This window comes from Argopecten irradians, chromosome 13 (assembly GCF_041381155.1).
Source record: "Argopecten irradians isolate NY chromosome 13, Ai_NY, whole genome shotgun sequence".
NCBI classification, from domain to species: Eukaryota; Metazoa; Mollusca; class Bivalvia; order Pectinida; family Pectinidae; genus Argopecten; species Argopecten irradians.
The window spans coordinates 3,945,716-4,068,971 of record NC_091146.1 but is presented as its reverse complement, the minus strand read 5'-3'; the positions used below and the strand labels follow the sequence as shown (position 1 = coordinate 4,068,971).

General features: G+C 35.8%; 2 protein-coding genes across 9 annotated transcripts; both read right to left on the bottom strand.

Moving 5' to 3' along the window:
* Positions 1–17,382: 17,382 nt before the first annotated feature.
* LOC138306304 (BTB/POZ domain-containing protein 6-like) lies at positions 17,383–95,986 on the bottom strand. 7 transcript variants are annotated; one of them, XM_069246728.1, is made up of 6 exons: positions 95,204–95,986; positions 94,046–94,155; positions 90,603–90,660; positions 42,815–43,059; positions 19,746–20,121; positions 17,383–18,956 (listed from the first exon to the last, which is right to left on the bottom strand). In XM_069246728.1, exons 4-6 carry the CDS (start codon positions 43,000–43,002, stop codon positions 18,651–18,653), a joined length of 870 nt encoding a protein of 289 aa, XP_069102829.1. In that variant the 5' UTR covers positions 43,003–43,059; positions 90,603–90,660; positions 94,046–94,155; positions 95,204–95,986; the 3' UTR covers positions 17,383–18,650. The 7 variants fall into 7 exon arrangements, with proteins under 7 accessions (XP_069102829.1, XP_069102830.1, XP_069102827.1 ...); XM_069246729.1 differs by lacking the exon at positions 94,046–94,155; XM_069246726.1 differs by lacking the exons at positions 90,603–90,660; positions 94,046–94,155; positions 95,204–95,986 and adding exons at positions 45,480–45,579; positions 50,773–51,039.
* Positions 95,987–96,129: 143 nt separating this feature from the next.
* Positions 96,130–103,673, bottom strand: LOC138306303 (BTB/POZ domain-containing protein 3-like). Of its 2 annotated transcripts, XM_069246724.1 has the most exons (6): positions 103,581–103,636; positions 103,134–103,266; positions 101,444–101,501; positions 100,816–101,097; positions 99,995–100,367; positions 96,130–99,799 (listed from the first exon to the last, which is right to left on the bottom strand). In XM_069246724.1, exons 2-6 carry the CDS (start codon positions 103,168–103,170, stop codon positions 99,566–99,568), a joined length of 984 nt encoding a protein of 327 aa, XP_069102825.1. In that variant the 5' UTR covers positions 103,171–103,266; positions 103,581–103,636; the 3' UTR covers positions 96,130–99,565. The 2 variants fall into 2 exon arrangements, with proteins under 2 accessions (XP_069102825.1, XP_069102826.1); XM_069246725.1 differs by lacking the exon at positions 103,134–103,266 and having other exon boundaries at positions 103,581–103,673.
* Positions 103,674–123,256: the final 19,583 nt, after the last annotated feature.

Here is a 123,256-nt window from a genome sequence, read left to right as displayed (position 1 = left end):
TTTCTTGTATTGGTAACTGCAGTTTTTTATCAGGTTCCCTTTGTGTAGTCTGTCTATGGAACAAAATCAGCAATCACATTAACAGTCTATTGAGTGTACTGGACCGTAACATAGTCGATGGTGCACTGATAGAAATATACGGCATTCTCATAATAACAATAGATTCACAGGGCTACGAGTTACCTGATTATGTCACACTGTCACTATCATTCAGGAGTTGGTTGTTTACATCCCTGTCAGATAGCCACTGTCAACCACGTGCACGTGAATGTAAAGCGGAAGTGTTTAGACCAGAAACATCGGGGTCGTAGTACTATCCTGAGAAAATGACATAACGTACCGGACTAACAGGCACAGCGGGTATACACTGTCGGCCTTCTGATTATGATCTCTCCAGCTCTCCATCTACATGGGCGCCGTTGTAAACTTCGTCACTTCTGGTTTTTATTCGTTCTCAAATCGAAACCCAGAATATGGTATAAGACCCTACAGATAAATTATAACCTGTAGACTACTTGATTATATAAGTTATATACCAAAACTATTCTACAACCATAATAACTAATTATAGATCATTCACACATGTATCAATTAATATAAATCACAGTCAGTGGGGAATTGATAGTATATATACCCCTTTGATTTCAACCAAAGGCTACTCAACTTTATTTCTCGATAAATTGAGTATGTCACGCGCAATATTCGGAGCCACGCGGATGAATACAGTATATATGCAGGTCCGCATCAGAAACTGTTAATTAATTTTACTATTTAGAGACAAAATATAAGCAAATATCAAACTGGTATATGTTTAGATAGGCATTACAAATGTTTCTAGCGTATTATCTCATTTTCCATGTCCGTTCTGTTTTTATCACCTTTAATGTACAGTATGAATAACAGAGGAGCTAGGCTAGACCTTTGAGACACTCCACCATCCCTTCATATACTTTTTAAAATATTTTCTTAACATAAGTTAACCATAGTAATAATTTCCCCCAATATACCATACATAGCAAGTTAATTTGGCATTTACTATTCTGTGCCACACTCTGTAAAACGCTTTAGGAATGTCACACAACACTTTACACGTTGTATAATTTTCACATATATTTTGAAAAAAACCTATAAGCTTATATGCACTGTAGAATGGCCATGTTGAAAACCTGGCTGGTATCTATAAATAAGTGAATTCGCTAACACTAATTGTATAAATATGTTGCAATTAATCTCTCAAAAACATTATCAATTATGCATACTATTTAAGTAAGTACAATGTATACAGTTTGATGAATCTTGTTTGTCACATTTTTAATATAGGTATGACTATTGTGGGATTCAGTTGTGTTGGAAAGGGTCAAGTCTCCAGTGAGGAACGGATGGTAATACACAAAGAGTAGGCTACTGTGCCGGCAGTGAGGAACGGATGGTACTACACAAAGAGTAGGCTACTGTGCCAGCAGTGAGGAACGGATGGTAATACACAAAGAGAAGGCTACTGTGCCGGCAGTGAGGAACGGATGGTAATACACAAAGAGTAGGCTACTGTGTCGGCAGTGAGGAACGGATGGTAATACACAAAGAGTAGGCTACTGTGCCGGCAGTGAGGAACGGATGGTAATACACAAAGAGTAGGCTACTGTGTCCGGCAGTGAGGAACGGATGGTAATACACAAAGAGTAGGCTACTGTGCCGGCAGTGAGGAACGGATGGTAATACACAAAGAGTAGGCTACTGTGCCGGCAGTGAGGAACGGATGGTAATACACAAAGAGTAGGCTACTGTGCCGGCAGTGAGGAACGGATGGTAATACACAAAGAGTAGGCTACTGTGCCGGCAGTGAGGAACGGATGGTAATACACAAAGAGTAGGCTACTGTGCCGGCAGTGAGGAACGGATGGTAATACACAAAGAGTAGGCTACTGTGCCGGCAGTGAGGAACGGATGGTAATACACAAAGAGTAGGCTACTGTGTCGGCAGTGAGGAACGGATGGTAATACACAAAGAGTAGGCTACTGTGTCGGCAGTGAGGAACGGATGGTAATACACAAAGAGTAGGCTACTGTGCCGGCAGTGAGGAACGGATGGTAATACACAAAGAGTAGGCTACTGTGCCGGCAGTGAGGAACGGATGGTAATACACAAAGAGTAGGCTACTGTGCCGGCAGTGAGGAACGGATGGTAATACACAAAGAGTAGGCTACTGTGCCGGCAGTGAGGAACGGATGGTAATACACAAAGAGTAGGCTACTGTGCCGGCAGTGAGGAACGGATGGTAATACACAAAGAGTAGGCTACTGTGCCGGCAGTGAGGAACGGATGGTAATACACAAAGAGTAGGCTACTGTGCCGGCAGTGAGGAACGGATGGTAATACACAAAGAGTAGGCTACTGTGCCGGCAGTGAGGAACGGATGGTAATACACAAAGAGTAGGCTACTGTGCCGGCAGTGAGGAACGGATGGTAATACACAAAGAGTAGGCTACTGTGCCGGCAGTGAGAAACGGATGGTAATACACAAAGAGTAGGCTACTGTGCCGGCAGTGAGGAACGGATGGTAATACACAAAGAGTAGGCTACTGTGCCGGCAGTGAGGAACGGATGGTAATACACAAAGAGTAGGCTACTGTGCCGGCAGTGAGGAACGGATGGTAATACACAAAGAGTAGGCTACTGTGCCGGCAGTGAGGAACGGATGGTAATACACAAAGAGTAGGCTACTGTGCCGGCAGTGAGGAACGGATGGTAATACACAAAGAGTAGGCTACTGTGCCGGCAGTGAGGAACGGATGGTAATACACAAAGAGTAGGCTACTGTGCCGGCAGTGAGGAACGGATGGTAATACACAAAGAGTAGGCTACTGTGCCGGCAGTGAGGAACGGATGGTAATACACAAAGAGTAGGCTACTGTGCCGGCAGTGAGGAACGGATGGTAATACACAAAGAGTAGGCTACTGTGCCGGCAGTGAGGAACGGATGGTAATACACAAAGAGTAGGCTACTGTGCCGGCAGTGAGGAACGGATGGTAATACACAAAGAGTAGGCTACTGTGCCGGCAGTGAGGAACGGATGGTAATACACAAAGAGTAGGCTACTGTGCCGGCAGTGAGGAACGGATGGTAATACACAAAGAGTAGGCTACTGTGCCGGCAGTGAGGAACGGATGGTAATACACAAAGAGTAGGCTACTGTGCCGGCAGTGAGGAACGGATGGTAATACACAAAGAGTAGGCTACTGTGCGGCAGTGAGGAACGGATGGCAATACACAAAGAGTAGGCTACTGTGTCGGCAGTGAGGAACGGATGGCAATACACAAAGAGTAGGCTACTGTGCGGCAGTGAGGAACGGATGGTAATACACAAAGAGTAGGCTACTGTGCCGGCAGTGAGGAACGGATGGTAATACACAAAGAGTAGGCTACTGTGCCGGCAGTGAGGAACGGATGGTAATACACAAAGAGTAGGCTACTGTGCGGCAGTGAGGAACGGATGGTAATACACAAAGAGTAGGCTACTGTGTCGGCAGTGAGGAACGGATGGTAATACACAAAGAGTAGGCTACTGTGTCGGCAGTGAGGAACGGATGGTAATACACAAAGAGTAGGCTACTGTGCCGGCAGTGAGGAACGGATGGTAATACACAAAGAGTAGGCTACTGTGCCGGCAGTGAGGAACGGATGGTAATACACAAAGAGTAGGCTACTGTGCCGGCAGTGAGGAACGGATGGTAATACACAAAGAGTAGGCTACTGTGTCGGCAGTGAGGAACGGATGGTAATACACAAAGAGTAGGCTACTGTGCCGGCAGTGAGGAACGGATGGTAATACACAAAGAGTAGGCTACTGTGCCGGCAGTGAGGAACGGATGGTAATACACAAAGAGTAGGCTACTGTGCCGGCAGTGAGGAACGGATGGTAATACACAAAGAGTAGGCTACTGTGCCGGCAGTGAGGAACGGATGGTAATACACAAAGAGTAGGCTACTGTGCGGCAGTGAGGAACGGATGGTAATACACAAAGAGTAGGCTACTGTGCCGGCAGTGAGGAACGGATGGTAATACACAAAGAGTAGGCTACTGTGCCGGCAGTGAGGAACGGATGGTAATACACAAAGAGTAGGCTACTGTGCCGGCAGTGAGGAACGGATGGTAATACACAAAGAGTAGGCTACTGTGCCGGCAGTGAGGAACGGATGGTAATACACAAAGAGTAGGCTACTGTGCCGGCAGTGAGGAACGGATGGTAATACACAAAGAGTAGGCTACTGTGCCGGCAGTGAGGAACGGATGGTAATACACAAAGAGTAGGCTACTGTGCGGCAGTGAGGAACGGATGGTAATACACAAAGAGTAGGCTACGTGTCGGCAGTGAGGAACGGATGGTAATACACAAAGAGTAGGCTACTGTGTCGGCAGTGAGGAACGGATGGTAATACACAAAGAGTAGGCTACTGTGCGGCAGTGAGGAACGGATGGTAATACACAAAGAGTAGGCTACTGTGCGGCAGTGAGTGAGGAACGGATGGTAATACACAAAGAGTAGGCTACTGTGCCGGCAGTGAGGAACGGATGGTAATACACAAAGAGTAGGCTACTGTGCGGCAGTGAGGAAGGATGGAATACACAAGAGTAGGCTACTGTGCCGGCAGTGAGGAACGGATGGTAATACACAAAGAGTAGGCTACTGTGTCCGGCAGTGAGGAACGGATGGTAATACACAAAGAGTAGGCTACTGTGTCGGCAGTGAGGAACGGATGGTAATACACAAACAGTAGGTTACTGTGCCGGCAGTGAGGAACGGATGGTAATACACAAAGAGTAGGCTACTGTGCCGGCAGTGAGGAACGGATGGTAATACACAAAGAGTAGGCTACTGTGCCGGCAGTGAGGAACGGATGGTAATACACAAAGAGTAGGCTACTGTGCCGGCAGTGAGGAACGGATGGTAATACACAAAGAGTAGGCTACTGTGCCGGCAGTGAGGAACGGATGGTAATACACAAAGAGTAGGCTACTGTGCGGCAGTGAGGAACGGATGGTAATACACAAAGAGTAGGCTACTGTGTCCGGCAGTGAGGAACGGATGGTAATACACAAAGAGTAGGCTACTGTGCCGGCAGTGAGGAACGGATGGTAATACACAAAGAGTAGGCTACTGTGCCGGCAGTGAGGAACGGATGGTAATACACAAAGAGTAGGCTACTGTGCCGGCAGTGAGGAACGGATGGTAATACACAAAGAGTAGGCTACTGTGCCGGCAGTGAGGAACGGATGGTAATACACAAAGAGTAGGCTACTGTGCCGGCAGTGAGGAACGGATGGTAATACACAAAGAGTAGGCTACTGTGCCGGCAGTGAGGAACGGATGGTAATACACAAAGAGTAGGCTACTGTGCCGGCAGTGAGGAACGGATGGTAATACACAAAGAGTAGGCCACTGTGCCGGTAGTGAGGAACGGATGGTAATACACAAAGAGTAGGCTACTGTGCCGGCAGTGAGAAACGGATGGTAATACACAAAGAGTAGGCTACTGTGCCGGCAGTGATTTTGTTATCATGGTATCATTGTGATTACGGAAGCATCACAATGTTTAGTTGTTTTAATTAGACGTGTGAAATTTCACCGTAATAAAATTGAGTATTGTAATGAAAATTGATCAAACATACCACTATTGACTATAGTAGATATAACATTAAAATGGATTCATCAAGTTTGCCATATTTCGCTATTATGCAAACATTGCGTGGAATAGTGGTTCAAAGTCTTCAATGTGCACAAATGGGCACACTGATCAAATCAGACTTCACATAATAAGGGCGCAGCACTTCTAAGGTAACACATGCATGAAACTATAAGAAAAAAAACAATCTTTAAAATTCAATCCTACACACTGACAGCTTCAGTTTGGCCGGAATGCGATGCGATGCTTTGATGTGAGCTCAATTTAATCAAGCGTTTCAAATGATTTTATGATCCGACGAACGTAATCTTCATCCGGCAGAAGCTCAGTGCAATATATTTGCAAGCGTTCAAGTGATAATAAAATCAGCTGACCAAAAACGGGATATTTGTTACGGAAATAAAATTTCCTTCCTTCTGTTATGTGGATTTCCTTCTCAAATGAGAGTTTTGGGACAAGGATAGAGTATGAGTATATGAATAAAATATTAATCAGATAATTCGGGTCCGTTATTTCTATAAATTGAACCTTTTTACAGTGCATACTTGATGATTACTGAAACATCTGGCTGCGCCCTTTAAGGCATTGCCTTCAGTCCTATTAACAAAGCTTTACAATTTCAGCAATGAATATCGCACTAATTTACCTTTCTATCCTTTTAAACTTTCATGCATTAAATATATTTAATATTGAAGTTAGAAAATACAAATCAATCCCATTAGTTTATATACAAACCCAGTAAGGAACAGACAATTAAATAAAAAAGAGAATTATGTCCAGGCTACTGATTGGCTGATAAGATTGAGCCCAGGATAGAATTATGTCCAGACCACTGATTGGCTGATAAGATAGAGCCCAGGATAGAATTATTTCCAGGCTACCGATTGGCTGATAAGATTGAGCCCAGGATAGAATTATGTCCAGGCTACTGATTGGCTGATACGATTGAGCGCCGGATAAAATATTGTCCGGGCCACATATTGGCTGGTTACTTATGAATTTTTAAAGATATTTTCTGACAGGTGACGATCCCATGGTAACAATTATATAGATTTGTAAAATCAAACTGAAATTTAGTTTCTATCTATTGTTATATGAGAACCAAGGACGTGGTCACCATGTCGAGAACTAATAACATAAATTACTAATAGAAGATGATGGCTCACAAATACTCAGTAGTTTTAGTAGTATATGTCCATACTTTAATACTGTGGTCTATCGAAAATCACATAACTGGTAAGTTCCATGCGATGGTTTGGAAACAAACTTATACTTATAAGAAAGTTCTATAGATATTCAATCGAATTTATAACTTGAAAACACTGATATTGGTGACATTTCATTAACGTCTTTGTGTGAAAAAATTTGGTAATAACAACTTTTATATGCTATAACTTTAACACTGTGTCCAACGGAAAAACTTTTAAATGGCTAGTTTATTGACACCTATCCTTATATGACGCATGTCCTTATACGACACATGTCCTTATATGACACGTGTCTTTATATAACACATGTCCTTATATGACACCTGTCCTTATAAGACACCTGTCCCTATAAAACACATGCCATTATACGACACCTGTCATTACACGACACCTGTCATTATATGACACCTGTCATTATATGACACGTGTCCTTATATAACACATGTCCTTATATGACACCTACCCTTTATATGACACATGTCATTATATGATAAATGTCCATATATGACAATGTCCTAATATAACACATGTTCTTATATAATAATGTCCTTATGACACATGTCCTTATATGACACCTACACTTTATATGACACATGTCATTATATGACACGTGTCCTTATATGGCACATGTCCATATATGAAACATGTCCTTATATAACACATGTCCTTATACGACACATGTCCTTATATGACACATGTCCTTATAAGACACATGTCCTTATAAGACACATGTCCTTATATAACACCTGTTCTTATATGACACATGACGTTTTATGACACCTGCCCTAATATAACACATGTTCTTATATAACACATGTCCTTATATGACACATGTCCTTATAAGACACTAGACTGGTTCCCGCCTCAGTTACCTCCCTTGCGTACGCCACTGAGGACCGGTAGCGAGTAGCCATCTTGAGTGAGAATTTCAACTCCAGAGTAGTGCGCATTATTTCTGCGCATGCTATGTCATCATGGAGACGGCTACTTCCGTTAAGAGAAAATAACGTCATTAACGTCGTTCCTATAAACACTTTAATCTCTGTTAGCACGAAATAGTTTCAAAACTTAAGACCTTATTTACTTTTGTTTATATATCGTTGAAATAAATTATTTATTCTTTACGTGAAGATCCGTCGCTTCGTGCGTAAAGGGGTTTCCCACGTCTAAAAAAAGTGATGCTTGTGAACCGGATATGTAGATTGACCAATCAGAAAAATCATCATGGTTACCCGCTACCGGTCCCTAGTGAGCGGAGCGCAGCCTGGCGGAGAGTAGAGAACTAAGGGAAGGGAACCAGTCTAATAAGACACATGTCCTTATATAACACATGTCCTTATATAATACATGTCCTTATATAACACATGTCCTTATATGAACACATGTCCTTATATAACACATGTCCTTCTATGACACATGTCCTTATATAACACATGTCCATTATATGACACATGTCCTTATATACACATGTCCTTATATAACACATGTCCTTATATGACACATGTCCTTATATATGACACATGTCCTTATATGACACATGTCCTTATATGACACATGTCCTTATATGACACATGTCCTTATATGACACATGTCCTTATATGACACATGTCCTTATATGACACATGTCCTTATATGACACATGTCCTTATATGACACATGTCTTTATATGACACATGTCCTTTATATGACACATGTCCTTATATGACACATGTCCTTATATAACACATGTTCTTATATGACACATGTCCTTATATAACACATGTCCTTATATAACACATGTCCTTATATAACACATGTCCTTATATGACACATGTCCTTATATAACACATGTCCTTATATGACACATGTCCTTATATAACACATGTCCTTATATGACACATGTCCTTATATAACACATGTCCTTATATAACACATGTCCTTATATGACACATGTCCTTATATAACACATGTCCTTATATAACACATGTCCTTATATACACATGTCCTTATATGACACATGTCCTTATATAACACATGTCAATATATGACACATGTCCTTATATAACACATGTCCTTATAAGACACATGTCCTTATATAACACATGTCCTTATATAACACATGTCCTTATATGACACATGTCCTTATATGACACCTACCCTTTATATGACACATGTCCTTATATGACACATGTCCATATATGACACATGTCCTTATATGACACATGTCCTTATATGACACATGTCCTTATATAACACATGTCCTTATATAACACATGTCCTTATATAACACATGTCCATATATGACACATGTCCTTATATGACACATGTCCTTATATGACACATGTCCTTATATAACACATGTCCTTATATGACACATGTCCTTATATGACACATGTCCTTATATGACACATGTCCTTATATGACACATGTCCTTATATGACACATGTCCTTATATGACACATGTCCTTATATAACACATGTCCTTATATGACACATGTCCTTATATAACACATGTCCTTATATAACACATGTCCTTATATAACACATGTCCTTATATGAAACATGTCCTTATATGAACACATGTCCTTATATGACACATGTCCTTATATGACACATGTCCTTATATGACACATGTCCTTATATGACACATGTCCTTATATGACACATGTCCTTATATGACACATGTCCTTATATGACACATGTCCTTTATATGACACATGTCCTTATATGACACATGTCCTTATATGACACATGTCCTTATATGACACATGTCCTTATATGACACATGTCCTTATATGACACATGTCCTTATATAACACATGTCCTTATATAACACATGTCCTTATATAACACATGTCCTTATATGACACATGTCCTTATATAACACATGTCCTTATATAACACATGTCCTTATATGACACATGTCCTTATATAACACATGTCCTTATGAGACACATGTCCTTATATAACACATGTCCTTATATGACACCTACCCTTTATATGACACATGTCCTTATATAACACCTGTTCTTATATGACACATGACGTTTTATGACACCTGTCCTAATATAACACATGTTCTTATATAATACATGTCCTTATATGACACATGTCCTTATATGAAACACGTCCTATCTGTCCTTGAATCCAGATTTTTCTCTTGATATTCCACAAATAGATGCCTTCAGTTTTAAGTTCTGTTTACTTGTCAACGTCAGTGCAATTCAATTCAAAATATAATACTCTCGAACGCATGTCACAAGATATTGAAAGTCAGAGACAATTACAATCAAAGGTATCAAAAAAAAGGAAAATCGTATCGATTCATTTCATATTATACTTGTTCACTTTTATCCATCCATATATTTTTTTCTTATTTATTTTCCCCCTTAAAACCATTTCTTATTTGGATAGGAAGGTAGTGATATTCTACCTGAGTGTCACAAAATGTAAAACCCAAAGTTTGCCCCATCAACATATGAAAGTGTATTTTGATCTCATACCTCGACGTTTTATTGCAAAAATGATATTCCGCCATTTTGAAATAAGTTCGAAGAAAACCGCGATGCAAGTGTCAATTCTCCGTCTCAGTCGACATGAGTGTATTGCATGAGACTAACCAGTATTGCACTTGTTATTTGTTCTCTCTCTCATGCCTACGGGTGTTATACTGGTTTATCCCAAGCAATACTGGGCTGAGGCTGTATTACGTGGCTGCACATTTAATACGACCTCGTGACGTCATTTCGTCAACAAATCACTTAGGCTGGCTTTACTGTAAAGAACGCAAACAAATGAAATTGTGATAACTGTATCACGCAATTTTCAAATATTGAGAATTGACTTGCAGTTCCATTTTTCTTCAAAAAATCAAAATGGTGGGATATAATAATGGTAAAATTGCAATATAAAAACGTCGACGTGTGAGCGAAAAATACTCTTTTATATGTAGATATGAAGAAGAGAGATATTCTACCATTTTCTGCATATCCAGATATGAAAGATTCTTGTAACATACAACACAAAGTTTGATGATGCAAGTGACTTGCTTACTCTTTATATTAAGACAGAGATAACTATTTCACAAATGCACAGCTTAAAATTCAACCAAATATAGTGTAAGCGTCATCAGCTTAGGACAATATGCTATATGATATAGCAAATACACAAATAAAAACTGGCCAAAAATTTTGATCTTATATACATTGTACACATTCATATTTCAACATATACAGGATATGGTAAAGAAATTTTCCCGAATAGATTATATTTTAACATTTTCACTTTGAAAAATAATCCATAAGCATAGAACCAATTTCCTTTTCAGCTCCAAATGATGTTTATGGTAGCAAATACACTATACTCCAAAGCATGGAATATATATGAAAATTACCTTATATACTAACAATGCTGAAGTGAACTTTATTTAGCGTTAAACTTTCTTTTTATGAAATCCATGATAAAGGATTTTCTTAATTTAATCTCAAAAACTTTAAAGCAGAGACCCAAAACGACTAAATACTATACATATTTACAAACATTGAAATATCTTGTTATTATGGTATGCAGAAAGAAAAAATGAACTCGAATTAAACACACACAAAAAAGTTGAATGCCAAAAGTGGTTAAGAGGTACGGCGCATATAATTGTGAAGAACACTCGCTTCGCGCGCCACCGGAAACCGTCGCTACGCCAGGAAAAGCAAGGGGCCGTCACTCGTGACTGTGAAAAACCGTTTTGGTGTCCAACGGTGATATTGGCCCGTTTCGACCTAAAGATGACTTTAATCAAAAATATAAGATAAATATCAAAAGTTTCTGAAAACGTATAAATCACATCTGATATATAAATGATCTTATTTTGAAAAAAAATAATTTGTTAATTGCAGTAGAGAATTAATTAAATGACCACAGAGTTGCATAATCATGCTATTTACTACTGTTGATGGAAGTTTCCCCTTCTTAATATCTATATTTAACATAGAGCGCATTAGAGGACCAACTTTTACTAATGGCTCATTTTATCCAGTGTAGTAAAACGCATTTTCAATCCTATTCCCAAAAAGTGGTCCTTCGATGCGCTCGTGCCGAAAAATGAGAAAAACGTGTCTGATAAAATATTTTAATTTAATATCATCCAGACTGCTACGAATTAAAGGGACAATTCAGTCTAAGAGTACATTAAAATTTGTACATGTATACCGGAAACAAACCAGTTGTAATGTAAGTGAGATGTGTTGGTTTCACTGTGATATGCCAAAGAAACCACTGTGGTGAAATGTTCAAACTCACTCGCTTTACGTCATTACAAATTGTGGTAGGATGCTGAAAGGTATTGCTACACGATTCGGAATTTTTAACAGTTTCAATTAATATATAAAATAATCACAATGTCGTTGGTTTTTCTTTTTTTTCTCTCTGTTGGTTTTTTTTTTTTTTTTTTTTTTGTATGTGTCATAAGAAATGTAGAACAATACATTATACCATATTTATTTTACTTCATTGTTATGTAATAGATTAAGCCTCACTCAGTTGTCCCTTAATGTCAGAACAGAGAACAGACTAACGTATTAAGTATGTGTAGCTCATGGTTGAGACGTGGCAAGTATGGTGAATGTTCAGTAATCACTCCCAGATCTGACTGTTATTTTCACTTTAAAAAGCCATAAAACTCCTTTTTTTCATATAAAATACATAAATTACAATTAAAAGATGATAAAAATAATTAAGATAATGTACTTGTAATGAACGATTCGTTTTTTTCATATATCGTATAAATTATATACATTGTATCACGTCAACCCTGGGAGAGAATGAGTCGGTATGGATTAGAAATTATAAGTTAAAACACTTTAATGTTCGCCACAACCACACGTACTATTAAAGAATAAAGCTGTCGTTTATAATGCGAACAATGAAGTATCAATGATACGTCACGTGGCATTTTACCTGTACTGTAATGCTCGTGACTTTGTGTCCGGGACAGTGAGTACCCATTGTAGTGACGGGTATACCCACGCAGTGGCGTACGACAGACAGGTTTTAGTTTCTAATTGCTGAGAGACCAGGTACGTCTCTCTGTTGACGTTAACGGAACTCTCAAGCAGGTAATAAATGGATCTAGGTGATATGCAGAAAACATGTATGCTTGAAGGAATTGCTTTGTATATAATACTTCATTGAAATGATCAGCGGTACCAAGAGAATGTTTGAGTATTAATTTCGCCCGGTTTAACATTGGTGGCAGCAGTGGGATACAAGAAGACGGTCCGGAAGGTCAGAGATCGATTTTTTCTGGAGAGGACTTGTGTCTGACATCGCAAAATGGATCGCGTTGTGTCACGCTTGTGCGTCAAGAAAACCCCTATTCTCAAGAGGAAGGCTCCGATGGAGATAGTGGCAGCAGACATTTGAGGTCCATTACCGGTAAATGCCACAGGAAACCGTTACCTGTTGGTCGTCGCTGATTGTTTTACTAAATGGGTCGAAGCATATCCGATTCCGAATCAGGAAGCAGATACTGTCGCTAGCGTACTGTTTGAGATTTTTTTCTGTCCTTTCGGAATCCCAATGTAGTTTCACTCTGATCAGGGGAGGAATTTCGACTCGAAGGTAATGAAAGAGGTTTGTAACCTTTTAGGGATATTTACTACCCCTTTTCATCCAAAACCTGATGGCCTGACTGAAAGATTCAACAAAATCCTAGTCCAGATATTGAGCGCATTTCTAGAAGATCTCTCCCCGTTCTCCTAATGGCATATAAGTCAAGCGTCCAGGAGAGCCTGGTTACACTCCGAATCTTCTCATTCTTGGCAGAGAGGTCCGTTTTCCAATCAAGGTATTGTTTCCTGTTCCGGCGATGCCCAAGACCACAACGGCGTTTACAAGGAACAAGAGAGGCATACGAATTCACGAGACGCTTCGATTTAATTCCTACGCAGATCAGCGATTATCCAGGAAAAAGTATCATGACAAGAATAATAAACGCTTTAAACCGGTTGATCGAGTTGATCTGTTCTCTCCGTTCAAAAAAGAATGGAGTTTGTTTCAAATTCCAGAGATTCTGGAAACCGCATGTCGTTATAGATCGATTGTCTGATGTCACGTATCGCGTGAGGGCCGAGTCCGGTCGAGGGAAAAATGTCCATTTCCATAGATTAAATTCCTTTCCTAGTTACGGCAATCATCACACATCCAACAGAGATTCAGGTCATCGAAATAAGCAGAACGGGAATCCGGATTCGAGCGGAGATTTTGGTGAGACTGTCGACACTTCAGATCCACGCTATGACAGCTGAACCTCTGTTCGATGTGAGGAGATCCCTTCGTTCTAAACGCCGACCTAACCATTTAAAGGACTTCTATGTTTACTGCAATTGTCTTTTTTGTTTGTAGGATGGGAAAGTCAAAGTCGTCCGATATCATATTAAGAGCGGACGATTTGTTTCGCCACATTAGCAGGGAACATAACCGACGGGAAGCGGAAGCAGATTAGGAGGAATAATTCCGCAATTGGGACAGTTAGGCTTAAGGATAGCGAGAGGCTACCTTAAGACAAACATCTCGGGTAAGGATAGAGAGAGACGGTAATGTCAGTAGCTTAGAGGAGGAGACGTCTAGGAACTCCTAGGTGAGGATAGAGAGAGACGGTAATGTCAGTAGCTTAGAGGAGGAGACGTCTAGGAACTCCTAGGTGAGGATAGAGAGAGACGGTAATGTCAGTAGCTTAGAGGAGGAGACGTCTAGGAACTCCTAGGTGAGGATAGAGAGAGACGGTAATGTCAGTAGCTTAGAGGAGGAGACGTCTAGGAACTCCTAGGTGAGGATAGAGAGAGACGGTAATGTCAACTCCTAGGTGAGGATAGAGAGAGACGGTAATGTCAGTAGCTTAGAGGAGGAGACGTCTAGGAACTCCTAGGTGAGGATAGAGAGAGACGGTAATGTCAGTAGCTTAGAGGAGGAGACGTCTAGGAACTCGCAGATTCCAGACTCATCAGATCTAGAGGGCCCGGTGCTTTCAGTCGAAATATTGTATTTCCCTTACACATGAACCCACCACGTTCAGAAGTGATGGGAAGATTGTTAAGTCAAAAACAGTAGATAATAGGCAATTTCATCCGGGGACCATTGTCCAATTTGAACATTTAGAGTTTTGAAGGGTTTTTTTCCCAAAATTCAGGAGGTAATAATGTAGTACTCGTGACTTTGTGTTCGAGACAGTGAGTATACCTAGTTGTGACGGGTATACATGCGCAGTTGAGCACGATGGAGCTCTCACACAGGTAATAAGTGGTTCTATAGAAAAATGGAAAAATATGGAAAAATATAAAATTGAAGGAATTGCTTCATATATAGATACATTATTGTATTTCAGTAAATTCCTCAGCGCTACCATGAGAGCCTTTGAGTATTAATTTCGCCCGTTATTATAGTAACGTATTTTCAACTCGAGTAAAATCTGTGTACGGCCTAGGTCGTGGCAGGCGGAAAGTGACCATACCTCTGTTAATCTTAGCTTCTGTACCATTTTCAAGAATGCAAGTTTAAGACAAGCATTTTCTTTTATTTATTATAAGTTACAATATCATTTTCTTCCCGAAATCGTACCATCTGAAAATAACTAAACTTTGTAGCATATCATGTATTAAACTATTTAGGAGAATCACTAAAACCACAAGGCACATACAGAGGCACGAGGCTTTGCCTGTTATTTAATCCATTTGACTTGAAACATCTTTGTCAATAAGATTTGTTGAAATGAAATGAAAGAGGTACATCCACCTATCATAAAAATTGGCACGAATCTAATTAATATATGTTTCTGAAAATAATGACATAATGTAGATCTTTGTTAATAATCGCTTTGATAATATCTCATCTGGGGTCAGGTTCTGGTGACCTTTGAGATTGGCCTATCACAAAGCTGCTTCCAGAATCCTAGAGGGTAAATTTCAGGTGACGAACTAGTTTTGGTATATGTAGTCATCTCGCCCAAAAAGCACAAAAAGCTCAAGTATATGTATACTGAACCGAAATATCGTTTTCAGTTGATGTAGCTATTGATAGGAAATGCATTTGATCTTCGGTTTGGTTTACCATAGTTACGTCTTATTAACAGCTAGTGCCCTACCGAAAGGGTATTTATCTTATATTAAATCACCAGATCCTATATTAAATAAAATTACAAGGATTTGTATTTCAATTTTATTGCGTTAAGTGCCGTGTAATTTATTGTCGTGTCCCACCCTTACGTAAGTAATTTAAATTCCGGAATATCCATTACGGAGTCCGGTTCTGGAAATGGATTTTATAATCGGCCACACGTAAAAGAGGGGAAAAAGAAACCTCATGTTAGGGACAGAATATTTTTATTTAAACATATTTTATTGTGCAATTTTATATACAATGGAATTGGACACAAGTTTTCCAACTTATATGAAGCCCTCTCCCTACAGTATTATAATTAATTATGTAACAAAGAACACAAAAATGGCAAAAATATACATATTTACATAATTACAAGATTAAGAGAGAGAGAGAGAGAGAGAAAGAGAGAGAGAATTTTAATGTATGTATATAATTACTTAATTTATTGAAATGTATATATTTGTGATCACTCCCGATGCTGATGACCGAAGTTGTACTGCTTAAAGTTCATCACATCCCGTGATTTGGTATCTTTCTCCTATCAATTTGTCGCTTTCTTAATTACGTTTCTCTTCGTTCGCCAGTATCGGAAGGATATTAAGATTAATATTGTTTTAATAGTTCTTATAATAAATAGGAAACGTAGGAGGAGGGGGGAGGGGGTTAAAACCTATTACAGTCAGTTATATACTGTTGAGTGCTCTGACATATTGTAATGTTATCTTTAAGTTTTGTTTACCTAGCTAAAATTTAATTCAGCGTCGGCTGAAAACATGTGTTACTAGCTAATGTAAGGTAATTCTATGTTTGCTTCTGTTGACAGTTTTTTACTTTGTCTAAGGACAAAGATGCTGGCATTTCAAAAGAAATTGAATAAAAGGTTAGAAAGCTTATTACCCAGACTTTGTCAGTACATATGTCCAAACCGACCATTGTCTAATCAGGAGTCTGTTCCGTTGGCAATATCTTTATTTATTATCAATAAAATACTCTTATTTCTTATATTAACGACTGCCTCTCTCATATAACTCGTTTACTAGCACTCGTATTGCATTAGTATAATCACTATGAAATGAGGATTCCAAATTCCACAAATGATTGTACTGCCTCATGGGGCCTGAAGGTCGGGGTCAGACAGGTCAATTTGGCTATTTCCAATCATAAAATAAATATTTATTTTCAATTGGTTTAATCAGAGATATTCCGATACGTTTGTTTTCGCGGAAAAGTGAATATTAAAACGTATCGGAATACCTCTGACTAAACCCATTGAATGACATTGCAGGGGAAGTCACTCTAGTCGCTCTTTACTAGGACGTTGCTTTCGATGTCACAAGTCAGAAAGCGCCAGTAATGATGCGTGACTATGACTCTAGGAAAAAAGGTATACTATTAAGAAAAAATTAACTTTAATCGAGGTGGGGGTAAAAAATCCAATATGGCGACTGTCGTCCCTTTCTCTGTTTTATAGTAAATATCCTGATTTTTTAATAATTTTTCAAATCTTGTATTTTTCGAAAAAAAATCACATGACTGTCATATATACTCATCAGTCCATCCACCAAATACAAAAAATGTATTACAACATCCATTTTCATTGAGTTGGCCCCCTGTGCCAAATACCGGGGTTTCAATGTCGTAAAAGTGGCGTCATCTTGGTGAATGTACGTGACGTCACGTTTTGGTGGGATTGAGTGACATTTTTAATCACCGAAAAATTCTGGGACAACTAAGAAAAGGCTTTGTCAGATAAGCAACACAAATTTACGTAAATCGTATTGACGGATAAAGATTTTTTTCGGCAATAACTATCGGTCACTATGCGCGAAAGTTGCACGATAAATGTTACTCTCATCTCATACAATACATTCGTATTGTTTAGAGCTGTATCACATGGCTACCCATCTAATAAAACCTTGTGACGTCAATTCGTCACCAGATTACTTTTTTTTCATTTTAGCTTCATTGATATCAAACATACTGTTGAAAAATTAAAAAACAAAAAACAAAAACAAAAAAAAAGAACGTTACATGTATGTATCTTATTACTGGAGAATTTAAAATGGCGATATATTTAGTTCATTTTGTAACCCCTGGGTAGAATATCACTTACCTTCATACTTCATGTCCATATATGAAAGAGTTTTATAATATTAATGTAATATGAAATAATTACATTTTACGCAAAATCATATTGATAATCAAACTAAACATTTTCCAATATCAGATAAAAACAAATGTATATATTTCTAAAGGCATCTACATCATAATAAAGACTTAATCACAAAAATAAAAACGACATAGATGTAAATCACAAAATAAAAAACCTAATACTAAACGTACAAAGAATTTTAGCGCAAAGTATAAAAAGGTATATAAGCATCTGGACGGAGCGAAAAGTAGCAAAAGTACAAAGACAATCAACATACTTTAAAATAATAAACAAACGTAGCAAAAGTAACACAAAGAATGTAACTGTGCATAGAAATTGATAAAATACATTTAACTGAATTAATAAAAGTTATTCAATTTGGATTTAATTTATTCTTTTAATATCGGAATTTTGTAGCATAAATCGTTACCCTAACTGTGTTAACTCCGACAGATTGTTCACTTATATATTCATTGATAATTAAGTCGAATTACTGGCTTTCCTTTTACGGGACCCGATGAAAATTGAGGGAGGTGGTGAAGCAAGCATTCGGTTTCCGAATGGAGGAGGTTTGTCAGAACCTGTATACCATCTTCTTTCATCGCTGAATCCAGAGATAAGTTTCTCATTTGGGTTCTTCATGAACTTCAGAAAATTAACGATCTCATTGTCTTTCAGCATACTGTCCATCAGTACCGTATCAAGGAAAAAGTCCCGTTTCATGAATGGGAATCGGATTGTGAAGAAAATATCTCCAAGTACCTTTCTCTTATTCTCACTTGTGTTCTACAACACAGAAAATGGATATAAATTAGATAACATTGCCTAAAATTATGTAACTCCGCCTTTAGGGAAAAATTAACAAGTTACCAAATAGCCTAAACACACAAACTTGTACGACAATGTACTCTTTTTTATCTTCAACAGGGAAATCTGGCATTTTGTTTGGCTTTGTATATGCATCCAAAATCTAAAAGATAATTAAAGACCGCGTTCACGTTATGCATCTAACATACTTATGTTTGGCATACTTAAATGACGTCATTTGGTGAGAACTCTGGTCATTATTGCGAACTTTCTATTACATATAATAATTAAGTATGTGTTCTACCTTTTCTCTTCTGTTGACCGAATTTCATTGAAAATTGAGACATATTTTGACATTTGTTTGCAATGTCATTTCAAACTACACACTCCAGCAGTTCAGAAATCACTATCGACTATAGATCCTCATACACTTTAACACACGTTGTGTACATGTTATATGTGTTGTGTTGTATTATTTGTCTGATGAATATGACAATGAATCGCAATAGTCTTCGAAACGTAACATAAGAAATACTTGTTTGATTTATGAGAAATAAAATTATATTACCATACGAAAATGGTGAGAGATTGCCCAGATTTTACTTCCTAGATTTGCTTGGTCGGTGTTGATAATAATAAATAACAGACCATTTACTTTTGTTTTCCTTGTGTAACGTAATAACCCTTCTTACATATTACATATTAGCTTAAAACTTTACATTTGCTTTTGCATTTATTTAATTGAATGTCGAGATTGGTAACGATTACCTTTTCTCCTTTTCGAACACATTCACATTCGGCCCATTTCATCATAGCTGCGTACACAGTTCCTTCTTCGGCATCAAGTTCAGTCGACTGTGTTATACGTCTAACACATTCGGAGCACAGGTCAACAAAGGAGTCAGATTGTAAAACCTTCTTTGCATTTTCAGGAATACACATGAACTTGATGCACTTGACTATCATAATGTCGTCAGCATATTCATGTGATTCATGAAGAAGGTTGCATACATTGGCAGTGGACATGTTTGTTTGCAAAAATGCGGAAACTGCCTGGTCTATATCAACCATGTATTCCCGTGCTAAGCTATGGACAGCCACAACTGACTGTTCTGTAAGGTCTAGCTTATCTGTGTACAGAAAACTGAAAGAAGGAAAAAACATCCACGCATTATGTTTTGAACAAGTTGTTTCCAAGTTTGGGAGTTCTTAATACAGTTTTATGTGTTTACTACATAAACATCAATCATGAGTATTATCATTTACATGTATATATAAAGACTACATTTTACAGCTATTCGAATGGTTCCAATTCATACCGGGGATCATCGTTGCTACATTCAATATAATTCGTTGTATATCTGTACAAAGTATTGATAACATGGATCGCAAACAGACTATACACCTGTAGTACACTTAAAAACGTTGTTTCCAACAGGAGAATCTACTACAGGTATTAATGATCCGATATTTGCAACTCGAAACTCACTTAAGAAGTTGAAGTTGGTACCTTTACATAACACAATTATTGTAATGTTAAGCAATGTTGAAAAACAATTATAATAAGAAATTCTTTAATGTAAGAGATTTTGGTGATTTCAAATAAAATAAGAATAACTTTTAAACGGAAGTTAAGCTGCTACCAGAAATGTTGTTTTGAGACAATAGAGCCCTCGATAAAAACAGACCTTTACATGGTCCATCAATGATGTATTTTTATTCGATGTCCATGGTTTTCTTTTAACATCTAAAATCTTATTACGTTTTCAAATGGGTATTAAGGAATTAATAAATGACAATCAACCTGTTTGTGTCAAACAACTAGGTATACAGAAATAAACACTGTATTCCGTTAAAAAATAATTTGCTTTCTTTTTGTTTGTAAATCGGTTGTTTGTTAAGGAATTTTATTTATGGCATGTGTGTTAATGACTTGTGTGTAGATGACTTGTGTGTAAATGACTTGTGTGTTGATGACTTGTGTGTAAATGACTTGTGTGTGTAAATGACTTGTGTGTGTAAATGACTTGTGTGTAGATGACTTGTGTGTAGATGACTTGTGTGTAGATGACTTGTGTGTAGATGACTTGTGTGTTGATGACTTGTGTGGTAATGACTAGTGTGTTAATGATTTGTGTGTTAATTACTTGTGTGTGTTAATGACTTGTGTGTTAATGACTTGTGTGTTAATGACTTGTGTGTTAATGACTTGTGTGTAAATGACTTGTGTGTAAATGACTTGTGTGTTAATGACTTGTGTGTAAATGACTTGTGTGTTAATGACTTGTGTGTTAATGACTTGTGTGTTAATGACTTGTGTGTAAATGACTTGTGTGTTAATGACTTGTGTGTGTAAATGACTTGTGTGTGTTAATGACTTGTGTGTTAATGACTTGTGTGTAGATGACTTGTGTGTTAATGACTTGTGTGTTAATGACTTGTGTGTTAATGACTTGTGTGTAAATGACTTGTGTGTAAATGACTTGTGTGTAAATGACTTGTGTGTAAATGACTTGTGTGTAAATGACTTGTGTGTTAATGACTTGTGTGTTAATGGCTTTTGTGTAAATGACTTGTGTGTTAATGACTTGTGTGTAAATGACTTGTGTGTAAATGACTAGTGTGTTAACGACTTGTGTGTAAATGACTTGTTTGTTAATGACTTGTGTGTAAATGATCTGTGTGTAGATGACTTGTGTGTTAATGACTTTTGTGTTAATGACTTGTGTGTAAATGGCTTGTGTGTAGATGACTTGTGTGTAAATGACTTGTGTGTTAATGACTTGTGTGTAAATGACTTGTGTGTTAATGACTTTTGTGTTAATGACTTGTGTGTTCATGACTTATGTGTAAATGACTTGTGTGTAAATGACTTGTGTGTAAATGACTTGTGTGTTAATGACTTGTGTGTAAATGATCTGTGTGTAGATGACTTGTGTGTAAATGACTTGTGTGTAAATGACTTGTGTGTAAATGACTTGTGTGTGTAAATGACTTGTGTGTGTAAATGACTTGTGTGTAGATGACTTGTGTGTAAATGACTTGTGTGTTAATGACTTGTGTGTAAATGACTTGTGTGTAAATGACTTGTGTGTAAATGACTTGTGTGTAAATGACTTGTGTGTAAATGACTTGTGTGTAAATGACTTGTGTGTGTAAATGACTTGTGTGTTAATGACTTGTGTGTAAATGACTTGTGTGTTAATGACTTGTGTGTTAATGACTTGTGTGTTAATGACTTGTGTGTTAATGACTTGTGTGTAAATGACTTGTGTGTAAATGACTTGTGTGTAAATGACTTGTGTGTAAATGACTTGTGTGTTAATGACTTGTGTGTTAATGACTTGTGTGTAAATGACTTGTGTGTAAATGACTAGTGTGTTAACGACTTGTGTGTAAATGACTTGTTTGTTAATGACTTGTGTGTAAATGATCTGTGTGTAGATGACTTGTGTGTTAATGACTTTTGTGTTAATGACTTGTGTGTAAATGGCTTGTGTGTAGATGACTTGTGTGTAAATGACTTATGTGTTAATGACTTGTGTGTAAATGACTTGTGTGTTAATGACTTTTGTGTTAATGACTTGTGTGTTCATGACTTATGTGTAAATGACTTGTGTGTAAATGACTTGTGTGTAAATGACTTGTGTGTTAATGACTTGTGTGTAAATGATCTGTGTGTAGATGACTTGTGTGTAAATGACTTGTGTGTAAATGACTTGTGTGTTAAAAAATTGTGTGTTAATGACTTGTGTGTAAATGACTTGTGTGTGTAAATGACTTGTGTGTAAATGACTTGTGTGTAAATGACTTTTGTGTAAATGACTTGTGTGTTAATGACTTGTGTGTTTATGACTTGTGTGTAAATGACTTGTGTGTTAATGACTTGTGTGTAAATAATTAGTGTGTAAATGACTTGTGTGTTAATGACTTGTGTGTAAATGACTTGTGTGTTAATGACTTGTGTGTAAATGACTTGTGTGTTAATGACTTGTGTGTTAATGACTTGTGTGTAAATTATTAGAGTGTAAATGGCTTTTGTGTTAATGACTTGTGTGTAAATGACTTGTGTGTAAATGACTAGTGTGTAGATGACTTGTGTGTAAATGACTTGTGTGTTAATGACTTGTGTGTAAATGACTTGTGTGTTAATGACTTGTGTGTAAATGACTTGTGTGTAAATGACTTGTGTGTAAATGACTTGTGTGTTAATGACTTGTGTGTAAATGACTTGTGTGTTAATGACTTGTGTGTAAATGACTTGTGTGTTAATGACTTGTGTGTAAATGACTTGTGTGTTAATGACTTGTGTGTAAATGACTTGTGTGTTAATGACTTGTGTGTAAATGACTTGTGTGTTAATGACTTGTGTGTTAATGACTTGTGTGTAAATTATTAGAGTGTAAATGGCTTTTGTGTTAATGACTTGTGTGTAAATGACTTGTGTGTAAATGACTAGTGTGTAGATGACTTGTGTGTTAATGACTTGTGTGTTAATGACTTGTGTGTAAATGACTTGTGTGTAAATGACTTGTGTGTTAATGACTTGTGTGTTAATGACTTGTGTGTTAATGACTTGTGTGTTAATGACTTGTGTGTTAATGACTTGTGTGTAAATGACTTGTGTGTAAATGACTTGTGTGTAAATGACTTGTGTGTTAATGGCTTGTGTATTAATGACTTGTGTTTTAATGACTTGTGTGTAAATGACTTGTGTGTAAATGATTAGTGTGTTAATGACTTGTGTGTTAATGACTTATGTGTTAATGGCTTGTGTATTAATGACTTGTGTTTTAATGACTTGTGTGTAAATGACTTGTGTGTAAATGACTTGTGTGTAAATGACTTGTGTGTAAATGACTTGTGTGTTAATGACTTGTGTGTTAATGACTTGTGTTTTAATGACTTGTGTGTAAATGACTTGTGTGTAAATGACTTGTGTGTTAATGACTTGTGTGTAAATTATTAGAGTGTAAATGGCTTTTGTGTTAATGACTTGTGTGTTAATGACTTGTGTGTAAATGACTTGTGTGTAAATGACTTGTGTGTTAATGGCTTGTGTATTAATGACTTGTGTTTTAATGACTTGTGTGTAAATGACTTGTGTGTAAATGATTAGTGTGTCAATGACTTGTGTGTAAATGACTTTGTGTGTAAATGACTTGTGTGTTAATGACTTGTGTGTAAATTATTAGAGTGTAAATGGCTTTGTGTGTTAATGACTTGTGTGTTAATGACTTGTGTGTAAATGACTTGTGTGTAAACGACTTGTGTGTAAATGACTAGTGTGTTAATGACTTGTGTGTAAATGACTTGTGTGTTAATGTGTGTAAATGACTTGTGTGTGTTAATGACTTATGTGTTAATGACTTGTGTGTTAATGACTTGTGTGTAAACGACTTGTGTGTAAACGACTTGTGTGTAAATGACTAGTGTGTTAATGACTTGTGTGTGTAAATGACTTGTGTGTTAAATGACTTGTGTGTGTAAATGACTTGTGTGTTAATGACTTGTGTGTGTAAATGACTTGTGTGTTAATGACTTGTGTGTAAATGACTTGTGTGTTAATGACTTGTGTGTAAATGACTTGTGTGTAAATGACTAGTGTGTTAATGACTTGTGTGTAAATGACTTGTGTGTAAATGACTTGTGTGTAAATGACTTGTGTGTTCATGACTTGTGTGTTAATGACTTGTGTGTTCATGACTTGTGTGTAAATGACTTGTGTGTTAATGACTTGTGTGTAAATTACTTGTGTGTAAATGACTTGTGTGTAAATGACTTGTGTGTTCATGACTTGTGTGTTAATGACTTGTGTATTCATGACTTGTGTGTAAATGACTTGTGTGTTAATGACTTGTGTGTAAATTACTTGTGTGTGTGAATGACTTGTGTGTAAATGACTTGTGTGTTCATGACTTGTGTGTTAATGACTTGTGTATTCATGACTTGTGTGTAAATGACTTGTGTGTTAATGACTTGTGTGTAAATTACTTGTGTGTAAATGACTTGTGTGTGAATGACTTGTGTGTGAATGTGTGTAAATGACTTGTGTGTGTTAATGACTTATGTGTTAATGACTTGTGTGTTAATGACTTGTGTGTAAATGACTTGTGTGTAAATGACTTGTGTGTAAATGACTAGTGTGTTAATGACTTGTGTGTGTAAATGACTTGTGTGTAAATGACTTGTGTGTAAATGACTTGTGTGTAAATGACTTGTGTGTAAATGACTAGTGTGTAAATGACTTGTGTGTTAATGACTTGTGTGTGTAAATGACTTGTGTGTAAATGACTTGTGTGTAAATGACTTGTGTGTTAATGACTTGTGTGTAAATGACTTGTGTGTTAATGACTTGTGTGTAAATGACTTGTGTGTTAATGACTTGTGTGTAAATGACTTGTGTGTTAATGACTTGTGTGTAAATGACTTGTGTGTTAATGACTTGTGTGTAAATGACTTGTGTGTTAATGACTTGTGTGTTTAATGACTTGTGTGTAAATTCTATTAGAGTGTAAATGGCTTTTGTGTTAATGACTTGTGTGTAAATGACTTGTGTGTAAATGACTAGTGTGTAGATGACTTGTGTGTTAATGACTTGTGTGTAAATGACTTGTGTGTTAATGACTTGTGTGTAAACGACTTGTGTGTAAATGACTAGTGTGTTAATGACTTGTGTGTTAATGACTTATGTGTTAATGGCTTGTGTATTAATGACTTGTGTTTTAATGACTTGTGTGTAAATGACTTGTGTGTAAATGACTTGTGTGTAAATGACTTGTGTGTTAATGGCTTGTGTATTAATGACTTGTGTTTTAATGACTTGTGTGTAAATGACTTGTGTGTAAATGATTAGTGTGTCAATGACTTGTGTGTAAATGACTTGTGTGTAAATGACTTGTGTGTTAATGACTTGTGTGTAAATTATTAGAGTGTAAATGGCTTTTGTGTTAATGACTTGTGTGTTAATGACTTGTGTGTAAATGACTTGTGTGTAAATGACTTGTGTGTTAATGGCTTGTGTATTAATGACTTGTGTTTTAATGACTTGTGTGTAAATGACTTGTGTGTAAATGACTTGTGTGTTAATGACTTGTGTGTAAATTATTAGAGTGTAAATGGCTTTTGTGTTAATGACTTGTGTGTTAATGACTTGTGTGTAAATGACTTGTGTGTAAACGACTTGTGTGTAAATGACTTGTGTGTTAATGACTTGTGTGTAAATGACTTGTGTGTTAATGACTTGTGTGTAAATGACTTGTGTGTAAATGACTTGTGTGTTAATGACTTGTGTGTAAATGACTTGTGTGTAAATGACTTGTGTGTTAATGTGTGTAAATGACTTGTGTGTGTTAATGACTTATGTGTTAATGACTTGTGTGTTAATGACTTGTGTGTAAACGACTTGTGTGTAAACGACTTGTGTGTAAATGACTAGTGTGTTAATGACTTGTGTGTGTAAATGACTTGTGTGTTAATGACTTGTGTGTGTAAATGACTTGTGTGTTAATGACTTGTGTGTGTAAATGACTTGTGTGTTAATGACTTGTGTGTAAATGACTTGTGTGTTAATGACTTGTGTGTAAATGACTTGTGTGTAAATGACTAGTGTGTTAATGACTTGTGTGTAAATGACTTGTGTGTAAATGACTTGTGTGTAAATGACTTGTGTGTTCATGACTTGTGTGTTAATGACTTGTGTGTTCATGACTTGTGTGTAAATGACTTGTGTGTTAATGACTTGTGTGTAAATTACTTGTGTGTAAATGACTTGTGTGTAAATGACTTGTGTGTTCATGACTTGTGTGTTAATGACTTGTGTATTCATGACTTGTGTGTAAATGACTTGTGTGTTAATGACTTGTGTGTAAATTACTTGTGTGTAAATGACTTGTGTGTAAATGACTTGTGTGTTCATGACTTGTGTGTTAATGACTTGTGTATTCATGACTTGTGTGTAAATGACTTGTGTGTTAATGACTTGTGTGTAAATTACTTGTGTGTAAATGACTTGTGTGTGAATGACTTGTGTGTGAATGTGTGTAAATGACTTGTGTGTGTTAATGACTTATGTGTTAATGACTTGTGTGTTAATGACTTGTGTGTAAATGACTTGTGTGTAAAAGACTTGTGTGTAAATGACTAGTGTGTTTATGACTTGTGTGTGTAAATGACTTGTGTGTAAATGACTTGTGTGTAAATGACTTGTGTGTAAATGACTTGTGTGTAAATGACTTGTGTGTAAATGACTTGTGTGTTAATGACTTGTGTGTAAATGACTTGTGTGTAAATGACTTGTGTGTAAATGACTTGTGTGTTAATGACTTGTGTGTAAATGACTTGTGTGTGTTAATGACTTGTGTGTTAATGACTTGTGTGTTAATGACTTGTGTGTAAATGACTTGTGTGTAAATGACTTGTGTGTAAATGACTTGTGTGTTAATGACTTGTGTGTAAATGACTTGTGTGTTAATGACTTGTGTGTTAATGACTTGTGTGTAAATTATTAGAGTGTAAATGGCTTTTGTGTTAATGACTTGTGTGTAAATGACTTGTGTGTAAATGACTAGTGTGTAGATGACTTGTGTGTTAATGACTTGTGTGTAAATGACTTGTGTGTTAATGACTTGTGTGTAAACGACTTGTGTGTAAATGACTAGTGTGTTAATGACTTGTGTGTTAATGACTTATGTGTTAATGGCTTGTGTATTAATGACTTGTGTTTTAATGACTTGTGTGTAAATGACTTGTGTGTAAATGACTTGTGTGTAAATGACTTGTGTGTTAATGACTTGTGTGTTAATGACTTGTGTGTTAATTACTTGTGTGTTAATGACTTGTGTGTAAATGACTTGTGTGTAAATGACTTGTGTGTAAATGACTTGTGTGTAAATGACTTGTGTGTTAATGACTTGTGTGTAAATTATTAGAGTGTAAATGGCTTTTGTGTTAATGACTTGTGTGTTAATGACTTGTGTGTAAATGACTTGTGTGTAAATGACTTGTGTGTTAATGGCTTGTGTATTAATGACTTGTGTTTTAATGACTTGTGTGTAAATGACTTGTGTGTAAATGATTAGTGTGTAAATGACTTGTGTGTTAATGACTTGTGTGTAAATTATTAGAGTGTAAATGGCTTTTGTGTTAATGACTTGTGTGTTAATGACTTGTGTGTAAATGACTTGTGTGTAAACGACTTGTGTGTAAATGACTAGTGTGTTAATGACTTGTGTGTAAATGACTTGTGTGTTAATGACTTGTGTGTAAATGACTTGTGTGTAAATGACTTGTGTGTTAATGACTTGTGTGTAAATGACTTGTGTGTAAATGACTTGTGTGTTAATGACTTGTGTGTAAATGACTTGTGTGTGTTAATGACTTGTGTGTTAATGACTTGTGTGTTAATGACTTGTGTGTAAATGACTTGTGTGTAAATGACTTGTGTGTAAATGACTTGTGTGTTAATGACTTGTGTGTGTAAATGACTTGTGTGTTAATGACTTGTGTGTGTAAATGACTTGTGTGTTAATGACTTGTGTGTGTAAATGACTTGTGTGTTAATGACTTGTGTGTAAATGACTTGTGTGTTAATGACTTGTGTGTAAAATGACTTGTGTGTAGATGACTAGTGTGTTAATGACTTGTGTGTAAATGACTTGTGTGTAAATGACTTGTGTGTAAATGACTTGTGTGTTAAATGACTTGTGTGTTCATGACTTGTGTGTTAATGACTTGTGTGTTCATGACTTGTGTGTAAATGACTTGTGTGTTAATGACTTGTGTGTAAATTACTTGTGTGTAAATGACTTGTGTGTAAATGACTTGTGTGTTAATGACTTGTGTGTTAATGACTTGTGTGTTAATGACTTGTGTGTTAATGACTTGTGTGTTAATGACTTGTGTGTAAATTACTTGTGTGTAAATGACTTGTGTGTGTTAATGACTTATGTGTTAATGACTTGTGTGTTAATGACTTGTGTGTAAATGACTTGTGTGTAAATGGCGTTTGTGTAAATGACTAGTGTGTTAATGACTTGTGTGTGTAAATGACTTGTGTGTAAATGACTTGTGTGTAAATGACTTGTGTGTAAATGACTTGTGTGTAAATGACTTGTGTGTAAATGACTTGTGTGTTAATGACTTGTGTGTGTAAATGACTTGTGTGTAAATGACTTGTGTTTAAATGACTTGTGTGTAAATGACTTGTGTGTAAATGACTTGTGTGTAAATGACTTGTGTCTGTAAATGACTTTTGTGTAAATGACTTGTGTGTTAATGACTTATGTGTAAATGACTTGTGTGTAAATGACTTGTGTGTTAATGACTTGTGTATAAATGACTTGTGTGTGTAAATGGCTTGTGTGTAAATGACTTGTGTGTAAATGACTTGTGTGTTAATGACTTGTGTGTTAATGACTTGTGTGTAAATGACTTGTGTGTAAATGACTTGTGTGTAAATGACTTGTGTGTGTTAATGACTTGTGTGTTAATGACTTGTGTGTTAATGACTTGTGTGTAAATGACTTGTGTGTAAATGACTTGTGTAAATGACTTGTGTGTTAATGACTTGTGTGTAAATGACTTGTGTGTAAATGACTTGTGTGTTAATGACTTGTGTGTAAATGACTTGTGTGTTAATGACTTGTGTGTAAATGACTTGTGTGTGTTAATGACTTGTGTGTTAATGACTTGTGTGTAAATGACTTGTGTGTAAATGACTTGTGTGTTAATGACTTGTGTGTAAATTATTAGAGTGTAAATGGCTTTTGTGTTAATGACTTGTGTGTTAATGACTTGTGTGTAAATGACTTGTGTGTAAACGACTTGTGTGTAAATGACTAGTGTGTTAATGACTTGTGTGTGTAAATGACTTGTGTGTTAATGGCTTGTGTATTAATGACTTGTGTGTAAATGACTTGTGTGTAAATGACTTGTGTGTAAATGACTTGTGTGTGTAAATGACTTGTGTGTAAATGACTTGTGTGTAAATGACTTGTGTGTAAATGACTTGTGTGTTAATGACTTGTGTGTTAATGACTTGTGTGTAAATGACTTGTGTGTTAATGACTTGTGTGTAAATGACTTGTGTGTTAATGACTTGTGTGTTAATGACTTGTGTGTTAATGACTTGTGTGTAAATGACTTGTGTGTAAATGACTTGTGTGTTAATGACTTGTGTGTAAATGACTTGTGTGTTAATGACTTGTGTGTTAATGACTTGTGTTTAAATGACTTGTGTGTAAATGACTTGTGTGTTAATGACTTGTGTGTAAATGACTTGTGTGTTAATGACTTGTGTGTAAATGACTTGTGTGTTAATGACTTGTGTGTAAATGACTTGTGTGTTAATGACTTGTGTGTAAATGACTTGTGTGTAAATGACTTGTGTGTTAATGCCTTGTGTGTTAATGGCTTGTGTATTAATGACTTGTGTATTAATGACTTGTGTGTAAATGACTTGTGTGTTAATGACTTGTGTATTAATGACTTGTTTGTTAATGACTTTTGTGTTAATGACTTGTGTGTTAATGACTTGTGTGTGTAAATGACTTGTGTGTTAATGACTTGTGTGTAAATGACTTGTGTGTAAATGACTTGTGTGTAAATGACTTGTGTGTTAATGACTTGTGTGTAAATGACTTGTGTGTAAATGACTTGTGTGTAAATGACTTGTGTGTTAATGACTTGTGTGTTAATGGCTTGTGTATTAATGACTTGTGTGTTAATGACTTGTGTGTAAATGACTTGTGTGTGTTAATGACTTGTGTGTAAATGACTTGTGTGTTAATGACTTTTGTGTAAATGACTTGTGTGTTAATGACTTGTGTGTGGTAAATGACTTGTGTGTGTTAATGACCTGTGTGTAAATGACTTTGTGAAATGACTTGTGTGTTTAATGACTTGTGTGTAAATGACTTGTGTGTAAATCACTTGTGTGTTAATGACTTGTGTGTAAATGACTTGTGTGTAAATGACTTGTGTGTAAATGACTTGTGTGTAAATGACTTGTGTGTTAATGACTTGTGTGTTAATGACTTATGTGTAAATGACTTGTGTGTTAATGACTTGTGTGTTTATGACTTGTGTGTGAATGACTTGTGTGTGAATGTGTGTAAATGACTTGTGTGTGTTAATGACTTATGTGTTAATGACTTGTGTGTTAATGACTTGTGTGTAAATGACTTGTGTGTAAAAGACTTGTGTGTAAATGACTAGTGTGTTTATGACTTGTGTGTGTAAATGACTTGTGTGTAAATGACTTGTGTGTAAATGACTTGTGTGTGTGTGTGTAAATGACTTGTGTGTGTTAATGACTTATGTGTTAATGACTTGTGTGTTAATGACTTGTGTGTAAATGACTTGTGTGTAAAAGACTTGTGTGTAAATGACTAGTGTGTTTATGACTTGTGTGTGTAAATGACTTGTGTGTAAATGACTTGTGTGTAAATGACTTGTGTGTTAATTACTTGTGTGTAAATGGCGTTTGTGTAAATGACTAGTGTGTTAATGACTTGTGTGTGTAAATGACTTGTGTGTAAATGACTTGTGTTTAAATGACTTGTGTGTAAATGACTTGTGTGTAAATGACTTGTGTGTAAATGACTTGTGTCTGTAAATGACTTTTGTGTAAATGACTTGTGTGTTAATGACTTATGTGTAAATGACTTGTGTGTAAATGACTTGTGTGTTAATGACTTGTGTATAAATGACTTGTGTGTGTAAATGGCTTGTGTGTAAATGACTTGTGTGTAAATGACTTGTGTGTTAATGACTTGTGTGTTAATGACTTATGTGTAAATGACTTGTGTGTAAATGACTTGTGTGTAAATGACTTGTGTGTTAATGACTTGTGTGTTAATGACTTATGTGTTAATGACTTGTGTGTAAATAACTTGTGTGTAAATGACTTGTGTAAATGACTTGTGTGTTAATGACTTGTGTGTAAATGACTTGTGTGTAAATGACTTGTGTGTTAATGACTTGTGTGTAAATGACTTGTGTGTAAATGACTTGTGTGTAAATGACTTGTGTGTGTTAATGACTTGTGTGTTAATGACTTGTGTGTAAATGACTTGTGTGTAAATGACTTGTGTGTTAATGACTTGTGTGTAAATTATTAGAGTGTAAATGGCTTTTGTGTTAATGACTTGTGTGTTAATGACTTGTGTGTAAATGACTTGTGTGTAAACGACTTGTGTGTAAATGACTAGTGTGTTAATGACTTGTGTGTGTAAATGACTTGTGTGTTAATGGCTTGTGTATTAATGACTTGTGTGTAAATGACTTGTGTGTAAATGACTTGTGTGTAAATGACTTGTGTGTAAATGACTTGTGTGTGTAAATGACTTGTGTGTAAATGACTTGTGTGTAAATGGCTTGTGTGTAAATGACTTGTGTGTTAATGACTTGTGTGTTAATGGCTTGTGTATTAATGACTTGTGTTTTAATGACTTGTGTGTAAATGACTTGTGTGTAAATGACTTGTGTGTTAATGACTTGTGTGTTAATGACTTGTGTGTAAATGACTTTTGTGTAAATGACTTGTGTGTAAATGACTTGAGTGTAAATGACTTGTGTGTTAATGGCTTGTGTATTAATGACTTGTGTTTTAATGACTTGTGTGTTAATGACTTGTGTGTTAATGACTTGTGTGTAAATGACTTGTGTGTTAATGACTTGTGTGTAATGACTTGTGTGTTAATGACTTGTGTGTTGTAATGACTTGTGTGTAAATGACTTGTGTGTAAATGACTTGTGTGTTAATGCCTTTGTGTTAATGTTGTTTTGTATTAATGACTTGTGTATTAATGACTTGTGTGTAAATGACTTGTGTGTTAATGACTTGTGTATTAATGACTTGTTGTTAATGACTTTTGTGTTAATGACTTGTGTGTTAATGACTTGTGTGTTAATGACTTGTGTGTTAATGACTTGTGTGTAAATGACTTGTGTGTAAATGACTTTGTGTAAATGACTTGTGTGTTAATGACTTGTGTGTAAATGACTTGTGTGTAAATGACTTGTGTGTAAATGACTTGTGTGTTAATGACTTGTGTGTTAATGACTTGTGTATTAATGACTTGTGTGTTAATGACTTGTGTGTAAATGACTTGTGTGTTAATGACTTGTGTGTAAATGACTTGTGTGTTAATGACTTGTTGTGTAAATGACTTGTGTGTTAATGACTTGTGTGTGTAAATGACTTGTGTGTGTTAATGACTTGTGTGTAAATGACTTGTGTGTAAATGACTTGTGTGTTAATGACTTGTGTGTAAATGACTTGTGTGTGTTAATGACTTGTGTGTAAATGACTTGTGTGTTAATGACTTGTGTGTAAATGACTTGTGTGTAAATGACTTGTGTGTAAATGACTTGTGTGTTAATGACTTGTGTGTAAATGACTTGTGTGTGTTAATGACTTGTGTGTTAATGACTTGTGTGTTAATGACTTGTGTGTAAATGACTTGTGTGTTAATGACTTGTGTGTAAATGACTTGTGTGTTAATGACTTGTGTGTAAATGACTTGTGTGTTAATGACTTGTGTGTAAATGACTTGTGTGTTAATGACTTGTGTGTTAATGACTTGTGTGTTAATGACTTGTGTGTAAATGACTTGTGTGTTTAATGACTTGTGTGTAAATGACTTGTGTGTTAAATGACTTGTGTGTAAATGACTTGTGTGTGTTAATGACTTGTGTGTTAAATGACTTGTGTGTGTAAATGACTTGTGTGTAAATGACTTGTGTGTAAATGACTTGTGTGTAATGACTTGTGTGTAAATGACTTGTGTGTAAATGACTTGTGTGTGTAAATGACTTGTGTGTAATGACTTGTGTGTAAATGACTTGTGTGTGTAAATGACTTGTGTGTAAATGACTTGTGTGTGTTAATGACTTGTGTGTAAATGACTTGTGTGTAAATGACTTGTGTGTAAATGACTTGTGTGTAAATGACTTGTGTGTAAATGACTTGTGTGTAAATGACTTGTGTGTAAATGACTTGTGTGTAAATGACTTGTGTGTAAATGACTTGTGTGTAAATGACTTGTGTGTAAATGACTTGTGTGTAAATGACTTGTGTGTAAATGACTTGTGTGTAAATGACTTGTGTGTTAATGACTTGTGTGTAAATGACTTGTGTGTGTAAATGACTTGTGTGTTGTGTAATGACTTGTGTGTAAATGACTTGAGTGTAAATGACTTGTGTGTAAATGACTTGTGTGTAAAAAAACTTGTGTGTTAATGACTTGTGTGTAAATGACTTGTGTGTAAATGACTTGTGTGTAAATGACTTGTGTGTAAATGACTTGTGTGTAAATGACTTGTGTGTTAATGACTTGTGTGTAAATGACTTGTGTGTAAATGACTTGTGTGTTAAATGACTTGTGTGTAAATGACTTGTGTGTTAAATGACTTGTGTGTAAATGACTTGTGTGTGTAAATGACTTGTGTGTAAATGACTTGTGTGTGTTAATGACTTGTGTGTTAATGACTTGTGTGTTAATGACTTGTGTGTAAATGACTTGTGTGTTAATGACTTGTGTGTAAATGACTTGTGTGTAAATGACTTGTGTGTTAATGACTTGTGTGTTAATGACTTGTGTGTGTAAATGACTTGTGTGTAAATGACTTGTGTGTAAATGACTTGTGTGTAAATGACTTGTGTGTAAATGACTTGTGTGTTAATGACTTGTGTGTAAATGACTTGTGTGTTAATGACTTGTGTGTAAATGACTTGTGTGTGTAAATGACTTGTGTGTAAATGACTTGTGTGTAAATGACTTGTGTGTAAATGACTTGTGTGTTAATGACTTGTGTGTTAATGACTTGTGTGTTAATGACTTGTGTGTGTTAATGATTTGTGTGTAAATGACTTGTGTGTGTTAATGACTTGTGTGTTAATGACTTGTGTGTAAATAACTTGTGTGTAAATGACTTGTGTGTGTAAATGACTTGTGTGTTAATGACTTGTGTGTTAATGACTTGTGTGTTAATGACTTGTGTGTAAATGACTTGTGTGTAAATGACTTGTGTGTAAATGACTTGTGTGTTAATGACTTGTGTGTTAATGACTTGTGTGTAAATGACTTGTGTGTTAATGACTTGTGTGTAAATGACTTGTGTGTTAATGACTTGTGTGTAAATGACTTGTGTGTAAATGACTTGTGTGTTAATGACTTGTGTGTTAATGACTTGTGTGTTAATGACTTGTGTGTTAATGACTTGTGTGTAAATGACTTGTGTGTAAATGACTTGTGTGTTAATGACTTGTGTGTTAATGACTTGTGTGTTAATGACTTGTGTGTTAATGACTTGTGTGTGTTAATGACTTGTGTGTTAATGACTTGTGTGTAAATGACTTGTGTGTAAATGACTTGTGTGTTAATGACTTGTGTGTTAATGACTTGTGTGTTAATGACTTGTGTGTTAAATGACTTGTGTGTGTAAATGACTTGTGTGTAAATGACTTGTGTGTAAATGACTTGTGTGTGTAAATGACTTGTGTGTTGTAAATGACTTGTGTGTAAATGACTTGTGTGTAAATGACTTGTGTGTAAATGACTTGTGTGTAAATGACTTGTGTGTAAATGACTTGTGTGTGTTAATGACTTGTGTGTGTTAATGACTTGTGTGTAAATGACTTGTGTGTAAATGACTTGTGTGTAAATGACTTGTGTGTTAATGACTTGTGTGTAAATGACTTGTGTGTTAATGACTTGTGTGTGTAAATGACTTGTGTGTTAATGACTTGTGTGTAAATGACTTTTGTGTAAATGACTTGTGTGTAAATGACTTGTGTGTAAATGACTTGTGTGTAAATGACTTGTGTGTAAATGACTTGTGTGTTAATGACTTGTGTGTTAATGACTTGTGTGTAAATGACTTGTGTGTTAATGACTTGTGTGTTAATGACTTGTGTGTAAATGACTTGTGTGTGTTAATGACTTGTGTGTAAATGACTTGTGTGTTAATGACTTGTGTGTAAATGACTTGTGTGTAAATGACTTGTGTGTAAATGACTTGTGTGTAAATGACTTGTGTGTGTAAATGACTTGTGTGTAAATGACTTGTGTGTTAATGACTTGTGTGTAAATGACTTGTGTGTTAATGACTTGTGTGTAAATGACTTGTGTGTAAATGACTTGTGTGTAAATGACTTGTGTGTTAATGACTTGTGTGTTAATGACTTGTGTGTTAATGACTTGTGTGTTAATGACTTGTGTGTGTTAATGACTTGTGTTGTAAATGACTTGTGTGTAAATGACTTGTGTGTAAATGACTTGTGTGTTAATGACTTGTGTGTAAATGACTTGTGTGTAAATGACTTGTGTGTTAAATGACTTGTGTGTTAATGACTTGTGTGTTAATGACTTGTGTGTAATGACTTGTGTGTTAAATGACTTGTGTGTAAATGACTTGTGTGTAAATGACTTGTGTGATTAATGACTTGTGTGTTAATGACTTGTGTGTAAATGACTTGTGTGTAAATGACTTGTGTGTAAATGACTTGTGTGTAAATGACTTGTGTGTAAATGACTTGTGTGTAAATGACTTGTGTGTGTAAATGACTTGTGTGTAAATGACTTGTGTGTTAATGACTTGTGTGTAAATGACTTGTGTGTAAATGACTTGTGTGTGTAATGACTTGTGTGTAAATGACTTGTGTGTAAATGACTTGTGTGTTAAATGACTTGTGTGTTAATGACTTGTGTGTAAATGACTTGTGTGTTAAATGACTTGTGTGTAAATGACTTGTGTGTAAATGACTTGTGTGTAAATGACTTGTGTGTTAATGACTTGTGTGTAAATGACTTGTGTGTTAATGACTTGTGTGTAAATGACTTGTGTGTAAATGACTTGTGTGTAAATGACTTGTGTGTTAAATGACTTGTGTGTTAATGACTTGTGTGTTAATGACTTGTGTGTTAATGACTTGTGTGTAAATGACTTGTGTGTTAATGACTTGTGTGTGTAAATGACTTGTGTGTAAATGACTTGTGTGTGTTAATGACTTGTGTGTAAATGACTTGTGTGTAATGACTTGTGTGTTAATGACTTGTGTGTTAATGACTTGTGTGTAAATGACTTGTGTGTGTTAATGACTTGTGTGTAAATGACTTGTGTGTAAATGACTTGTGTGTAAATAAATGACTTGTGTGTTAATGACTTGTGTGTAAATGACTTGTGTGTTAATGACTTGTGTGTAAATGACTTGTGTGTGTAAATGACTTGTGTGTTAAATGACTTGTGTGTAAATGACTTGTGTGTGTAAATGACTTGTGTGTAAATGACTTGTGTGTTAATGACTTGTGTGTTAATGACTTGTGTGTTAATGACTTGTGTGTTAATGACTTTGTGTGTTAATGACTTGTGTGTTAATGACTTGTGTGTGTAAATGACTTGTGTGAAAATGACTTGTGTGTAAATGACTTGTGTGTTAATGACTTGTGTGTTAATGACTTGTGTGTTAATGACTTGTGTGTTAATGACTTGTGTGTAAATGACTTGTGTGTTAATGACTTGTGTGTAATGACTTGTGTGTTAATGACTTGTGTGTGTAAATGACTTGTGTGTAAATGACTTGTGTGTAAATGACTTGTGTGTTAATGACTTGTGTAAATGACTTGTGTGTTAATGACTTGTGTGTTAATGACTTGTGTTTAAATGACTTGTGTGTAAATGACTTGTGTGTAAATGACTTGTGTGTGTTAATGACTTGTGTGTTAAATGACTTGTGTGTAATGACTTGTGTGTTAATGACTTGTGTGTAAATGACTTGTGTGTAAATGACTTGTGTGTAAATGACTTGTGTGTTAATGACTTGTGTGACTTGTGTGTAAATGACTTGTGTGTAAATGACTTGTGTGTAAATGACTTGTGTGTAAATGACTTGTGTGTTAATGACTTGTGTGTAAATGACTTGTGTGTGTTAATGACTTGTGTGTTAATGACTTGTGTGTAAATGACTTGTGTGTTAATGACTTGTGTGTTAATGACTTGTGTGTAAATGACTTGTGTGTTAATGACTTGTGTGTAAATGACTTGTGTGTAAATGACTTGTGTGTTAATGACTTGTGTGTAAATGACTTGTGTGTAAATGACTTGTGTGTAAATGACTTGTGTGTTAATGACTTGTGTGTAAATGACTTGTGTGTAAATGACTTGTGTGTTAATGACTTGTGTGTTAATGACTTGTGTGTAAATGACTTGTGTGTAAATGACTTGTGTGTAAATGACTTGTGTGTAAATGACTTGTGTGTAAATGACTTGTGTGTAATGACTTGTGTGTTAATGACTTGTGTGTAAATGACTTGTGTGTTAATGACTTGTGTGTAAATGACTTGTGTGTGTAAATGACTTGTGTGTAAATGACTTGTGTGTTAATGACTTGTGTGTAAATGACCTTGTGTGTTAAATGACTTGTGTGTAAATGACTTGTGTGTAAATGACTTGTGTGTAAATGACTTGTGTGTAAATGACTTGTGTGTTAATGACTTGTGTGTTAATGACTTTAAATGACTTGTGTGTAAATGACTTGTGTGTAAATGACTTGTGTGTGTAAATGACTTGTGTGTTTAATGACTTGTGTGTTAATGACTTGTGTGTAAATGACTTGTGTGTAAATGACTTGTGTGTTAATGACTTGTGTGTTAATGACTTGTGTGTAAATGACTTGTGTGTAAATGACTTGTGTGTAAATGACTTGTGTGTAAATGACTTGTGTGTTAATGACTTGTGTGTTAATGACTTGTGTGTTAATGACTTGTGTGTAAATGACTTGTGTGTTAATGACTTGTGTGTTAATGACTTGTGTGTTAATGACTTGTGTGTAAATGACTTGTGTGTTAATGACTTGTGTGTTAATGACTTGTGTGTTAATGACTTGTGTGTTAATGACTTGTGTGTTAATGACTTGTGTGTAAATAACTTGTGTGTAAATGACTTGTGTGTAAATGACTTGTGTGTTAATGACTTGTGTGTAAATGACTTGTGTGTGTAAATGACTTGTGTGTGTTAATGACTTGTGTGTTAATGACTTGTGTGTAAATGACTTGTGTGTAAATGACTTGTGTGTTAATGACTTGTGTGTTAATGACTTGTGTGTAAATGACTTGTGTGTAAATGACTTGTGTGTAAATGACTTGTGTGTTAATGACTTGTGTGTTAATGACTTGTGTGTAAATGACTTTTGTGTAAATGACTTGTTTGTAAATGACTTGTGTGTTAATGACTTGTGTGTTAAATGACTTGTGTGTAATGACTTGTGTGTTAATGACTTGTGTGTAAATGACTTGTGTGTAAATGACTTGTGTGTTAATGACTTGTGTGTAATGACTTGTGTGTAATGACTTGTGTGTTAATGACTTGTGTGTTAATGACTTGTGTGTAAATGACTTGTGTGTAAATGACTTGTGTGTAAATGACTTGTGTGTTAATGACTTGTGTGTAAATGACTTGTGTGTTAATGACTTGTGTGTAAATGACTTGTGTGTGTTAATGACTTGTGTGTTAATGACTTGTGTGTTAATGACTTGTGTGTTAATGACTTGTGTGTAAATGACTTGTGTGTAAATGACTTGTGTGTAAATGACTTGTGTGTTAATGACTTGTGTGTAAATGACTTGTGTGTGTAAATGACTTGTGTGTTAATGACTTGTGTGTAAATGACTTGTGTGTAAATGACTTTGTGTGTAAATGACTTGTGTGTAAATGACTTGTGTGTAAATGACTTGTGTGTAATGATTGTGTGTTAATGACTTTTGTGGTAAATGACTTGTGTGTAAATGACTTGTGTGTAAATGACTTGTGTGTTAATGACTTGTGTGTTAATGACTTGTGTGTTAATGACTTGTGTGTAATGACTTGTGTTTAATGACTTGTGTGTGTTAATGACTTGTGTGTTAATGACTTGTGTGTAAATGACTTGTGTGTAAATGACTTGTGTGTAAATGACTTGTGTGTTAATGACTTGTGTGTAAATGACTTTTGTGTAAATGACTTGTGTGTAAATGACTTGTGTGTAAATGACTTGTGTGTTAATGACTTGTGTGTTAATGACTTGTGTGTGTTAATGACTTGTGTGTTAAATGACTTGTGTGGTAATGACTTGTGTGTTAATGACTTGTGTTAATGACTTGTGTGTGTTAATGACTTGTGTGTAATGACTTGTGTGTTAATGACTTGTGTGTAAATGACTTGTGTGTAAATGACTTGTGTGTAAATGACTTGTGTGTAAATGACTTGTGTGTGTTAATGACTTGTGTGTTAATGACTTGTGTGTTAATGACTTGTGTGTAAATGACTTGTGTGTGTAAATGACTTGTGTGTAAATGACTTGTGTGTAAATGACTTGTGTGTAAATGACTTGTGTGTGTTAATGACTTGTGTGTTAATGACTTGTGTGTTAATGACTTGTGTGTAAATGACTTGTGTGTAAATGACTTGTGTGTTAATGACTTGTGTGTAAATGACTTTTGTGTAAATGACTTGTGTGTAAATGACTTGAGTGTAAATGACTTGTGTGTAAATGACTTGTGTGTAAATGACTTGTGTGTGTAAATGACTTGTGTGTTAATGACTTGTGTGTTAATGGCTTGTGTATTTATGACTTGTGTGTTAATGACTTGTGTGTAAATGACTTGTGTGTAAATGACTTGTGTGTAAATGACTTGTGTGTTAATGACTTGTGTGTTAATGACTTGTGTGTAAATGACTTGTGTGTAAATGACTTGTGTGTAAATGACTTGTGTGTAAATGACTTGTGTGTAAATGACTTGTGTGTTAATGACTTGTGTGTTAATGACTTGTGTGTAAATGACTTGTGTGTAAATGACTTGTGTGTAAATGACTTGTGTGTAAATGACTTGTGTGTTAATGACTTGTGTGTTAATGATATGTGTGTTAATGACTTGTGTGTAAATGACTTGTGTGTGTAAATGACTTGTGTGTAAATGACTTGTGTGTTAATGACTTGTGTGTAAATGACTTGTGTGTAAATGACTTGTGTGTAAATGACTTGTGTGTTAATGACTTGTGTGTTAATGACTTGTGTGTAAATGACTTGTGTGTAAATGACTTGTGTGTAAATGACTTGTGTGTAAATGACTTGTGTGTTAATGACTTATGTGTTAATGACTTGTGTGTTAAATGACTTGTGTGTAAATGAACTTTTGTGTGTAAATGACTTGTGTGTAAATGACTTGTGTGTTAATAACTTGTGTGTAAATGACTTGTGTGTGTAAATGACTTGTGTGTTAATGACTTGTGTGTAAATGACTTGTGTGTTAATGACTTGTGTGTAAATGACTTGTTTGTTAATGACTTGTGTGTAAATGACTTGTGTGTTAATGACTTGTGTGTAAATGACTTGTGTGTAAATGACTTGTGTGTAAATGACTTGTGTGTGTTAATGACTTGTGTGTAAATGACTTGTGTGTAAATGACTTGTGTGTTAATGACTTGTGTGTAAATGACTTGTGTGTAAATGACTTGTGTATAAATGACTTGTGTATTAATGACTTGTGTGTTAATGACTTGTGTGTAAATGACTTTTGTGTAAATGACTTGTTTGTAAATGACTTGTGTGTTAATGACTTGTGTGGTAATGACTTGTGTTTTAATGACTTGTGTGTAAATGACTTGTGTGTAAATGACTTGTGTGTTAATGACTTGTGTGTAAATGACTTGTGTGTAAATGACTTGTGTGTAAATGACTTGTGTGTGTTAATGACTTGTGTGTTAATGACTTGTGTGTTAATGACTTGTGTGTAAATGACTTGTGTGTTAATGACTTGTGTGTAAATGACTTGTGTGTAAATGACTTTTGTGTAAATGACTTGTGTGTAAATGATTTGTGTGTGTAAATGACTTGTGTGTAAATGACTTGTGTGTAAATGACTTGTGTATTAATGACTTGTGTGTTAATGACTTGTGTGTAAATGACTTGTGTGTAAATGACTTGTGTGTTAATGACTTTTGTGTAAATGACTTTTGTGTAAATGACTTGTGTGTAAATGACTTGTGTGTTAATGACTTGTGTGTTAATGACTTGTGTGTTAATGGCTTGTGTGGTAATGACTAGTGTTTTAATGACTTGCGTGTTAATGACTTGTGTGTTAATGACTTGTGTGTAAATGACTTTTGTGTAAATGACTTTTGTGTAAATGACTTGTGTGTTAATGACTTGTGTGTAAATGACTTTTGTGTAAATGACTTGTGTGTTAATGGCTTGTGTGGTAATGACTTGTGTTTTAATGACTTGCGTGTTAATGACTTGTGTGTGTTAATGACTTGTGTGTTAATGGCTTGTGTGGTAATGACTTGTGTTTTAATGACTCTCGTGTTAATGACTTGTGTGTGTTAATGACTTGTGTGTGAATGACTTGTGTGTTAATGACTTGTGTGTTAATGACTTGTGTGTTAATGACTTGTGTGTTAATGACTTGTGTGTTAATGACTTGTGTGTTAATGACTTGTGTGTGTTAATGACTTGTGTGTGAATGACTTGTGTGTTAATGTCTTGTGTGTTAATGACTTGTGTGTTAATGACTTGTGTGTTAATGACTTGTGTGTAAATGACTTGTGTGTTAATGACTTGTGTGTTAATGACTTGTGTGTGAATGACTTGTGTGTTAATGACTTGTGTGTTAATGACTTGTGTGTTAATGACTTGTGTGTGAATGACTTGTGTGTTAATGACTTGTGTGTGAATGACTTGTGTGTTAATGACTTGTGTGCTTAAGGATTATAAGCCTATAATTTATTTGATCAGTTTGAAATGATTGAAGATTTTCCATTTATCTTCTTTTAATAAACAAATATGCTGATGAACTTACTGAAGGAATTTGGTGAAAACATCCGCCGTGGTATCGGGTATTTCAATTTCACTCTTTTCTTTGCAGACACCGTTGAAAACAATACTGCGGTTCACAAGAACAAACTTGTGTGCAGATATTCTTTTCTTTTCCTTGCCAACAATGAACGTCACGTCAGTGGCGATTTCCTGATCGAATAAATGACCCATACATTCTGCAAGCGTTTTCCCATATCGCCATCATTTTTAACTCTTTCATCCCGATTTCTGCATGAGATGATAAAAAAGAAGCCATTTTACCATACCCGTAAGAATTATGACCCCATGTTGGAACTCTTAAATAAAGTAAGACAATTTAGTTTGAAGACACCATATTATTACTTAAACAAGAGGCCCATGGGCCTTAACGGTCACCTGAGTCAGAATATATAATGAAACAAATAATGAAACAAATTAAAGACATATAAACACTATATGCTGAGCCTTGAAGTTGGTCAGTGATTTATAAATTTGACCTTTTTAGAATATGAAGAGTATTTGCTTCCATCAAACCTGTGAACTTAGAGGTATTTTTTGAAATTTTAATCAATTTGACCCTGTTTGGTCCTGCCCCTCTGGTCCCTCAGGGGGTCATCGAGGACGGATATGGATGTTAAAATGCTATATCTTAGGCTAATAATTCTAATCAAGTTTGACTAATTTCTTACGAAAATTGGGCAAATAATGTTCACCTATATAAACTAAAGTAAACTTGATCCCTCCCCAGGGGGTAACGTGAGACCCCAAGGTCATATAATTCACAGTTTTTATAAAACACCTGAAGACCTTTCCATCTATAATTATTTGATTCTACTATATCCAGAATTTTAGAAGATTTTTGAAGTTTTAGCCTATTTGACCCTTTTTTAGCCCCGCCCCTCTGCCCCCAGGGGGTCGGCCAGGACCAATGTGGATATGATATATTAAAATGCTATCTCAGGCTAATAATTATAACCAAGTTTGACTCATTTCCTATGAAAATTGAGCAAAAAATGCTCATTAATGTGTTTTTCCTATATAAACTATAGTAAACTTGACCCCCTCCCCAAGGGGAAACAGGAGACCCCAGGGTCATATAATTTACAATTTTTATTAACAAACTTTAAGACCTTTTCATCTATAAAGTGTATTTGATTATACCATTTCCAGAATTTTAAAAGAATATTTTTGAAGTTTTAGCCTATTTGACCTTTTTTGGCCCCACCCCTCTGCCCCTAGGGGGTCGGCCTGGACCAATATGGATATGATATATTAAAATGCTATCTCGGGCTAATAATGCTAACCAAGTTTGACTCGTTTCCAATGAAAATTGAGCAAATAATGCTCATAAATGTGTTTTCCCTATATAAACTATAGTAAACTTGACCTCCTCCTCAGGGGGTAACGTGAGACCCCAGGGTCATATAATTCACAATTTTTGTAAAAGACCTTAAGACCTTTCTATTTATGAAAAGTATTTGTTTCTACCATTTCCAGAATTTCAGAAGAAGATTTTTGAAGTTTTAGCCTATTTGACCCTTTTTTTAGCCCCGCCCCTCTGCCCCCAGGGGGTCGGCCGGAACCAATGTGGATATGATATTAAAATGCTATCTCAGGCTAATAATTCTAACCCAGTTTGACTCGTTTCCAATAAAAATTGAGCAAAAAATGCTCATAAATGTGTTTTCCCTATATAAACTATAGTAAACTTGACCCCCTCCCCAGGGGGAAACGTGAGACCCCAGGGTCATATAATTCACAATTTTTGTAAAGGACCTTTAGACCTTTATATTTATGAAAAGTATTTGATTCTATCATTCCCAGAATTTCAGAAGAAGATTTTTGAAGTTTTAGCCTATTTGACCCCTTTTGACCCCGCCCCTAAGGCCCTTGGGGGTCAGTCATAGAAAATTTGTTAATAGGATTAAATGGCCATCTCATACTGATAATTCTGAAAACATTTGACTCATTTCCTATTACAAATGACCAAATAATGCGCAAAAATGTGTTTTCTCAATATAAAGTATAGTAAACTTAACCCCCTCCCCAGGGGGAAACTAGAGACCCCAGGGTCATATAATTCACAACTTTTGTAAAGGACCTTAAGACCTTTATATCTATCAAGAGTATTTGATTCTACCACATCTGTGAGTAGAGAAGAAGATTTTTGAAATTTTACTCAATTTTACCCCTTTTGGCCCCTCCCACAGCCCCCTGGGGTGTGGGGACCATATAATTCACAATTTTGATTGGCCTTATGCCTTAGAAGGTTTGTGCAAAATTTCATTGAAATTGCTTCAGCAGTTTTGGAGAAGAAGTCAAAAATGTAAATTGTTTACGGACATACGACGGACGACGCACGACGCACGACGACGGACAAAAGGCGATTAGAATAGGTCACTTGAGACTTCGTCTCAGGTGACCTAATGAAAATCAATACGTCGGTTTCGAGATACCAAATCAATTAAGATAAGCAAGGTTTAGCTTCGATTAGTTCAACCTTCGAGTGATTGTGACGTCATAGTTTGACGCGAGTATCGTAACACAAAAACTGCCCACCGGAAGGTGGACGTCGACGATAAATCGTACTTTAGCCAAGTCGTTTTGTTATCTCTAAACCGCCGTATAAGGTCATATATACGAAATCAACAGAAAGTAATATAACTCACGTTTCTCCGTCGTCTGTGCGTTGTCTTTTAGCCATGTGTGCTGCCTTGTTCTTGTTAATCCTTTATCAAAAACCAAACTGTAACGGTTGTTCTGTACACACTGTAAAACAAAACACTTTGTAAATTATAAACAACTAACATTAAAAAACAAGAATTGTATTTCAATATTCAATGATGTAAAAACACAAATCAATCGAACGGACGACAAAACGGACGGACTTGATCGGTGTGTTTTTGTAAAGTCGACTCGAGCAGTTCATACTTAAATGGTCAGAGAATAATGAGATAATTGATTTGCATAAATACTTGTATTTAAGTATATGTCCTATTTGCCATCATTTCATTTCAACCATTTTTATTGAAAAAATCAATAGAATCGGGGAACAGGCTAGGCCTATGTAAGCCCTTTCCTAGCCAGAGATTATACAAATTAAATTATATACAGGTATCAATTAAAAGAATAAGGTAAGTATCAAACAAGGATATTATCAATATGTCATGTATTATACTCCTAAAGATATATAAGTCAAGAATAAATTTCATATCAATATTGTTTTTAGATATTTGTATAAGGGAGATAATTCATTAATAGACAAAATAATTTTATAGTAGTAAAATAGCAATATGTTATAACAGACTAGTAAGCCACTAATACTTTTGTGAGGTTTTCGTAGTTTTAATGTGTATATAATCCAGTGATTCTACCTGTGTCTGGTACTAAAAAGTCCATAGCCAATTATTGGCGAAAGCCCTTTACACAGGCGAATACTAGATTCGCACCCAATAAAACTGGAGAAGATAGCTTAAGATACATATATTAAAATGATATTTGTAAAAGTTCTGATCGCCATCACTACCCATCATCGCCATAAAACGAGGAAGTTTGTAAACAATAATAAGAATATTTGGATACTTGGAAGACCCAAACAATATCAATACACTCACAAACACATGCATTTGTATATATAGATATATTAGATAAGTCGTTTGGCATTAACAAGAAATAAAACATATTTTAATACACTGCCCTCCAAATATTCTATTAAATGTGTTTAAATTTGCTGACAATTTATCTCTGAAGAAAACTCTTAAAAATCAATTAGATAATAAGTTGATAAATGCTGGTGTGAGGAAGACCTTTATGATATTGTATATCATGTAGGTCTTTGTGTCGGTTTTGGGTCAACTCCACTTAGGCTAGCATAATTTTGATACAATTTTACTCTTTAGTTGTAGTGATTTGTATTTTGCATTGATAATCGGTATTTCTTGTTTTAATCCACATGGTGAAACATTAAAAATAAATTTAAATGTCACCCTCCTTGGGGTGACCATGTCAATTTCATTAAGTTGTTTATTTGTTCTTGATGTGGGTGGAGAGACATAAATAATATATAATGATGTCTGTATTAAAAAGGTTTACATATATCTATATTTTATGTAAATTTGTAAAACTACGTGTAACAGAACGTATGGATGGCAGTGTATATTTGCATTGACTTCTTCAGGGCATTGTGTACAACCATTATGTGAGAGGATTATGTAAGTGGTTATTTTCATATAGTTTCTAGGTATCGATTACTATTCGTCTTTCATTAATAAAGCGTGAACTTTCGAAAACGGTTTCTTGTTAGTATCCGCACTCGCAATTTGGAAAATCTAATATATGATCATTGAATAACTCTTAGATAAGATTGCTAGCATTATTTGGTCAGATTTGGTAGAAAAGCATGTTTATTTTTAGGTCCATAATTTTGAACAGTGATAGTTACTTTACATTCCTTATTGTTCTATTTATTCATTTCAAGGAGATAGCGCTTTAAATGTTGGATGCATGTTTTGTGTCTGTTTTGTTTGTGATGATTTCAAATTCCATTCTAATGACGTATTGACGTAGGCCTACTGTGCACTAGGAATGTCGAAATTATTGTTGATTTACCGGTATGAATTAGACCTATTTAGTTCTTTTGCTACATGTTCTTTATACAGTGTGTTTGCAGATTCCGGAAAGAAATACAGAGATAAATAAGAACTTTAGGCATAGGCCACTCCTGGATGATTTCAAAAGCGGCGATTGTTTGTATAGTTCGCCGACATGATTTCAAATTGTTGATAATATAAGTAGTAAACAAAGACCTAATGAAACCATTCAATAGTCATGGATGCGATGAATTCGTTATATAGTCAGTTACTGACCCCCTATAAAGGCATAGTTGGTCAGTAAGAAGTTCGGAGGCTCGGGCAACGCCCTCGCCTTCTATAAATCTTACTGACCCGCTATGCCTTTATAGTGGGTCAGTAACTGACTATAACTAATATTGTATGACCAATATTTTATACATTTTATATATGTAGGTTCAAGTTCATTGTATTGTGTTACCTATAAACATTTGTTCTTTGCCCATGTTTATAATATGTAAATATATTGCTCAATGCAATATGATACATCTATGATTTATATATTTGTTCTGGTATATTATGGCACCACATGAACTTTATTCTTGCATCCGTTACATTTTACAAAGTAAGGTCACTGTGACATATTTTTGACACTAAGTTATATATTCCAATTTAATTTATTTTCAACAAATTGATGTTTTATAATTTTTGAAAAATCATTCAAAAATATCATTTGGTTCCAGCAAACCTGGACAAAACAGAAAAATTGACCCTCCTGTTAAACCACAAGGGACTCTGACCTGACCTGACCTTAATCATATGTCATAACACGATGTCCTAACTCCCGGGTATCTGTAAACACAAAATCATACTTATCGGTCTTGGCCGTCAAAATTTATTTTCATTTTCCCATGACCTTGACTAGATCAACATCAGTCTTCGCACACGAAAATACCATAAACCTATTTAACTAGGCGTACGTGTAGTTCTTACTAAATCTAATCTGTGGTTTCATAAAAATATCAAATAAATATCACCTACAAATTTGTCAACTTTGAAAACGCCAAACGGATTTATTTTGTTTATTTGCACTTTCATTTTGAAGCTTAAGTATTAATATTTTTGTTCATGTCGTTAGCAAAGAAGTTGGACTTCGCAGTTCATTCAATTTCTATAATTTCTACGCAATTAACCATGGCTTGAAATCTACCAAATAAATTCACTCCTATCCTTAAATTCTTTTAATTTTGGATTTTTAGTTACGTATTTTAACTTTTCTTAATAATAGCACAGCTATTGCCTATGCGTATTGCATTAGACCGTTCCATATATTAACATTTCTTTTGACAAAGTCCCAAACCTACAGCGATTATCAGTATTACAATGCATGACGTACAAGTATGCATTGTTTAAAATACAATTGATATGATCCATCGACTTAACGTTCGTCGAACAAGCACATGTATCATTTTGTGATATCTTTTTGAAACGTGTTTACTATAGCATGAGGAACCTGTTAAAATATATTGTAGCGTCATCTTAAGAACTAAGGCCGTTTAAAGATGCTCCATCGCTGACAAATTATATTTTTTTCACTATCAAAAACAACAGCAGACGCTTTAGTATTTTTCTTCAGTTACAAAAGTTACTTACTTTACACCCATTGAAAAGTTTGAACTTCTAATTTTACTTTAAGTTAAAACTATGAAAATTAGTTATTTGCATCCCAAAAAAAATTGGTGACACTATATCCTATATGGAATGAAGTACAGATTACTCATGCACCAAAGGCGACAAAATCAATTATTTTATATTATTTTTGGTGTTAATTAGACATATACATACACGATTAAACGCCAATTATTATTCAAATGATGAATATCATTTATACTCTGTCGGCGGTGGAGCATCTTTAAAGTAAATACATAACTCAATATAACTGTTAGTAAACAAAGGTCGCTTAAATATATGTCATGATACTCATGTACAAATACGTTGGTCTCTTAGGTAATCTCCATCCACCCCTAACTCTGCAACCCGACACACACATACACAAAGGTCAGATTTGTATTTCATCGAATTCTTAGTCGCCCAAATAATGGATATACGTAGATGGGTATAAATTAATCTTAGTACACATTACATGTATTAAATCATCAATCATACAACCATGTTTTACAACGAGTCTCTGAACAGGCCAGATAGTTCAGGCCAAAAATCTGAATTATTATAGATACCTTCAAACTCCCTCACTGGCGTACACGGAAGTCACAAAACCGAATGTAGGATTACAGGAATCAATCAATATAACCGACCTACGTATCATAATATAACAGCTAGCAATTACCCATACACACACTAAGGTACATTTAAATCTAAAGGAAAATTACCCATACACACACTAAGGTACATTTAAATATAAAGCAGGTCATTATGAAAGTTCATAGTCGAATGAGTTTGACAGACTATTATTTTTTTTATAGTTGCATCCATTCCTTTAAGGTTTTGATATCAAACCATATCTATGAGAATGTGATTTATGGGAATAAACTTTCTAATAAATACTATTTAAAGGTTTCCATAGCGATTTATTCCTCTCCCCTAATATCGAAAATGCAATTCCGCGAATCCAATCCGGATGTTTATGTTACACTCCATTTATTCACCCCTGTTTCAAAGGGCGTTATTCAACTTTGAACCCGAAATCGTCTTTCAATATATCTGCAATGAAATGAATACTGTGTATATAAGTTAAGGATATATTTTTTGCTGTTGCTTATTGATGCTCCTAGATATCCTGAATGAAAACGTATCGTATTTTAACTATTCAATTAAGTGTCGACTTTATAGACAACGGAATGATGCATATTGTATACCTTTACAGGGACCAAACGTTTCAATAATCAAATATAAAAAAATAAAACACTTGTATAAACAAGTTGTGAGATTAATTGGGGGAAATGTTGACTGCTGAGAATTTTTGTATAGATATATTTTTTCTTGCATCATTATACATTCGTATGTTATTATGAATAAGATATTATAAGTCTCATGTACAGAGAGTCCCGAGGGGTTCCGATTGCACAATGAGTGTAACCATGAACAAAAAACGATATAAATCAAGGCATTCCACAAACAATAATGTAAACATCAGTTTGTATATAATTGTTTGTAAACTTCCTGGTTACATATACATGTATAGCTGGATTGTTATAACACCATGTTTTAGTAATAAGAGGAACAAGGGTTGTATTTAACTGCTCCGTCCTCTACCGGACAAAGGGAAATAATCTAAAACACATATCATAGCGTTGTAACATAATAAAAGACCTGGTGATTGTAAAGATGATACCTTTAAAGATAGGATATATAATTAACATGAATATAAGATTACCTTCAAACTCCGTCACTGGCGTCCTCTCAAAACCGAAAGTAGGATTACAGGAATTTCTGAATCAATCAGTATAACTACAGTAGGTGTATATGATATAACGGGTGATATTTACACAATACCTGTACGTCTGAGCAGTTCATTTTTACACCGCAGGGTTGACTTTTAAATGAATATTTGTTATGTGACTATATGTGGCGTAGGTTTCACATTCCTCAAAACCGAATATACGACTTGAATTCTACACGATACGTTACTGTGTACAATCAGTTCGGTGCCCATCGAGTTTCTCATTCGTTAATATAGATAACAAAATTAGGAATAATTAACATACATGTATATTTACACTTGCTAGGCTTGTTCACTATACGCAAGTACTAGCCGATTTTGTTTACCATAACTGCATGGTAACATTGAACTTGCGTTAAAAATGTTCTATGCAACGTAAAGGGGCTACTTTTTTTAAAAGAAACACATGGCTTTGTTTACATTTTGACGTAACATTACGTGTATATTGCTGTTTTTCATAGAATTTGGGGAAAATGTAAACAATACATATATATTTACACTTGCTATGCTTGGTCACTATACGCTAATACTAGCCGATTTTGTTTACCATAACTGCATGGTAACATTGAACTTTGAACTTGCGTATGAAAATGTTCTATGCAACGTAAAAGGACTACTTTTTTTAAACAAACACATGGTTTTGTTTACATTTTGATGCAACATTACGTGTATATTGTTGTTTTTCATAGAATTTTGGAAAAATGTAAACAATATATACATGTTTTATATTTATATATGATTCAAACAATTTTTAAAGTAACAATTGTATAAAGAAACGGAAAAATATCCCGACCGGGGCGACGTGCTTTCATTTTTGTTAAAAATGATGGGTGTCAAATGTTAACATTACCTCTGTGTCTGTGTTCGTCCTGCGATCGAGTCTTTGGGGTGGACGGGCGTGAGAACTTCTGATAGAGGTCAGATATAAACATATCCTCTTGTCTTTGTTCTTTGAGAATTTAATCATGTGTATTATACAACATGCACCGCTAGTAATCCACGTGTTGACAGTTACGCGTCACCACAAATACATTGTATCCATCGAACACACGTGAAGTTGTTCCATCTTTAGCCTAGATGGCGATGGATATAAGCGTAGATTATATAATCACATGGCCCCGAAGGATGTAATATCGTCAAGTCAGACGACAATCTCAAACAAATTTAGCTACTTGAACACTGGTGTTTTGACAACTTTGGAGAACTCCACTGTGTAAGCGTGCGTCAGCCTCGCCTCGCTGCACAATAACGGTCACCGAGTTCACACATGTGGCCGAGAACAAATACTTTATGTTATTACGCTATATATGAACATTTTGCAAAATTTAATACCTACTTAAAGTTCTGATCTGATTAAATAATATTATCTCTGAAATTTACTTTGTTTGTCATGTTTATTCTACACTAAAATATTGAACTTTTTTGTCGTCGCGGATGAATGATTCTACCTTACGTGCAGCGTCATCATTCGCTGTTCAATTGAGTAAGCTCCTCCCACTTTTGACCGACTTTTATTGAATAATTACGTCTCTCTTTCAAATGACGATTTTATTGCATAAAATATAAATAAAAAGTCGTGTGAGTGTTAATATAGGGATTGGATTTCGTTTTTATGTTAACCATGCTTGTATGGAGCAATTCCTATAAGAATATATTCAATATGGGGCGCTAACGCGCCCCATCGAATATATTCTTAGAGGAATTGCTCCATACAAGCATGGTTAACATAAAAACGAAATCCAATCCCTATATGTTTTTATATTTATATACGATACAAACATTTTTGAAATGAACAATTGTATAAAGAAACGGGAAAAAATATCCCGACCGGGGCGATTTTTGTTAAAAATGATGGATGTCAAATGTAAACATTACCTCTGTGTCTGTGTCCTACGATCGAGTCTTTGGGGTTGACGGGTGTGAGACCCTCTGACAGAGCTAGGTCAGTTATAAACATATTCTCTTGTATTTGTTCTTGGAGAATTTAATCATGTGTATTATAAAACATGCACCGCTAGTAATCCACGTGTTGACAGTTACGCGTCACCACAAATACAATGTACATTGTATCCATCGAACACAAGTGAATTTGTTTCATCTATCGATGGCGATATGGATCTAAGCGTAGATTATATAATCACATGGCTTCGAAGGATGTAATATCGTCAAGTCAGACGACAATCTCAAACAAATTTAGCTACTTGAACATCGGTGTTTTGACAACTTCGGAAAACTCCAGTGTGTAAGCGTGCGTCAGCCTCGCCCTCGCTGCACAATAACGGTCACCGAGTTCACACATGTGGCCGAGTACAAATACTTTGTTATTACGCTATATATGAACTTTTAGCAAAATTTAATACCTACTTCAAAGTTCTGATCTGATTAAATAAAATTATCTCTGAAATTTACTTTGTTTGTCATGTTTATTTTACACTAAAATATGATTTTTTTTCGTCGCGGATGAATGATTCTACCTTACGTGCAGCGTCATCATTCGCAGTTCAATTGAGTAAGCTCCTCCCACTTTTGACCGACTTTTATTGAATAATTACGTCTCTTTCAAATGACGATTTTATTGCATAAAATATAAATAAAAAGTCGTGTGAGTGTTAATATAGGGATTGGATTTCGTTTTTATGTTAACCATGCTTGTATGGAGCAATTCCTATAAGAATATATTCAATATGGGGCGCTAACGCGCCCCATCGAATATAATCTTAGAGGAATTGCTCCATACAAGCATGGTTAACATAAAAACGAAATCCAATCCCTTTATGTTTTTATATTTATATACGATACAAACATTTTTGAAATGAACAATTGTATAAAGAAACGGGAAAAAATATCCCGACCGGGGCGATTTTTGTTAAAAATGATGGATGTCAAATGTAAACATTACCTCTGTGTCTGTGTCCTACGATCGAGTCTTTGGGGTTGACGGGTGTGAGACCCTCTGACAGAGCTAGGTCAGTTATCAACATATTCTCTTGTATTTGTTCTTGGAGAATTTAATCATGTGTATTATAAAACATGCACCGCTAGTAATCCACGTGTTGACAGTTACGCGTCACCACAAATACAATGTACATTGTATCCATCGAACACAAGTGAATTTGTTTCATCTATCGATGGCGATATGGATCTAAGCGTAGATTATATAATCACATGGCTTCGAAGGATGTAATATCGTCAAGTCAGACGACAATCTCAAACAAATTTAGCTACTTGAACATCGGTGTTTTTGACAACTTCGGAAAACTCCAGTGTGTAAGCGTGCGTCAGCCTCGCCTCGCTGCACAATAACGGTCACCGAGTTCACACATGTGGCCGAGTACAAATACTTTGTTATTACGCTATATATTAACTTTTAGCAAAATTGAATACCTATTCAAAGTTCTGATATGATTAAATAAAATTATCTCTGAAATTTTACTTTGTTTGTCATGTTTATTTTACACTAAAATATTGATTTTTTTTCGTCGCGGATGAATAATTCTATCTTACGTGAAGAGTCATCATTCGTTGTTTAATTGAGTAAGCTCCTCCCACTTCTGACCGACTTTTATTGAATAATTACGTCACTTTCAAGTGACGATTTTATTGCATAAAATATAAATAAAAAGTCGTGTGAGTGTAAATATACGGATTTGATTTCGTTTTTATGTTAACCATGCTTGTATGGAGCAATTCCTGTAAGAATATATTCAATATGGGACGCGGCGCCCCATATTGAATATATTCTTAGAGGAATTGCGTCCATACAAACATGGTTAACATAAAAACGGAATCCAATCCCTATATATCAAAAAAACATTGCTCAAACATGTCTGTGATGGCATTCTATTAACAATGAAATACTTGGTCAATATTACACGCAGTGCACTTTATTAATACGTAGTCATAGATGACGAAAATGAAGGATGAATGTATTTTACTTAACTAATTGATACAACGCAATACATGTTCTGTTATGGCTAATTATTTTTTACACTTTCGTTATATGAAATGTATACATGTAATTAACAAAGTTTTAACATTGAGTATACATGTGTGTGTACTCGCACATCTATCCTGCTATAATAAAAACCATTAGAACAACTGGAATATATATTTTATATTTACATTCACTTGCAACTTTATAAACTAACCAAGGCAAAGTGAAGTCTACGGTGGCATAACTGACACCCAAAATGAGACCATTATGAAGTCACTAATGTTGACATGGTGACGTCAACTGATCACCGTCAAAATGGCTGTTCCATCGTTAGGATTAAATCGCCGTTGATGAACAGTTTTCCAAGTCTATCTTAATGTTAATGTAAAACCCCCAAAATGAGTTAATAATGTAAATTTAAGTATTAAACTATCTTCCTATATCATCTATGTTCTATATAGAGCTTTGCAGACAATCAGCTCTTGGATGTCTTTTTTTAGAAACGTCATATTTTTACCGAAATAGTACACCCACTTCGGGTACTGTTACACCAAAAATATTTTGGAACTATTGGAACATCATGTCAACAAATGATAATGCTTTAAGAAAATCTTACACCGGCAAAGTCTTCATCTAAACACCAAATTATTGGAAGGTCTATTTTTAGAAACATCAGCCAAAAACAACAATTTTACTCGCAATTAACAGTTAATTAGGAAAACAATTTTATTTTTTTTATCAAACATGAACATGCAGCATCTAAAGTTCAAAACAATTTTTATTGATAGATGCAGTGAAATAACAGATTCGGTTACCTCAATAATGAAATGTAAGATTATTGATGAGTCATGTTTTAACAAAATCTACTGCAATGAATACCCCACCAATACGTTTTTGTACATAATAGTAAATGACTGCAGTGAACATTTCAGAAATATCTGTAATCGAGGACATTGTCATTTAAAATCTGAAGTCATTTATCAATTTCCACAAAACATCAGCTATATACTGGATAACAACTATAGCTACACCATATTCACATCCTTCAAATTAAGCGCACCCCACCCCATATATACCTAATATTATACTTATAATGGAGTGGCACAATTTTACAGACTGGTTGTGTTATATGCGAGTAACAACTGCCTTCAAACATATCAAAAGACATGCTTTACTTTCTCAACCAGGTGTGTTCTAAAATACAGCATCCGTTATAGTTTATTTGTATTTAGACAACTAAGAAGATATGACGTACCGGCCAGTATGTCCTTAATATTCCAACACATTATGTACGGTTTATATAAAAGATAGTGTTACACAATAAGTCAACATTTTATGTGTGATGACTAGTACGATGGTAACACTATCACTTCATCGGAAACAATGACCAGGAAACATATTAAAACGCATTTTTTGTATTGATTATTTCAAGTAATAAGTTGAACCTCGCTAGCTCGAACTTTCTTAACTCGCAGTCATTTTCAGTCCCCGTCACTTGTCTGGTGTAGAGAAGCGAATAAAAGCAGCCCAGATCAGAATGATAACATTTCGTTCGAAAGTATCTTGCAGATGACCTCTTCAAGTGCCATCATAATTGCTTTGAGGTTTAGGTCAAAATTCTATGAATATTTGAAAATGATTACGTAAACAACTTCTCAGCATCTTTCATGTCGCCATTGTTCGTTCTACCGGTACAAATTTCCCATTCGGTACCCGTTGCGCCTTGCCTTGGTATTGAAGGGAGGTGGAAACGTTTTTCTTGTTTTTTACGGATGAACATGAGAATATCAACAACTTCATCATTTGTAAGTACATCATCGACACAGACTTGGTCCAGGAAGAACGTCTGATCCATTATCGGGAACCGAATCGTAAACAGGATATCGCCGAGAACTCTCCGTTTGTTATTGCCTGTAACCTTCAAAATAGTAAACATACCTATTTTAAAGCAATTGAGCAATGGTAAATGTCATTATACCAAAGCATATTTAAACTATTTGGCTAAAAGCAACCACAGTATGACTTAAAAGACTCGTTTTATATCGCTTAGAAATCGTACATGTAAAACCAAGATTGGTACCTAGAATATAAACGTTACGCCACCCAAATTGAACACTTTTTTGAAGATAAATTTGTAAACATTTTCTAGAGTGTGCTTGAATCCAGAGTTTTCTCTTGACATCACACAACGAATGGTCCAAATGGATCCAAACATATAAATAATATTTATACCCAGGCCTCTAAAAGACTAAATATTTTAAGGATTACTAAAACATAATGTAGATAGAAAGAGCCTATAAAAATTATACATCCTTTATAAGACCTGTTTTTAGAATATGGTGATGTCATTTGGGATAATTGTACAAACCAAGATAAAGACTTATTAGAATCTGTACAGATAGAAAGCAATAAGAATTATAACAGGCCTGAGAAGAATGGAACATCTCAACTTTATGCTGAAGTTGGACTTGATTCACTTGCATTCAGACGAAAACTACAAAAATCAATATTGATGTTTAAAATTGTAAATAATGAATCCCCTAGATATCTTACTAATTTGATTGATCCATTCTTTAATGATAATAATAATACTCCTTACACATTAAGGAATAATCGCCTGTTTAATCCCCCCCCCCCCCCCCCCTCTGTAGAACTGAATTATACTTCCAACAGCTTTATTCCCTCAATGCTAAGAGAATTTAATCAAACAGATATAGAACTCATATTTAATATTCACTTAAAACAATTTAAAAAAAGTATCAAAATTGATAATGATTACTATTACTATGATTCCTATTACAGAAATTTCTAATATTTTTAAATATCATGGCGACCTTAAATATAACATTATTCTGTCCAGCTACGAAACCAAGCAAGTAACTTAAACTCTGATCTTTATCACGATCATTTAAGAGACTCTCCAGCCTGTTCCTGTTATTATACCAATGAAAATTCATATCACTTTTTATTTTGACTGTAGGCACTTCTATGAACAGAGAGCAGTTTCTTATACAGGGAATACAGAAGTTAGGTTTACCAGATAATCGTAATCATTTAAACATTGAAACACTATTATATGGATGTAAATTTTGCAATAATGATATTAACAAAGATATTTTACAATGCGCGAATTGAATATATACGCCATATTAAAAGATTTGATTTCTGATAAAACATATTTTATATACATGTATCATAGCCCTCCACATATATAGGCAAATAATAAACAAGTAACAAGTACCCATATCTAAATATCTAATTACTTGATAGTCAAAATACTATCTAGCAGTGCAAATAAACATCTAAACTATTGTATATGTTAATATTTATTTCTAATTTACTCTAAACTATCCTGGCTGGATGGATACTGAATACTGTTTATTGAATATTAAGAATCTTTTTATACTATAATAATTATCTAATTGAACAATCAAACTACAGTACATGTTATAACCATATATGTTGGTTAACTCTAATAGTAAAAAAAAATTGCATTCAATCTCCTACCATTTTTTTTCATATTCAACTGAAGACAAAATGCTCATTTGTTGTCAGACTCTCATACATATTCCAAAGGGATGGGGTCATTGTGCATAAGCACAGGGACTTTTTGGCCAAATATCTCATGGTGGTGTATGTATGTTAGTCTGTCAATAAATGAGCATGATTCTTATCCCTAATCCAAAAACTATAATCATTAGGAATATGAAATCCAATAATGTTCTGAAACATTTTCTACTAAAAATAAAATTGGAGTTTATCCCCCTTTAATTAGTAATTATCAATATTATTATCACTATACTGTAACTAACTCAATTTATTTTTATATATAAATATATGTATTAATTAATTGCAGAATGAATTCATGTATTATACTTTAAAATAAGATCTGGAGAGGACTTAAATAGGCGTAGCCTGATGTCCAATCCTATTGATGTACATAATATCAATAAAATAATTGTTTTGAAATTGAAATTGTACATTTAAGAGGTAAAGTTAGAGAGTATTTCGTTAATCGAATAACGAAAAAAACGAATATCTGTCCAACTTTACTTGCTCAAATTCAGCCAATTTTGCAATTGTCGAATTTTATTCCTTCTCTTAACCTTCACAGTGTAATACTGGTCGGTTTTTTTTTTCTTTTAGAAACTAGGCTAGGTTTACTATTAAAAAGATCAACTAATACGAATTTGTGCGTTTGAAAATTATCATGTTTAGAGAATTAATATGCAGTCGGTTGTTTCTTTCGCATGTTATATTCAAAAATAGCGGAAAATCAAAAGCAGTAAAAATTGATAAATAAACGTCGAGGATATGAGAGAAAAATACTCTTTCATGACGTTGGATATGAATGAATTGGATAAAATTCCTACCCTCTGGGATCACAAAAAGTTGTAAAAACCCTCGGGAAGATAACTGAGGAAGCAGCAATAATCGAACTCCAAGATTATTGATAATTTATCTACTAAAGTGCCAAATTTGTTTATTCCTTTTTGCAATAATACCTCCATTAATAATTGCAAAAGCATTGTTACTACTCGACGGACTATAGACGTCATGTTTTTCTACCTTTGACAGGATGGGAGAGGTGCCGTCCATAGACCGTCAACTCTGACAGTGTGTGTAGCCATCATCTCTCCCTCCGACTCATACCCAGGCGCTGTACAGGTCGTGGCGCACACAGAGTTGAATTAGGTCTCACTAGAACAGTACTTCTCATCCAAATGTCAGGATTTTCGAGGTCATTTGCATTTAATTTATCCTGGTAAAATGAAGTTAACGAAAGATATAAAAATATCAAAATATGTTTGTAACAAGCAAATTCGTGGAATTTCAAATCCGCCGCTTTCCAGGACATATTGTTGGAAAAATATTATATGAGGTTAGGTTTAACCTTGATTGAAACATGAAAAAAAAAAACTGAAGTCCTTTATTCGGAAGTAAGACATTTAACTTTTGTTACCAGGTTTGAAGAATTTCGGTATGAATATTTATTACTTGTTAATTGTACGGAAGTGGCAGAAAAAATGACTTTTTTATTTTTTAATTCAAAGGACCCAGGACTTCTGCTTAATAAGATACTGCCAAAAGTAGCGATCGAACTTTGTGGCTGAATCCCTTAAAGCCTTTAATTTTGTTACCAAGTTTTAACAATACATTTGTTTTAGTTATCACACAGAAACTGCAGGAAAATTACATTTGTATTAAGATCAAAAGGGCCATAACTCTGATTAATAACAATCCGCTGAAGAGTTGAATCGAACCTGGCCAGGCACTTAAGGCATTCACCTTGTTACCTTGTTAAGTGACTGATTGAAATGACCCACCTCATCGCTCCCCACCACTGGTTTTTGTTAGGTGTTAATTAGATATATTGATATCCCCGCGCCACGCCCCTCTCCTCCCCCGGCCCCCCCCCTCCCTCACCCGCCCCCCCCCCTCCCACCCCGATCCCCTCCCCCCTCCCTCCCTACGCGTCCGCATACCCCCCACTCCTTCTCCCCACTCCCATCCCTCCACCCCTTCCCACCCCCGTTCATCACTCCCCTGCCCCCCCTCACCGCCAGTCTCCCACGCCCCCTACCCCCATCCCCGCCCCGCCCCCCCCCGCCCCCCTCTGCTCCCTTGTCCGCGCGTACCCCCTCCTCACCCCTCCGCTCCCGGAACCACTTCCCCGCCCTCCCCCCTGTCCATCACCCCATCTCCCCTTCCCCCACCCCCACTGCTCCACCTCCCCGCTTCCCTCACCCCCCCCTCGCTCCCTCCTATCTCCCCCCCCACACCCTCACCCCCCCACCGCGACCAATCTCGCTGAACAAAAATTTAGTTGATTTATGCGATAGTTTTGGATCCCCCCCCCAAGCGCACCCAACTCCCCTCCTCCCTCCGCCACTCCTATCCCCCCCAAGCGACCCCGATCCCAAATCCTACCCCCTCCCCTCGGTACCTCTCCCCTCTCCGCCCCACCTCCCGGCCCCACACGTCCCCGCCTACCCCCCCCCTCACTGTCCCTGCTCATCCCTCTCCCCGCCCCGCCCAATCCCGTCAAGTCCCCCACCCCGACCCCCTCTTATTAAGCCCCGCCTCACATTATCCCTCCCCCCCTGAGTTGTGTTGATTTTGTATTTTCAAAAAGTACGCCTCTGCTTCCCCCCTAACCCGCACCCTCCCACCGCCACCTACACCCCCCTCTCCCCCTCCTCGAACTACCCCCCGCTTCCTCATTAAGTCCTCCCCCACCCCTACCACTCCCCCCCCCTCGCACTCCCATCCCCCCCCATCCCCGACTGGCGCCGGCGTTCACCCCCCCCCTCCGCCCGCTCGCCTCCTCAGCCCCCCTCTCCTCCACCCTACATCGCACCCACCCTTACCCTTCCCGCTCCTCCCCCCGCCCAGCCACTAGTATCCTTCCCTTCCTCCGCGCCTGTCACCCCCACATCTACATCCCGTTCCCAATACATTTCGCCCCCCTGACCTCCCCACCGCCCGCATCCATCTTCCCCTGCCCCCCTACCCACAGCCCACAATGCCCCCCCCCCCCTAATTCCTCTCCCCGCCCCCCAATCCATGCTATCACCAACCTATCCCATCACCCAGACCTGCCCCCTCCGACTCGCCCTCCCCCCACTCATCCCACCTTGCCGGCACCGCTCTCCCCCCCCACATTCCGTCCATCCCGTCCCCACTCGCCATCCATCCCGGTCGTACCCTCCAAGTCCCGGCACTACCCTCGGTCATCGCAACCTCCCTCCCACGCCCCCCCGAATTTTAAAGTACCCCCTTGGTGTGCTCTCCACTTCCCCCTTCCACCAGGACTCCCGCCGCCCCCCCGCCCAACTCCCCCTGATCTTTCTTCCCGCATTCTCTCCTACTCCCACCCTTCTCCGCGCATCCCCACCCATTCGATTGTGCTCCTCTCCCCTCCCACCTCTCACCACAGGCTTACTCCACACGCTGCCGACGCCCGCCCCCCCCTACCCCTCTCCATCTGCTCAGCCATCTTGGTGTAATGTGAGGCCGAGCCCTCCTCCCATGTCACCTCTACCGCCCGAATTTCCCGCTCCTCACCACACTCCTACTCCCTCCCTCCTCTGTCCGTCCCTGTCCCTTGACTACCTCCCCCCTTTGCCCCTAGCCACTTCCCCCCATCCGCATACGCCCCCCTTCACCCCACACGCCCGCCCCCTATCGACCCCTCGCCCCCCCCACTGCTCCCCCCTGGCAACACAGGTCCCGGTCCACTCCCCTACACACCCCCTTGGCTCCAGCCTTATCCCCCCCCTCCTCCCCGACATGGGGTACCCCTCTCCCCCTCGCCTCCTGATCGAGCTCCCCTGCGGCCTCCATTGTACTCTCGCCCCTATACTTCAACCTTCCGGACGCACCTCATACATCCCCTCTTGTTCGACAGTTTAGTACCCCCACCATGCCCTTTCCAACACTATCACCATCATCCCCCCACCACCTGCCCTGAACACTGTAGCCTTCCTGACCGTGCTCTAGAGCACCTAAACTGCTAGAATCCCCGCCTCTGCTCGATCCGCCCCCTCCTCCCACACCAGCGCAACCCCCCCCACCTCGCATCTCAATCCCCCCCCCCCCCCCCCAACCACTTCACGCCGCCCACGGAACCACACAAAACCCTATCAATGCCCGGCTAGGCCGCCCCAGCCCACAAAACCAAACCCCCCCTGCCCACCACCGCTGCGCCCACCGACCCTCGCCCATAGGCCGCCCCATCCAACCGTTCCCACTGCCCTGTCTAGCCTCCCAACGTGTAAATACAATAGTTACCGTTACTTGCCGGCCCACGCAAAGACAGAGCGATCGCGCCGGACTGCCCCGTCTCCGCCCGACTACACACCCCAATAAATAACCCCCGTTACGCGAGCACGCGGGGAAGTAATACCAACAAAACGATACCATGTCCAATACGAACATACATACAAGAATTTATAAAACCACATTCAATAAATTAGAAGTTTCATAGCAATAAATTAAAAAAAAGTAGGAGCAAGGGATGCATAATTGTTATTACTTAAACATTCCAATACCAACATAACAACCAAAACGTAGATTTGATAGGTCTTTAACTAGTACAGCTCCGGCCACTTTTCCCGTCCGGAAGTATCCGTTATTTTCTGTGCAGGTCCCTGGTCCTGGGATGATGTACTAGTCATCTCATAACCTGTCTAACAATGTAAATTGAGCACGTGGAGGCCCGAGGATAGGGACATACTGGGTAGAGGAGAACAAAGGTCATATTTGGGGGGGGGTGGGGTGGGGGGGGGTACCATTAACGGGGATGGACCGGTCTGTTTACCCATGTTTATCCACCACCTGGTGTCACTGTATCCGAAATATTTTTGTTTAATTTTTATTGTCAATCATAATTATTCGATTAAATTTGTTTGTTGTTTTAGTTATCCTCTAGAAAATGTTCATACATTATTTATCTAATTTCCAATGTGTTATATATATTTTCATAAATCTAGTTTTTATCACTCCCAGTAAAGGTAAATCACTTATGGCCTTATTCGTTGAACTTGAGCTTCTCTGCAAAACTTTAGTCTTTTAATTTTTTATTAGGTCGTTTCCACCTTCCAGCAAATGCTGAGCAGAAGTACATTTTAAATTTAGATTAAAGTTTTTTTACATATGTATAAAGAACTTGCACTTACCGAGGGGCGACCGTTAAAGGCACACAGATACATGTATCTTTGTTACTCATGGTTATCAGTCACACTGTACAACAATTGACTTAGAAACCTTCCGAAAAATGGGAACCTTTTTCAAGTCCAGCTTCTTGTTGTAGGTCTAAAATGAGGACAAACACGTAATTTGAAAAGGATTATTAACATCTATACACATAACACAAAAAACGCCCTAATTATTTGCTAGATAAAAGTCTTAAGCGTGAGTTGAGACTTTTAAAACCCTGACTAAACTAGTTGATATTTTATAGTGCCATATATAAAACTTCTTAGGTTTAGTTGAACATTAGCTAAGTTGATAAAAAAGTGTGTATGTATCAGACCTAACATTAGGTATTGACTGTGTTGAGTTTCTAGATTGTTTGTGTTTGCATTTAAATTTTAGCAAAATAATGCAAACAGAAAAAAAATGTACTATTTACTTACGCAAATCCATTGGGTTTCGGATTTATATTTCTGTCACCAAATAACTAATGCCACTATGATTTACAATTGTGTTCTAGCATGTTTAAAGAGCACATGTGTTGTGCGGATACGACTTTACAAAAGAAATACACATCAAGTCCTTTATTTGGATATTGTGACATGGCAAATTGGGGGCATTTTGTAAAGTTGAATCGCAGTCCAAACAAGCGGCGGGTCCTTGTGCATGATAAAACCACTAGTGAACATAGTTTTCCATAGTTATTTGGTAGAACAAAAATTTGCACCAAACGATTACTTACAAACAAAGACTGTATATATGCGCGTTAAACTGAAGATATGCATATATTTTGTTGTATATTTTGTGGCTAGAATTTTGCAAACTACAATAACAAAATAACACTATACTAGGTCAAAACAATATAATACATTAGTGTTAGGTCATTGGTATAGAGATCTTATACAATCATAAATTGTATATGTCCCCATGTAACAACCTTAAGATGTAAATATATGAAGCCAATACGACAAAAATCACCTTAGATTAAAAACAGGGTGCTTAAAATCCTAACCAATGCCAAATATTGTAAGAGTACACCTAACAATATCGGTTGAATAAATAATGGTTGTGTGAATGATGTAACACTGACCACAATAGGCCACCGTTAAAACTTACTTCCGTAAGTCCCCTTGCTCCTGTGATCACAGAAGCCGGTTGGGGGGGTCGTGCCAGACCTAACAACAACTGTAGTGTATCCTTTCTCTCGCAGGTAAACAGGCTGTCCCTCGGACTGTAAATGTAAGGATCAGGGAAGTAAACAGTCGTTGTCTGTTGTTAACAGTGTTTCAGTGTGGATTCGAGGAGGGATCCAGAGGGTCCAGAAGGCCGAAAGGTAAAATATTTTAAAATAAAGCTGACCCAATGTTTGTACATGGACCAATGTTCATTGGTATAACATGAAGAAAATAACTAGCTCAAATAGATGTTACTTTCAATTCAAAGCCGAACGATTCAATCATTATCACCCGACAACAAGGTTTACAATCCGAAATTTATTACTAATAGATTTAAAAAATAGTTGCAATAAATTTATACACAAAAGTTAATACAAAATTAGTCCTACGGTCCTTATATTTCCGACAAATCCCCTTGGAGGACAAACAACTCATGGAGTCGAATCAAATTTGTTACTTTTTCAAACCCATGTACTCGTGGACATCTTCCCAAAGAACTCAACGTGGTGATATTATGATATCACAACTGTAATATCAACCGTTCATGACGTCATAATAGGAATAAATTGTCTCGATTTTTGTTTTTCTTTTGAAAATGGAAAAACCGAGATGAAATCGACCTCCACATATCACTGCTTTAGTAAAATGAAATAGCATAGCATACCAAATATAACTATTGATTGCAGATAAAAAAAATTGTTATGAAAAGATAAAACAACAAACCGAGTATATTATGGTGTTACATGTTTGTATCATTTTTATTATAAATATGTTTTGATATACCATAGCATCTTATTACCTTAATACTAGTATCTACTTTTCAAGCAGTTACTTACAAACAATTACGCAAGTTATAACAACTACAACGATGGCAGCAACTATATAACCCCAAAACCGTTTACGTCTGTGTACTTGGAATATCTAACAAAATAAAAGCAAGGATATCAGATATATTTGTATATGCCTTCGCAACAATAATAAATTATTGGTCGAGTGGTGTAGTGTCAAGCCGCTCGCCTTCCACCCTAGCGGGCTGGGGTTCGATCTCCGGCACGGACGTGAAAAGGTTAGGGGTTACCTGCCCGATCACGTGGAATTTTCTTCGAGCACTCTGGTTTTCTCCCCCATACTAAGACCCCTCGCGCGCTAACATCCGGGTCTTCGAGAGTGATTTACATAAGTTGTATAAACTTGTTTCTCAATAGACCTTGTAAGAACAAGGCCGCCTTCCCTCAATTTCTACTTCTCTAGTTATTTTTTTTGAAATTAAAGTCTAATAATAATCAGATCATTCTGTTTATATTGAGATAAGTCTTTGGCTTAGCATATCAGCGTTTCAACTATATTTTTCTCCGATAAATGCAACATCTATTTTAGACTTTAAAAAAATCATATAACTATATAAAGACAATTTGCATTAGAATTCTGTACATATGTTGTTTGATCAGATCGAAAGTTGAAAGCTTTAATGCCGGGAAAACTAATCTTACGAAGTGAAGTTGTGATATTGATCGTTAGACCTGGTTTCTACCACAAATGGATGGTGCTATTGAATACTAGAAAACATTGAAAACAGATGTATAACATTAAGTTTAATACCAAGCGTGGTAAACATTAAATATTCCTCAATTGTTGCCGGTTGATTGCATGAATAATGTGGCATGTAGCACACATTTACAGTGGCCACAATGTACATGATTTAAGAAAGAGTAATATATAACATATATTCATTGTTGATGACGTTGATATGAATTAATTAAATTTTTGAAATTATGACATTTGAATATCTTTTTATGATAGCATTAACTAAAATTACTTTCCATTCATTTTGTTATTATAAAAAACACTATGTAATGAAACGCATTTATTATCATTTTATGTACTGTATCTCGCATACTGCCAGGGAAATTGTCCCTCAAAATGAATGGGTATTATTTTATGTACAGAAAACATTTTAAAATCAAATTGAGATATCAAACTAAAAAAAAGAGTAAAAAAAAGGTTTCAATGTCCTTTGAAAGATGAATGACAAACCTATTATGTAATCAATGAACTTTAACATAAACTATTTAAGCATTCAGAAGACCTTTGGTTAGGATGGAGTCGAATGGATATTAAGTTCCACAAACGATACGAATGATAGATTTTCAATTGAAGATAATGTTTGGTTGAGTGATAAATCCATCTACACTAACTGTACGTCGTAGTTTTTTTTTTGACCGACATAGCATATATATGGGATAATTAGTCTATGCGTGATTTTACCCGCAAATTAGCCACGGAAACCTACCTCCATAATCCTGCATCACACACCCCTTTTGACAGAAGAATCGCAGACTTTTATGACTATAGGCTATATCACATTTACAGTTACCGGAATATACTATCCTCCCTACGGCTACGGCTGTATCGGTTGCCATTAGGCTAAAACAATCCACCTCCCCATTTCCTCTGTCTTTTAGTTCCTCATATAGGACAGGATAATAGGCTATGCTGTAAAGACAAACACGACGAATGCATTATCAATGAAGCACAAAGGTATGTTTACACCTACATATATAGCAGAACATATCTCCCGAGTACAGAAATGAGGAAATAAAAATGACCAAAATAATTATTAAGCAAACGCTTTTTTAATCAATTGTTAATACATTGTATTTCTACTTCTTTGTCACGAATATGAATTCCTTTTTGAATATGGCATCATGATGCCATACACAAAATAATTCGATGGAACAGAAAAATGAAATTGGTATAATCATCTGCTATCTTGTTGTTTATAAACAAATATGTAGAACCTTTTGTTTTCTCATCAAGTGCCTTTGGCAAGGATGATTCTTTGAACTAAAAATGGCCGCGCATAAACTGAACCTATTACAACTACCGGTCATATAATATGGACCCGAGATATGTATCTATATATATAATACACAAGAAACACTGTTTGAAGAAATAATACTTATAATTGGATTTGTGCATACATTCAATAATCAACTACTGTCTCAGGAAAAAATACGAACTTTTCTTTAAAGACGGCTCAAGAAGTTTTTGAAATCCCATATCCAGAAAGAGATTTTACATACACAAAAATGTAATTCGTCTATAAGGAACTTATCATTAGAGTTTACACCAGTAACAAACTAACCGTGGTGAAATATTTAACTTGTAATGTAAAGATATACCAACCTCCGCAAAATATGGTGGAAATTTGCTTTTAGTTTTTGTAAGATCCTCGTTTTTGAGGAAATAGAAATAATTAACTAAAAATAATACAATTTTCCAGTAACTCATATGGTTTTTTCTAAAAAGTGTAATCTATTAAAATCGCAGGGTAACTAGAATAGCATAAATTGGCGGTGCTCGATTCCCCGGTCTTTGACGGGTTTCATTATGTTTGGCTCATAGTTACATTTGGTTGTCTTGTGACCCAGGTATTCGAACCTGGTCGAAACCTGAGAGATTGAGCACAAGTACTTATGGCCGAGTATTTGCCACACATCTCACACACACAACTAATTAAACCCCCGATCAGAGTTATACTATTAAAATACAAATGTGCGTTTGCCTGTTGTAAATACTATTGCAAGTTTTCTGTGTTTGGAAAAAACTTGATAAATTTTATATGAGAACAACTAAGTACTCACTTCGTCTTACTTACAACCTGATAGAAAATAAGACATAATGGTTTATTGATTTTCGACAGTTTCCATTACGAATCGCGACATTAAACTATAGAATAAAAAAAACGCTCATTGTATTAATGATTTCAATAATAGCTTCTTTTTTTTTCATTTTTTATTGCACGGTTGCACCAGAAAGTATATGACATAACTGTTGTATACTAAGTGACTACTTAAACTGTCTATTGCATAAAGACATATGTTCCACGTGGCACTGTGGAACTTCTTCATTGTTTATACTTTTCAGGTAATTTAAATGTCGGTGATTAATTTTTCACCGTTTTCATTAATGGGAATAGTAAATTAACAAGTAGACACAAATCTACAATATTGGAAACAGCCATAGCTTGCCTCGTAATGGTTCAAATATACTACATGTATAAAATTATGAATTTGTAATTTTCATTATATTATATAGTTTTATCATTATAGTAACTGATCTTATCAATAAAGGGTATCATTTTATCAATATTTGATGTTGGATTTGACCAATATATCATTAATTTTGTTTCTTTTCTGCCATTATTTTCTATTTGCATTTGTCAATTGATATTGATAAGATAGAATCACATGATTATACACAACCATCCTTTATATTGTATGATAAACACACCAAATAATACAGTAAATTTGAACCACACGAGGCAGATATGATTTCAATTCTTTTATTAACCTTGAAGCATTTCGGCTCATTCGGTTTGATGTTCTATATGTAATGGTACAGTTCCCTATATATCCACAAAGACTGTGCGTTTGACATCAAGCCCCAGTGTAATTCTCCTTTTGATTTCTATAGTTTGCTTTAATGATATCGACTACAAACTTGATGACGGGTTTTATGGTCCCTATTCATTTTACTACATACAAGTATACTGTTTCTAAAGGAAAACGTTTTTAATGCAACTTTAGCAAAAAACAATCACGATCCAAAAAAATAATCATAAAAGTTGATTTATTTAATGCTTAATAGCCGTTTTTTAGACAAAACCTTAAATTCTCAAATTTGGAAATTCCGCTAAACACAAAATTTATCCTGAGTTTAATTTGATTAATTGAGATGATTTCTAGTTGATACACGTAACAGTATGGATATCAGACCATATGCCAATTGATAAGCAGAATTCAATTACTAGATCATTTCATCCTGGTCTGAAGATGAATTTTAGTGATGTTTTTAATATTCTAAAGACTGGTGGCCCAGTCTAACACATTACCAATAATCTTTCATTTTTCTAAAGTATTTTCAAGTATAACACTATTATGTTATACAATAAATAAACTAATGTTTTAATCAAATATTATGGCTTAATGTGAAAAAGGGGTACTTTGATAGAAAGACGTAATAAACACTCAGAAATAATAAAATATTAAGAAGTAATAAAAACAAAAGTATAAGTTTGCGTGGATTAAAGCAATCATTTTATGAAATGTCCTGCTGATGCACATACCAATAAAGAAATTTTATCATTTCACATTTTTTATAGAATAAAAGCTAGGCTCTACCATAACGGTAAACGTTGTAAATTCCGATAAAATGTAATTTGACAGTTATGAATGTGTGATTGAAGTCATATAAATGATGTCACTGTTCTATTTATATTACTTTGGTATTGTGCCAAAGATAATTGCAGAAGAGTTGTGTTCGGTTTGGAGATTCCGAGGGTACGTGGTTAAAACGGATCCACTGTAAAGACGGCCCCCAGTCAGAACGGCCCAGTTAAAACGGCCCCCAATTTATATATGTCATATATGTGTGTGAATGCATATGAAAGCGAGGTCTTTAACTATAAAAAATGTATAAACATGAAAAAAAGTGTTTGTTATTTATATGAAGTATATGTTTTCTCATTAAATATTTTTATTAATTAACATAATTAACCTATTCAAAATATGATAAATGTCTTTGCTAAATTGTTGCATTTAGTAATGTTTGAATAAATAAAAAAAAACCAGTTATAAATTGAAATTAAACATTTATTTTGATCGATATTTAATGGGACTAAATCGTTAAAAAATCATGTAATGAAAGATAAAAAAGAATTATAGAACTAAAAATAATTGTAAAAGTTGTGTACTTTGTGTTAATAACAATATTTAAAAGTTTGTATAACAATTTTGTTCAAAATGAAGAAAAACTGAAAATAAATAGAAACGACCTAGTCACTATTTCATATTATTATCTTTCGGCGAGTGTAAACAACCCCTATGTCCATGCGCGATGCGTGAACATTCAAAACATCCGATCGAAGGAAATCTCATCTGTCTAATGGATATATCTGCAATCGACTGAAAAAAACCCAACAAATTTATCGACTACAGGTTCCTGATTTATGTGTTAATCTAATAAACGTTGAAATGTATGCAGAAGTTTATAATAATAATAATAAGGAAAAATGGAGAAAAACTACGGTCAACCTAAACAGGAAAATATAGGCCCAGGGGGGTGCTGAGATCCAGTACACATTGCATAAAATGTAAAGGACAGGGACACTTGGCATCCGAATGTCAGAAGGGCTGGATCTGTAACTTTTGTGGACAGGAGGGTCATAGACAATTTGAATGTCCAGGCACTGTCGTAAGTACCGCTGATAACACATTACCAGATGGAACTGATGACTGTGAGGAGAGTGAGCGATCGGAACGGAACGGAAGTGACGTCAGAGAGAAGAGTGGACAGAAGGAGACGACAGAGAGTCGGGGACAAAAAAAGTATTCCAGCCGACGACCAGAGGAGCTTGAGTCAGGGGTCTATGGAGAGGTTTCTGACGAAAACCCCAGGGCGCGACAGGGATCGAAGTAATTCGAAAACCAGGACTCCGCCATCCACAGGAAAAGAAAAAAAAAAACCTAAAAAACACAAAATAATTTGCATGTTATCTCCATTAATGCACAGGGCTTAAGGGACAAAGGGAAAAGGCATAGATTATATGAATGGTTGAAGCATCAGAAATTTCAAATCGCGTTCCTTCAGGAAACGCATTTTTTACCAATGATATTAAAAATAAAGTGGAAATTGAAGTTACAAATTTCGCTAACAATTTCAATAGCTTTGGTAAGTCCAATTGTAGAGGTGTGTCTATTTTTATAAGCAAAAAGACCGATATCAGGGTTGTATCAGTTAGACAAGATATAGATGGACGCTTATTGATTATTAATATTGAACTGGCGGATAATTACTATACGCTAGTAAATGTGTATGCGCCAAATGACGAAAAATCACGAAATATATTTTTCAAAAATGTAAAGAAAATGGTCGATGAGTTCGCTCAAGGCTCTATTATTGCAGGGGGCGATTGTAATGAAGTTATTGATCACGCTGATAGAATTTTGAGATATAATAACAAAACTGTATTGAGAAAAACCTGCGGTTTTAGTCTGTTCTTAAAATTTAATAAGCTTATTGATATTTTGAGGATTAAGAACAAATTTAAAAGATAATTCACATGGCGTCGGAAGAGTACAGGTGAGGCTAGCCGTATAGATTATGTTTCTGATTTCAGAGAACCTGGGCAACATTGTCTCATGTGACATTCGTCCTGCTCAAATTAAGTATACTGACCATTTATATATAATTAGCGGTATCTCTTAAAATACAACATAATGCAAACGCCCAGGGTATGGGGATATGGAAATTAAATAACAGTTTATTACAGAAGCTGGTTATAAAACAATGATAAGAAAAGTGATAAAAGATTTAAAAGAAGAGCAGACCGTGTTAAAAAATGGCTCAGTTTTGGGATTACAGTAAAGTAAATATCAAACATAAGCCAATAGATTACTGCAGGAATAGAAGTAAAAGTGATTCAGTAAAGATACGGCACATGGAGAAACAGTTAGCTGATCTACAAATACAAAACGATCAGAGTCCAAATGAAACGCTGAAAGAAAGAATATCGGAATTAGGGAGAAACTTAGAATCTCTTTATGAGGAAAAAGCCAGAGGAGCACAGGTAAGATCAAGGGTAGCATGGGTGGAAAATGGGGAGAAAAATACGAAATATTTTTTAGGGATGGAAAGACAAAGGCAAACGAAAAATAAAATAACAAGTATCAGGCAGGATGATGATATTGTAAGTGACCCCCGAGAAAATATTAAAAGAAATTGAATTGTTTTATTCAAATATCTATAGCAGTCCATGTATTGATAAAAAGGAGATAACTACGTACGTTGAAAGCTGTGATGTTAATTATACGTTATCGGAACACGAAAAGTTATCATGTGAAGGTGAGTTGAAAATAGAGGAATGTACAGCCGCAGTGAAGAACTTTTGAAGTTGAACGAAGGTCCTGGTAGTGATGGTCTTACTGGTGAATTTTATAAAACTTTTTGGAATGACATCGCAAATATCGTTTTGGAGTCTCTAAATGACGGATTCAGGAAAGGTGAGTTAAGTAATACGCAGAAACTTGGAGTTGTAACTCTCATTTATAAGAAGAATGACCCAAAATTGCTACAAAATTGGAGACAATTACTCTGTTAAATCTAGATTATAAAATAGCGGCTTATGTATTGGCAACAAGACTTAAACCACAGATGCAACGCCTGGTAAGTACAGATCAAAACGGATAATATAAATAAAAAACAGATTTATTGGTTATAACATAAGACAAATTCAGGACATTATAGATTATTCCGAGAAATTTAATATTGATTCGTGTTTGCTCTTTTTAGATTTCACTAAAGCGTTTGATACGATAGAGTGGGATTTTATGTTTGGATGTTTAGATAAGTTTGGTTTGGGCCAATCTTTTATTAAATGGGTTAAGGTGTTATATACCAATATCAAAAGCTGTGTTAAAAATAATAACTGGTTAACCGGAAGTTACGTGGTGTCACGTGGTATCCGGCAAGGTTGCCCCCTCTCATGTTTGACCTTCGTCCTAGCAACGGAAATAATGGCTCAGAAATATGAAAACTGATGCAAACATTAGTGGTATCAAAATACGAAGTAGGAAAATAATAATCTCTCAACTAGCCGACGACACTACGTTATTTCTGATGTATAGAGACATCAATAGAGCATTAGATATTGTTGAACAGTTTGGGAAAGTATCTGGTTTAAAATTAAACAAATCTAAAACGGAGGGGTTATACTTCGGTTGTAACAAAAATAAAAATAACTACCTGTATGGGTATAAAACTGGGTTAAGCAAATCAAGTCTTTAGGTATATACTTTGGTACAAACTTAAAGGTATGTTCAAATCTTAATTGGGCAGACAAAATAACAAGTATTGATGCCCTAATTAAAAATTGGAAAAAAAGAAAACTGTCCATGTTAGGAAAATCTGTTGTGGTGCAGTCTTTATTGATACCACAAATTACGTACTTAGCAAGTGTCCAATATATAAGTAACGATCAAATTAAGGAAATTGAAAGGAAGATTTATCGATTTATTTGGAACGATGGACCAGAGCGTGTTAAACGTAGTGTAATGATTGGTGATAAATCGGAAGGTGGTCTATTTATTCGGGATGTTGAATCCAATATTGATGTTTTAATTCAAATGTTTCCGGAACACACTATACGCAATCCTCCAAAAAAACTATGTTCCAAAATTTTACATCAATATATTGCAATCGTGGTTGAAACTCAGGGAAAGTAATAAACCATTTGTTGATTATAATTATCGAGATATTTGTAAGGAGGTCATTTGGGGAAACAAATACATCAAAATTAATGGAAGTTCCCTTATCTACAATACATGGATTGAATCTACCTAATCTTCATTAATGATATAATTGGTAATGACGGAATAGATGAATTGAAAATTTATCGACAATTAAAAGAAACAAGAAATTGGATAAGTGAGGTAATTCGGGTAAAGAAAGCTATTCCGAAAGAATGGAAAGATAAGCTGAAATGAGATAACGCACGTACGACTGTACAAACATGTTATGATTTTCTGGTGTTTGATAAAGGTGTTGGTGTTAAATTGCAAATGTGAATAATAAATTTCTTTATTCTACTTTTATTAGAAAAAGAAATCTCTTTCGTACTGTAGAGGTATGTGGGAAGGTATTTTTCAGCTAGAAAATACTGGTTCGATTTATCATGGTTTATTTGAATTTATCAATAATAACATCATAGAGAATGATGAAAAAATATACAAATGGAAATTATTTAATAATATCCTTCCAAATGGAATTTTGCTTAAAGATGGAATATCATTCAGGATGATACATGTTTGATATGTAAAATTAAGGATGATTATTAACACTATTTTATTGAATGTCGATGTGTAGATGCTTTGTGGAATTTAATTCATATATTTTTAGAAAAATATATCGCTACAATGTACAATTAAGGAAAATGATGTTCATTGTTATAGGTTATAAGATTGCTGATCAGAATTACAGCGAAATTTAATGTTCTTTTGTCCTTAATTGGCTATACAATATACAAACATTATCATATTTCTAACGGAAGAGTTGACAATTGTTCTATTGTTTCCTTATTCAAAATATATCTCGATAGAAAGTTACTGTTACAACGATACAGAGATATGAAATTATTAAAGAATATGTCCAATGTACTGAAATGCCCAAGAACAAAATACTTAAAACATTGTGCAATGATGAATAAACCTTGGGCTCGGAGCGCTTCGCGCTTAAAATGTAATCCATACAGTTTAATGTATAGATTTATAAAATGTAAAAGATGGTGGTCGAGATAAGATCGTAGTTGTTGATAAGAGATAGTTGTAAAGGAGAGAAGGTGGTTGAGGTGAAACAGTAAAGATGAGACGAGATAGTGGTAAACGTGAGATATCGGTTAAGACGAGATGAGGGTAGAAGTGAGAGGCTGTTGAGACGAGATGGTGCATGGTAGAAGTGAGATAGCGGTAGAAGTGAGATAGCGGTAGAGACGAGATGGTGGTAGAAGTGATATGGCGGTAGAAGTGAGATAGCGGTTGAGACGAGATGGTGGAGTGATATATGGCGGCTGAGACGGGTGAAGACGATTCTTGATGTGGGTGGAGAGACATAAATAATATATAATGATGTCTGTATTAAAAAGGTTTACATATATCTATATTTTATGTAAATTTGTAAAACTACGTGTAACAGAACGTTTGGATGGCAGTGTATATTTGCATTGACTTCTTCAGGGCATTGTGTACAACCATTAAGTGAGAGAATTATGTAAGTGGTTATTTTCATATATTTTCTAGGTATCGATTACTATTCGTCTTTCATTAATAAAGCGTGAACTTTCGAAAACGGTTTCTTGTTAGTATCCGCACTCGCAATTTGGAAAATCTAATATATGATCATTGAATAACTCTTAGATAAGATTGCTAGCATTATTTGGTCAGATTTGGTAGAAAAGCATGTTTATTTTTAGGTCCATAATTTTGAAAAGTCATAGTTACTTTACATTCCTTATTGTTCTATTTATTCATTTCAAGGAGATAGCGCTTTAAATTGTTGGATGCATGTTTTGTGTCTGTTTTGTTTGTGATGCTTTCAAATTGCATTCTATTGACGTATTGACGTAGGCCTACTGTGCACTAGAAATGTCGAAATTATTGTTGATTTACCGGTATGAATTAGACCTATTTAGTTCTTTTGCTGCAGGTTCTTTATACAGTGTGTTTGCAGATTCCGGAAAGAAATACAGAGATAAATAAGAACTTTAGGCATAGGCCACTCCTGGATGATTTCAAAAGCGGCGATTGTTTGTATAGTTCGCCGACATGATTTCAAATTGTTGATAATATAAGTAGTAAACAAAGACCTAATGAAACCATTCAATAGTCATGGATGCGATGAATTCGTTATATAGTCAGTTACTGACCCCCTATAAAGGCATAGTTGGTCAGTAAGAAGTTCGGAGGCTCGGGCAACGCCCTCGCCTTCTATAAATCTTACTGACCCGCTATGCCTTTATAGTGGGTCAGTAACTGACTATAACTAATATTGTATGACCAATATTTTATACATTTTATATATGTAGGTTCAAGTTCATTGTATTGTGTTACCTATAAACATTTATTCTTTGCCCATGTTTATAATATGTAAATATATTGCTCAATGCAATATGATACATCTATGATTTATATATTTTTTCTGGTATATCATGGCACCACATGAACTTTATTCTTGCATCCGTTACATTTTACAAAGTAAGGTCACTGTGACATATTTTTGACACTAAGTTATATATTCCAATTTAATTTATTTTCAACAAATTGATGTTTTATAGTTTATGAAAAATCATTCAAAAATATCATTCGGTTCCAGCAAACCTGGGCAAAACAGAAAAATTGACCCTCCTGTTAAACCACAAGGGACTCTGACCTGACCTGATCTAAATCATATGTCATAACACGATGTCCTAACTCCCGGGTATCTGTAAACACAAAATCATACTTATCGGTCTTGGCCGTCAAAATTTATTTTCATTTTCCCATGACCTTGACTAGATCAACATCAGTCTTCGCACACGAAAATACCATAAACCTATTTAACTAGGCGTACGTGTAGTTCTTACTAAATCTAATCTGTGGTTTCATAAAAATATCAAATAAATATCACCTACAAATTTGTCAACTTTGAAAACGCCAAACGGATTTATTTTGTTTATTTGCACTTTCATTTTGAAGCTTAAGTATTAATATTTTTGTTCATGTCGTTAGCAAAGAAGTTGGACATCGCAGTTCATTCAATTTCTATAATTTCTACGCAATTAACCATGGCTTGAAATCTACCAAATAAATTCACTCCTATCCTTAAATTCTTTTAATTTTGGATTTTTAGTTACGTATTTTAACTTTTCTTAATAATAGCACAGCTATTGCCTATGCGTATTGCATTAGACCGTTCCATATATTAACATTTCTTTTGACAAAGTCCCAAACCTACAGCGATTATCAGTATTACAATGCATGACGTACAAGTATGCATTGTTTAAAAATACAATTGATATGATCCATCGACTTAACGTTCGTCGAACAAGCACATGTATCATTTTGTGATATCTTTTTGAAACGTGTTTACTATAGCATGAGGAACCTGTTAAAATATATTGTAGCGTCATCTTAAGAACAAAGGCCGTTTAAAGATGCTCCATCGCTGACAAATTATATTTTTTTCACTATCAAAAACAACAGCAGACGCTTTAGTATTTTTCTTCAGTTACAAAAGTTACTTACTTTACACCCATTGAAAAGTTTGAACTTCTAATTTTACTTTAAGTTAAAACTATGAAAATTAGTTATTTGCATCCCAAAAAAAAATTGGTGACACTATATCCTATATGGAATGAAGTACAGATTACTCATGCACCAAAGGCGACAAAATCAATTATTTTATATTATTTTTGGTGTTAATTAGACATATACATACACGATTAAACGCCAATTATTATTCAAATGATGAATATCATTTATACTCTGTCGGCGGTGGAGCATCTTTAAAGTAAATACATAACTCAATATAACTGTTAGTAAACAAAGGTCGCTTAAATATATGTCATGATACTCATGTACAAATACGTTGGTCTCTTAGGTAATCTCCATCCACCCCTAACTCTGCAACCCGACACACACATACACAAAGGTCAGATTTGTATTTCATCGAATTCTTAGTCGCCCAAATAATGGATATACGTAGATGGGTATAAATTAATCTTAGTACACATTACATGTATTAAATCATCAATCATACAACCATGTTTTACAACGATTCTCTGAACAGGCCAGATAGTTCAGGCCAAAAAAACTGAATTATTATAGATACCTTCAAACTCCCTCACTGGCGTACACGGAAGTCACAAAACCGAATGTAGGATTACAGGAATCAATCAATATAACCGACCTACGTATCATAATATAACAGCTAGCAATTACCCATACACACACTAAGGTACATTTAAATCTAAAGGAAAATTACCCATACACACACTAAGGTACATTTAAATATAAAGCAGGTCATTATGAAAGTTCATAGTCGAATGAGTTTGACAGACTATTATTTTTTTATAGTTGCATCCATTCCTTTAAGGTTTTGATATCAAACCATATCTATGAGAATGTGATTTATGGGAATAAACTTTCTAATAAATACTATTTAAAGGTTTCCATAGCGATTTATTCCTCTCCCCTAATATCGAAAATGCAATTCCGCGAATCCAATCCGGATGTTTATGTTACACTCCATTTATTCACCCCTGTTTCAAAGGGCGTTATTCAACTTTGAACCCGAAATCGTCTTTCAATATATCTGCAATGAAATGAATACTGTGTATATAAGTTAAGGATATATTTTTTGCTGTTGTTTATTGATGCTCCTAGATATCCTGAATGAAAACGTATCGTATTTTAACTATTCAATTAAGTGTCGACTTTATAGACAACGGAATGATGCATATTGTATACCTTTACAGGGACCAAACGTTTCAATAATCAAATATAAAAAAAAAACACTTGTATAAACAAGTTGTGAGATTAATTGGGGGAAATGTTGACTGCTGAGAATTTTTGTATAGATATATTTTTTCTTGCATCATTATACATTCGTATGTTATTATGAATAAGATATTATAAGTCTCATGTACAGAGAGTCCCGAGGGGTTCCGATTGCACAATGAGTGTAACCATGAACAAAAAACGATATAAATCAAGGCATTCCACAACCAATAATGTAAACATCAGTTTGTATATAATTGTTTGTAAACTTCCTGATTACATATACATGTATAGCTGGATTGTTATAACACCATGTTTTAGTAATCAAAGGAACAAGGGTTGTATTTAACTGCTCCGTCCTCTACCGGACAAAGGGAAATAATCTAAAACACATATCATAGCGTTGTAACATAATAAAAGACCTGGTGATTGTAAAGATGATACCTTTAAAGATAGGATATATAATTAACATGAATATAAGATTACCTTCAAACTCCGTCACTGGCGTCCTCTCAAAACCGAAAGTAGGATTACAGGAATTTCTGAATCAATCAGTATAACTACCGTAGGTGTATATGATATAACGGGTGACATTTACACAATACCTGTACGTCTGAGCAGTTCATTTTTACACCGCAGGGTTGACTTTTAAATGAATATTTGTTATGTGACTATATGTGGCGTAGGTTTCACATTCCTCAAAACCGAATATACGACTTGAATTCTACAGGATACATTACTGTGTACAATCAGTCCGGTGCCCATCGAGTTTCTCATTCGTTAATATAGATAACAAAATAAGGAATAATTAACATACATGTATATTTACACTTGCTAGGCTTGTTCACTATACGCAAGTACTAGCCGATTTTGTTTACCATAACTGCATGGTAACATTGAACTTGCGTTAAAAATGTTCTATGCAACGTAAAGGGGCTACTTTTTTTAAAAGAAACACATGGCTTTGTTTACATTTTGACGTAACATTACGTGTATATTGCTGTTTTTCATAGAATTTGGGGAAAATGTAAACAATACATATATATTTACACTTGCTATGCTTGGTCACTATACGCTAATACTAGCCGATTTTGTTTACCATAACTGCATGGTAACATTGAACTTTGAACTTGCGTATGAAAATGTTCTATGCAACGTAAAAGGACTACTTTTTTTAAACAAACACATGGTTTTGTTTACATTTTGATGCAACATTACGTGTATATTGTTGTTTTTCATAGAATTTTGGAAAAATGTAAACAATATATACATGTTTTATATTTATATATGATTCAAACAATTTTTAAAGTAACAATTGTATAAAGAAACGGAAAAATATCCCGACCGGGGCGACGTGCTTTCATTTTTGTTAAAAATGATGGGTGTCAAATGTTAACATTACCTCTGTGTCTGTGTTCGTCCTGCGATCGAGTCTTTGGGGTGGACGGGCGTGAGAACTTCTGATAGAGGTCAGATATAAACATATCCTCTTGTCTTTGTTCTTTGAGAATTTAATCATGTGTATTATACAACATGCACCGCTAGTAATCCACGTGTTGACAGTTACGCGTCACCACAAATACATTGTATCCATCGAACACACGTGAAGTTGTTCCATCTTTAGCCTAGATGGCGATGGATATAAGCGTAGATTATATAATCACATGGCCCCGAAGGATGTAATATCGTCAAGTCAGACGACAATCTCAAACAAATTTAGCTACTTGAACACTGGTGTTTTGACAACTTTGGAGAACTCCACTGTGTAAGCGTGCGTCAGCCTCGCCTCGCTGCACAATAACGGTCACCGAGTTCACACATGTGGCCGAGAACAAATACTTTATGTTATTACGCTATATATGAACATTTTGCAAAATTTAATACCTACTTAAAGTTCTGATCTGATTAAATAATATTATCTCTGAAATTTACTTTGTTTGTCATGTTTATTCTACACTAAAATATTGAACTTTTTTGTCGTCGCGGATGAATGATTCTACCTTACGTGCAGCGTCATCATTCGCTGTTCAATTGAGTAAGCTTCTCCCACTTTTGACCGACTTTTATTGAATAATTACGTCTCTTTCAAATGACGATTTTATTGCATAAAATATAAATAAAAAGTCGTGTGAGTGTTAATATAGGGATTGGATTTCGTTTTTATGTTAACCATGCTTGTATGGAGCAATTCCTATAAGAATATATTCAATATGGGGCGCTAACGCGCCCCATCGAATATATTCTTAGAGGAATTGCTCCATACAAGCATGGTTAACATAAAAACGAAATCCAGTCCCTATATGTTTTATATTTATATACGATACAAACATTTTTGAAATGAACAATTGTATAAAGAAACGGGAAAAAATATCCCGACCGGGGCGATTTTTGTTAAAAATGATGGATGTCAAATGTAAACATTACCTCTGTGTCTGTGTCCTACGATCGAGTCTTTGGGGTTGACGGGTGTGAGACCCTCTGACAGAGCTAGGTCAGTTATAAACATATTCTCTTGTATTTGTTCTTGGAGAATTTAATCATGTGTATTATAAAACATGCACCGCTAGTAATCCACGTGTTGACAGTTACGCGTCACCACAAATACAGTACATTGTATCCATCGAACACAAGTGAATTTGTTTCATCTATGCGATGGCGATATGGATCTAAGCGTAGATTATATATAATCACATGGCCCCGAAGGATGTAATATCGTCAAGTCAGACGACAATCTCAAACAAATTTAGCTACTTGAACACTGGTGTTTTGACAACTTTGGAGAACTCCACTGTGTAAGCGTGCGTCAGCCTCGCCTCGCTGCACAATAACGGTCACCGAGTTCACACATGTGGCCGAGAACAAATACTTTATGTTATTACGCTATATATGAACATTTTGCAAAATTTAATACCTACTTAAAGTTCTGATCTGATTAAATAATATTATCTCTGAAATTTACTTTGTTTGTCATGTTTATTCTACACTAAAATATTGAACTTTTTTGTCGTCGCGGATGAATGATTCTACCTTACGTGCAGCGTCATCATTCGCTGTTCAATTGAGTAAGCTTCTCCCACTTTTGACCGACTTTTATTGAATAATTACGTCTCTTTCAAATAACGATTTTATTGCATAAAATATAAATAAAAAGTCGTGTGAGTGTTAATATAGGGATTGGATTTCGTTTTTATGTTAACCATGCTTGTATGGAGCAATTCCTATAAGAATATATTCAATATGGGGCGCTAACGCGCCCCATCGAATATATTCTTAGAGGAATTGCTCCATACAAGCATGGTTAACATAAAAACGAAATCCAGTCCCTATATGTTTTATATTTATATACGATACAAACATTTTTGAAATGAACAATTGTATAAAGAAACGGGAAAAAATATCCCGACCGGGGCGATTTTTGTTAAAAATGATGGATGTCAAATGTAAACATTACCTCTGTGTCTGTGTCCTACGATCGAGTCTTTGGGGTTGACGGGTGTGAGACCCTCTGACAGAGCTAGGTCAGTTATAAACATATTCTCTTGTATTTGTTCTTGGAGAATTTAATCATGTGTATTATAAAACATGCACCGCTAGTAATCCACGTGTTGACAGTTACGCGTCACCACAAATACAGTACATTGTATCCATCGAACACAAGTGAATTTGTTTCATCTATCGATGGCGATATGGATCTAAGCGTAGATTATATAATCACATGGCTTCGAAGGATGTAATATCGTCAAGTCAGACGACAATCTCAAACAAATTTAGCTACTTGAACATCGGTGTTTTGACAACTTCGGAAAACTCCAGTGTGTAAGCGTGCGTCAGCCTCGCCTCGCTGCACAATAACGGTCACCGAGTTCACACATGTGGCCGAGTACAAATACTTTGTTATTACGCTATATATTAACTTTTAGCAAAATTGAATACCTATTCAAAGTTCTGATATGATTAAATAAAATTATCTCTGAAATTTACTTTGTTTGTCATGTTTATTTTACACTAAAATATTGATTTTTTTTCGTCGCGGATGAATAATTCTATCTTACGTGAAGAGTCATCATTCGCTGTTCAATTGAGTAAGCTCCTCCCACTTCTGACCGACTTTTATTGAATAATTACGTCACTTTCAAATGACGATTTTATTGCATAAAATATAAATAAAAAGTCGTGTGAGTGTAAATATACGGATTTGATTTCGTTTTTATGTTAACCATGCTTGTATGGAGCAATTCCTCTAAGAATATATTCAATATGGGACGCGGCGCCCCATATTGAATATATTCATAGAGGAATTGCTCCATACAAACATGGTTAACATAAAAACGGAATCCAATCCCTATATATCAAAAAAACATTGCTCAAACATGTCTGTGATGGCATTCTATTAACAATGAAATACTTGGTCAATATTACACGCAGTGCACTTTATTAATACGTAGTCATAGATGACGAAAATGAAGGATGAATGTATTTTACTTAACTAATTGATACAACGCAATACATGTTCTGTTATGGCTAATTATTTTTTACACTTTCGTTATATGAAATGTATACATGTAATTAACAAAGTTTTAACATTGAGTATACATGTGTGTGTACTCGCACATCTATCCTGCTATAATAAAAACCATTAGAACAACTGGAATATATATTTTATATTTACATTCACTTGCAACTTTATAAACTAACCAAGGCAAAGTGAAGTCTACGGTGGCATAACTGACACCCAAAATGAGACCATTATGAGGTCACTAATGTTGACATGGTGACGTCAACTGATCACCGTCAAAATGGCTGTTCCATCGTTAGGATTAAATCGCCGTTGATGAACAGTTTTCCAAGTCTATCTTAATGTTAATGTAAAACCCCCAAAATGAGTTAATAATGTAAATTTAAGTATTAAACTATCTTCCTATATCATCTATGTTCTATATAGAGCTTTGCAGACAATCAGCTCTTGGATGTCTTTTTTTAGAAACGTCATATTTTTACCGAAATAGTACACCCACTTCGGGTTCTGTTACACCAAAAATATTTTGGAACTATTGAAACATCATGTCAACAAATGATAATGCAAATTTAAGAAAATCTTAAACCTGCAAAGTCTTCATCTAAGCACCAAATTATTGGAAGGTCTATTTTTAGAAACATCAGCCAAAAACTACAATTTTACTCGCAATTAACAGTTAATTAGGAAAACAATTTTATTTTTTTATCAAACATGAACATGCAGCATCTAAAGTTCAAAATAATTTTTATTGATAGATGCAGTGAAATAACAGATTCGGTTACCTCAATAATGAAATGTAAGATTATTGATGAGTCATGTTTTAACAAAATCTACTGCAATGAATCCCCTACCAATACATCTTTGTACATAATAGTAAATGACTGCAGTGAACATTTCAGAAATATCTGCAATCGAGGACATTGTCATTTAAAATCTGAAGTCATTTATCAATTTCCACAAAACATCAGCTATATACCGAATAAAAACTATAGCTACACCATATTCACATCCTTCAAATTAAGCGCACCCACCCCCTAATATTATACTTATAGCGGAGTGGCACAATTTTACAGACTGGTTGTGTTATATGCGAGTAACAACTGCCTTCAAACATATCAAAAGACATGCTTTACTTTCTCAACCAGGTGTGTTCTAAAATACAGCATCCGTTATAGTTATTTGTATTTAGACAACTAAGAAGATATGACGTACCGGCCAGTATGTCCTTAATATCCCAACACATTATGTACGGTTTATATAAAGATAGTGTTACACAATAAGTCAACATTTTATGTGTGATGACTAGTACGATGGTAACACTATCACTTCATCAGAACAATGACCAGGAAACATATTAAAACGCATTTTTTGTATTGATTATTTCAAGTAATAAGTTGAACCTCGCTAGCTCGAACTCTCTTAACTCGCAGTCATTTTCAGTCCCCGTCACTTGTGGTGTAGAGAAGCGAATAAAAGCAGCCCAGATCAGAATGATAACATTTCGTTCGAAGTATTTTGCAGATGAACTCTTCAATTGCCATCATAATTGCTTTTAGGTTGAGGTCAAAATTGCTGTGAATATTTGAAAATGATTACGTAATCAACTTCTCAGCATCTTTCATGTCGCCATTGTTCGTTCTACCGGTACAAATTTCCCATTCGGTACCCGTTGCGCCTTGCCTTGGTATTGAAGGAGGTGGAAACGTTTTTCTTGTTTTTACGGATGAACATGAGAATATCAACAACTTCATCATTTGTAAGTACATCATCGACACAGACTTGGTCCAGGAAGAACGTCTGATCCATTATCGGGAACCGAATCGTAAACAGGATATCGCCGAGAACTCTCCGTTTGTTATTGCCTGTAACCTTCAAAATAGTAAACATACCTATTTTAAAGCAATTGTCATATACCATAGCATATTTAAACTATTTGGCTAAAAGCAACCACAGTATGACTTAAAAGACGTATATCGTTTTATATCGCTTAGAAATCGTACATGTACAAACCAAGATTGGTACCTAGATATAACGTGACGCCACCCAAATTGGAACACTTTTTGAAGATAATTGTAAACATTTTCTAGAGTGTGCTTGAATCCAGAGTTTCTCTTGACATCTCACAAAATTGTCCAAATGGTCCAAACATATTAATAATATTTATACCCAGGCCTCTAAAAGACTAACTATTTTAAGATTACTAAAACATAATGTAGATAGAAAGAGCCTTTTAAAAATTTATACATCCCTTATAAGACCTGTTTTAGAATATGGTGATGTCATTTGGGATAATTGTACAAACCAAGATAAAGACTTATTAGAATCTGTACAGATAGAAGCAATAAGAATTATAACAGGCCTGAGAAGAGGAACATCTCAACTTTATGCTGAAGTTGGACTTGATTCACTTGCATTCAGACGAAAACTACAAAAATCAATATTGATGTTTAAAATTGTAAATAATGAATCCCCTAGATATCTTACTAATTTGATTGATCCATTCTTTAATGATAATAATAATACTCCTTACACATTAAGGAATAATCGCCTGTTTAATCCCCCCCCCCCCCCTCTGTAGAACTGAATTATACTCCAACAGCTTTATTCCCTCAATGCTAAGAGAATTTAATCAAACAGATATAGAACTCATATTTAATAATTCATTAGAACAATTTAAAAAAAGTATCAAAATTGATAATGATATTCCTACTACAGAAATTTCTAATATTTTTAAATATCATGGCGACCGTAAATATAACATTATTCTGTGCCAGCTACGAAACCAAGCAAGTAATTTAAACTCTGATCTTTATCATGATCATTTAAGAGAATCTCCAGCCTGTTCCTGTTATTATACCAATGAAAATTCATATCACTTTTTCTTTGACTGTAGGCACTTCTATGAACAGAGAGCAGTTCTTATACAGGGAATAAATAACTTAGGTTTACCAGATAATCATAATCATTTAAACATTGAAACACTATTAAATGGATGTAAATTTTGCAATAATGATATTAACAAAGATATTTTACAATGCGTGACTGAATATATATGCCATACTAAAAGATTTGATTTCTGATAAACATATTTTATATACATGTACCATAGCCCTCTGCATATATAAGCAAACAAAAACAAGTAACAAGTACCCATATCTAAATATCTAATTACTTGATAGTCAAAATACTATCTAGCAGTGCAATTAAACATCTAAACTATTGTATATGTTAATATTTATTTCTAATTTACTCTAAACTATCCTGGCTGGATGGATACTGAATACTGTTTATTGAATATTGAGAATCTTTTATACTATAATAATTATCTAATTGAATAATCAAACTGTACATATTAGAACCATAAATGTTGGTTAACTCCAATTGTTTAAAAAATTGCATTCAATCTCCTACAATTTTTTTTTCATATTCAATTGAAGACAAAATGCTCATTCGTTGTCAGACTTTCATACATATATTCCAAAGGGATGGGTCATTGTGCATAAGCACAGGGACTTTTTGGCCTAATATCTCATGGTGTGTATGTATGTTAGTCTGTCAATAAATGAGCATGATTCTTATCCCTATCCAAAAACTATAATCACTAGGATTATGAAATCCAAATAACTAAACTTGTTCTGAAACATTTTCTACTAAAAATAAAATTGGAGTTATCCCCCTTTAATTAGTACTTAGTAACATTATTATCACTATACTGTAACTAACTCAATTTATTTTTATATATAAATATATGTATTAATTAATTGCAGAATGAATTCATGTTTATACTTTAAAATAAGATCTGGAGAGGACTTAAATAGGCGTAGCCTGATGTCCAATCCTATTGATGTACATAATATCAATAACATATTGTTGAAATTGAAAAATCTCACAAAATTTTAAGTTTATGATTTGTTTACTAGTCATCAATGCATATATAGAGAGTTTTGAGGCATATCTAGTCTTGTGTTACAGCAGATTCGAGTACCATAAATGGTACAGCTCCTTAATGCGGTTTGATCAATAAATGTTTAGACATAATACAAACTGTTTGAATTCGTATAAAAAAGTCCAAACATTTTCAGTTGATCAAGTCAAAAATCTGCAAAAATATTCCATTCCGCACTTGTTTTTCATGTCTTGAAATATGTGGTATTTTTAGCGTTGTCGCAAGACGTCGTTTTACGGCGTTTTTCACGATTTCATTATTTTGATTTTCAGATACAAATAATAAGCCACAGAGAGAAAATGACGTAGGAAAATTGTCAAAGTTGCTATTCAGCACCCTAAAGTTTGTTCGAGACAGTTTTTGTTAAAATTATAACTTCTGTATCACATGTTTTAAGAATATTTCATTTTCGGTAGTGTTCCAACTTCACGTTATGTATGATTAATATCGAAATATTTGTCAATGAATATTATAATTAAGATTTAAGACAGATGAAAGAAAAATCACCTTCAAATGATGCCGAGTGCATTCCTTTTTGGCCCATTTTTTGACTGATTTATACAAAAGCCCTTCGTCAACAGCAAGATCATCTGATGTTGTTATACATTTAAGACAGGAATTGCATAGGTCAACGAAGGTGTTAGACTGCAATGCAGCTTGAGGATTCTTTGTGACGACCTGAAGACAAGCTGCCATCAGTCCATCCTCAGCATAAACGTGGGATTCCTCCATTAGAAAACATGCATTTTCTGACGAAATGTTTCTTTGCAGAAATTGATCGCATGTAGATACCAGGACATCGACACAGTACTTGCGGGCTACACTCATAACTGCCACAGCGCTCTGATATGTCAACTTGATTTGGTCAGTATACAGATAGCTGTAACGCAATGTTTTGTTTTTTGTTAAATAAAACTCATGAGTATAATATTAACCGATGTTTATCTGCACTTTGTCTTTAATTCTAACCAATCTTTCACTTCATATAAAGGTGTTTGACTAACATTTGTCTTTCTTCAAAAAAGGTTAATCAAGAGCACGGTTAAAACTCACTTATTTTTCCAAATTAGGATAAGATTTAAGGATCCAGCAACCTTTACAACTAAACTAAATGTATTTATCATATTATCTATATTTTTCTGTGATGTTGTGACTAGATCTACAGCAAAGGGAAGTAATAATGTAAACCAACTTACCGTAGAAATGTCATAAAGGCCTCCTCTTTGATGTCTGGAATATTAACATCCCCTTGCTCTGCCAATTGTCCGTTGAACATGGTAAAGAATACGGGACTACGGCTTGAAAGAATGCTTGTGTGCAGCAACAGGTGTTCTTTTGGCACCGACTAGAAACGTGACGTCACTTCCGACACCATGTGTCAGGATGTGTTCTAAACTTTCACTCAATGATTTGCCAGTTTGCCAATCATTCACCTGAATCTTAACTGAGGTGAACAACCAATATTCCGTTTTAAGTCTGTTAACAACAATAAAAAATGATATAAATGAAGTCTTAACTCTATCCCTTATAGTTTAAATAACTGGCTCATGTAATCTTAGTTTTGTATATATGTATACATATCTATATAATGCTGTGTATCTCTCCCCCTATTTCTGTTCTTGGAAACAAAGCTGCATTCAAATTATTTCCAATAAAGTTTCTACTGTAATGTAATGATATCGAGCATAATCCCGTCATCTTCACACTTTCCAAATTTCCCATCTGAATGTAAGATCCTTAGAGTTGTATTTCTTGTCATTTCCATCATCACACACTCTCATAAAACAAACAATGTGTTAATATGGATGCTTATATGTGATGGTTCAGATCAATGAAAGCACCAATATACTATTGACATAGCAGTAAATGTCGCATGAAATATCACACGTCTTGAAAGAACCGCCACAGTCACGCCATGTTTCAAACTTTCGGGTAATATCGTAAAACCGATTTGCAGCACTTAACCGACATCGGCGATACCTGTATAGATACGAACCTCCCGAGCCGTATCGCGATCGTCAATACCCTATAGATCGGATTAGTTCGGATACTTCCGAGCTATTTTAAACCTGTACACGTTAAAAATCAATATCTTAATTTAATCGTTTAATAACTTTGCGAATACGAACTTTACAATAGTCGGTAATTATCGAAAGTTTAAAAATTGGAGAGGCGGAGAAGAATATGTTGAACACTTTAAATACTTTTCCTACGCCAAAAATACAACAAGTCACAGACCATACAATTGTAAGAAATAAATTAGATATAATAGATAGTGAACTTACTGCAAATGATATAAAATGTCTTACTGAAACACATCTTGACCCGTTAATCCGGACTCAGACCTTATTTGAGACAATTGTAGTAGTTTTTATCAAAGTGATAGGCAGATAGGATTTGGTGCTTGTGGAATTATTATATATACACGAGATACTGTAATCTGTTATATTGAAATCATTTGGTTAGAAGTTTTAGTAGATAGCCATAAGATTTTACTGGGATGTATATATAGACCTGAATCTGGTGTAGAATACAGGAGAAAATTAGATGACATGTTTGATACTGTTTTTAATGGTAATATTACTGATGTACTTATAACTGGTGATATAAATGTTGATATGTTAAACCTTCAGCCACACTCTCGTCTTGGCCGATTACTTACAAAACATAATCTAAACAGTTTTATTAAAGAACCCACTCGCATTACTCCGACCTTTTCTTCTTCTGTTGACATTGTTCTATCTAACAACAATCATCTTATTAGGGATACAAATGCTCTTGGCTTAATTTGCAGTGATCATTGTCGTATTAACTTTTATAAATTATATCAAATATATATAGACAAACCGCATAGAAGAAAACGATATATGAATATGATGATGCTGATATTGGTAGGATTAATGATAATATTAGAAATTTATTGACTAGATCTCATTATTCAAACGATCTATAAACATGTATGATGCTTGATAAGTATTTGCAACAACACAGATTTGATACACCGTAGTAGTTCTTGTTTTATGCATGTTTAATGGAAAACTTACCTGAAGACGTCACTTTATAACTACTTATATGACTGTTAAATGTGCAAGAAAGTAGATGACTACAACTCGGTTTCTTGCTGTAACATGTGCACTGATTTTACTACACTGTTACGTAAATATCATGATGTTTCGTTGTACTGTCATAACTCACTATGAATTCTTAATTTACTTTTTTTAAAGCCTATGCAATATAAGTATTGCAACTCTTAAAATGGTGGTAATATTTGGTGATGATTAACATATTAGTATGAGTATGAAACTTACGGCACATATAGCTTCAATGAAACAAATGATCATGACGTTTGTGGTAATTAGTAAACACATCAAATCCAAATAAAATAAAGTCGTTGTATTGGGCTCACCTAAGATCGTCATCGGCTGTCTTCTTACCGTCCATACTCTTGCGTGATGTATACATTGCTGTAAATACATAAAACAAGAGATAATGACGAAATGTCATTTGGAGAAACATATCTACCGTTGTGTAATATCATATAAATCAGGTTTTGAAACGATTGTGAAACACCTGACCGGTGTTTTAATATTTCAATTTGTTCTGTTCTGAAGAGTTAATGATATATAAAAGAGACATTGAGTGATAACGGGAAAGATGCATAGTTTCACTATTAAATGACCGAGGGTGTAGACCGAGGTCATTTTTTTAAATTACAAGTGTGATATTATACATTTATCGACCTATTTTCAGGTGGATACGGTGAGTTATCAACCCGAGTAAGTGATATATCCCGAGACCGGAGGCCGAGGGTTATATCATTTTCGAGGTTTGATAGCTCACCGTATCCACCTGAAAATAGGTCGATAACTGTTTCATTATATGACATTTACAGGATATTAACCTGGTTCTTTAAAAAGGCTTTACTACAATAAACAGAATGATATTTGAACATGTTCCTTTTACAAAAGTAGTTTATCTATTAGATGTAATACATGGTAAATATCCAAATGCTTCTTGCTAATGTTTATGACTGGTAGAATAGGATTATATATATCGCAGCATCAACTTCCCGTCTGGCATTCTTTAACGTTTTCCATCAATTGAAGTTTGCAGTTGATCACCGTTGATCGCAGTAAACTTGCTGCCTTCCGACATTTATGTTTCGAGTATATAATGACGTCACAATAGATTAATCCGACGTTATTGTATTAGGAAACTCCTGTTACGCTATATTTGGGTACGACTCGACGTCAAAAGTGATTATGACGTCACATGTAAAGGGAGTTTCCCTCGATTTATTTTTGACACAGGTTACTGAACTCGCGAGAGGTCACTTGATTGAGTCCAGTAACCTCGCGTGCCTTTCGCCGCCGATTTCGGGGTTGATATCTCAGTTGATGAATACTTTTGAGAAACGTATCGGCCAATCAAAATACAGTAAAAACACCAGTCATACAAAAACCACCATATGGACTGAAACAAAGATCCCAAATATTTAAAGTAGATATGTCGTTTCTTAAGAAAAATGTCAAAAACTTCTTTTTTTTCTTTTCAACACTCGGAAACGATTTAATATGAGCTTCATTTTTACTGCAACATTGGAAATTTTCGGATATTTTTTTGTAAAATTTTCAAATTCATTTTCCTACAAAACGAAACCAAATCAACATTAATGAGAGGAAGTTACAAAGTGTATAATGCCAGTAGGTCAGGACAGGAAGAAAGATACAAAGTAAAAGTACAGAGGATGAGTTTGAATTTTGAGACTTGTAATTCCGCTTTCACTACGACACTCTACGTTACGCTTTAAAACAATAGTCTGTGATACGCTTTCTTGTATTGAAGGGTAACGTAAAGAGTATCGTAGTGGAAACAGAATTACAAGTCTAATTTGAATTGGGGTGTTTCATGGTACTTCACAATTTTAGATCAACTTTAGTGTAGGCTGTGGAAAGAGTTCTTTAACTTTATTCCAAAACATTTCAAATATCGACGTATAATAATTGTAATTTTGCACACTAGTTTCATTAAGGGCTATTGGACTAACACTATCGCCATTTTGGAGGTTGTGAAACGCAATTTGTCAAACAAGATATTAACTGCACGGAATGTTTGAATATTTTCCTCACTTTGTTTAAAATGCATACATAAACGTTAAAACTCGAAATTTGTGAAAAAAATAACTTTGTAACAACAAAATTCAAACTTTTGTCGGCGTTAAGAACTGTTTGAAATTCATCATAATAATGCATATTTAAAACAAACCTTCCATACATGTTCAGTGTTATTCTGGTTACATGTATTCACCGACTTTTGTTTATTTTTTCGCTTGTGCAAGCTAGACGCTAGTTTTACTTTTGGACACATTTGCCGTACACACACGCAATTTTGGACGGAACACGTGGCTGGAAGTAAAAACCTAATACAACAGAAACAATGCCAATCAAATTGTATTTTTTGGTCTAACGGATTTTAATGGCGAGGCATAATGTAACATGACAATTGACTTGTAAGTATATGTTTGTCATGCATAGATTAAGCAAACAATCGCAAGCCATATTTCCCAACATTCATCAGAAAATGCTTTACTAGTTCAGAAAGTAGGATCATTGTTATTTGTTATAATTTCTTCACGCAATTTACCCTAAATGGCCTCATGCGAACTTTTCTCATGAAAACAACATGTCTGCCTCGTGAAGCCATTTTTCTCAAACAACATGTCTGCCCACGTTTTTTAAGTATATGGTGTTATCATTAAATTCTTAAAGTAAATACGCATAGATTGGAGATATGATAAGATAATTATTGATATTTTAGACCTTAACATATAGTGGTGACTTAGAATTTCGTACACTTCTGGAATTTGATTTTAATTAAGTTTAAAATTAAATTGGAATATATATTTATTTTTTGACAACACCATTGTGTTCTTTGCTTGATTTTATTCTTAAGTTAAACGTCTTTTTTCAGATATTCTGCATATTCCCGCATACAACAGATATAGTCAAGTCCAATAGCCCTTAAATGTTTTGATAAAAAAATGTCCACCTTAAATGTTCAATATCATAAAACGTTGTCAGTTTCAGTAATTGTATTCCCTACTACAATACGTCGTGTTATTACACTCTCAGGCCATTGTATAAATGTGCTGGGTGTTACAATGAATATTAATTACAATTTGATTAATTTGTTCCGTTCATTTGTCGTTAAATCTGAATATTGTTAAGAATGCTTGTTCGATCAGATTATTCTTCTTAATATATCGCCTCTACATGATAATCTTGCTCAAACATTAATTTCTATGAGATGTAGTAATGATTACTTACCGACTGTTTCCGGATCAAACCACAGGAGAGAGGTATTGAGAAGTGAACATAAAATTTGAAAACGAGCCGTACATACCTATGATTATTATTATATCACAGCTACAATATTAAGTATGTTGAGGAGATAGAATATGAAAAAAATGACCTTATCCAACATTCGGAACTAATGACATGAAACCATTATAACATCCTTGTATTCAAGTTATTTAAAATGTGAACTGATCGAAGAAGAATTCATGTGATCACAAAGTTAAAGAAACTCTGTTCGTCACACCTCCTTGACACAGGCGGTTTTAATCGGACGCTGCGTCACAAGTACGTTAAATACCCTGCCACGTTATGAATGGTGAAAGCGTGTGTAATCACACTATGCTAACGCCTAAAATCAAATTAATTTGCACTGTGGAGTTTTTAACATCAGATAAATAAAATAACTTAAGTCTCATACCAAGAAACTCCCAGACGTTTGCTTCTTCAGACAGAACTCGTTTTATTTGTATGTTTATTGATAAGCTTGTCATGCCTTCTTTACAGAGGTTGATATCCAGACATACAAATAATGGCTGAAGTGTTCGCTATTTCTGGCGAGAGGCCCTCGAGACGATCACAAGGGAAACACGGACAACTATGCAACTGTTGGATAGTTGAATAGAATTGGTTACACAGGTATTCTCGTGCAAGTGTCATAATTGCCTAAGGCAACAGTGTCTGTATTTGTATGTGTTTTAGACGTTTCCATCCATTGAAATGTCTCCTATTTTATGATAATCTTCCCTACATTGTAAATATATGAAGTGGTATTGTTTTTGTACAACCTCCACTGTTTATTTTTTCCCATTTCAGGATCATTGTTAAGAGCGACGTAAGGAACACTTATTACAATGGTCATTTAGAATACATGCTCGGAACCAAGGGAAATTTATCATTTAATATAGTGTTTAAATATCTCATATCATAACGCCATAAGACAAGCTACCGTCTATTTAAAGGAGGAATGCAGAACTCAATGGTAAACAAGTTGACAATGCAAGATATATTTAAACAATTGCTTTACCTGTACTCGACTTATTTTGCCTTGCATTGTAAGCTTTAACTACTAAATAAGGTGTTGATATATGGGCAATGTGCCATGGTGCACACATTCAACAAACAAACCCTAAACACCAGTGTAATTACCTCCCAAGCATTGTTGGGGCCAACACAAAAACTGTAAAACCGATACCAATATATATTTTATCTATGTGTTTCCTCTCAATTTAGAACTTTCTTTTATCTATTCACTTTCGTATAATATTCTGATATTATAAGTATCGTGTAGAGAAAGTTCTTGGGGTTTCCGATTAGGCTTGTCGCTATTGACAACAAACATTATCAAATAAAACACTTCAAAAACAATATTAAATACAAATGAAAGCCTCATGTTATTGTTTGTAAACGTCCTGGTTACAAATATAGCTGTTGGCTATGATAACATCATGTTTTAAATAATAAGAAGAGCATATATTGATATTTATCTGGCCCGTCCTCTACCGGACACATTATAGTACGTCTTATCTAAAACACATATTCTGATAAAGCATTGTAACATAAATTACAGACGAAATATCTTATGATGATTCACCCAAATATAGAATCAATAGTTAACTTAAAGGCATAACAATGGCTGAATTATTATAAATACCTTCAAACTAGTCACTGGTGTGCACCAAATTCACTTCCTTTTTCTTAAAACCGAAAGTACGATTACAAGAATTTCCGAATCAATCAATATAAATACCTTACATGTACATGATATAACATGCAACATTTACGCATACATACTTGTAGGTACAAGTAGGTCTGAGTAGTCCATTATCATATTTCAGGGTTGAATGCAGTTAACTTTGACAGACCATCATTACTATATTTATCATTACATCCATTCAATTCAACACCAAACAATTGTAAAATATTTTACAAACATTTTTTGAGACAAATCTGTGGACAACTATCGAGATCGTGAGAATACGTATATATCTATATTATTTTTTATATCCTTTCAAATTCGTAACATACAAATGTATTCTGATATCATAAGTGTCTCCCTTGTAGGTAGGTATTCATTGTGACGTCATCATTTTGTGAGTGAAATTAACGTCGTTTTCTCTGAAAACAATGATGTTACGCTCGCAAACAGGTGACATCACAATCAACTTCTACCTGGAAGGATAAATAACTCGGTGATATTAAAGGACAGAATAACTTGTGATGATATAACGGATGGCATGAGTATTCATTTCATGCTAAATTTTCTGAAACGAGTCTGAGAAGTTTTTTTTATCTAAGGTTCGTTTTATCACATAACTACAAAAACCAACATTTCAAAGACTCTCACGTCAAAATGTATTCCGAAAATCCAGCTGAGGACGCCATTTTCTCCCACCGGTCTCGAAATCATGACGTGACGTCATCTTTTTGACGTCAATTTATTGTTTTGTCTTGACGTCACAATTAATTTCCAGCCAATGAATACCGTTCCAGGTCATGTTACACTAACATATGCGAAGATATTACACGGGCATAAGATCCTATACCTATATATGAAATCCTTAGAACAACTCATGTATATCTTATTATAGCAGTATAATGCATCATTAGGCAATACTATAGTTTACGCATATCATGCACATAGACAACCTATTTAATTATGAAAGCATTACTTTGCTAATGTCGGAGATATTCAGTCAATTTAGTATATCTAAACATCTGAAATATCGTGGAATATATGATAAAAATTATATTACTAATATTAATAGGACTAATTCATGTACCACGTGATACACGATAACATTTGTGTGGATGAGTATTTCTAGTGGTGATATAATGTAAATCTTTGTAATCTTTGTTGACGTCATCACCTATAGAAACAATAGTCCAACACCAACAGGATCAAGTATCACGTGGTATGTGAATAAGTCACAATACAGAACACCAAAGTCGATCTCTCACCTCAGAGGCATATAAACATAGAAACACTATTTTTTTTAAATATTTCCATTATAGTTTGTATATATTATCTGTACTAAGGGAACGTAAGTAAAGTATAAAGTTTAAAGGCCGGGCACGACCTACTTAAAAAACAGGGTGGTTGGTAATTAAGCTGATAAGGTAGTAGGCGGGACTGTACTTATAGTGCATAGTGACCAGCCTCTGCTACAGCTTGTAAACACTACCACATGGGTCTAAACCACATGGTCAGTGTATACACTGTAGATGATGAGAGAAGATTACTACTTGCATAGAATAACAATATTTTATAAGTGGTATACGTTATTTGTTTGGTATGATATAGTGTTTAAAATTTCTAATAAAGAAGTATTTTTTGTAGCCTTTTATTTAATAAAGCAAATTTTAAATCGTACATCAATAAAAAAAGTTCCTTTTGTTAGTTATGGAATAATAATCAATGTTTTTTTATAATCAGGCTGCATACGATCAACCTACTTTAGAAAACAACTAAACAAGTGAAGAGTTATATATGCATTTTCTTTGTAAAAATATAATAAAAAATTCAACCTTTATAAGGAACATGCAATAATAAACAATTTTGAATGCGTAATCCAAAGCTGTACTGGTTGTGATGTATTGAATAGATTACACTCCCTTCACAACATTCCTCTGTAACATGAAACTGAAATTTCATGCCCTTTCTTTCCCATCCGGTCAATCCTAAAGACTGACGTTCAGTCTCCCTCCAGACACTTAGATAACAAAACTAGGGCATCGGCTGATGGTGATGGAAATTCCCAGAGTTTGTGCAAATTTTGATGTTTGAACACAAACAGGAGACAAAATATAGAAGGATTTAGAAATTAGAGAGAACAATTGAAACAACAAGGGATTCATTTGATTTGGGATTTAATAATACAAAGATGACCTAGTGAGTTGGGATTGTTGAAGAATAAGACAGATGTGGCAGGAAACGACATAACACAGAAAGGATATGTAAAAGATGATTATTTCCAAAGGAATGGTTAAATGTTGATGGTTTTGGATACTCCTTAACCACATGCATTTATGCTTTGATGACTATCACCTCTCATGTAGAAACAAATAGTGGTTGGTCATCAAATGTTATACTGTGAAATCATCCCGGCCTTTGGGTGAAATATGAACCATTGACCAGAAGCTCTGTGTTGTAATTGATTTGTATCATTATTGGATTATGGAGAGGTACATAACAATGTGGTATTTACTATGGTAATTGAATAAACTTGTGTGAGATTATGGATATTAGCGCCAAAACTGAGATAAGGTAGGGAAACTTGTTACTCAGCATGCGTAGCCAAGACCATAGCAATAGTGTGTCTGTGAACATCCGCTATAAACTTCCGGTGAGATCAACGGCAAATTCAAACTTTGATTGACAGGACCCTTATCTTGCCAAATAATTCTATAAATTGAAATAACCACTCAAACATAATTTTGATAAGAAAACCATTTATATATTCATATTCTTTACTAAAATATGAAGTATCATGACAGAATTTGATATAAAGGTATTGATGAAAAACATGAAATAAAAGAAAATCTTTCTCTGAAGTGAGAGCTGCCAAAATTTTGTATTTCCAGTCATTTTCCCAGGTTGTCTCCCTTTTATACCCCGTGCCCGGCCTTTTTAAGTTCATTTCGTCTAATCAATTTTTAAACTTCTCTTAAGGTTATTATCTACAATCTTTATTGCAGCATTGTAAAATATATTTCACATATTAACACTCCTCTTTCTGAAAACTTTGTTTTAAGAATTCCGGTTCAGAAATGTGTCTGAATCTTGATATAATGAGTTCTTTTACTAGACAATATGGTTTTAACGTTTGTTTGTACTATACCACTGGAAAGGTTGAGTTAGATGAGGGGTAACGAGCAGCAGAAACAATATATTTGTTCAAATGACGTATAACTTCGTTAGATAATTGCTCATTAGCTTAAACTTCTAATCCATTGTTATTAATAATACCGTTTATAATAGATTTTTAGTTACGTATATCTCTCAATATCTGGTATCAAATGCATAGCATTATTTCATCAGTCGTGCGACCTTCACAGAACATACAATACGACGTTACACAGACCCGAAAATGTTGTTTTAGCGCCAAGTAAACGTTTTTAAAAACAGACTTGAAAAGTATTGCAAGAATCAGAAACTCCTTTATAATTGTAGGGCTAAAATAACTTTAAATTTTAGGAAACATCACTTTCATGTACATTGTACTATTTGATATACTAGAGTTATTGTTTTAATATTTAGATTCTGTATCGATAAATAAACGTAACTATTATAGCCTCATCATCAATACGAACCAACGAGGTTAATCGTGTAAGACTGAACAAGAATATGGTCGATACAAGTGTAAGTCTAGGGCCAACATATATTAACAGGTCTGGTTAATCATTTACATATATTAGGTCCATGTTAAGCGATTCCAGTAGATCGATTTGGTCAATAAGAAGTTTGATTGGCTTGCGGCTACTGGCATATACGTTAAACAGCAATACCACGTGGTTCCCATTTTGAGTTTGAATTTTATATTCTATATTTAAATACCTTAAAGACATGTTATACTCTCTAAGTAAATGTTATCTTTATTTAGACAATTAAGAAGATATGACGTACCGGCCAGTATGCCCTCAATATTCCTACACATTACGTTCAGATTATGTAATGATAGTGTTATATAACCAGTGAATATTCTATGTATGGTAACTAGTAAGATGTGTACACTATCACTTCATCAGAGAAGTGACCAGGAAACATGAGTAGTCATACGTTTTTCAGCATTTCTTTCTCTGTGTTGATTGTTTCAAGTGATAAGTTGAACCTCGCTAGCTCGAACTTTCATAACTCGTATTTAGATATATGGGAGTTACTGCCCTTTGTTTCAGTCTGTCACGTATGATGTAGAGAACAGAATATAATTATATATATAAGCAACCTAGATACATCAGAATAGTATCATTCGTAGTATTTGTCAGGTTAACTCTAAAAGTCCCATTGTGTTTCCTTTTAAGTTGAATACATATTTCCCACTCGGTACACCATGCGTCTTCTTTTGGTACTGAATGAAGTGGAAACATCTTTCTTTTTCTTACGGATGAACATGAGAATATCAACAACTTCATCATTTGTAAGTACACCATCCACACAGACTTGGTCCAGGAAGAACGTCTGATCCATTATTGGGAACCGAATGGTAAACAGGATGTCTCCGAGTACTTCCCGTTTGTTATTGCCCGTATTCTACAAAATAGGAAACATATCTGTTTTTAAAAGTAGCTCTCGTTTATCATCATATATTGAAATTGTCCTGTTAACCCAACCACGGTATGACTTAAAGACGCATATCATTGGATATTGAATCGTTTTGTATAGACCACATTAAGTGGCTCTCTTTGTTGGAAAATTAAAATAAAATATAGAGGGGAGACATATTACCTTCAAATCTAGCCGAATGCATTTCTTGTTGGCCCATTTAATGATCGATCTATAGAGAAGACACTCGTCAACAGCAAGCTCATCTGATTTCGTTATACCAATAAGGCAAGCCGGACAAAGGTCAACGAAGGTGTTTGACTGCAATACAGCTTGGGGATGTTTGGCGATGACCTGAAGACAAGCTGCCATCAGTTGATCCTCAGTATAGACGTGGGATTCCTCCATTAGAAAACAGGCATTTTCTGGAGAGAGGCTTCTTTGTAGAAATTCCTGGCATGCAGACACAAGGACATCAACACAGTACTTGCGGGCTACACTCATTACTGGCACAACGCACTGGTATGTCAACTGGATTTGGTCAGTATATAGATAGCTGTAATGCAAGTTTGGAGTTAAGTAAACTCATCAATATATGTTTTTGCTGTGCTGTTTCATTTAATGCCGACCAATCTTACACTTGATCTAAAAATGTGTAGTTTAGATTTGTCATTCTGCATAAAAATGCATCAGTTATTCTTATTTGTGACTTCAGTTAAAATTGATAATTGTTTCATACATAGTTCATAAAGGATTAAACTTTCACTTTAAGACCTTAACCTTGACCGGTTCAACTGTAAAACAACTGATTCTCACTGGTTTTATTTAAAAGGTTTTCGGTATGACAATTGGTTATTAAGTAGTATAGTAGGTAGAAAATATATTCTCGTTATCTAGCTTTCAAAATTAAGTCTATGGATCCAGCAAGCTGAACGACTGAACTTTTAGAATATCTTTATTTCCCTATGATGTTGTGACGGAAGTAATAAAATATACAAACTTACTGTAGAAATGGCTTGAAGGCCTCTTCTTTGATATCTGGAATAATTACCTCCCCTTGTTCTGCCAATAGTCCGTTGAACATGGCAAAGAATACGGGACTACGGCTTGAAATAATGAGCTTGTGTGCAGCAACATGTGTTCTTTTGGCACCGACAAGAAACGTGACGTCACTTCCGACACCGTTTGCCAGGATATGTTCTAAACTTTCACTCAATGATTTGCCAGTTTGCCAATCATTCACCGGAACCTTAGTTGAGAGGGAAATGTCATAATGTGTTTCAACTCTGTCAAAAATAACAACATTAGAACATCAATATATAATCTAACTTTTTTGTCATTATTTTGTGAGCGCAATCCACGTCGTTTTCTCCGAAACGTATGACGTTACGCTCGCAAACACATGACGTTACAATCAATACCTACCCGCAAGGGCAAATAACTCTATAATATGCAAATACGGAATAAAACAAGAACCGTTGTCGACTTGAAAATGAAGTTATACAATCTGGTTAATGAAGCGATTGCTCATGAAGTTTTAGGACAACTACAAAAACAACTGCAATAACATTAGTTAAAATAACAATATCCAAATAAATAAGAGTCGTTCATACAATAGCGCATTGGACTCACCTAGGTTCACCTTTGTTTATCTTCTTCGCTTCCATTTTCTGGCGTAACGTAGGTGTTGCTGAAAATACATTAATCAAGAGATATTACATTAATGTTCTTTGGAGAAGCATATTCAACGTGTTAACTACAGCGTAAAAACACCTAAACACTGTTTTAATAATTTCCTTTACTATCTGAAAAGCTAATTTCATGTCAAAGTGATATGCATAGCTCACCTGAAGACATTAATTTAAGCTAAGTGTAAGAGATCTTTTTAAAACTTGATTGTCAGCTTTAACTACTAAATCGAGTATCGATTTCATGAGAAATAAATCTCATGTCACATCAACAAAAATCCCTTCTTTCTAGACAGTTTTGAGAGTATTTTATTAATTCTATTTCTTTTTACCACATATTAAGAAACGATATTGTCCACATGTATCTGGCCCGTCCCACAATAAGAGCGAAGCTCTGTTCCGGTAACATGTACGTAAGCAAAGGTACATTATTAAGATCAATGACCAGCATACAGGGATGGCTAAAAAAACGTACTTCCGAAGCGAACTCTTGTGATAGATGTGTGTTGGTAACGTTATTCTATGTAAATCATCCAATATATGTGGAGTTGGAAAACTTTCTCGTAAAACGGAAACCGGAAGTCAAAACAAGATCCAGCGTTGCGCAAGACTGTATCTAAAGTCACACACTTGCGTGATTACAAAATCACACTCTCGCGTGATAACAAACAAGTTATACTTTGAATCATTAAAATGAAAAAATTAGGGAAAGAAAATCTAACATAACATTTTTTCCATAATCTTGACTTAAAAGCCGTTTTTCGTGACCATTTGCTTCGGAACTTTCCGCCTGGCAACGGAGAATGACGTTGAGATATATTTTGCAGCCGCAGTCACGTATTTTTGCAGAAAGTGAAAGTAGAAGTATCCTGTCTTCAATATTATTTTTCTTTTTATAAACTCAATGCCAGTAATTCAGCAAAGCTATGATTCTAATAATTGATTATTGAATTACCTATAACCCTATAAATGGTTTCTAGCAGTACTATTAGTTAGCGCACTCAATTAGCAATAAGAACAAAACACATGTCAATATCGATAAGACTGATGGGTCAGGTAAGATTACTCTTTCGCCGTTAAAAATCCTTTATTTACCTGGCATATTTCTATTTAGTAACAGTTAAAATACGAAAGAATTGATTAACTGCTGCACATTCAGGCTGTTTTTGAAATTATATTACATAACACCACAATGCAAAAATGCATATTTGGGCAAATCTTTTGTCATATTCCGTCTTTGCATATTACAGAGTTGGCTCCCTTGCGGGTAGGTATCTATTGTGACGTCATTGTCCTGTGAGCGCAATTCACATCAAAAACTATGACATTACGCTCGCAAACACATGACGTCACAAGCAATACCCACCCGCAAGTGCATATATAGACAATACATGGTTAGTATCTTACAATACAAGGTTTATTTTGGTGCGAGACTTAGGAAAGCAAAAAAGACGAGGCTTCACCGAGTATTGTAAGATACTAACTATGTATTATGTTTATTCTGCAACCAGTAATTGCCAGTTATTTACTTGGTTTCGCTCGAAGCAATATCTGGCCAGTGTGTATTATAACTGAAACGATATGAAAATACTAAAAAAAACAATTACCCATCACAGAATTACTTAATAAAATACCTTTTCCATGAGCCAAGAAAAAAGACGACACCGCCATTAGAGATTTTCTATATCGTGTCTTTCACTTCCGTACAAAATTCTGATTCACGTGTCCCGTTTAGAGAAAAGTGTTGGATTTCCGATTGCTCTGTCGCTATGGATAACAAACGGTATCAAACAAAAGTTATGTATTACTGTTTGTATAGATATCGATAGTGAATAAAGCTAACGGCTGTGGGATCAATGTACAGTTTAGTTCAGTTAAGAGGATTGTGTTGTAGATGTCTGGTTCACCGTCTGCCGTAAACATGAAATGTACATCAAATCTAAATCACTTCCCTCTATAGCATTATAACATAGATAGAACTAGATGGTTGATCATTTAGTGCTATTGATCCTTCCACCAAAATAAAACACAATTATGACGAATATAATGCAAGGAAATGGTTGAATGATCATCATAATTACCTTCAGATTTCACTGGCGTCACTCTCAAAACTGAAAGTACAATACAGGAATTTCTAAATAAATCTAAATATAACTAAAATTCCAGGGTTGCATAAGTTAAGATTTGACAAACCATTATTGTTATATTTATTAGTATATCCATCCAAATTCATATTTAAAATTACTTATATCGAAGCATATTGATGAGAATATGATGAAACATACTGTTAAGTGATTAACGTTTAGATCTATAGCGTGGTCTGCATCTGCCACAAAACGAAAGTAGATTTTCCTATAATATGAGTCACGTAGCATAAGGGATATAAGTGAATGTGTATAACCACTCCTGTTTCGTTTTTGTTTCTTTTTAACAATGATGATTCCATTATATGTATTCAAGGTGAAATGAAAATGGAGTATATGATATAGATATAGTTGTATTGATTTGGCATTTCATCAGCAAACAATTATGATATAGTCTAGCATAACAATGTGTAAAAAGTAATAATTTAAGCAATTACAAAAATATTAAGTTTATACATGCGTAAACAATATTTTTAAGAATTCCATGCATATGCTAACGTGATTTTTACAGTGCAAGTATGTTGGAAGAATAAACATGTACTAGGCAGAGGCGTTTGAAAAAAAAGATACGATTTCGTGAATTATATATATATATATACATGTCAAACTAATATATTTTACAATTAAATTGTTCTACTATTATTATTTTGATATCCTTTTCGAAATCTATGTGATATAGTATTCACTATCATAAGCGATTTTTATAGTTATTCAGTTAAAGGGACGCAACCGTTACCAGATCTTATTTTTTCTTTACATTATATATTGAAAGATTGATTTCTTATTCATTTAAAGATGTTCCACCGCCGACAGAGCATAAATGATATTCATCATTTGAACAATAATTAGTGTTTAATCGTGTATCATCATCATCATCATCAAACTTTGTTTCCTCCAGGTGGAGATACAATATAAATCGACATAAAAGAGAACAAAGAGAGAAGTTCAATTAGTATAAATAGAAGAGTAATAGGCAAGCCATTACTCTTTTAAGCGAATTTTTATCAATGTCACATTCACGGATGGAATAACCGCAAAACGTTCAAGATGAACCGAGCCGATTTCATCAGGTATGTCTTTCTAGCAGCATCATCCTGGAAAGGGACTCCTGTCGTTTCGCCTAAAAGGGTTCCAGCAAATGAAATGTCATTTTTGCTTATGATAGTGGTGAAGACACTGGGCCCAAATTCAGTCATGATTTCCTGCAGAAAGAGAGAGCTCTGGAATGATCACAGCTAGCACAGAAATGAACTATGGCGTCGTGGAAGTGCTGAAGGCACAGAACACACACTATAGTATCATGGGTGACTGATAATGTCAACATGGAACACAAGGAGTAGATTACCTGAACATCCAATAAGGATGTTGCTGCTTGCAACATGACGTACGGTTTGTAGGATGAATGACACAGCCGAAACATCTCAAAATCTGAATCATTTGACATACGGACTTTCAAGGCCGCGTTTTCAGTAGATGATATTGCGGTATTCACTATTGATTTCCATTTACATTTAGAGGGGAATGAACATGACCTGAGGTACGTGTCAAGATATGAGAGTAGCTCGTATCTTTGAAGGACTCCAACGATATCTGGAAGGTATCCTTTGCCACAAGAAGATCCTGGTTTTACAATTTGTACATTCAAATAGGAATACAATCGTGCGGTGAAGATTCGCTTGCATATCTTTAACTTGAAGTAAAATTAGAAGCTCAAACTTTTCAATGGTGGTAATGGTGTAAAGTAACTTTTGTAACTGAAGGAAAATACTAAATCGTCTGCTCCTATTTTTGATAGTGAAAAAATACCATTAGTCAGCGGTGGAGCATCTTTAATTGGAAAAGTATGAAAACATTACATGGAAATTATTTTATTGGTACATGTATATCGAATTTGAGCACGTGACAAATATTGCTAACAAGACGATAGGAATGCAATATATCACACCAGCAAATAAACAGTACTCCTAATTTACATGTTTTAGTCATTGTAATGCCTTTTTCATTTCACTATCGTTAAAGTTGCTGCACCGCCCGACAGAGTAAAAAGAGCAAAAACGACAGTCATCATTTGAAAAACGCACAATCTGTACTTGATTCCATATAAGATATAGTGCCAGGGATTTATTTCGGGATGCAATAATTTGTTTAATGTTTTTTATCTCGATGTAAAATTAGAAGCTCCATCGTTTAAGTGGTGGTAATGGTGTAAAATAAGTAACTTTTGTAACTGAAGAAAAATACTAATTCGTCTGCTACTGTTTTGATAGAGAAAATATTTACGTACGTAATTTCTAAGTATAATGATATTTAGGAGGTACATTTATGAAAAATAAGCCAATCAGAAAATCATAATTAGTATGAAAACAAAGAAAAATTAATCATTAATTAATAAGAAATTGTTATTATGACAGACTCTGATGCGCCTTGCAAGGGGTGTATCCTGGTGTATCCTAGTGTATCAACACTTTGACTCTAGTCCTATACGGAAAATTATTATATAGAAATTATGAGGAGTAGTCTCCCTTTACTTTATTTTTTTCAAATACCTTTATTTGTAGATATGATACTAAATTCAATATGGGTTGTATAGAGTTAAATAGTCTTTAGTGGGGCAGATAAGTGCATATTTCGTGCACATTATGATAAAAGCATGAAACTTGGCACAAATGAAGTTTAGGCCAAAAGAAATTTTTTTGGCCTCTGGGCCATCGCGAATTAGCCATATGACGTCACTGGCGGCCATTTTCCAATATGGCCGCCAAAAACACTTTAAAACTCCATTTCAGATTAATTGTAGGTCTTTTCTATGATTTTATTTGGCCCTTAATCCTTCTCAAACAATGTTTAAATGATTGAATGAAATTATTGACTTTATTGTTTTTTAAAGATATTATTTATCGACATTTTCTGATGATGTCAATGGCGGCCATTTTCCAAGATGGCCGCCAACATTGATTAAAACCCCGTAATAGATTGATTTTTAGAGGATTTATTCATTTTTTAAACTTGTTCCTTCGTTAATGATACTAAAATGTTGAAAATGAATTAATAACACTAAAGTTTCTAAATAAAAAGAATTTACAGACATTAATACGCCGTCACTGGCGGCCATTTTTCAATATGGCCGCCAAAAACTCTTGAAAACCCCATTTCAATTTAATTGTAAAACCCCATTTCAGATTTATTGTAACCCTTTTTTCTGAAATGTTTCGCCGTTAAACCTTCTCCACCAATGTTTAAATGACTGAATGAATTTTTGACTTTGTTATTTTTTAAATGTAGTATTAAGCGACATTTTCTGATGAAGTCAACGGCGGCCATTTTCCAAGATGGCCGCCAACATCAATTAAAACCACGTAATAGATTGATTTTTTTAGAGCATTTACTAATTTTTAAACATTTGTTCCTCCATAAATGTTACTAAAATGATACTAAAATGTTGAAAATGAATTAATAAACATTTTGTTTCTAAATAAAAAGAATTTACAGACATAAATACGCCGTCACTGACGGCCATTTTCCAAGATGGCCACCAAAAACACTTAAATAGCCCATTTCAGAATGTAAAAGTCTTTTTCCCCGTTTCACCATTGATCCTTCTCAAACAATGTTTATATGATTTAAATTAGTTATTGACTTTGTTATTTAAAAAGGTAGTATTTAGCGACAATATCTGATGACGTCAATGGAAGCCATTTTCCAAGATGGCCGCCAACATTGATTTAAACCCCTTGATTGATTTTTAGAGATTTTGCAGGTTTTGTTCTTACTAAAATGTTAAAAATAAATGTTTTTATCAATATAAATATAATTTAAAGACGTTAATATGAGCTCAATAAACACCATGACTGCCACATTCTACTGTTACAGATTAATTCTTGGTCGCTTTCCTCAATTTTTGAAACTTCTCAAACACGTTTTGCAGATTGGCCATATAAAAACTCCTATCGTCTTTACCAATCAAAATAAAAACAATTGTTAGGGCTTCGGGTGAAAGACCTATTGTTTTTTTTATTCTCCTGCATCTAAAGTTGTATAAAATTAAACGATCTCCGAAATGTAAAATATATGTAAATGAACGTGTCACCATTGTGTATGGCATGAGTTAAGGCGTGATAGCAGCCATTTTATCTTGGTCAAAAATCCAATATGGCCGCTCCGAACTCGCTTCCTGTTTTTAACTTACATTTGTCAATATTTCGTTAACGGCTTAACGAATTTCTTTCTTTTTTTGGATCTGTTATCTAGAATAAAAAGATGCAAGCAATAAATAATGTAATGGTATTAAGGGCAACTTCCGGTTGGAAATAATGGTCAAAGTTCTAAAGTGGAATTCTTCGAAAAAATAATTAAAAAATCAAGTTCTGGAACGCCAATGTACCTGTTATTTCATGACGAGCAATAATAATAATATAAAGGACTACTAAGTTTGTAAACATAAATGACTTTGACCTTCATTCAATGTCACTAGGCCCAAAACATCTACAATTTTCAAATGATATCTTGTCAAGTTCTGGAATGTCTAGAGATCTGATAGGGGGTCTACAGCATGCTGAAATAAATGAAGGTCTACTACATATTAATATGTTAATATGATGACCTTGACCTTTGTTTAAGGTCACATATGCTTTGGCATAACCTTAAATCTTTAAAACCGCTTCTTGTAAAGTTCTGGAAAGCCTAGAGAAATGAAATGTTGGGTTTGAAAAAAAAGTTACTTGAGGACTGTAACATGCTGATATAATGGGCCAGATACCAGGATTCTTTAATATGGATGACCTATTTATAAAATGTAAACCTATTGGGTAGGGCATTTAGAAAATCCACCCCAGCGAGGCATTCTGCCCTAATTCAGTGGGGGGGTTTAAGAAAAAAAAAAATGCATCAGAGCAAATATTTATAAATGTCGTTATGGATTTTCATTCAAGGAATGTTTCCCATTCAGTTGAATAAAAAACGGGTACATTGTTATCTTTTATTGATTGCAATTTGGCGCACCATTTAAATATAGTCAGATCTGTTATTTTTTTCTTTAATGAGTTTCCTAAACGTATCATTAAATGAAGTTATATGAACTTTTATGTATACATCATTGGTCAGGAATATAATTTCTAAAATAAAGGTGATGAGGACAGAAATGTCTGGACTAGTTCAGTTATTTTGAGCACTTAGAATGACGTATTTGACCATTCGCTTGTGAGGTATAATAATATTGTCCCAATTGGTAAAAAGAATTAAGTCCATTTTCCCTGACGATATTCGAATCATTCACTATGATCTGGTAGCTAACAAGTTTTTCCACGGACATTATCATCATGACCGACTATAGTTGCTCCATTCTAGTTATACAAAATGACCATATTTAACTGACGTGTTCATCCATTCATGTTATGATATTTGTCAAGCACATAAGATACTGTTCCGTGTAATACCATTCAAACATTTAAATCATTCTGACGGTATGGGCTGTAGTATACCAATAAGCAATCCATTAGTCGTTAATTTATGTCATTACGAACCATTCAGGATTTCGTATTCACCAGCTATGACGTAGGTATTGTGTTGCTTCTGACATTTAAGGAACTGTCCTATCAAATTAAAGTCTATAAACGGTTAATTACAAGGAGTATCATTAGACTCTGTTACTGTGTATACCCGATATACTGGAGATTTCACTTACCCTCTCCTAATACAAGAAAGATAAATCTGATGTTGTACTGGATGTATACATTGTTATACATAGGATGGCTCATATCATTCGGCACAATCAAGTTAACGGATTTTTGGAACATTACGTCATGTCTTTAGCAATATACCTGATGAGGCATGGGATAAATTAGGTCATGACATGTACATAAGCTTATCAATTTTGTCAAACAAATATTCAGTCTTAACGCCAGTATCAATGGGTGTCTATCTCCGTTGCCGTTAATTTGAAAACACATCGATAGTTCTTTTTAAGGTAAATTTCATGAACTATGTCTGTTTTAAATCAACTTGTAATTTTTGTTTAACCTCATTTATGTATACAGTTAATACGGTCATGGCGAGAACTTAGACTATTTACTGTAATGTTAAATAAGATTCATAATATATATACATGTTTCTTATGGATATCGAAATGGATGTGCATTCACACAAACCTTTTACTGATGATCCAAAAAGACTACTGTTTAATATTAATTTCTGATATCTTTTTACATATCACATGTATGATCATTCTGCCTAACAGACATTTATTTTTGTAAACATAGTAATTCACTAATTATGAGTCTAATTTGCCATGACTGTTGTCAATTCCATTCAATAGACATTACTTTTAATCAGGATTAATACCTATTTCAAGGAGTAAACAGTTTGAGGGCACATTCAATTCACGAAAACATGAAATAGTAACCATTAAGAGGACGTATATCATGTCACTGTTTTACCATTCAGTCATCAATTCATGTTATGAATGTATACATTCAACGTATGTCTGTGCTGTTTATACCATACTATTTACTGATTCATGTAAGATATTGTATACCATACAAATCATTCTTTTGGACTTATCAGTTTGGAATCATCATGTCTGATGTCTTGTAAAACCAATCAGATATCAAAAGACGTACCATCATGAATTGTTTCATACCATTAAGAGTATCTTGTGATTGTATAATTATGTATCATCATGTGCTGAGGACCATTGCAGAGACGTTGCATCATGTCTGACTCGACTTGTATACCATATCAGGTGTCAATGTCTGTGGGACTGTATTTCATTTGAGGACGTATAATGTCTGTGACTGTTAAGTAACCAATCAGGAAAACGTATCATGTGTTTGTTTTATTCAGGATATATGTCTGAGACTGTGAATACCATTTATACCATGTCTGGTGAATGTGTATACCATTTATCACCATGTTTGCGTGTTACATTCACGACGTATTTCAATGTCTGTGACCATTCAGGAGACGTTCTTCATGTCTGAGAAAGTGTATAATTCAGGATTATCATTCATTGTCTGTGATTGTATACTTCATAAGATCAAACATGTTTGTGGGCACATACCATCAGGACGTATCACCATGTCCAATGTGACGTTTAACATTCAGGACAATGTCTGAGTGTGTAACAAGGCGACTGTCATTAACTACCGATTTCAGGAAGTATCTCATGTCTCGTGACTGTGTATACAATCAGGACGTGATCAGTATCATACATGTCTGTGACTGTTTGTATACATTCAGGACGTATCATCTTGTCTGTGACTGTGTATACCATTCAAGGAACGTCATCATCATGTCTGTGACTGTGTATACCATTCAGGACGTCGTCATCATGTCTGTGACTGTGTATACCATTCAGGACGTATCACATACATGTCTGTGACTGTGTATTCAGGACGCATATTTCAGGACTGTATCACCATATCAGGACCGTTATCATGTGTGTCTGTTTATTACCATCAGGGACGTAATCATCAGTCTGTGACTGTTTATACCATCAGGATCGTTTCATTCGTGTCTGCTGGTCTGTTTTATACCATTCAGGACGTATCATCCATGTCTGTGACTGTGTCTATCCCATTCAGCGAAGTAATTCATCATGTCTGTGACTGTTGTATACCATTCTAGGACGTATCACCATGTTCTGTGACTGTGTATACCATACAGGACTGTATCATCATGTCTGTGAAATGTTTATAACCTTTCAGGGACGTTATCATTTATGTCTGTGACTGTGTATACCATTCAGGACGTATTCATACATGTCTGTGACTGTGTATACCATTCAGGACGTATCATCATGTACTGTGATCTGGTGATATACCATTCTTGGACGTAATCATCATGTCTGTGATGTGTTCATACCATTCAGGACGTAATCACACCATGCTCATGTGTGACTGTGATATACCATTTCAGGACGTATCATCATGTCTGTGACTGTGTATACCATTCAGGGGAGTATCATTCATGTTGTATACATTCACGTATGTCTGTGACTGTGAAATACATTCAGATGTATCACCATTCTGTGAGGGTATACCATTAAGGAGTTATCATCATGTCTGTGGAATGTTTATACCATCCAGGACGTGCAATCACACATGTCTGTGAACTGTGTACCATTCAGACGTATCTCATTTTCTGTGACTGGACGTATCACCATGTCTGTGACTGTGTATACCATTCAGGACGTATCATGTCTCATGTCTGTATTCATGACTGTGAACTGTATACCATTCAGGACGTTATCATCATGTCTGTGACTGTGTATACCATTCAGGACGTTCATCATTCATGTCTGATATACCATGGACGACTGTGTGTTACCATTCAGGAGCGTATCACCATGTCTGTGGCACTGTTTTATACCATTCAGGAACGTATCACCAATGTATGTGACTGTGTTTACCATTCAGGACGTATTCATCATGTCTGTGACTGTGTGTTCAGGACGTACCATGTCTGTGACTAGGACATCCAAGTTTCATGCATGTCTGTGACTGTGTATACCATTAAGGACGTTTCATCACTCATGTCTGTGTATCCATTCTGGACTGTGTATACCATTCAGGACGTCATCATACATGTACCTGTGACTGTGTTTATACCATTCAGGACGTATAATCATGTCTGAGGACTGTGTATAACCATTCAGGACGTATATCATCATGGTCTGTGACTGTGTATATTACCAATTCAGGACGTTATCATCATAGTCTGTGACTGCTGTATACCATTCAGGATGTATCCACCATGTCTGATGACTGAGTATCCACAATTTCACGGACGTTTCATCATGTCTAGTGACAATGTTTATACATTACAAGGACGTATCACCCATGGTCTGTGATGTGTATTATATACCATTCTGGACAGTATCATCCTGTCTGTGACTGTGTACTACCATTCAGGACGTATCATCATGTCCTTGTGACTGTCTCTTACCAATGAGTATCACCCATGTCCTAGGACTCGTGTATACCAATTCAGGGAGTATACATCATGTACTGATGTACTGTGTACTACCATTCAGGACGTATCATCATGTCTGTGACTGTTTATAACATTCAGGACGTATAACATGTCTGTGACTGTGATCATACCCATTCAGGACGTATCATCAATGTCTGTGACTGTGTTATACACCAATTCTGGCATCGTATCCATCATGTCTGTGGACTGTGTATACCATTCAGGACGTATTCTTCATGTACTGTGACTGTGTTATTACACATTCAGGACGTATCTTTCATGTCTGTGGACTGTGTATACCATTCAGGACGTGATCATCATGTCTGAGACTGTTTATACCTTTCAGGACGTATCATCATGTCTATGAACTGTGTATACCATTCAGGACGTTTCCATCATGTCTGTGACTGTTCTATACCATTCAGGACGTATCATCCTTGTCTATGACTGTGTATACCTTTCAGCCGGACGTTATCATCATGTCCTAGTGACTGTTTTTTCACTTTTCATGGTCCGTATCATCATTGTCTGTGGTCTGTGACTATACCATTCAGGACGTAATCATCATGTCTGTGAATCTGTGTATACCATTCAGGACGTATCATTCATGTCTGTGACTGTGTTACCACCAGGACGTTTCATTTCTGGACGTTCATCATTCATGTCTGGTCTGTGACTGTGTTTATCACCATTCAGGATCATCATGTATTCATCTGGACGTCATCATGTCTGACTGTGTATACCATTCATGGACGTGTTATACCATTCAGGAACATTCAATCATGTCTGTGGACTGTTTATACCATTCAGGACGTATCATTCATCCATGTTTATAACTGGTCGTATGTTAGTCTTATACCATTCAGGTAGTATCATACATCTGTCTGTGACTGTATGATTATGTCTGACCAATTCAGGACGTATCATAATGTCTGTGAAACTGTGTATACCATTCAGGACGTGTCATCATGTCTGTGACTGTGTATACCAATTCAGGACGTATCACCAATGTCTGTGACTGTGGTATACCATTCAGGACGTATCACCATGTCTGTGACTGTGTATACCATTCAGGACGTATCATTCATGTCTGTTGACTGTGTATACCATTCAGGACGTATATCATCATGTCTGTGACTGTGTATATTACCATTCAGGTCCGTATCACCATGTCTGTGACTGTGTATTACCATTCAGGACGTATCAACCCTCATGTCTGTGACTGTTTTTTATACCATTCAGGACGTATCTCATCAATGTCTGTGGAACTGTGTATACCATTCAGGACGTGCTCATCATGTCTGTGAACTGTGTATACCATTCAGACTTACGTATCATCATGTCTGTGACTGTGTATTCCCATTCAGGACGTATCAATCACCATGTCTGGACGTGTATACACCATTCAGGACGTATCATCTGTCGTGTGACTTTGTGTTTATACCAATTCAGGACGTATCTAACTATGTCTGTGACTGTGTATACCATTCAGGACGTATCACCATGTCTGTGACCTGTGTATACACATTTCAGGACGTTTATATCATACATGTCTGTGACTGTTATATACCATTCACGTTTCGACAGTATCTTATTCATGTCTGTGGGGGGGGGACCTGTGTATACCATTCAGGACGTATCATTCATGTATGTGACTGTTTATACCATTCCAGGACGTAATCATCCATGTCTGATAGAACTGTGTATACCAATTCAGGACGTATCATCATGTCTGTGACTGTGTTATACCATTCAGGGACATGTGTCATCTATGTCTGTGATCTGTTTTATACCATTCAGTAAGTATCATGTCTGTGGTCGTATTCTGTGTCGTCTGTGACTGTATATACCATTCAGGACGTATCACCATGTCTGTGACCTGTGTTATACCATTCAGGGACGTATCAACATGTCTGTGTGCTGTGTTATACCATTCAGGACGTATCACCATGTCTGTGACTGTGTATCACCTCATTCAGGACGTATCTTCATGTCTGTGACTGTGTATATACCATTCAGGACGTATCTTCATGTCTGTGACTGTGCATCATACCATTCAGGAAAGTTTCATCATCATGTACTGTGACTGCATGTATACCATTCAAGGACGTATCATAATGTCCTGTGACTGTTATGCTACTTTGGATACCCATGCTCTGTCAGGACGTATCCAATGTCATGAGTATCTTTCATGTCTGTGGACTGTTTATACATTCAGGGACGTTATCAATCTTGTGTCTGTGACTGTTTATATACCATTCAGGACGTATTCATCATGTCTGTGAAAACTGTCGTATACCATTCAGGACGTTCTCCATCATGTCTCTGTGACTGTTATTTACCATTCAGGACGTATCATCATGTCTGTCTGACTGTTGTTTGTTATATACGCATTCAGGACGTTCATCATGTCTATGGTGTGGGGGACTGTGTGTATACTTCAGGACCGTATCACCATGTCTGTGATCTGTTTATACCATTCAGGACGTATCATCTGTCTGTGATCTCGTGTATTTTTTTTTTTTTTTTTTTTTTTTTCATTCAGGGAAGTATCACCATGTCTGTGACTGTTTATACCATTCAGGACGTATCATCATTGTCTGTGTGACTGTTTATTATACCATTCAGGATGTTATCATCATGTCATGGTGACTGTTTTATACCATTCAGGACGTATCACCATGTCTGTGACTGTGATATACCATTCAGGACGTATCACCATGTCTGTGACTGTTTTTACCATTCAGGACGTATCACCATGTCCTGTGACTGTGTATACCATTCAGGACGTATCATCATGTCTGTGACTGTTTATACCATTCAGGACAGTGTTTCATCATGTCTGTGATGTGTATACCATTCAGGACGTATCACTCATGTCTGTGACTGTGTAACATTCAGGAGGTTATTCCATGTCAGTGGGACTGTGGTATACCATTCAGGACGTATCACCATGTCTGTGACTGTGTATATCCATTCAGGACGTAGTGTCATCATGTCTGTGACTGTGTATACCATTTCAGGGACGTATACCATGTCTGTGACTGTTTATACCATTCAGGACGTATCAACCATGTCTGTGACTGTGTTATTCCCATTTCAGGACGTATCTTTCATGTCTGTGACTGTGATATACCATTCAGGACGTATCATCCATGTCTGTGACTGTTATATACCATTCAGGACGTATCACCATGTCTGTGACTGTGTATACCATTCAGGACGTATCACCATGTCTGTGACTGTGTATACCATTCAGGACGTATCATCATGTCTGTGACTGTGTATACCATTCAGGACGTATCACCATGTCTGTGACTGTGTATACCATTCAGGACGTATCATCATGTCTGTGACTGTTTATACCATTCAGGACGTATCATCATGTCTGTGACTGTGTATACCATTCAGGACGTATCACCATGTCTGTGACTGTGTATACCATTCAGGACGTGTCATCATGTCTGTGACTGTGTATACCATTCAGGACGTATCACCATGTCTGTGACTGTGTATACCATTCAGGACGTATCACCATGTCTGTGACTGTGTATACCATTCAGGACGTATCACCATGTCTGTCGACTGTGTATACCATTCAGGACGTATCATCATGTCTGTGACTGTGTATACACAAAAAAAGAAAATCATTCAGGACGTATCATGCATGTCTGTGACTGTGTATACCATTCAGGACGTATCACCATGTCTGTGACTGTGTATACCATTCTGGACACGTATCATCATGTCTGTGACTGTGTATACCATTCAGGACGTATCATCATGTCTGTGACTGTGTATACCATTCAGGACGTATCATCATGTCTGTGACTGTGTATACCATTCAGGACGTATCATCATGTCTGTGACTGTGTATACCATTCAGGACGTATCATCATGTCTGTGACTGTGTATACCATTCAGGACGTATCATCATGTCTGTGACTGTGTATACCATTCAGGACGTATCATCATGTCTGTGACTGTGTATACCATTCAGGACGTATCACCATGTCTGTGACTGTTTATACCATTCAGGACGTATCATCATGTCTGTGACTGTGTATACCATTCAGGACGTATCATCATGTCTGTGACTGTTTATATACCATTCAGGACGTATCATCATGTCTGTGACTGTTTATACCATTCAGGACGTATCACCATGTCTGTGACTGTTTATACCATTCAGGACGTATCATCCATGTCTGTGACTGTGTATACCATTCAGGACGTATCATCATGTCTGTGACTGTGTATACCATTCAGGACGTATCACCATGTCAATGTGTGACTGTGTATACCATTCAGGACGTGTCACCATGTCTGTGACTGTGGTATACCATTCAGGACCTGTGTATACTCCATTCAGGACGTATCACCATGTCTGTGACTGTGTATACCATTCAGGACGTATCACCATGTCTGTGACTGTGTATACCATTCAGGACGTGTCACCATGTCTGTGACTGTTTATCCATCAGGACGTATCATCATGTCTGTGACTGTGTATACCATTCAGGACGTTATCATCATGTCTGTGACTGTGTTCAGGACGTTATCACCATGTCTGTGACTGTGTATACCATTCAGGACGTATCACATGTCTGTGACTGTGTATAATCATTCAGGACGTTATCATCATGTCTGTGACTGTTTATATACCATCCAGGACGTATCACCATGTCTGTGACTGTGTATACCATTCAGGACGTATCATCATGTCTGTGACTGTGTATACCATTCAGGACGTATCATCATGTCTGTGACTGTGTATACCATTCAGGACGTGTCACCATGTCTGTGACTGGGTATACCATTCAGGACGTGTCATCATGTCTGTGACTGTGTATACCATTCAGGACGTATCATCATCAACGTGTCATGTGACTGTTTATACCATTCAGGAACGTATCATCATGTCTGTGACTGTGTATACCATTCAGGACGTATCACCATGTCTGTGACTGTTTATACCATTCAGGACGTATCATCATGTCTGTGACTGTGTATACCATTCAGGACGTATCACCATGTCTGTGACTGTGTATACCATTCAGGACGTGTCATCATGTCTGTGACTGTGTATACCATTCAGGACGTATCACCATGTCTGTGACTATGTATACCATTCAGGACGTATCACCATGTCTGTGACTGTTTATACCATTCAGGACGTATCATCATGTCTGTGACTGTGTATACCATTCAGGACGTATCACCATGTCTGTGACTGTTTATACCATTCAGGACGTATCATCATGTCTGTGACTGTTTATACCATTCAGGACGTATCATCATGTCTGTGACTGTGTATACCATTCAGGACGTATCACCATGTCTGTGACTGTGTATACCATTCAGGACGTATCATCATGTCATCAGTGAACTGTGTATACCATTCAGGACGTATCACCATGTCTGTGACTGTTTATACCATCCAGGACGTATCATCATGTCTGTGACTGTTTATACCATTCGAGGTGTCCAGTGTTCTTGTACCTATCACTTACAACACCCTCCGGCGAACTCTGGTATCTACTCTGATCGACCTACTGACCTCGTCTCCTGGGAACATGTCATTAAGGTCGATTCACTGGCATACAGGCCCTGATATATCTCGTGCGTATACATTTGAGGACCCGGTTGTAAACATTCTTCGACCTCACGCTATCTTTACTGAGGAACAGTGCCTGTATAACGTACCGGGCCGGTGATTGACAGCTCAACTACGCAGTAGCACACGAGGTGTGATGCCCCCCGTGGCTAGGTAGGACTGACCCGGGGTCCCCGCTCTGCGCAAGTTTGATTGACACTAAACTCTGAATTTAAAAGAACACGCTGAATATAATCGGACACGCTGAGTTTTCGGCCTTTACTCTGAATATAACCGAACATGCTGAGTTTAATGTGACACGCTGAATATAACCGGACACGCTGAGTTTTCGGTCTTCACTCTGAATATAACCGAACATGCTGAGTTTAATCTGACACGCTGAATATAATAGGACATCCTGAGTTTTCGGTCTTCACTCTGAATATAACCGAACATGCTGAGTTTAATCTGACACACTGAATATAATCGGACATGCTGAGTTTTCGGTCTTCACTCTGAATATAACCGAACATGCTGAGTTTAATCTGACACGCTGAATATAATCGGACACGCTGAGTTTTCGGTCTTCACTCTGAATATTACCGAACATGCTGAGTTTAATATAACACGCTGAATATAATCTTCCAGTCTGAGTTTTCGGTCTTCACTCTGAATATAACCGAACATGCTGAGTTTAATCTGACACGCTGAATATAATCGGACATGCTGAGTTTTCGGTCTTCACTCTGAATATAACCGAACATGCAGAGTTTAATCTGACACGCTGAGTTTAATAGTACACTCTTGAGTTTTCGGTCTTCACTCTGAATATAATGTAACACGCTGAGTTTTCGGTTACAATTCTGAATATAACCTGACTACACTGAATATAATCGTGACACGCTGAAAAACTCAGAGTTGTTGCTTAAAACTACCCAAAAACGAGGAAATTCAGAGTTTTATATTCACCAGTGTCGATTCACTGGCATACAGGCCCTGATGATAAGTATTAAATCACAGTCATAAATCGTTTTTTTACTGTTTTTTGAATTCTTCTTTCACATCGATATCCTAGCTGTAGTGATTCAATCTCTCTTCTAACGGTTTTTTTCTTACATTGGCTTACAAACTTATGTCATCATCTCACAACGTAAACAAAATGACGTCGCCGTTTGTTACGTCGCTTCTGAATGGCTGAAATAATGAAAGTATAAAACGTTTACTGTTTAGTTATACATTAGTTTTTGTTCGCAAATGTATGTATTCGTTAAAATAACAACGCCGTAAAATATTGTATACGCGATAATAAAGTGGTTAACGGTATCACCATGTCAAAATAATACAGAAGTTAAAATTGTTAAAGAAATAGTTTTAATTGATTTAAAGTCATGGAATTAAGTGATAATAGAATTTGTTATACCCTTATAAAATAGTTTCTATATAAACTCTATTGACAAAATGCCAATAAATGAACTGTTTCGTCGAGCGGTCCAAAGATCTGTTAAAATCGACTGATAAAATGTGCGGTTGGACCGGAGTGGCATCACAATGGGATATAACAGAACAGTTATCGCCTGGGTTTTCGGGCAACAGATTATTTGTTGGACCCCCAAATAAACTGTTGATTATTAAAAACTAACTAAATTAAAACACACTAAAGACAGTAATTGTTTGTTTGATTATTTTAACACGTTTCCTATTAACATCCAGGGTCTATTATAAGTCATTAACAGTCCAGGGTCATGTAAGGACGGCCTCCCATGTATAACGTCCTACATAACATCCAGGGTCCATGTAAGGACGGCCTCCCATGTATTAACGTCCTATTAACATCCAGGGTCATGTAAGGACGGCCTCCTCACATGTATAACGTCCTATTAACATCCAGGTAAGGACCGCCTCCCATGTATTAACGTCCTATTAACATCACAGGTCATGTAAGGACGGCCTCCCATGTATAACGTCACGTATTAAACATACAGGGTCATGTAAGGACGGGACCTCCCATGTATAACGTCCTATTAACATCCAGGGTCATGTAAGGACGGCCTCCCATGTATTAACGTCCTATTAACATCCAGGGTCATGTAAGGACCGGCCTCCCATGTATAACGTCCTATTAAACATACAGGGTCATGTAAGGACGGCTTCCCCATGTATAACGTCCTATTAACATCCAGGGTCATGTAAGGACGGCCTCCATGTTATAACGTCCTATTAACATACAGGGTCATGTAAGGACGGCCCTCCCATGTATAAACGTACCTATTAACATACCAGGGTCATGTAAGGACGGCCTCCCATGTATAACGTCCTATTAACATCCAGGGTCATGTAAGGACGGCATCCATGTATAACGTCCTATTAACATACAGGTCAATGTAAGGACGGCCTCCCATGTATAACGTCCTATTAACATCCAGGGTCATGTAAGGACGGCCTCCCATGTATAACGTCCTATTAACATACAGGGTCATGTAAGGACGGCCTCCCATGTATAACGTCCTATTAACATCCAGGGTCATGTAAGGACGGCCTCCCATGTATAACGTCCTATTAACATACAGGGTCATGTAAGGACGGCCTTCAATGTATAACGTCCTATTAACATACAGGGTCATGTAAGGACGGCCTCCCATGTATAACGTCCTATTAACATACAGGGTCATGTAAGGACGGCATCCATGTATAACGTCCTATTAACATCCAGGGTCATGTAAGGACGGCATCCATGTTATAACGTCCCTATTAACATCCAGGGTCATGTAAGGACGGCGGCCTCCCATGTATAACGTCCTATTAACATCCAGGGTCATGTAAGGACGGTCTCCCATGTATAACGTCCTATTAACATCCAGGGTCATGTAAGGACGGCCTCCCATGTATAACGTCCTATTTAACATCCAGGGTCATGTAAGAGACGGCCTCCCATGTATAACGTCCCTATTAACATACAGGGTCATGTAAGGACGGCATCCATGTATAACGTCCTATTTAACATCCAGGGTCATGTAAAGACGGCATCCATGTATAACGTCCTATTAAACATCCAGGGTCTTGTAAGGGCGGGCCTCCCATGTATAACGTCCTATTTAACATCCAGGGTTACATGTAAGGACGGCCTCCCATGTATAACGTCCTAAAACATCAGTCGGCCTATTAACATCCAGGGTCATGTAAGGACGGCCTCCCATGTATAACGTCCTATTAACATCCAGGGTCATGTAAGGACGGCCTCCCATGTATAACGTCCTATTAACATCCAGGGTCATGTAAGGACGGCCTCCCATGTATAACGTCCTATTAACATCCAGGGTCATGTAAGGACGGCCTCCCATGTATAACGTCCTATTAACATCCAGGGTCATGTAAGGACGGCCTCCCATGTATAACGTCCTATTAACATCCAGGGTCATGTAAGGACGGCCTCCCATGTATAACGTCCTATTAACATACAGGGTCATGTAAGGACGGCCTCCCATGTATAACGTCCTATTATAACATCCAGGGTCATGTAAGGACGTGCCATCACCGTGTATAACGTCCTATTAACATCCAGGGTTCCTCATGTAAGGACGGGCCTCCCATGTATAACGTCCTATTAACATCCAGGGTCTTGTTTGGACGGGAATACCATGTATTAACGACAGTTTTTACATCCCAGGGTCAATGTAAGGACGGCAAATCCATGTATAAACGTCTATTAACATACAGGCGTCATGTATGGGACGAACCTTCCCATGTTCTAACGCTCCATTATCTCAACAATACAGGGTCATGTAAGGACACGGCCTCACCATGTATAAACGTCCTATTACAATCCTGGGTCATGTAAGGACCGACCTCACCAAGGTATAACGTACCTATATTAACATCCAGGGTCATGTAGGACGGGCCTCCCATGTATAAACGTCCTATTAACATCCAGGGTCATGTAAGGACGGCCTCGACCATGTATATACGTCCTATTAACATCCAGGGTCATGTAAGGGGACGGCCTCCACATGTATAACGTTCCTATTAACATCCAGGGTCATGTAAGGACGACCTCCCAATGTATAACGTCCTATTAACATCCAGGGTCATGTAAGGCACGGCCTCACATGTATAACGTTACCTATTAAACATCCAGGGTCACGTAAGGAACGGCCCGCCCATGTATTTAACGTCCTATTAACATCTAGGTTCCATGTATGGGACGGCCTCCCATGTATAACGTACTAATTAACAATCCAGGGTTAAGGTTAAAAGGACGGCCTCCCATGTATAACTTCGTCCCTATTAACATCAGGGGTCATGTCAAGGACGGCCTCCCATGTATAACGTCCTATTAACATTCCAGGGTCATGTAAGGACGGCCTCCCATAGTATCAACGTCCTATTAACATCCAGGGCCATGTATGGACGGCCTCCCTTGTATAAAGTCCTATTAACATCCAGGAGTCATGTTATAGACGGCCTCCCGTGTATTAACGTCACTATTAAACATTACAGGGTCATGTAAGGGACGGCCCTCCCATGTATAACGTCCTATTTTTAAACATACAGGGTAATGTAAGGACGGCCTCCCATGTATGCAGTGTGTAGCGTGTGTGAAGTGCGAGGTGCGTGTTTTGGGAAGGACCTGCACCCGTCAACAACTGTATAATATTTCAAATAATGAACGGCATTGTTGTGAAGTTACTAGTTACATTGAATGAATTTTCACTTTTATATAAGGTTTCATAGTTCCAAGTACCAGCATGGTTTCATCAATTCATTTTATTTAAAATGTTTTATTAGATAAGGATCTGCAACAGGTAAAGCCTTTATACGCCTCATCTCAATATGATTGCATGGATTTGTATAGAAGTATATTTTAAGAAAATATTTTAAATAGCATATTTGCACTAGAATGGTTCTGAAATATCATTTAAGCATTTGTAGAGTTGACACAAAATAGTGCATGTTACTGTAACACACGCTAATAGATAATTATGTAATACGTTCATATACTGTAGATTAGAAATTACCTATAGCGATGAATAACATGCATATATTTCTATTGTAT

Coding starts and splice junctions, on each gene's coding strand:
- LOC138306304 (XM_069246728.1), bottom strand. CDS start 43,002: ATGGGTCATTTATTCGATCAGGAAATCGCCACTGACGTGACGTTCATT. Junction 20,122..42,814: donor GTTTTCACCAAATTCCTTCA/GTAAGTTCATCA, acceptor TCCTTCTTTCAG/TTTTCTGTACACAGATAAGC. Junction 18,957..19,745: donor GTGTTCGAAAAGGAGAAAAG/GTAATCGTTACC, acceptor TCTGTGTTGTAG/AACACAAGTGAGAATAAGAG.
- LOC138306303 (XM_069246724.1), bottom strand. CDS start 103,170: ATGGCGGTGTCGTCTTTTTTCTTGGCTCATGGAAAAG. Junction 100,368..100,815: donor GCCTTCAAGCCATTTCTACA/GTAAGTTTGTAT, acceptor CTTGCATTACAG/CTATCTATATACTGACCAAA. Junction 99,800..99,994: donor GCATTCGGCTAGATTTGAAG/GTAATATGTCTC, acceptor CCTATTTTGTAG/AATACGGGCAATAACAAACG.